This window comes from Sceloporus occidentalis, unplaced genomic scaffold (assembly GCF_023333645.1).
Source record: "Sceloporus occidentalis isolate IW3139 unplaced genomic scaffold, rSceOcc1.0.p SCAF_63, whole genome shotgun sequence".
NCBI classification, from domain to species: Eukaryota; Metazoa; Chordata; class Lepidosauria; order Squamata; family Phrynosomatidae; genus Sceloporus; species Sceloporus occidentalis.
Genome location: NW_028317043.1, coordinates 3,266,723 through 3,410,901, shown reverse-complemented (window position 1 = coordinate 3,410,901; position 144,179 = coordinate 3,266,723). Strand labels below are relative to the sequence as shown.

General features: G+C 40.4%; 1 protein-coding gene and 1 non-coding gene across 2 annotated transcripts; both read right to left on the bottom strand.

Moving 5' to 3' along the window:
* Positions 1–38,868: 38,868 nt before the first annotated feature.
* LOC149287193 (MAGUK p55 subfamily member 7) lies at positions 38,869–125,510 on the bottom strand. The gene is made up of 16 exons (XM_089493186.1): positions 125,369–125,510; positions 124,558–124,676; positions 103,900–103,977; positions 98,868–98,948; positions 91,369–91,500; positions 89,098–89,179; positions 88,925–89,010; positions 86,830–86,904; positions 86,516–86,712; positions 85,918–85,982; positions 68,630–68,800; positions 56,633–56,713; positions 51,076–51,169; positions 47,413–47,521; positions 41,303–41,446; positions 38,869–39,048 (listed from the first exon to the last, which is right to left on the bottom strand). Exons 1-16 carry the CDS (start codon positions 125,508–125,510, stop codon positions 38,869–38,871), a joined length of 1,836 nt encoding a protein of 611 aa, XP_089349312.1.
* Positions 44,030–44,158, bottom strand: LOC149287194 (U6atac minor spliceosomal RNA). Its single transcript, XR_016277510.1, has one exon. It is a non-coding gene; the product is annotated as a U6atac minor spliceosomal RNA (small nuclear RNA).
* Positions 125,511–144,179: the final 18,669 nt, after the last annotated feature.

Sequence of the window (144,179 nt, the reverse complement as noted above, 5' to 3'; positions counted from 1 at the left end):
TAAAAAAAAAGCAAAGAGTGTGATAGAAACAGAGAAAAACTTACATCTGTGGTTTGCTAAATATATTTGGTGCTGCTTTTATTAAGTTTCTGACTTGTAATCAGGAGCTGGTGATCAAAACAAACTGTCTAGCCTTCGGGGCTACAATATCCAGTAAGAAATAACAGCGTTAGCTAAAGGTCTTCTACTTACTCATAATCATCTCTGATACTCTTGTGAGTAGAGATACAAATGACCTACCCAATATCTACATTATTTGGGATTGTATAAAAAAAAAAAACTGGTTCTGGTGCAAAGTAGCCACCAGAGGTAAACAATAAAAATGTTCCTTCTGGCTGGACCTTTCTATTGGTTGCTATGATGATATGACAACTTTTTTATATTTCGCTTAATTTTAGTATTTATTTTATTGTTAATATTAGCACCACACTTGATTGTTGTATTTAGAATTTATAGAAGAGTTGTGATCAGCCTTTAAAAATGCCGTTCTTGTTGAATGAGTGAGAACATCAACCTTCTAGTACTACCTCAACACACGTTGGGGTTTATTTACTAGGAGAGCTGTGGTTTTAACTCCCTCCCGTAACTAAAACATTATGAAAGGTCAACCACAGTGAATTCTGCTGCAAGAAGAGCATGGCTCGCCCTTTATAATGCAGAGCTAACTTCCTTATGTGTTCTTATACATAATAGGACAATATGGCATGCTGACCAATCAGGAAGAACCATCAAAAGGCAGAAGATGTAAAACAATGACCTTCGTCTCACTTTCGTCTTTCAACTTTTTTTGTTTTTGTTTAATTGCGTGATTTGGACATTTCCCACACAATACGCAGCACTCCATGTTTGGAATGTATAATTATAATATTGTTATTTCAATAAGCCTTTGAACAATTTCCTCCTTCATTACGCCTGCATAATAATGAAAAACCTTTTGACTTTTGTTTGTACTTGTAAGAAAATATTTATATTGGCAAAGTTAGACTTTTTAAATTAGTTTTTCATTTGCTTTCATGTTTTACTTGCATATAAACATACTCCCGTGCCTACCTAGCACTACTCATTTTGAACTATATGTCTAGATATAATGTATATTTTTCATTTGGAAATAAGCCACTAGCTCTGTCTCTGCTCATTCTCTGCATTTTCAACATTACAACTATTGTTTTTTGGTGTAATAGAAACAACATGTAGGTATAAAGGCAACAAAGTAACCAGGGCAAGTCCTAGTGTTTTAAGTGCCCTTTTAAGGGTTTTTAGGCAAACTATGTTTCTTGGATGCACTTAACAGAGCAGAAAACCAGGTGCCACTGCCCCCTACTAGCTTAATGGGCCCAGAACCCACCTGGATCCCCTATATTCTGTCACACAATATGGGTCCCAAGCAAAAGCTGGTAGCTTCTATTAAGCCAACAGAGAAAAAGTTGTAGAGTTTTAGCTTGGGCCGCAGAGGTTTGTTCTTCCATCTGAAGCTTTTGTGACTACTAATTATATGCAATAAAGCCTTAAATTGAACAAACACGTTCTACCATGGACAATATCCATATGGACCTTCGCCATTCATATGGGATACCGTGTAACTGTAACAAAATTGGTATCTTAGAAATCAGGTAAGAACATCATACATTATCATGACAGGTCTTCTGTGTCTACATGTACTGGTATCCAATCACTTTTTAACAAAAAAAAGTAGGGTTTCAGACGAATGTGAAATAAAAGTGTTAAATAATAACAAAATAAAAGTAAGGCTATGAAAACCTAAGAAGTCTACTCACACCTACCATGCTTATTCTTTCGGGAACATGAGCTGTAGGTGGATATAAGGCTTTAGGTTCTTCAGGTCAGTTGTGAGCAGCCAGTCACATCCATTGTGGATCCTAGGACTTTTGATCCAACAAAGCCTACAGGGAAAAGAAATGCAGAATAACTAGTAGTAAGAGCAGACATTCTTTAAACCAATACCGGCACTAAGACATGCTTAAACTTCACTCTGCCGTATACATGGAATACGAACATTTTTACCCAAAGTAGTTTACCTAAAGAATGTTATTCCAAAGAAGCTGCTATTTTTTTCTTTGCTACTTGATTCATGGACATCATTGAAGTGTTATGTTTGTCTGCCCTGCACATTTTCAGAAGCTCGCCACACGTTCAGTAAGCTAGTGAGCTTGGAAGCTAGCCAGACATTTTACAAGAAGCAGGCTGCTTTTCTGAATAATTATTGATACAGATACTTGTGTAGTTAGATGCTGTGTAAATCTTTTGTGTAAGGACTTTTTTTTTGACTGCATCTGGCCTGTCTGTTTTATTTTTACATACAGCGGCTGTGAAATACATTATATTTCTGTAATTTATAGTAGATGTCTTCCTTAATTGAGTTTAAAGAAAAATCCTACTTGGCTGTTTTATGTGAAACAAAGCAGTTCTTTAAAGGTTTGAAACCTATGTATTTCAAGATATTGGATTAAGAGATCTTTGGGGACCTTTAGTGTTAACAAATTTCATGCTACTTTCACAAGCTAATAATCAGTTTTGTCCCACTGGCTATTGTTTAATTAAAAGGCATCTTAAGAATAGAGTTTGCCATTGCCCATATGTATTCTGGCATTGGCCAACAAGGCCTAGGGAAGCAGGTCCAAGTGGCGGTCTTCTTACTAAAAAAACTGAGGGACAGATCATCTTCTTGGTTGATTTGCCCCTCCACTGTACTGCTGCATAATGGACCAGTTACAACGGAGATCTCCCCAACATGGCCATTTACACTATGGATGCATTACAAGGCGCTCTGCTCCTTTAAAATACGGGGCGCCGGGATAAGACATGAGGATGGCAGCCATGGAATCTCTTGTTGAATTGTACTATGGATCATCAAAATTATTAAACAACTGAGAGGACACAGAACACTGGAGTAAAAAATCACTGATCAGGCTGAATGTTTTTTTTTACCATCACCTCACTCTTTATCTGAAAGTAAAACAACCTGAACATAGCACAGGCTTGTAACACGCTAGGGGGTATTCATTTGCTTCTACCTGCCAACATTTTCAGCATCATGTTTTACAGTTTGAGAAATGAATATCCATTCTACTCCTAAATTTCAAAGGAATCTTGTCAACTCCATTTTGTAGTTCTCTGTGTACTTTTAAGGCTAATTTCTGCTTTATGCCTCTGCTTCCTGCACCATGGAAAGCTGGGTCTGGGTGGATTGGTATCCATTAGGGGGAACTCAATTTGTAACAAAAAAAAAAAGTACCAAAGGGAGATGTAGTTCTTGATTAAAGTGGGGAAGTTATAGACTCTGCAAGAGTCCCTCAAGAGAATCAAGACCTCTAGCGCTCCAAGTTTACCTCATTTACCTCGCCTCTACTGGAAGCAAGCAGATATACATGGCCGGTGCAGGACTGACCAGGCCGTTGGTTGCTCACCCAACATAATCAACCTCTGGGATGTGGAGCACATGGGATGTGGTCTTCTTTTTTCTTTCTTTCTTTCTTTCTTTCTTCCTTTCTTTCTTTTTTTTTTCCAAGAATAAATATAAAGTGTTTTGATGTTCAATAAAGTGCCGGTATACACACATATAAGTGTATGGCTCTTTCCTTCTGGGGATGGGATGGAGAAACTCTTTATTACTATTTGTAACTAGATTGTACTTCACTCAGTGTGTTGAGACTAATGGCCATATATTCAATAATCTTTACTCCCCTTTTACTTTCTTAATTAGTTACTTTGTTTTCTCCGCAAGCCAACCATAACCTTAGTATAATGAAGTAAAAAAGCTGATGTTATGCAGCGCTACCATACACAATTAACCAGATGTTGGTTAAATAGTGGGAACTGCTACTAAGATATTCAAAGACATAAAGAGAAAGCGTAACATGTTTTCTTTAAAAAAGAAATGACTTAATTTGAAAATGACTGACGCATCCAGTCCACAGTCTCATGTACCAAATATTTCCTTCCAAACACAATAAAATGTATAGACATATTAAACAGAATTTACAGTCAGACAAGCAATGTTTTGATTAGTCTACGAGTTGACTGGCTGTACATTAATTAATTTACTTTAGGTTTTGCCCATTGGAGTATTGTATATTAAATACACAAAGACTTGGATATTAAAGGTTATGGGGGAGGTGTGATAAACACATGTTATTAAGTTCTGGAAACCATGATCATTTTAATACTAACTGAATACAAAACATATATGAGAATGTGAATTGAATAAGAAGAATGTGAGTGTGAAGAGTGAGGGACATCCTATGGATGCTTTAGAGGACCTACATTCTAATGAGAGGAGACATTGCACCTGTTCCAAGAGCCAGTGACAACATTGGCTTGCCCAACAATAAAAAGTGTAACCGTTATGTGTAAAGGCTCAGTCCAAACTGTACACCAGTAGGGAGTGAATCGTATACAGCTGGCTCATACATATGGCACTGGGCCTGTCATGATGTGAACTGGTTGTAGATTATATTGATTTAAAAACATATGAATCAGTGTTATATGTGTCAGGAAAGCAGCATTTGCTCCTTACTTGTGCAAGCCATGGTGAGTGGCCCTGATATAGTAAATAATTTTACAGCGTAACACAGACGCTTACCCCTCGACCACATTGCATCTGCATCTATGGGTTGTGCTGTGGGTTATAAGGCATTCAGACTGGTGTATAACTACTTAGCCTTATCCTGTAATGTATTCAGTTCTAGAATTTGCTGAATTTCCTTATTTGCTATAGCGGTATTGTTTTTCAGCAATTGAATTTGTGTGCAGATGCTCACCATGTTGAGTTCATCTGTTTACCGATACACAGTATTACTCTAACTAAACCTCTGTACCCCTAATCCCTGTTAAAGTGTCAGACTTTTCTAGTTCCAGGACTTTTTCTTACTGCATTCTCTTTTATCTTCTTGATCTGGTCCACCAGTCATGAAGCAAATATCAAAAAGACCATAGGTTACGACCTACCAAACTGCTAGTCTCATGGCCGACAGCAGGTATTACACGACTGTGTTTACTCACTTTTGTTTTCCACAATGTAAATGAATTGTAAGGGTATAAGGTACCCTACTCCCAGCCCGCAGGAAACTAAATCCAGCTGTACACCTTAGTAGCCCTATTTTCTACCTTCACATCCAGGTGAGACCACCTAGTTCCAACGTAGAAACCTGTGTGGCACCTCAATAGAATTTCAAAGATGGCAACTTCCGATCAACCTTTTCCAATTATCTTGGCCCTTTTTACGTCTCGCCCCTATTATGACTGCACATAGAACCTGTCTCACGCAACTTCTGGTGACCAACAAATCCTTTCCTCTACATGGCAAACTTTCCACCAAGATCCAGCACTAGTAGCGTGACAACATAGGGAAATTGAACACATACCATGCAGGGATTTTTTTATTATTATTACATAGTAGTCACATTATGCCTCCTCATTTTTCCAAACATTAAGCTTTCTGGACTATGTCACGATCCTTCCCGTTCTTACCTGAATAGTTCTGATGATAGCTTAGCTGTGGTACATCATAGTAACAGCCCCTTTACTACACTGTGTTTTTAAACAGGTTTAAATGCCAGGACTTTTCATGTCAACATAAAACTGATGCGGTGTCACTTTACTTTGCAGGGTACTTATTAAACATATTTGAGGTTGTGGGAGCTTGATCTGGAGTGGAAAGATTTCAAGGAGGTTTATTTCACCTCTAATCTTTTGGAAATGGAAATCTCCTGAAATCACTCTTCCATGTGAGTTTTTCCTAGACTTGTATATAATTTTCTGTTAACCTGTTAGCGTTTTATTAGCTTTATACACTGGATTGTGTGTTTTATAGAGAGAAGTGGCGATTACTAAAGTAATTTACATTTACCGTGTTTCAACGGGATGCCAACCACCCAACATATTAAGTCGTACAAAGCCCGCACTGAGATATAGGGGTAGGATACAGTAACCAGACTAAATGATGTATTAAACTATAATTATAAAGTTAGTACTTGAGAAGGGTATTTTGTTATGTAAGCAAAACATGTTTTACGTTTTCTCCATAAATTTAGCTGTGGGGTCACACAGCAGTTTAGTTATGTTCTTTGGAAACGTATATTAAAAATCAACTTAAAAAGAATCTGTCACCTGAACGGAGTATAACAATGTACAGTACACGCTGTTTTAGCCAAATTATAAGCAAATTGGTTACAAAATACATAGATCAGATTAAAAAAGGCTTAAAATATTACAGAAAATGCTCAAATTTTGCAGAATTTCCCTCATCTATATATTAACTGCAGTTATATATAGACAATTTTTATGATCTACATTAGCAGTATAATTATTGTGCATGTGGGACTTTTTCTGTTCTATTTGCAATTCCACATCTGTCCACTGGGGTACCTAGCATATCAAGAATTATTGATCCTTTCTATGCTCCTTTTATTGGAGCCAATCACACATATGGGTGGGGCTAGCCTCATATAGCCTCTAGTGGGGGGAGAATGAATGGGGAGTGGGCGTGGCCAAGTGTTACTCTTCTTCCCTATAAAACAAGACCCTGGAAGCAGAGCTTCAACCAGAGATTCCAGGTCAAACCTGGACAGTTGACAGGTATGGCTATAACAGAATGAGCTGTTTAATGCACATGAAGATGACATCTATTATCCTCAGTATTACCTAACTTTCCCTGAAAATTCTTTGCCTCTAACGTATTTGTAGCCATGGCTTCCTTGAGCCAGAAATCAAGTCACAACTTCTGACTACTGACCCTGATTCTCTACCAAAACCTCTGTAACTGATCTGCTTGCCATCATCCCCAATCTCCCAGTCTCTGATGATGAGCATCCTAACTTGACCTGCTAATCTCTGGCTGATGGTTTATAGCCTTGATTTGTGAATGAAAAGTGGCAAGTAACCTCATCATTAAGAAAGAGTAGCCAGCCCTATTTACTGCCTAATGATCCGTCTACTGCACAGCGTGGAAGCCATGATCCTGTGTCGTTCAGTTAAACTTTAATTTCTCTACTTTGCGGGTCTCCTTCTTAAAACAGAACATACTGGGTTTTTTTTATTTAGTGGAGTAGATAGTTTTTCTTATTATAATACACCGGGGTAGGGACACTATGCCAGACAGAAAACATAAAGCAGTCCCAGAGACTCATGATTTCCTAGAAAACATCAGGTGAGACCAGAAAAGTCATGATTCAAGTAATCCCTGAGGAAGGAGGTGTTATTTTATAAAAATGACTTTCTGTTTATATATTCTTCTATAAAAATGTTCTTTTGATTTGCTCCAAAGACTGATAAATCCTTCATGTCTTCTTCCAATATTTTAACAACCTTTTAATTTGTTCTTAGGTAGCATAAACATCTATGCTTAATACTTGCTCCAGATAAAAAAAAAAAATCTTCACAAGCAAATGTCTTTCAACAGAAAATAAAATATGGATTACTTGAGCCAAGCATACACTTTATGTGCGTTGATATGTCTCCCCAAGATACAGCATTCACAATAAAGCGTGGGCAACACATTCAATCCAGAGCCTTCCCTGGCTTTATAACCTTCTAGTTATAACTCAAACTAGACAAAACAGAGCAAACGTAAGGTGGAAAATATTATAGAAGATGTAATTAAATATGTGGGAACATTTGGCAACAAGTGACTAATATCCTTTGGAAAGACAATAGTGGAAATATTGACTTATTTATAATGATGCAAGAGTTAAATAGGAATGACTTCCCCGTTAATGAAACACATGAAGATAAGATAATTTTTATCTAAAAACATTTGTTTTAAATTCTCTTTGGATGATGGCTCCGGCTAGACCGTTTCTTCCAAATGATAACAGTTTATTACCATGAGAAGATTGTAGGCCATTATCACCGACTGCATGATAGATGGTGTCAAGTGAAACCATTTGCCTTTAGCTTTACAAATAGCTGGTGATTAAATATCTTTAATTTTGCTAATACAGACCATGTGAATTATAGTTCACTACTATATTCACTATTTAATCAAGAGTTCGTCTGTAGTGATACGTTGTGATCCCCCAGCTGACTTGTTGAACTCTTTGTAAAATATCTCAAGATGCAGAGCCATAAAACTATATAGGGAAATGAATATGTAGGTCACATGATCGGTTAACACGCATGCATTCTAAAATGTAATAATGAAATCAGAAGAAGAAACAAAACAAAAATACATTTTTGACTACACAACTAAACGTTTTAATGAAACAATCAGTTACATGTACTTAGAATGTTGACAAAGCAGCTTGTACTTTTAACTTTACAGGCTGCTTTCTCTACATCTTAAAAATGTCAGCTTTTATCTAGAGAAGCATTCTGAATCTTTTTAAATAAATTCCATGTGCTTGCCTATGTGTATATATATATATATATATATATATATATATATATATATATACAGTATATATGAATAATGCTTAAATAGCTTACCGTGTTTTTGCAGTTTCCTGGAAAAGGTTATTTACATGGAGAGTGATTTTAACACCCTGCGGATATCCTAAAAACCATTTCATCTGATTTGGAACACAGTGTAATATTATTATAAATGATTTCTAAGTAGATTAATGTACCTGGCGTATGTACAACCGCTTATTTTCAGCAATTACTGCATTGAAATAAATACGAGAACTAAAATGTCACCTTATATAAACATATTGCAAAATGCTACAAAATGCTACATGAAAGAAAGCATTCATTTTCTATTCTTCCCCCGAAGGATAAACTATTTTAATAACCGGTGTAAAATCAGAATATTAAATATTTTAGTTTATGTGACATGTTAATACCACAGTTATCAGTGTCAGTTATTTAACCCATTAAAGAAAATACAGATATATTTCTGGTTTTATAATAACCAGTTCGCCAGGGAGCAGACAGTTAAATGGCGATGAGATCAAACCTATGGTTTTCTTGCGGTTATAATCAGTGTTGTTTAACTTGTTTAGTTTTTTGCCAAAATGTTTTATTCTGGACAAGAGGCCATGCAAAAAATGGGGTATCTGATATCAAGTTTATAGTGCAGTCTGTGTTAAACTGTATTACGCTGGATGTTAGGGGGGCTGTTCCACTTAGAGAAACATTAATTGAATGCATGTCATGCATATATACCTTAGCAGATCACTCATCTTATTCTTTCCTGTGAAGGTTTAATCACATAAAAGTAACACAAACACTTTTAAGAAGATTTTCTTCAGTTTCTATCAGTATCTGTTTTTGTTCCCAGCAAATAAACTGAATTAGCAAAAACTTTGCATAATTGCAGAATTATTTCTGGGAGGGACATGGGCTTTCAACAGCACTAGGAATGCTATTAATAATCCTGAATTTGGTTTTATTAGCGTTAATGATTTCCTAGTATGTCTTTCTACTGAATGATAATGAATTCCACAACAAAGATAGAATTCACACAACTGTATTTTAACCAGGTATCTAGGTATGCATTTTTACCTCTAAATTTATTTTTAAAAGTGCTAACAATTGTATCACAATCCCACGAGTGAACTGCAAACTCATAAAGATGTGCAGACCTGGGAACTCTCTTGAGTCTGACCTGGGGGAGCCTCGATTCTCCAGGCCTTCGGGCTAAATTCTTCCTTCTCCGGGCAAGATAGTGGGGAAATCAATTAATCTGACTGTAACTTCTCACCCTACAACTTTATACTTTGTAACAGATAGGGGCACAGCATATGTTACAATAATTGACAAGCACAATGGGGAAGTGTTCATTTAGAAGGATTCATTGATAATACATAGCTGCCCAAATTACCAAATGTATTCTTTAAAGGGGACACTCCATGGAATAATATGGAATATTTGTAGTTCATCCATGAATTATGCCAAGGATTCACTGCTTATAGTGACGCAGATGCCTTCATCCAATTTTTTCTCTATAAATGACCTCACACAATGTCATCACTTGCCACTTGCCTCACAAGTCAGATAGTCTAGTCTGCGCTAGCTGTAGACTTATCAGGGGTAATTTACCACCTATTAAGATTGATGCTAAACCTGTCCTATAATATTAATCCAGAATTCAATATAAGTTGTAAAATGACACACAGAAAATATGTCTAAATAGGACTAACTGTAAATATATGAAATAATTATAAAGAATAAAAATAATTAAAGAGAGAGAGAGAGAGGGAGAGGAGTGGGAGAAAGAAAAAAAAAATCAAGAAAACACACACCCATGAAAATTAATCCTGATTGTGTTTTGGACATGTCAGACTTGTTTAAGAATTGCTAACAAAGCAGACATACGACCTGGACAATATCTGGGAGTTTGAATAGCAGGCCTTTCGTTTTATGTTAATTCTGTTAATTATATCCTGATTTATTTCCAGTAAGCTATGCCTAACAGGTTTCCTGAGATGACATTTTTTGTTTTATTTTTCCCTTGATTTTAATTCATTAACTTTGGACATTACTGAAATGTTATGTCATCCTTTGGTTAACTATTTGCAATGAAACTGTGGTTTTAATATATTTTACCACAATCATACCCATTTATAGTCATTAAGTCAAATTTTTAATTGGGCTTTAACCCTATTTTTGCCAGATAGGATTTGACTCAAGTGAAATGTAGCCAAGGTGTTTGCAGCTTATAATCATTTTATTATTTTTTCATTTAAGCCAAAGTTGCTACATAATAAAATCGATCCAAAAAATGTCTTTCTTTATTTGTATTTATTTATTTATATTGATTTGCACATTCACTTTGATTTCTCACGTGGGTTTTTCTGGTGTATTTTAAAGCACTAAATTATTTTAGCATAATTATTTTTTCATTCTCATATACATATTTATATTTGGTCTTGAAGTATTTACCCTCTGACAGTCCATTGTGAAGCTCTATATAATGACTTACCAAATGTGTTAACAAATTGGCTCTAAAAGTTGTCCTGATGGAAACCATGACTTTTATTTAAAGATACACTTATATGAGTCACCTGAATTCAAGAAGGAATATCAACCATAAACTATTGGCAGCAACAGCACCACTTAAGAGTCTCATATATGGTCACAGGAGTGTATAATAGGAAAGGCGTCAACTCCAGACTGCGTGACTCTAAGAATCTGCCCCTTTACCTTGAGATTGGGGCAAAAACCCTGAGACTCGTGGGTCAAACCTTTAGAGTTTCCCAGCCATGAGCCTGAGCTCAATGGGCAAGGTAGCCCTGGCCTTGATTTTTACAGCAGTGTACAAACTAAAACAGACTTACTTACCTATGTACCTGGGAACTTCTTGGCTCCTGCTACCCAGAGCTCCCCCTTGCTGATGTCCCTGGACACATGCTATTGTTGGAGGGAAAGTGGACGGGGAATGGGGCGTGCTGCAAGTTTCTGTGTAGTGACCCCGAGAAGCATAACTTTACCCGGAGTCTCCGGGAGAAACCCAGAAAGTTCCCAGATATGCCTGCCAGACATGGCCAAAGTCTTCTGCAAAGGTCTGTGAGGAGCAAAAAACTGAAGGGGATGCAGCTTCTTGTCAGGAAAGATCGAAGCAGAGTTGCATAATGGCTGATCATTTTTATGGAGCAAGACCTCCAAAAAACGTCCAGTTATATATAAAAAAAAAAACAACATAGAAAACACTTATCTTCTAGGTACTGCAAACACTAACAGGATTACCATTATTTTTTTAAGAAAGATATTGACATTAATTCCTCTTTTTATTTGAAAGAAAAATACTTGACAATTGATACATAATTAATTACCTTATATGACTATGCCAGATAAGGAAAGTAAGGCATAGCTTTGAAAATACCCAGATTTCCAGGTTATGTTATTCATTTTAATTATGCAAGAATTCCGCCAGATTGATATTTTAATCCAGGCTTGGACTGACCATAGGCCATATGGGGAACATGTATGGTGGGCCACTGAGCCTATTTTTTTTCAGTTGTGTAGAGCATGCAATCATTCAGTTTGTATGGTTGCTGTGCTTTCAACAAAGAGGGTTATTTTGGACCCAGTCCAGTCATGTTTTAATCCCATATAGTATGCACACAGAACCATGGAGCCATGTGCTACGTGAGGTTGTCAGATTAGGGTTAGATTAATTGACTATGTTTCTCTTGAAATCGATTTTTAATAGTGCTGATTTATTATGTTTTTATATCGTTTTCTGTGGTTTGTGACGTGTGTTTTATTTCATGATCGCACGTCTGTACTAAAAGGTTTTTAAATCCATTTATTGGCATGCTGTACTGTGAATGCCAAGTGACATATTCACACTAGTTTTTTCAGTCCCTTGGAACTAAGAGTGGTTGAAATGTACCAAAAAGATGGAGGATCAGCCATCCTCTGTACCTGTGGCGGCACCAATTAACGACATTGACAAGCAGACAATTTTTTTAAAAAAACCATAAAATCTAACATCTTTTATCATGATACAAGCAGAGTTCCAAAGAGCGTCGCAAAAAGTAGTTGAAGATCAATTTAGCATCTGACTGTACAGGTAATTTCTAATCAAATCAAAAACATTAATATGACAGTAACTGGACAGTCTCCACATCCAGCTCCTTAACAATATTGCTGGGAGGTCTTTCCTGAACAAAGTGCTGCATTTATGAGAATCACTTCCATATGCAGGGTATTGTCCCAGCGGCCCCCCTGAACTACCTTCTTGAGAAGGTTCTACACAGAGGAAAAGACACTACGCTGTATAAATAGACCACCATGTCCCTAGCTGGTTTCAAAGAAGATCTTTCATCTCCTCAACTTGCACTTTGGGAGCTGCCACTAGGCAGGCCCTTAGTAAACCATCCCAAGAACCCCCTACCCATGGATCTTTTCCTACAGGCCCAGTCAGCCTAGATCGGCCAATCTAAATAACAAAAATTCATGGCATTAATAAATTGTTCTGCGCCGCGGAAGCTCCGGAATTCTAAGCCTCACTGAATTCTTCAGTATTTGTTGGCTCTTTCTAATACGGATCTCATGAAGCTATAAATATGTGCTAATTTTGAATTTAATAATGCGCAGCATAATGTTTTCTGGAAAATGGGATTAAAGGTTCCTCCCATAGAAAAGCGATACTCTTAATAGTTTTAATTATTACGTGTTGGCATTTCACAGGTATTTCCAACATTGTGCCTAATACATTTTCCTTTGGCCATTCATAGCTTGTTCCAGACGTAAAGCCACCTCACCAAGCAGACATAACATATTCCACTGCACCAGTTACTTGACACTTAGAGATACGTGGTGAAAAACAAATTAACAATTCTTTTTTTATATCAAAACGTAGTTTATAATATAATAGAACTGAAAAAAAGCTTTGCATACCCTATTTAATGACTGTACGAGCGACCAACAGAGTCGCTCGTAAAGACTTTTAAAACCCAAATGCTGTAACTTACCCTGCAGATCCCACTGGTCTCCCTGTTTTATCAGTTAATAAATGATAGAACAGGGAGACCAATGGTATCTGCCGGACAAGTTACGGCACCAGGAGTTTAACAGTCTGTACGAGCGACCTTATTGGTCGCCAGCAGGGGGCTCGTCTGCCATCAACCAATGGCAGATGAGCCCCCTGCTGACGACCAATAGAGTTGCTCATACGGACATTTAAACTCCTGGCGCCAGAGCTGCTGCGGTACGCGTTAGCCCCGTATTAACCCCTTAACCGGAAAAAACAAAGAAAAACCGAACACGAAGAATGTCCACGAATATTCGCCCAAAGACAAGACAGGACCAGGGGAATATTCGCGGAATCCGAAGATATTTTTTTTCCCGAAGACGAACACGAAGAGCCTCCTGGTGCCCAAGTCTAATTTTTTCCAAATATATACTAATTTCAATGGATTTGCGGCAAACCACTTTATGATTCAGGAAGTTAAATAGTCAATGGATACAAAAAATAAATCTTAAAGCATTTAAAACTATACCTTTATTTCCAGATCAATTTTCTTTATATTAAAACTCACTTCATCACTTTAGTGGAAACATCTGATTTGTGAAATTAACATTGCATATACATGGCTGGAAGAATAATCCTGATTTCCGTCCCGTCTCAGAAACGTCTAGCCCTTAACAACAAGACGTGTCTAACATATTCAATTTAGAAAGGCTTTCGGGAACTAAATATTGTAATACAATTAATTGGAGAATTTAAACTTTGAAAGCCAGTGGAATAAGCAATGCTTCTGAGATGCTGTTACGCTACAGTCATTATCATTTTGAGAAATGCATGAACATTCCTTGTAGGAAATAAGCAGATCTGTTGAGATCATGTTGTACCAAACACATGATACTTGACTTGCAAATACTCTGTTAGTCTATGTTTAATTTATAGCAGAGCAATTTCCTTGCTGAATTTCAATATTGTGTTTCTGAGTGACTATTATGTCAAATTATCTTCTTTAGTATTAATGATCTGGTACTTAAACGCAAAAATTGGAATTTAAACTAAAAAAAAAATCAAGTAATTGCATTGTGTACCTGCATGTCAAAATAATATATTAAAAAATAGCATCTTATTTGCATTTGGACTTTTACATATAAGCTTTTTTTACATTTACATCTGAAGGATATACTCGCCACCTTTCAAAATATGTGGGTGTTTTTTAAATGTATTTTTTATTGGAAAAGGATATGGTATATGTAATGACCATAATATAGGCAAAACAAAAAAAATACCATGCAAGGTGCACATTTTACATAATTATGACGATATTACAAAGTTAACAGCCATAGTATTGATAATTAGGGGAGGATTATACATAGAGATTTAACATCATCTCTAGAGTTGGCATTGAGGAAAAGAAACATTATGAAAGGGGTAATTATAACCCAGTAACAATTAATCTTTGGATAAAGATGGAGAAGCTCGCGGGACCCCCGATCTACCCTGTCTAAAAACTCCTTCTCCGACTCTATCCTGGGGAGGTCGAAATCCTTTTATGGTATAAGAACCTGTTAATGTTCAAAGGCCAAATATGCTTTAAAAAGCATTATATAAGCAAAACATGCCTAATCTTAAACCCCCATAACTGATTTTTCTTACTTTACTGTTTCATGGTAGTGCTCACCTACCCATGATCCTCTGGCACTCTTCAATCTTGCCCTCACAACCTGGAAGCCTCCTGGAGATCAGAACACTCCATTGATTATGTCCCATTCAACATAGTATAAGACGCAATCAGATATAAAAAGATGCCGCAACTAGCATTCGACATCCTGAACGGAAGCTGTGTTTTGCTGAGAAAGGCTGGAAAAAAATGCATATTTTAGAAAATTTCCACATGGAGGTAATCACTCATTCTGAATTAAAAAAGGTTCTCAGGCCTAGGTGAACAATTTGGTCCAAAGTATGTGGTTTTTTATGTTAAAGCTAAAATTTTTGTAGTGGCTTTACCTAGTAATCTAAATTAATAGAATGATGAATTGAATTTGAAATTATTCCTTCATTTGTTTTATGGACTTTATGGATAACACTTATCTCTTGAATGTGTCAGCAACGACTTTGATACTCCTAGATTTGGTGCATTTAATTTCCCATTGTGAACAACCAAAAACAGGAACTACATGGTGTGTGCATTCCTGGAAGGAAGACATGCATAGCTTGGCCATAGGAAGGAAGACATGCATCACTTGGCCATAGGAAGGAAGACATGCATCACTTGGCCATAGGAAGGAAGACATGCATCGCTTGGCCATAGGAAGGAAGACATGCATCACTTGGCCATAGGAAGGAAGACATGCATCGCTTGGCCATAGGAAGGAAGACATCCATTGCTTGGCCATAGGACGGAAGACACTCATTGCTTGGTGGAAGGAAGACATGCATCGCTTGGCCATAGGAAGGAAAGACATCCATCGCTTGGCCAAAGGAAGGAAGAAATGCATCGCTTGGCCATAGAAAGGAAGACAGGCATCGCTTGGCCATAGGAAGGAAGACATGCATCACTTGGCCATAGGAAGGAAGACATGCATCGCTTGGCCATAGGAAGGAAGACATGCATCACTTGGCCATAGGAAGGAAGACATGCATCGCTTGGCCATAGGAAGGAAGACATCCATTGCTTGGCCATAGGACGGAAGACACTCATTGCTTGGTGGAAGGAAGACATGCATCGCTTGGCTATAGGAAGGAAAGACATCCATCGCTTGGCCAAAGGAAGGAAGAAATGCATCGCTTGGCCATAGAAAGGAAGACAGGCATCGCTTGGCCATAGGAAGGAAGACATGCATCACTTGGCCATAGGAAGGAAAGAAGACATGCATCGCTTGGCGATAGGAAGGGATTTTGTCAATATGACTGTAAGAAAATCAGTATTGTTATGGAATAAGGCAGGGAAGAGGGAAAGGTGACCATGTGATGCACCTCTTTATTCTGAGAGCGCCCATATTAAATAGATCTAGGATTTTTTACAAATACATCTATCTACTGTTCATTCTAGGACAGCACTGTATGTATATGGTGAGCAAACTAACCCAGACAATGTTGTCTTAATCACCTCCTACCTCGTCCAGTTCCCAGTATGTAGTGTGTTTGGTCTGGACATAAACTTATTTTTCAGACCTCTATATTTTCTGCTTGTACGGTTACGGTGATCACGTAAAATACCACGTTCCCTGGCTGAATGATTGACGGTAATTTATTCCTCTTTTTGTATGTTACCACACGTACACACAGTTTTTCCTTCTACAAAAACATATAACTGAAATCATTCTTGCATGATGGTAGTAATGAGTAAATTTAATTATTTCTCTTTTTTTTGTAAACATGTTTCTCTCTTTACTTTTTTGTTTGTTTCACCTTATTTTGCTAATCTGGTCATACATGAAATCATCAGTAAGATCTAGGAAGCCAAGTCCAAACAAAGTATATTTGTATAATTTCCTAATTGCTAAACTGTTTCCTATAACTTTCTGCTAAGATCAGTTTCAGACCACACTGAGCACTGACTTTTAAGCCAGGTGTTCCTACAGACGGACTCCCGAGCAGTCTGTGTTCTCCACGAACCAAGTGCAGAGATATATTACAGAGTACAGAAGGGACGTCTATTTCAAAGGAAGAGAAATGTTAGATTAAAAGGCAATTGTCTAAAACTAAAGGGTCAGAGGAAGTAAAACAGCCTCCCAGCAGAAGTGGTAGAGGCTAAAACATTGAGAGAGCTTAAATTTGCGCTGGATACTGTTAGGCTAGACTAAATAAGCTGAATTCTTCTTTTCTGACATCAAATTCTGTTTCTATGCTTTAAACACATCTTGCAATTAGAAAGCAGATAGCTATTTAAACTGGTATCCACTCCCTATCTCCTGAGCATGCATGATAACTGATAGGGTTAATAAAGTCGATTGGAGAACGCAAATAGTTGCATCTCCTTATTGTAGCCGGTGCTGGCGTATGTGTGCTGCGGCCTGCACTACTACATGTTACTGTTCATAATTGGCAGTCCGCACTGTCCACCGGTTGTCAAATCCATCGGCACCCCAAGGGCCTTCCTCCCTCATCTCCAAGCAAGTCGGTGTCATTCTCACTTGCCATCACTTCACCACGGTGGCCCGCTGACATAAGGATAGATGGAACTGGCTAATAGCAGAACGTTGATCCTTAAACATCAGTAGATGGAGGGAAGAGACTGTACTCTCCACCATGTTTTTTGGGGACTTACCCATAACTGATGTCATGCTGAAAACAGCAAAATCCCCTGTACAACCCACCCTACACATTGACATTATGGATTTACATTGCGTTTTTCTGACACTGAGCAACAGTGACAAATCTCACCTACAAGCAGATCAATTTCAAGATACGTGGTTACCTCTGGATTATACATGCTACTTGGCATGTATAATCTTAGTTTCTTTGTCTTTTGTTGACTTGCTTATTTTGTTATCATTCTTATGTTGTTGTTTTTTTTGTTTGATTTTGTTGTTATTTGGATAAGACTGTTTTGAAAGCCTAGCTAATCTCTTTCATGGAGTGAAAAGAACACATAATATATAATACAATACCTTTGTTCTTCATTTTCAGACTCGTTTTAGGATTCTATTGGTGTTCCAATAAAGGAGAACCTGCAATGATTCTAGATTCATGAAGTATATTTAGAAGTATGTTGTAGATTCCAGCATTTCATACTTCAGAGAGCATAATGGAAAGACGAAAGATATTATGTGAGATGGTCGGTTTGGTTATGGTACACATACTAAAAAAACATCTTATTTATACCCTGTTTGAAACAGTGATCTTGACATTTACCTCTCTGGATTTGATGATGGTTTCTCTTCTTATTTGTAACCTGCTATGAAGGAGGCAGTTAAGTGGAGTATTTTATTTTGGGATACAAGCATACCTGGGAAGTATCCAAGGTTTCGCCCTGAGACGCTGGGTGAAGAGCCGCTTCTCCAGATCTTGTCATGTCATTAAATCTTTAGGTTGTAAGTAGGCACAACCTACTCCCCGCCCATTTCCCTCCCACTCCCATACAAATCCCCGCCCATTGTAATTGGACACACCCACCTATGGCATCAGTCCCCCTTAGTATGGAGAGCTCTGGGTAGTCAGGGCTTAGTTCACAGGTATGGCGAAAAGTCCCTAATCCCTGGTAGCTGCCTATGGACGACAACAGCTGAGAAGCATGTATTTAACAATATGACATGAAGAGGTGGAGAGACAGATATAAATATTTCACCGTGGGCCTTGAGAAGTGTTCTGGTAATATTCTAGTTGTCAGATAGAATGTTTCAAGGATTCAGAACACAGAGTGTTTGAGTAATCTAACCATGGACATCTAACTGGATCCATATCACTTTGAAGCATTTTCCAGACTCCATCTCTCCCTGTACCTGACAGCAATATCATGAATCACAATGGCTCTTCACACTTTGAATCACCTATTTATAAACCACAGGAAGAAAACGATCTGTCATGTCTGTAGTTTGGCCAGACGCTCATCCCTTAAAATGTATTGTTGTTTTTATCAAATCTTTTCTTTTTTCTTCCAGGAGTACAAATTAGTCTTTTGTACCTTTCAGCTCGGAAAAACAACTTTCCACCGCAGGTCTGTTTTCAGTTGAAATGGATCAGATTTTAAGGATTTAAAGTTGGGAAAAAGTACGCATTTGGCCATAAAACACATGAAGCCGATAAAAAAAAATCATATTTTTATTGCAAAGGACCATGTGGTGTCAATAAAATAAAGGTGTGTGTAACAGGGTGATATACAAGGTAGTGCTCTTAAAACAGTAAAGATTTGTTCCCTGTAGCAGATCATCATTTATTCTTATTGCTTTTATTTTTCCAAGAACTTTCCAACATCTACAAAATATTACTCACTGTTTACGTGTCTTCTATCACCTACTAGTTTGGGAGACCATTCAATAAAAGTCGGGTTCTCAGGATTTACACCCACAGCAATTCTTGGGGAACTACCTGTTATTTATCACCTAAAGTGAGCCGAGGTCCAAGTAAGTGGAAGTTACCTGCTGATTGAAGATAATGTTGGTAAAGGCTGCTGGAGTTTTTATTTGGGGGTTGGGACCTTCCAACTAAAGACTCCATTTGCCCCTCTAGCCAACATGGATTAATCTTAATGAGTTCTAAGGACAATGTGAAAGTGGAATGAGCCACAGATGGTTATAACCACACACAGCAAACAGGGAAAGAGACTTTCTCTCCTGCTCCTTTTTCTCTCTTACTCTCCCATTTTTCTCTCTCTTTCATCTCTCTCCCTTTTCTCTCTTCCATCCTTCCCTCTTTCTTCCCGTCTGCTCCTCACCCCATTCCAGCCTCTCACTAAACACCTGCCCAATGGCTACCTTTCCTAATACATTGCAGTGTCTTCCCTACCCCATGGCCACCCTTGCTTTAACATCACATTCTCCTGCCCACTCCATACCCGTCTTCTTGTTCAATGTCACCATCTTCCTCCTGATACATAGCCACTTCTACTTTATCTACTACATCACAACCTCCTTCCCACTCCAAATCCCATCTCCCTGACACCCCTAGTCTGGAAGAAGTACACATTAAATTACTGTGAGCATTCCCAACCCTCTATGAGTACTTTAATATACATTTTTCCAGTACAGAATATGTAGCTGTGCTACAAAATCTTGTCTCTTTATCCATGATCCGAAATGTCTTGCTTCTGATTGGCTGTTTAAGCTGTCAATCAGTGGCAGTACAGTATTTCCGTTGAAATCAATGGGAAGACTTTACACAAGCGCACTGCAGTATTCGGCAGAGCCAGTGCTGGAGTTGGCAACATCACTTGCAGGGCATTTAATTGGGAGGTGGGTAAAGGGGCATTTGTATGTCTGATATTTGCTCTTCTGCCAGGATAACCACGTTGGCCATGTTTTCACATATTACTGATCAGCACACGTAAAGCGCAGCCCCATGCAGTACGAGGGATGCATGCGTTTCCGCCGTCTTATTTGCTATTTCTGTCTCAGTGAAAAGCGAGCAGAATTTGAGGGCTCAATAACCTGCTCTCCGGCTGCTGCCAAGCCACAATCTGCCACTGGTGTCTTTGAGACAAGCCAGGGTTCTAACGTCAGCAAAGGCGAAGGGTTTTAGAACTCTAGATGTTTTTTCTCTTACATTTTGCTTGGCCCAGGAATAATAATAATACTAATTATCATTATTATAAATAATAAGAATTATCACGACTGTTCCTTTAAACAGCCCCCTGGCTGCCTATGATTAAGGTGAGTTCTTGCTTTCTTGCTGTGTGTTTGATAGCATCTGCTTTTAGTTTTCCGGGCCTCTCTTGTTAGTTTGCTTAATTGTGCGTCATACAATACCTACTTTTAGATGTAGCTGTTTTATTCGTTACCAGACCTAAAGCTGACCACACAAGTCGGAGGATTCACGTGTACCGTTCTCCAAGTTGTTCCAGATGTCAGCCTTCCCCTAAGATCTGATAAAGAGCTTTCTGCCTTGACCTGTTTATACAACCTTATCACACCTTGCGTGACTTCACAGACAAACTGCAGCCATGATCGGGGAGGTAGACTTCAACCGTACGAGATTTTGAGAACATCTGAAATAAAAGAAGCATGTTTCACTTATTTAACCCCTCGAGTTATTTTCATATATCATCTTAAAATTAAATAGATTAAAAAAAATTTGCAGATTCTTTTGACCTTCAACATTGTAGATTAGGTGATCAGGGTCCTCTTCAGGTTTTGTTTCTGTAGGTCAAGAACGTTAAGTGATGCATTACTTTGTTATGTTCTATTTACATGATGTACAGCACTGCAGAATATGATGGCGCTATAAAAATAAATAAAAACTTCCACAGAGGTTTTCTGATTCTGTGTTTCGGAATTTTCTTGTGATTACATGCCATAAAAATGAATTTGTTCTCTAGTTACGGAATTACCTTTACATTAAACATTTTTTCTATTTACAGGTATGGAGTTATTTTATGGCGAACGTTGAAGGAGAGTTAAATTTGTTGAAGGCTCAAAACATTATTGACAGTATTTTTTTGTAATGTGTTTATCTTAATAAGTTTTTAGGGGAACAAAAGGTTAACTTCAAGAAAAAGGACATTAAACGCTACCTCAAGCACTCTTGAGTTTTGTAAATGGGGGTTACGGATATGCCCCACAAACCAGCAGACTTCCCCGGCCCACGTCTGCAAAAAAAAAAAAATTATGGAAAAAAATCCCCCCAAAAATCGAATCTTTCCCGGTAAGTAGAACATCAGTTACTTATTGATTAGTTTAGCAAAGATTTGTGTTTTGGAATCTGATATAAAATGCACCGAGCTGCCCTATTATAGTATTTCAAATCAGGACTCCGTTCATTGGCAGAAAGAAAAAGTGTTTTTAAAAAATGAAGTTTATAATCGGCTTCATCTAAGTGAGATCACTCTTATTTAGTCTAACCTCTGTTCCGTTCATAGTGTTTCTTAATTCTCACTTTCATGCCAGAAGAATTGTGAAATTAAAGCATCAAACGGCTACCAGCTGCGAGAGCCTTTGATATGTCTGTGTCGTAAGAGTCTGCCTTGAGTATTACAAAAACATGCAAAAGGGCTTAACGAAAGCCCGAGAGAGCGAATAGCAGAAAAGAATACCCAGGTGCTCCGAGAACTGTAAAATATAATAAAACATACACTGAAAAGACGAATTGCTCGAAGTAAAACCCAAAATCAAAAAAAAAAGGCAGTTTACAAGTTTAAGTATGTGTCGGCTGTTATTTATGAAACGGATCAGAGACGCTAGACCTGCTGAGAGATGTTGAGATGTTCCGATTGCGCACAGGGTCATTAATTGTCATCAGCATCATATAATATTTCCACATCACTTTAAACACAAAAAAAACCCCGTAAAGTTGGACACATGCACCTGATTGACCGGGATAACTCAGCGGGATAAGGTTTCCATTTCTACGACCTACATGTGGCAGCACTTCCATAAATATTTGTATCTCCGTCCAGACTGCGTTTCTGGATCTTATCTTAATAAAGATCGAGGATTCAGACAAATTTCAGGTTTATTCAGATATCATCAGAATACTTTTTTCTTTAATTCTCATAAACCAGAACTTGAGCACCGAGAGGAAGATCAGACGGATGAATCATTTGGAACGAGAGGCGCAGTTAAATTGCGTGGCTTACTACAATGTAGATCACAGCCAACAGAATGAACTATAGACAGTAACTTGAGTTGTTCTATGGCCCACGTTTCTGAACTCACGTAATCAGGAATACATGCCTAAAAATGACTCACTACCATCCTAGCTAAACCAACATCTAAAATATTAAAATAGACTAATATTGCTAAAGAGTTATTGCAGAAAAAGAAGCACTTTCTAATGTAAAAGTGATCTCGGAGGATTATTACAACATTTTTGGAAGCCGACTAATGCCAGACTATCCAGTGGAAATCCCTGAAGGGCCATCGTGTATGAGTAGCTCCTCGTTATTTTATGTTTTTATGGGGGCATCCAAGCTAGAAGCATTTAGACATGTCTAAAAATGGACATTCTGGCTGGGTTACATTATTAGAAGTTTGGTTCATTAAGGAGAACATGGCATAATAGAGGTCTTTAGATGGTATTAGGCAGACCGGTATTCATGGAAACAGACACTCATACAAGGAGAAGAATGTATATATATATATAATATAATGAATAGAGCACCAGCTAGCAATGTTTTTATTGCGAGTGCTCACTAGGAAGCAGAACTCTCGGCAATCACGTTGTGGCAGAATAGATCTGCCCCTCTTTACATGATTCCAGACTATTTCTCCTCCAAATATTAGCATTGAGAACATACTAGGGATCAGGTTGTATGGTGGACCATGGAGCTGTGGGCCCTGGAAAGAGGATAGTAACCCTATTGATACATTTGGACATAGGGGCAGGGTGGCAAGTGTTTCCGAGCTGCACTTATTTAAATATTTTGGGCCACTATCTGAAGGTTCTTTGTGTTTTAAATGCACTACCAAATATAGCCACCGGGGTATCTAGAACAACCAGGACTTTAGGCAGCATTTGTATGATGACTGCTCCATTATGTGCTCCTTTTCTGTGTATTTTCTTTGTGTTTTGGAAAGGACTAGATTCAGAGTCTTATAAAAATATATATTATATATTTATATATAATGAATCATTAAATATATTATTATTATTTAAGTTTGACACTTCATGGGATGGAAATCAATAAAGTGATAAATAAAATAAAGATGGAAATAAGCAAGTGTTAAGGCAGTAGTTCAAACAGCACTACGCTGTGTCAATTATTTCATTGCTCAATAGGACCCCGGAGCTGTGGTACGGCTTGTCCCTCTAGCACTGAAAGGGTAACAATCATTCGTAGTGGGGGCCGGTCACCAGTTTATTTGAACACATTCATTTCTGTTTTCATTCCTTTGAGTGATTTTACACGTCGTTGCATTCTTTTTTTATTCATACGGTTATGACCTCTCTGTAACACAGGGCTTCCAGCGCATTATTATTATAATTAGGCAGTTTGATCCCACCATCAAATTTTATTTCCCAAATCTGATATTTTGTTTTGTCGTCTGACACTGATGAGGTTTCATGGAAATAAACTGCGACTACGGAAAAGTCCTCAATGCGTTACCATCACAGAGACTAAAAAGACATTTATATCAGCACTGATAGATTAAAATAAGTAAAACGAATGCTCTGTAATCCCAGCTTGTCTGTATACCGTGACAGTAGCCATGTTAACTGCCTGTTCCCAACATCTGCATGATTATCCCCCATCAGGTATCCCCTCGTGCTAAGTTGCTGATTGTTGCTGATTGGTTCAGGCAGCCTTTGTAAAGAGGAAGGGCAGGAGAAGGTAGTAAACTTCAGAACAGGAAATTTATTCGATAATGCTGGCTCTGCCACAGGCTGCCTTCCATATGGTGGACTCTTACACTAAGTTAGCACCAAAAACAAATGCACGGATCGACAAATAAAAAGCGCAAGCTATGGGTTTTAGTAAATTAATATAGTTAGGCTAATGGCTGAAGCAGCGACAGACCCCACTAAGGTCCTGAATTTTAGCTTAAGACACGTTAGTAAAACAGCCTCACCGGAGGTAGAGAAAATGGGACTATTACCGTGATCTTATACAACATGGCGGGATATGCAGCTCTAGCGATACATGGCTGTATAACAGAAACTGTATTAAAATAGCAAATTCCATTTACATGCAAACTAATGTTACAGTTAATAATGTTCAAGGCTTATCTAACGCTGCTGAAAGGAAAACATGTTTATTGTCTTCTTCAGCTATGAAATAAATATGAAGCTATAAAGCTGAGTAGAATAGAGAAGCGTGATTAATGATGTTGTTTTCCATATTTATTTCTCATGTTGAAATCAATAAAAAGCGAAGGGTAACAGCTGCATACTTTATAGACACAAAGGCTTCTCAATAACGCTGCCAAGGACCAGAGTACCTCCGATAAAAGACAAAACTCTAACCATCTGCCGAGAGGTCAACAGTAAAAAAAAAAGCAGAAATTGCTGGCTTGGGGTGCCCTGCGCACACAGTCCTGTTCATTTTTAGAGGTGCTGTTCCACTTAGATAGAGCATTGAGTTCTCTAGTATGGTAAATTAATCTCTACGGGATCTATCATTTTATTCTTCAGTCTGAAGATTTCATTACATAAAATCAACATAAAAATGTATCTAAGCTTTTTTTTAATGTTTTTATAGCAACAACCCATCAATGCTTTTGTGTCGCGTGAAAAAAAATTACGAACAAGGCCAAATTTGTTATGATAAAAGAATCATTTCCACAATCAGCAGTACTAGGAATAATGCTTTGTGTGTTACATTTAGTAAAGTGTTACATTCAGCAGAGAAGGTGCGGAATAACTTTTATTAACAGCACCTGCTTTATTTTACATTACTTTGTGGTATTGTACATATATACACAGGGCCGGCCCGACAATGGAGCCGAGTGGGGCAACCGCTCCAGGCGGCACTTTTGAAGGGGCGACACTTTTTTTAAAAAGAGAAAGACAGAGAAAGGGGCGTGAGTGGTTTTCGCTTACCAAGCTGTCAGTACCCGCTCGGCGCCCCTCTCTCTCTCTCTCTCCTCTGCAGCGAGTCTCCCTGTTCGGTCTCGGTGCCGGCTTGTAATGCTGAATGCCGGAAGATTTCCTCATAGCCGGCACCGAGACCGAACAGGGAGACTCACCGCGGCAGGGACGGAGGGAGAGGAAGGGTAGATAATGGGGGGGGCGGCATTTTAAAATTCGCCCCAGGCGGCATTTTGCGTTCGGCCGGCCCTGTATATACATATGTGCCATTTCTCTCACATTTGGGGTCTTGGTAGTATTGACCATTATTATTGTTGTTTTCACTTTTTTGTATTGTTCTTATTCTGTGGGTGACATTTTCTCTACATATTGGGACATAAATCACAATGCACTCTGGGTTATTGCCGAGAGCCCCTGATACAGCAGGGGCATGGGTTTGATGCCCTGCTAAAGCCTTGTTGTATTATTGTCAGGCCTATCTTGCAGTAGACTTGGACTACATGGAAATCTGCTAATACACTATATGGCCAAATATCGGTACCAGGTGATGGGCTGGCAAGGAGGGCTGAGGGCTATTGGCCCCTGGGCTGCTCTACGGTCCACTGCATCAAATTTTTCTGTTCTGTTTGATGTCCAGATCCTTTCTGTGATCCTTTTATTGGGCTTCTGTGGATTCCATTTGTGTAAGAATGTTTTTGACAGGACTTGATGGTGCGCATTGAGCACGTTTTCTGCCAAATGTGTTCTGCTGCCTTATCTCCTGCCACATGGCTGTACCTGCCCCCCCGCGATGAATGGTGCATCAAGAGTTTTAGACATCATTTACACTCTAACTGGAACCTTTCATGCCCCTTTTATAGCTTTTTCTGTGTAGCTCCTATAGGTGTGCTGGACAAGAGCATGCACTGACCTCACGTCGTCATCCGTCCCTCACATACGTTATCTTTGCTGCCTCGAGATACATACGAGCTTTAGGGACTTAACATCATTGTGTAGTAGGTACGACAGCCAAACCAAATAGGTGAAGAAAGTACAACAAAACAAAAACAGGGATATTTATATGTGATCACCTCATACAAATAATAAATAGCCCACAAACCTGTAATGGGAGATTTATCTGGTCATTTTGATGAAACATTCACCCTACTAAATGTAAATTTTTCAGCAAACCTGATTTATAAAGTATACATAAAACACTTGTGGACGAATAAAGAAAAAAAAAGTACAACTGGCCAGGTTTTGTTAATCTGTACAAAAGATTTATTACAGTAAAAAGTAAAAGCCAACCCTTATGTTCAACTCATCAAACTCAGGATGAATTAACTTTTTTTTAGTTTTTTTTTTAAGCTAAATTCATAACGTGTATAAAAATTCCCTTTCAAAGAATTGTCACATTAATCTTTGCAACATTTCTTATTAAAGAAAGGGATGCGTTCTGTATTCCATCACAGAAGCAGCTTACAGTAGAAAGATTTCGATAGATTTAATATTAGATTTCAAGGAAATATGGCCTGCGAGGAATGCTGTCCTCTTCGCTTCTACTGTGATGGACGATTCAAGATGGAGGTCACAATCCATATCGGGCTTTGGGATCTTAACCCCTTAAGGACAATGGGCGGTCCCTAAACCCATTGAAAACAATGCACTTTGAGCCCGTACATGCACAGGCTTTGTCATTAAGGGGTTAATATACATCTCTTATTAGTATTCACCACAATGGCGGGAGAGGACCTTGAATGGCATTTAGACACTTCTTGTTGTCCATGTGCTAATGACAAAAATAGTTCAAATTTTTTTAGCCTTTTATGCTTTTCAGAGACAAAAGACCACCTAAAACGTCTACAGTTTGTTGTCAGTCTTTGTTGTTAAGTCATTTGAGTTCAAAGATATAAAATGCCGAATTTGGAATGAAGTCGCAGTGCGACTTTAAATCCCATCTTTTTTTTTTTAATTTTTAATGCGGAGGAGAGAGAGGGTGCGGCCCGCGTAAGCTCGGCAGCCAGGGCAACCGATCTTAAGCAGGCCGCACCTCGAGCCCTGCTACAACAAGAGCCCTGCTACTTACCTGTGGGAGGGTCTTCTGTACTGCATAGAGGAAGCGGAACCTAGCAGAGTTCACGTGACATCACATGACTCTGCTCCAGTCCTGCTTCCTCTGTGCAGTACCAGAGAACGCAGACGGAGGCCGCGCCCTCTGCTGAAGTCTGTGAGCGGCATCGAGGAGCTGCAGTGCAGGTAAGGGGGTGGGGAGGGTGTTTGAATGAGTATGCGTGATTGAGGAAATTAATCTGTGAATGAATGAGTATATGAATGAATGAGTGTTTGTGTGTGTGATAGCATGGATGTGTAAGTGCTGGAACCTAGGCATGATGGGACTGTGATTGCTGTTAGCAATCACACTGCTATCATGCCAAGTCAGCCAGCACATGCTGAAACCTAGCTAGCTGCCCCCCTTGTGTATTGATGCTGCCAGCAGTATGGGGTCCGCACATCACTTACAGCCACCCTGTACCAGCATGTACTGGCTGACTTGGCATGATAGGAGTGTGATTGCTAACAGCAATCACAGTCCCATCATGCCTAGGTTCCAGCATTTACTGGTTGGATGTGTAAGTGCTGGAACCTAGGCATGATGGGACTTTGATTGCTGTTAGCAATCACACTCCTATCATGCCAAGTCAACCAGTACATGCTGAAACCTAGCTAGCAGAGCCTGTCCTAGGGTGTGTGTTTGGGTGTCAGTGTGTCAGAGCCTGTCCTGGTGTGTGTGTGTTTGGATGTGGGTGTGGCAGAGCCTGTCCTGATGTGTGTGGTTGTCTGTGTAGCAGAGCCTGTCCTGGTGTGAGTGTTTGGTTGTCGGTGTGGCAGAGCCTGTCCTGGTGTGTGTGTCTGTGTAACAGAGCCTGTCCTGGTGTGTGTGTGTTTGGTTGTCGGTGTGGCAGAGCCTGTCCTGGTGTGTGTGTCTGGGTGTCGGTGTGACAGAGCCTGTGTTGGTGTGTGTGTTTGGTCATCTGTTTCCTGGCACTTAACTTACAGTAGGAATTATTTAATTTATATTTATCCAGAGATAAAATGCCCTCCTGAAGTTGTAGTGACTTCAGGGGACAAAACGTTCAAGGCCCTGAAATCATTTAGTGGAAAAGTTATTTATTGTGTTATAATATTTATTTCAAGGATTAGTCGCACTCAATTGTGGCTTCAGGCTTCCCATATTGAATGATCAAGTATTATTTTAGCCCAATAACAAAAGTATAATTCCATAGCACATTACGTTTGGAAATTATGAATGCCCTCCCAGTTTAACTGTGGTATCTTGTGTGCCCCCCCTATATATTGTTTCTAGAGTCGCCACTGTATACATTATAAAGAATTTCTACTCAGTATTGATGCAGCTAAGAGGGGTGACCACATGCCCAGGTATTATATTTTGGGACCTATCCCGCATCCTCGGCGACTCGGTTTGGGGACAATACACTGTCCTGGAATAAATATTTGCGGATCACAATGGAGAGACATCTGAGCAGCGAGGAGCGCCAAGAACATCCACACACGGCTGATCAATTAGCTATATATAATACATGAGTCTTGTTCAGACTAACATTATGTTAAACCCCTGCGCAAGAAGAGATGAGCGGATCCGCGCCGAATGATGCAGAGCTGGGCGCTTCCAGTTCCACCAGTTGATTAGTGATGTGTCTTCGTGGCACTTTGTGGCAGCGATCTTTGCCCCCGCTGAGCGTTTGGAGAATATGGTGGAGCTGAATAAAATCAGACTTTGATGAGTTGACAAGCACTAAGCTACATCAATCTGTCAGTACCATCATGATTTATTTTATTGCCTAGCGCATGAAATCCAAATTTGAGATAAATGATGTCCACACATGTATTTAAGCTTAAAGTTAAGCACCAGAGCAATTTATGATACTTATACAGCCATGTTAATGGATTATTGTGGATTAAAATCAAAAAGCCATTTCAGGTTTATGTTATATATAAGCACATGCGTCTTAACTTCAAATAAAATATATATTTAAAACGTTTATTATAAACAGCTTTTTGAAAGGGGCCCCTGGACTGGAAACGATTGCCTGCCACAAGTAGGATATTAGTGAGCAGATGTATAAAACGGACGTGCAATAAAAATAGTTCCAGTATTTCGTTTTAATTAGATAAACCATTTAACATTTTTTTATCCATTGCCCACGTGGACCTGTTATAATGTGTCCTTTCTTCTTACAAATTCTCAGTTAAACATCTTTAGCGTTCAGTGCTGGGGAACCCGACGTCTTAAAACATAATTGCAAGTCAAATATTTTAGGAATCTGGAAGTGAACCAAAGATCAGGGGGTGTCTGTCCTGCAACCCACCTACTTCACGGTGCATTAGATACGGCTTCCCTTGGCTATTTCCCAGTAATCAGGATTCACCCATCAGCCAGACCCCACCAAAGCCACACTCTGTCCCTGAAACACAAAACGTAGTCACGCTATTGCTATGACACCACCATGGCTCAAAAGCCATTCGATATATATATATATATATATATATATATATATATGCGCAATATGGACAAAAGTATTGGGACACTCACAATTATTGAGTTCAGGTGTTTCCAGCAGAACCATTGCCACAGGTCTATAAGATCAAGCACCTAGCCATGCAGTCTGCATTTACAAACATTTGTAAAAAGTCAGTTCATGAAATTTCCTCCCTGCTAGATATTCCACGACCAACTGTAAAGTTGAAGGGTTTACAAACAGCAGCAGCTCATCCACTAAGCGGAAATCCACGTAAAGTCACAGAGCAGGGCCATCGAGTGCTGAGGCGCATGGTGCGTAAAAGTCGCCAACGCGCGGCTGATTCCATAGCTGAAGAGTTCCAAACTTATCCTGGCATTAATATCAGAACATGGGCTTCCATGGCCGAACAGCTGCAGCAAACCTCACACCACCAAGTAAAATGTCAAGCGTCGGATTAAGTGGTGTAAAGCACTGGACTGGAAGCAATGGAAACGTGTTCTGTGGAGTGACGGATCTCTCTTCTTTGTTGGACCGTGTGATGGGAGAGTCTGGGTTTGGCGAATGCCAGGAGAACGTTACCTGCCTGACTACATTGTGCCAACTATAATGTTTGGTGGAGGAGGGATAATGGTCTGGGGCTGTTTTTCCAGGGTTGAGCCCCTTACTTACAGAGAAAGGAAATATTAATGCTTCAGCGAGACAATGCTATGCTTCCAAGTTTGTGGTGTCAGTTAGGGGAAGACACGGTTGGATGAACATCGAACACCTTTGGGATGAACTGGAACTGAGATTGTGAGCCAGGCCAAAATCAGTGCCTGACCTCACAAACGCTCTTCTGGAAGAATGTGCAAAAAATCCCACCGAAACTCCCCAAAATCATGTGGAAATCCTTCCCAGAAGAGTTAAAACTGCAAATGAAAGTCTATGTTTAGAATGCAATGTTATCAAAGTCCATTTTTGTGTAATGGTCAGGTGTCCAAATACATATATATAAAATATTAGTTACATATATACCGTATTTGCTCGATTATAAGACAAGGTTTTTTTCCCGAGAAAATGCTCTGAAAAATACCCCTCGTCTTATAATCGGGGTCGTCTTATAATCAGACCTCAAATACGTCTGATTATGAGACGACTAAGATCCAGATCCCCCTTAGCTGCAGGGGACCTGGATCCTCCTGTCTGCCCCCGCCCCACTTACCGGTACTTCTGAGTCCCCGGTGTGTAGCTGGGGCAGCGTGTGCCGCACCGGTGCGGGGAACTCTGATCTCTGACAGCCGGCGAAGGTCTGCGCAATGGACGCAGACAACCCCCGCTGCTAGCCACAACTCCTTCTGGCTGCAGCATTAGTGCATGGGATCTACACGCTGCCCCGGCTACATGACAGGGAAGTCAGAAGCACCGGTAAGTTTGGGGGGGGGGGGCGGAGGAGTGTTAAATGGGGGCATAAGGCATTTCTAGAGGCAGAGTGCTCTGTGAAATGCCTTTTAACCCCCTTAATGCCACTCTGCCTCCAGAAATGCCTTTTTAACCCTCTATACGCCACTCTGCCTCCTGAATGCCTTAAACCTACCTATATGCCACTCTTCCCCATAATATGCCTTTTAACCCTCTAAGTGCCAGAGTGGCATATAGGGGTATAAGGCATTTCTGGAGGCAGAGTGGCACATAGGGGGTCAAAAGGCATATCATGGGGCACAGTGGCATATAGGGTTAAAAGGCATATCATGGAGCACAGTGGCATTTAGAGGGTTAAAAGGCATATCAAGGGGCACAGTGACATTTAGAGGGTTAAAAGGCATATCATGGGACACAGTGGCATATAGGGGGTATAAGGCATTTCTGGGGCAGCTGTGCATAACTGGGGGGCAGGATGGAAAATAGAAGGAAAAAAAACCAAAATATTTTTCTCAATCATAGCTTTTATAAAAATAAAAAAAATAAAAAGTTTATCCTATAGGGTCGTCTTATATTCAGGCTTTTTCTTTTTTCCTAAATTAATATTCAGATTTGGGGGGTCGTCTTATAATCAGGGTCGTCTTATAATCGAGAAAATACGGTATACATATATATATATATATATATATATATATATATATATATATATGTAACTACTATTTTTTTATATAGTTGAATATACCTCAAAGACACAGACTACAAATCTTTAACATTTGGCCCGGAGTCTCTGGGTAAAGCCATGTTTCCCTGGGTGAGTTTCTTCTTTATCGTGGGTGGGAAGCACTGTTTGGCCCACTTCATCTAAACGGGACGTTCCCAGGTATGCTGGGATTCAGCATTCAGTGCTATTCTACTGGCAGACTTTAGTTGCGAATATAAGTTTGTATTTGTTGATTGTAGTCACTATGGTTGAGAAAGCGTTGGTGGTATTTTATGTCACGTGCATTTGGTCATATTCTGCATACGGATTAAACAGCTTTACTAGAAGAAAAGAAATTCCCAAAAAACAAAAATCTTTCTTTTACCAATATTTTCCTTGTCCAAGAACCTTAAATTTCTTTTTAATAAAAAGCCTGGTGATGAACCCATGGCTCATATTCAGCCGTTTTTATATGAGGGAGCTTAAACAAAAATCCCTTTAATATATTGTCATGGACTCAATATAGAAATGAAAACCAACAATGTATCCATCTCACTCATTCCATTCTTCGTTCAGCTAAATTTCAGAACTACTCAATACAAAGCACAGGGAACATATTCAAAATGAGAATGAATTCTATAGGGTCAGAGGCATAGATGTTGTATAAGAAAGTATTACTTCACTGATAATGTAGTGAATACATGGAATCACCTTCCGAGTGGCAGGGTGGAGGTTGAATGTGCTGTTCTACATCCGCTGCTAAACGTAACATCTTCCTAACTAAACGTTGCATTAGAAACACTCCTGTAATCATGCCTACCAAGAACCTTCCGGAACTCTTTATTCTGGTAAGATTTTGCCATATGCTATTTTTTACCGGGAACACTTGTCACCTGACTTAAAAGCACACTGTGATTGGTTGCCTCTTTAGGAACTGGAACTGCTTCTTAAAAGTCTGTTTCAAGGTTTAATAACTTAAAAATAGAGATAAGAATACATTGACATTTCTGATGAGGTTTATTTGTGTAATGAGCTATAAATTATCCAAGTGGAACAGCACCTTTAAAAACAATCTAAAGCCTATAAGAACCCACTACAGATTCATAAATACGTTGAGTTCATGGTAGATGACCAAGAATGAACAATCATTATCTGCCGTAAAAAGGCCCATTTACAGGACGGCCATCCATCCTCCTACTTTTACAGTCAACCTGGTTCTTTTAGATAACAATAGGGCCACTTCAAATATTATCACAAACATTTTATGTTTTATATTACTATAAAATATGTATTTTTTTCACTGATGCTTTTGAAAGTATATTACATTAATATATTATTCCATATTAGATCCATCTACTTTAATAAAGTCTTTTTTGTTTTCTTACAGACCATTTCTTGAATTTGGGTCAAACACTATAAAACATGTATGTTCCATTAGAGCTGTGTTTTATGTCACTCCGTAAAAAAAAAATAAAAAAAAATGGAAATTTGCTGTTGATAAGCCGCACTGTTTGTTGTCATCAATTTTAATGTTCATTTTCTGGAACACCCGTCCAAAGCATTACGACGTCTGGCAAAAGTTCCTTCACAAGATGTGATTTCTCTTTCATCAGGTTATTTTCTTGGCAAAGGAGGTTTGATGCTTGATGGAAACACTTGAAATTTAGATAACCTCGTTTCCAATCCATTAATTTTTTAGAAGAGATCGTGAATTTTCAATGCGGAGTTTAAGAACTAAAACATCTCCTCTACCTTCCCACTCAGCAGAATGTAACACCAGGTTGGGTTGTTGATTCTAATGCTCTTGGTGGTAAAAATCAAATTTAGCAACCCGTCAGCCTGCCCGACTACCTCTGTGTGCATTACGAAGGGCCATCCGATTTAATGTCTTCTGCAAGAATGGCTGAGCTGGTCCTGCATTTTTATATGTATAAATATATATATATATATATATATATATATAGTAAAATGAGTGTAATCGGACCGCGCGAGCTAAATATTGAAGGAAAAGCTTGCGATGGCTGGGCCGTCATAATGCATGATGTGCAGCTCGTGCAAAAGCCTGATGTAGCAGAACATAAGATTGAAAAAGATCCATCTTGTAAACTATTTTAAGTGTGCATGTTGACCTTGTATTCCCCATGAAAAGACATATAGCTGTTATCAGGGGCAAGCAGTGATAACCAGTAGATGTTCCTGAAGAACCAGCAGGAACTTTACATTTGCGTGCTGTCCATTCCGCAGAATCTACATTTGGATGTGTTTTGGTGAACACAGCCGTCTACTTCTTGTCTTGCTTTTTCTTGTTCTTCTGTCTTCTTTCTTGGTCAACTTCTGCCCGCTGTCCTGGCCTCTTGTGAGTTCTTTCACAAAAGGTTAGAGCAACGGTGCGTCCCACAAGAACGGCCTCTCCCCATTCCTCCAATTGGGATAGAGGGTGCGTGGAAGAGCTCCAGGAGGCCTGGTTAATAGAGCTGAGAAGCAGACCAACAAAGAAGACAAAAGAAAAAGAAGACAAAGAAGCAGAGCTGCGGGAAAAAAGACAGGGACACCGAAACACTTGGCAGAGAAGGTTGGAAGATATTGTGAGAGAACGTGAGGTGTGAGAGAGTGAATGAGGATTAGTGACAACAAATTTAGTTTCCAAATGGAAAAAGCCCTCCAATTTTTTCCTGATCTGAAAGTGCAGGAAACAAAACTGAAATTGAATGACCCAACAGCCACATCTGGCCCCCAATAACACGGAGGCGGTAGGAACCCTGAAAGAGTCCAATTCCTGCCTCACCCAGCTATATTTGTAAGGTTTACAAGTACGATGGTGTATGATATACAGTCGATAAGGTCCTGAGTCACTGTTAATAAAAAAAAATTTGACAAAATAAATTGAGAAGAATTGGGCAGAGGCTATAATGCCACCCTGCCTAAAGCCCCTTTGAGTCTTGATGAGGTGCTTGCGTAGTATGTGTTCGGGGAAGTAAAATAATACGACCAGTCTACAAACACCTAAGTCAATCATTGTTTTGCTTTTCTTTTAATAAGAAGTTGAATTCAGATTTAAAAACACAGTGTAAGCTATTAAATTAATAACAAGTTCAAGTATGGCGATGACAACAGGTCAAAACACGAACAAAACATTTCTCAATTGTGCCGAACAGTAAAATACAACGTTGCGCAGGACCAGGTACCATATTGCAATTTGACAAATGAATATTTAAGACAGTGTTTCACCCGACACCTCCCAAGAGATGACATGGAACCAGTTTCTACAGGAGATGAATGTACACCGCGAGCCTCTCCGCACAATAGGTCCCTTTTCTGCACAATTTTCGTCTTGCAGATTTCACAAAGTAGAATTTATCACAGATACAGTCTCACAAAAATAATTAAAAAGAAAATAGGAGCATTTTACAGCTGCGTTCTTCCAGTATTTTATTTCCATAGATTTAGTGCGCATGGTGAGTTTGCAACGCGCTCTCCTCAATTCCACTTCCTTCGAGGGCATGTTTTCTTTGCATAGTAATCCCCAAACAATGGGGGGTACCCTCTGGCAATCCACCTCCCATCACACCCAGCCATCCAAAGATCAATGACCTCAAACTATGGGTTTAGCCACAGCTCCTCATCCGTCTCTGTGACATCAGAACAACTACCTTCCCAACACATCGTCTTGTGTACTACGCCTTCACGAAGTGCGCTTCCTTTCTTTAATACAATAGTCAATTTGTTTAACATACATTATGACCGCTGTCCGTTCTGAATCTTATTTTATTCCAAAGTTTTTAACTTAAAATGCACAACAAATAGACTAGAACAGGTAAATCCAGATTAAGCGTAAACTGTTACATTAGGGACATGAAGGTAGAAAAGAAATATGGAAACAAAAATATATTTCACCTTTTCTGTGCCATATAAATGGGATTTAAATGCTTCTCCCCACAATGGCTAATGCATTAGCTGGCATGCAGTATGCATTCTGATACGTGTATATATATATATATATATATATATTTACAAGATAAAACCCTGTGTGCAGAATGTTTTGTTTTTCCCAGATACTTAATGTGTGCGTTCTACAGATTTTCTCTCTGATCGAGTTTATAAAATGTGTCTATGGTTAATTAACTTTCCTTTTAAAAAGATGCCATGCATAAAACAGACAAGAAATCTTTACATGGAATGTGGAGATTGATTTATGAATAAAGATCTTTTTTTTTTTTATTGACTTTTATACTCATACGGCCACGGCTCACAAAAATGAAATAAACCTTTCAGACCAGAGATTATATATATATAATATATAATATATCTAGTTAAGGGAGTCTGCCTTTGCACTGCTTGTGAAATGCAAGGAAGGACAAAAGCCCCACATTTACATTTAACGGAGGTACGATTTTTGTGAACATTTAAATAAAAATAAGATCATTCCATAAGATTCTTAATTTTAACGTTTGACTAAACACTGTATTTTAGAGCTTTGAATGCTATCCATTACATTTTTTCTTTTGCAGTTAGAATCAACGGAAGCGAAGGACAGCGGGCTCACCGGATGGCGGTAAAAAAAACAAAAAAACTGCTTGCCATGGCACTGGAAGGGTTAATCTATTAACATTTTTCAGTTTTGTGAAAAGTCTACATGTGATTAAATCAGTCGGGGAAACAGAAATATTACAAACGATCAGTAACTGAATACAAAACACTGCGGCATTAAACATCAAAAATATAAAGACGACCCTGGCTGCTATCTCCATAAAGATGATATCATACAGACAGTATAAATACACATTAAATCAGCGATGATGCTTTGTTTCCCAAAATAACTCTGTGGATGTCTGATTAACAAACCCTTCTTCTTTCCCAATATTCTGGAATATTCATACCCTCAGCATTTAGCCAAAGCAGCAAAGCGTGCCCGAGACCCCCGGACACCAGTGTGAGACCGTTCAGTGCTGTCGTGTCTATATGTATATATATATATATATATCTATACATATATATATATATATATTTATATATATATATGTGTGTGTGTCCATGGTCGGCACGTCGGCCATGCAGCTGTGTTTTAGGCAGATACCTAAAGCTGCAGCAAAGGTTCTCAGTGTTGGAAGAAGATCAGTAATTTAGAAACACGTGATAGATTTGTACTCCATGTTCCATCCTTCCTTTAAACAGTCATCAGCCAAACAGCGTCCGTCCAAGAGCCCCCTAAGGGGTCACAATGCGACTTTACAGGGGCAATTGTATAACCAAGTAATTATTATTCCAGGAGAGACGATACTGAACCTTAAGAGTTAAACAGAAAGCAAGGATATGGCAATCCTGAGTTTTATCAAATGATTAAATGCTTTGACGTTTTTGGTAGAACAGGTTCAGGTAAATCACACTTTGGTGCTGATTATATAAATTAAATCAGATTGCCTTTTCCAACAGTTTTGAAGTCTAGTCCCTTATTGAGCTGTATTTATGCCGGAGCCAGCGCACAGTGAATATCCTACCTAGATCAGTGCATACACCTAATAGTGTGATTATGATGTAATACTACGTCCGATGGAGGCCTGCAACTTCCCGATCCCGAATGTCCATGTCGCAGTATAAAATAAAAATAAAAAGTGCTCCCCATTCCACATCCTCGTAACTAGTGTTAAGGAATTTAGTGTTTCCCGGGATTAGTAATCCTGCCTCGGACCAGCTCGTTATTAATGGACAGAGTGAATGGCGTCCCTAGTGAGCTCGTAGAACAGGGGTAGCCAAAAGAGATCTCTCCAGCTGGTACAGAACCACATATACCAGCGTGTGCAGTGCATTATGGGAAATACAGTTCATATACATAATGGGCAGCTGCAGATACGCCATTTGCCAGCCATTGACCTGAAAATGCCAGTCTAGCCCCGATGTGATGTCAGAGCCGCTGATAGAAATTATGGGATTACGAGGTTCCGTGGCTGTGCTGTTTTTTGTAACACACTCCATACAAACGAGCTTTTGAGTATTTCCAGCACATTAGACATGGTAGAAAAAATATGAAAAAAAAAAAATTAAAAAATTATAAACATTAAAAATAAAATAAAAATGACCACATTTATTCCCAGAGCGAGGCTACTTTTTCTCATTTCCCGTTATGTCCAAATTAGCTTTTCAGCAGGTAACGTTATAGCCTGGAGTACGTACTGAGTGACATCACCCCTAAACCCCCCCCCCCCATACATATATATATATATCACCATATAGCCAACATATATTATTCCAGTGTAAATTAACCACTTGTTACTGCAATAAAACAATAGGTATTATCCCAGGAAGCACTGATTGTCAGGGATGAGTAACCTGTAAATCGGTTCCAACTCCCATCACTTCCAGCCAACTGCCGGGAAAGATTATTCAACCCTGGATTAAAGCACAGCGAGTGCCTGTCCCGCATCCTTACAAATGTCCCCGTGGTATGAATTTATAAAGACAATGAATGCTTTTGATCACAGTTCACTAAATGACCCCGTTAAATCCTAACAATATAGTACTAATTTAATGCGATCACTAGAATATTGGTAACATTTTGGTTCCTGGCATCCTATGCATTTGCTTGCTGTAGAGGAGCCACCAAGAAAGCCATTAAAAGTCTTCTTCTGTGAAATGCATTACATGGTGTCTGTCAAGAACATAAGGCCAGTGTTTAAAACAAAGTCAAGCAGAACAAAAACAAATGTACAAAAATTTAAAAAAAAATAAGAATAAAATAAAAATCTGTTTGGTGTCATTGGGATTGTTCATGAGTGCAACCAGCTTACAGGAACCCAACAGCTCTCAGTCTCCAGGCCGTCAAGGGTTAATTTCAGTTCATTGTAAGCCGTCGTGAGGTCATCGTTTATTACGACTTTATCGAAGAGGTGGCCGTACTGACTTTCCATCACTTGTGCAGAGACGGTCATTTCTTCAAAGTCTTCTTCCTAGAAAAAAAAAAAAGCAGCAGGTGAAGTTTTTTACTGTATTTTATTACCGCATTTCCTGGGGACTGATAAACGGCTTTTAGACGCGGTCTCCTCTGAATACGGTCTGGTGAGTATGATCCTGTATTCACGCGAAAAACAGCGGGAACGCACTAGGATGACCTCAGATCGCGAACCTCGTGTCCCCCACTAGGCAACGTGCTAACATCATGCTCGAGGAGGGCTGAGCTGGCCCTGTCATGTGACCTCCAGTAGCCCATCACAAAGATTGTACGAAGCGGCTCTATTACCTGTCCTCACGGAATTCATTGACTTTTCATTAGTTATAGCTTTAATTGAGTCACCTGCATTCAAGCAGGAATATCAACCAAAACGTACTGGTAGCAAAAAACACCAGTCGGCTGTCCTATTTATGGTCACATCAGGGCAGTATAGGAAGGAATCCGTTCCAGACTATGCCACTAGTGCACAGAACACAGCCATGACGCGGATGACCTTCCTGTAAGATTATTTTTTCCTAGTGCACCTTAGGGCCCTCTCAACAGTGAAGGATGTAGATGAGTGCAACAGCCTTCCAGCAGAAGTGGTAGAGGCTAATAATGTAAAGGGAAAATAAACATGCATCCAATAGGAAAAAAGCTCTACTAAATCTAAGACGGAGCCAAAGACTAATCAAGGACTCTGACGTTTATAACGCAGGACAAATGTGCAGACTAGATGGTTCTAATGGTTATTATCTGCTGTGAAATTCTAATTCTACGAAAGCAATCAGGATCTTTGAATTTGTAATATTCCCGTTATCAAATTATATGACGTTCACATTTTCTACATATGCTGCGTGTGCTATGTGCATAATGTGTGCATCCCGCCGGTATTATACACACACTTTGCGGTTTTAATATCAGCTCAGCACGGAATACAATTATCCTACACGTGTAAATGAATTGTACGATCTACATCTTGGTCTCTGAATTGTATTTTTAGTGAAACGCTCCGGTATGAATCCATTTTGGTTTCCACTTAGTTGTTTATACGTCACGCTGGCTCGTGTTAAAGTCTTGCTCCCTTGCGCTGTACGCTCCCCGTGTGTTTCAGCGAGTCCGGGGCCAGCGAGTCTCAGAACATAGCCTATTCTTTGATGCTCTTGAGCTCTTGCTGGGTTCCTGTGCCTCATTAGGACCGGCTCAATGCACCCCTGTCCACGTTAAAAATCTCTCTCTCCTGTTTTAAACTCAATCTTAATGAAAACGTAAAAAAAAATATATATATAGAACACCAAACAAGACCACACGCTGATATTATGTATACGTCTTCTATGTCAGGGTATTTTTGTAAGCCAACACAAACGAGAAGACATTTCTGGCACGGCCCCTTGTTTATAAACAGCTAGGACCAATAAAAATATGATTTGCATGGACAAACCAGCGGTCAGAGAGGGTTATAAATCACTGCGGAGGATATGACTACAGATGGGAACTTTTACTGAAGCAAGACTGGATGTATTGAGCTCCTAATGTCAACGCTCACACTTTCCTATTGGTAGTATTTATCCAGGAGGAAAGGAAGTAAAAAGCACGCAACACAAATACATTAATATTTAACCTTAAAAAAAATTAATTATTAGTGTCAAAATGAGTTATCACTCGGTAACGTCAAATTCCAACAAGCAAGGACGGGGAAAAATGGAATGCAGTTGACGCTGCGGCAACGTCAGTCAATGCAAGACAAAGAACCAGTTGAACATCGTAGAATAAACCCAACTTAAGCTTTTATATTTATGGAGTGCCAAGTTTCTTTTGCTCCTGCTGAAACGCGTTTACCCTGAACTATAGTGCTTTTCATATCACCAATAAATGCAGAAACACACAGCACCGGGAGCGAAAACCTGCTTCACACTTGGTGGAATGGGACACATTGTCTTGATGCCTCCAAGTTGTTAAATGTTTTAAAGTCTTATTCATTGGTTACTGCCTTATTGCGAGTTGAAAATCATTTTCACCTCAATGATTTAACTATTATGACAAAGAATTTCTCCTGCAAGAACCGGCCCCCTATACCGCAGAGCTCATTAGATGAAAGTCTATCTCGACGCGACTCGCTGTGCGTAGATCTTTCCAACGTCACGATTTATTCAACATCTTTTGCACATGTACACTTGCAGGAAATGGAATTTGTACAATGCTAGTTAAAGTAAGAGCTGAAATATAAATAATACATTATATTTTGAAAATAATCCTAAAAGCAATATTCTTACTGTGAAGACTTTTGTAGATCCTCTCTCGTCTTTGCTGGAAATGACCCTTGCATTCTTCCTCGTCTCTCTCAGGCGCTCAATAGATGGCGGTTTAATAAATATAACGAAAGGTTTAAATTCAGATGTCCGTAAGTGTTTTACGCTCTGCAAGGACAAGAAGGGAAAAAAAACGGAGAGAGAAAAAAAAATAATCAGATATCTGTCTGAGATTAAAATAAAAAGACATTTAGTAATAGGAAACATATTACATTTTTCAAATATGTCATAGAATGCTAACATTTCCGTTAAAAACACTTACTGTATCTGCTAACTGAGCGCTGTTATTTCAATGGTTAGAAGGCTTTTATTTCCACCTCCTCTGCCAGTCCTGGAAAGTCTGATCAGCTTGGCAGCCGCGGCCCTTACCACAGCCAGTAGGCAGATTTTTGCCCAAAGCGTACACTCTGCTTTTTGCGTTTGGTGGCAATTATATTTTTACCAGACCTACATAAACACACGGATTCCGTACTAAATCCAAAGTCAGTTTGTTCACAGTTAACCGCCGTTACTCTCTTTTAATAACAGCTATGTGGATGATGTCATTATCTGGACCCAAAGCGACATTAACAGCAGCAATGAAAATCCTGGAAATATATATTTTTTTTCCTTCTCTCGAGGTGCTTAAAAAAAATTATGTTTCATCAAGTAGACATAGATGCGCCATTTTTACTGTAAGGTTTATTTAGCGAGAAGATCATATTTTCTTTTAATGGAAATTGTCCTTTCGGCTGGAATCCTCCCAATTTAGTTTTTTTTTCTTTTTGGGGAAAAGTAGGTCAAAAAGCATGGCCTCGTTTACTCCCGTCCCTTCATCATTCTACTTCACACGGCTACCTCGGTCCCGAGCAGAACTAGCGCTCACCGCTGAATGAGGTGTGATTAAGGATTAGGAGATGTCTCACAATATTTAGGAATCCAGAGCCACGAGTAATGCATCCTATAGCTGTGGTCTTCTTTAATGTTCTAACGCAAGAAACGTTTCCAGAAGACTCCTTGTGATTCAACGTGACGCATCGCAGCCTAATCTACAAAATAACCGATACATGCCACATCTGGCATTGAACAACATTACTAAATACAGGCTCCGCTTCTTGGTCTACTTGCTGGGGAAACCTCAAGGAAAACCCTAGGACAGGGAAACATTCTGGAGTGTTGTATCAGATCCTTTTCCTGTTGTTTGTTTCAGTAAAAAAGGGTTGGACGGACATGCCAACCACAGCGAGTCACCTCAGGAGGTTCGCTCCTCACGTCATGAAAGAAATAATCAGATACAGCATGATTGTGGGGGAAAAAAAGTGTTCGTGGACCTTGATGGCTTTTTTAAAATGTAATTAAAATAAAGAAATAATATATATGCCTGTGAGAATATGCCACAAAAAATGGACTGACACGGCCAAATCCATAAAAAGTGCACAAATGGGGTAAAAAGTGTACATGCTCAGTGCCGACTTAATGGGGCAGTCCGCCGTTTTTTGCTTTAATGTAATAAATGAATGTTTACTTTGCAGCCTATGTATGCCCCCCCCCCACCACTGCTAACAGCACTTTTAGGATCAAGAAATGCAATCCACCCATAAAGACGAGTATTAAACAGCACAAGAAATCGGCACAGAACTAAAAGGCTACCAGTTATTAGTCAATGAAACCCACCAAGAGCTGTTAGCGCCCTCATATATAGAGTCCTCACCAGGGAAAGCTGGAAGAAGAGCTTGGGTTTTAATTTTCTATTGGGTTTCTATTCATTATAAAGGGCCAGCACTGGCAGGTTTTGCCAGCAAGAAGGGTTGAGCTGACCCTGTATAATGTATAAGGCAAAGAAATCTTGCTGATTTAACTATGCATTATAAAGGGCCAGTCAAGCGCTCACTGGGGTTGGACCATCATAATGTAAAGAAGTCAAGGAGCTAAACCACAACTCTCCTGCAAACTCTCCCTTTAGCGAATAAAGCCCTTAGTGAATGCAAAAAGGTGTCCACCACCTTAACCAGTTAAAATGCCACGTACTCCTCAAATCAAAACACGATAGACCTTCATCCAGTAGGTATTACTGTGTTTTTAACAAGTAGTAACAGGAATTACATTGCAGACCTGGTTACACCAGAGTTACCTGCAGCAAATGATTAGTATACTGTAGGCATCAATAAAACAGGACGAGATACGAGAAACCTCAGGATTATTTAATTATTTCTTGTATGGAGAACCAAGGCCATGTTTGGGGATTTGGACAGCGAGGACTCCAGGAACTGGAGAAATGATAAGAAAAATAAAGGTAGCTGGATTAGCTCAAGATTTAGTCTTTAGTTGGAGTTGATACATGTTATTGGATCAACATAATAAAATATGTAAAGTTCCATAAGTTATGTGAACCGCTGAGGTCTCTTGATTTTCTAGAGAAAGGACTTCTGAGGTCCCAAAAACAACTTCATCAAAAAAACTGGACAAAAAAAAGTACTGTTTCACTTTCCATAGAAAGGAATTTGGCTGGCAAGTTATTTTGCACAGAATACAACTGAATTTTATAACAGATAAGAACTATTCAGCTCAATCAGTTCTTGGTCTCGTATTATATTCAGGATCCATATGCTTATCCCATGCATGTTTAAATTCCCTCATTGTATTAACCTCTGCCACTTCTCCCACTCTTCCAGTTATCTACCACACTCTCACTAAAGTAATACCTCTTTACATTAAATAGAATACGGCAATAGTTTGAGATGTGATATATGCCTGAACCGTGTGTGTGTGTCTTGTAAAGGTCTCAAGGACCTATTCCATCCCTTGATGTGGGAGTGCTAACCTTCTCTCCACTTCCAGCAGTATTTTTGTAAATGGTTCCAATAGGGCCATAACAACCCCTGTAGTTTGTACAAGACAAACATCTTAAAAACACCCAAAGGGAGACATGGTTTAAACATTTTAAAAAATTACAAAAAAACCTGAAGGATATCTACAAATGGAATAATATGTATTTTCATCATTGCAATGCTATGTGGCAGCAGCGTTCACACACAACACCATCCAGCAGCCCCTCTCCTGCCTGCAAACACTATTGGGCAATCTCTCTCCTCCCTACACAGGTAAGGTGGTAGCCTTTGTATGAATTATTGATCACACCGGGTGGGAAATACATAAGTCCAACTATAGGGCATTTCATTTTGAGCCCCACATCACCAAGTGTCAAGGCTTCTATATGTATATTTAAAAAGTAAGAGGCTAGTAAGTTTGTCCAAACTTACAGTATTAATCCCATTGAGAGGGCAGGTCTGTGGCATATATGAGGAGGCACCGGGTATGATTCTCTCTTTCTTACATTCCAGAAAACAGCACAAGGCAGTGCCTGTTCTTAAGAAGCCCACAGTGGAATAGCGTAACGTTCAGCCTGTAGGTGAGCATTTTTTTACAGCACTGTAAAGGGGACTCCAAGGGAGTACAAAGGTCTGGATAATGATAATTTAGCCTTCAAATCTCTGTCCAACGTCTTTGGCAACTTCAACAGATACTGCTGAGTAAGTAAGACCGCTGTTACAAAAGGAGACCGACTCAAGCGGAGTCAGGTGGGCATCATAAAACTGAAGAATTGTGCTACGATAGCAATAAAAGGCTTAGTAAGACTAAATTAACAGCCTCCCAAGTGTGCTATTAGGAGGTAACCGTTTGAAAGCTTTATAAATAGAATAAGAGGATCAGCCTGGATCATGTGCGCAAGTTAAAAGTACAAAGTCCTGCTAGGTGGTCTTCCCTTCCCTATGAAGGTAAATCAGAGCTGCTAGATGCCACCGCATATAACATGAGCTGAACGGAATACAACTGTTTGTAGGCCACGTAACACAGGAAGGTAGCGCTAAAATTGTTCATATCTTTTAAGAGGGCAGGACCTAAATGACATCTGCCAGAAAAGCAAGACGTTTTGCTTAGTTTTATTTGTTTTAAGTGTTTATTACTATGAACGTGAAGTTATAATCGAACAGCCACGGGCAGGGGCGTAACTAGAAACCACCGACCACCGAGCCCCGGTGGGAAAAATTGCGGCAGCCCCCCAACTTCAACAGCTAGTCTGTGACATCATTGCCCCCACACAACATATTCAAACACACTTACACATACTAACACACACTCCATCTCACCCCACTTACACAAGTACACACGCAGGCTTTCACACACACACAAACAAGTGCAAACACAAGCTCTCACACACACACAAGTACAAACACACGCACACACACACACGCACGCACGAACACACAACCCCTGTAGTTGCGCCAGTGGCTGCGGCAACCTGGCACATTTCAAGGACAACAGGGCTTGGTTGGTCCTCCAAAAATCTGCAATTGAATTGGTAGGACTTTAAAGACTTCATGGGACATTTCAATTTCCCAGACAGCCCCATCAACAAAGAATGCATATTAAAGTTCATTTTAAACCCTTAAATAATAGTAAAAAAAAATATCTGGCATCAAAGGAAGCGCTTTCTGCACACGAGCATGAGGACGCTTCATTAGACCCCCTGGAACTACAGTATGAGCCAGAGATGGAGCTGCCTGGTTCGCACTATTAAGCTGGATATACATTTTGCAAGCCGAGGAGCTGGAGGTGGCAGAGAAAGCGGGGAAAGCATAAAGGCGATTCTGAAGAATTCTTCCATATATCTGCAATAGGAAAAATCTTAATATAAAGGAGGGACTCAACTATCCAATATATAAAATTTACTGAATTAACCCGTGTGGTTAATTTCCTTTATAGAATGGCCAGATATATCAGACAATTATTGCAACTCACAAAAAAAATCTAAATATGGAAGAAAAAAACCAAACACCATGTATCTGGTTCACCTAAAATCAGAAGTGTCTATTCTGCCCCAGAAGGACTTAAACGACCTGAAGAAGGACTCCTAACATCTGCTCCCCGCTGCTAGCTGCTGTCACTGGACGGAGGAATGTGGAAGAAAACAACTACCAGAAACGTCTGCAAAATGTAACGGAGGGGAACGATGTTCTGGATGGGTTATTCATTCCAGTCTGAGTATACTCACCGTTATTTAGCAATCACAAGAAGAGCTTCTAGCTCTGTCAAGTAAATATAGTGTATGAATCCCACTAAAATGTATCACCTGCCGCTGCTGAAAAACATCCTTTATTACATTTCAAGATGAAAAAACAAAGTGTTCTTTCCTTAAGTACTCTGGCGCTGATCAAACCGCGTGCTGTTCTCGCTGTACGACTTCACAGCGGGACACAAAACCATAAAGCGTACGAAGACCTAGCAGCAACCTTACCAGGCGCCGGGATTCCTAAACTTGGCATCTTTTTCACCTGAATCTCTACATACCTTTGCATGCAAAAAGCCCATTAACTTAAAGGCGAAACCACGTTATCATATACATTAGTGTGTGCCCCTTTAATACCGTTAGTGGGACGTTTCCACATAGGGGCCCTGCAGCGTATAGACTCTCCAACCAAGTGCTTATGTTACTTATATAAAAGTACCCCGTCTGGGTTTGGATCGTATTAATACAGAATAGGCGCACACTGCTAGAAATCAGAGACCCCACATTTAAGACACCGGTTAATTCACGCACACTCTGCTTGGAAAGCAATATTTTTCCCATTCAGTTTTCTTCACTTCACATTACATAATACAGAGCTTCTGCTCAGAGAATATATATTATATTATATATAAGAAAGACCTTTATAAAACATACTTAATAATCTGATTTCTCGGAAGACACCTCTCACTGATCGAGCTACACATTCGTCAACAGAGAAATTATCCAGGGATGGCCCATTATAATGGCTAGTGAATTCAGGGAATTGAACCCACGAGTCTCAAGCAGACTCCCACTTTAGTGAATAAACCCAAAAGTGTACATTATTTTTATTTTTTTATTTTTTTTTAAACAAATTACACATGCATTATACACAGGTTACAGTTTTGATCCAAGTTTGCTTCTTACAGCAAATGTTTGAGTTCTGTGTGGTTGAAATTCAGCATTTGCTTATGTATGTTACTCAAGCACCGATAGATATAGTGTAATTATTTGTTTGCAGTGTGTAATTTAGGTAAATTCTACTTACGTGTGGCTGGACATCCAATAGACACACTTTATTCTTTGCCAGGACAGACCGTATGGAGTCTATATTTGTGCCGTAATAATTGTTTTTATATTCGCCATATTCAATAAACCTTATAAGAATAAAAAAAGAAAAGAAAAAAAAAAAGGGGGGGGGGGAAAGGAGACCGGTTAGGTTCAGAGTAAAAAGAAAACCCTGGGTAATCCTTTCATAAAGTTAAATTAGAAACAGAAGTATTTATATGCAACATGTTATCTTTAACATGTTTTAGAAAAGAAGTTCTGCCAAGTCCTTTAGCGTGTCATTTGGGCTTTTTTTTTTTTTTTTTTTTATAAATCTTGTATTTTAAGTTTCAAAATCAGTAACACCTGCTAGTGTTACCGTTAACCAGCACAGAGCAAATACTTCAGCCTCAGAGAACACTAATAATTTCCATCACCTCTGATCTAATGCTTTGTAATAAAACAGCGGAGAAGTTAAACAATAGGAACTACTGAAATTTCATTGCACGCTGAGGTTATATTTGGCTGGGTCTGCCAACGTCTAAAGCGGGAAGCTTTCTACCTGTTGACAGAAAGAAGATGGTAGATTATCTTGCCGTAAAAGCTTAAAAACCAAAATAAGATAAGGCAAAATTTCTAACATCTGAGCTATAAAATTCTTTCCTTCCAACAAGCCTCACAAAAAGACGTGTTTTTTTACATTTTATTTATAAATGGAATTATGAATCAAACTGTGGATTTACCACATTGAACCTTATTTCAAAAACCTCACATTGGAATAACAAAAATCTGACTGCCTTTCTGATTTCGCACGCAGAACCTGATTTAAAGGGAGAGTACCGTAATCCATGTATACTATTTTTCATATTTAATAAAAACTATGATTGAGAAAAATGCATTTCTTGTTCCTCTTATTTGCCAACCTGCCCCCCCAGTTATGCACAGTTATGCACACCACTCAGCCCCCCAGACATACCAATGCCTCCCCAGCAGGGCCAGCTTTTGGGGTGTGCGACCTGTGCGACCGCACAGGGCGCCACACTTCAGGGGGCGCCGCCGCGGGGTCCGACGCTGCCGCGGGGTCCGACGCCGCCAACGTAGCGTACCGCTGCCGCCAGCAGTGTACCTAGCGGGTCATGTCCGCCGCTGGAGGAGCAGGCTCGCAAAGGGAGCGGTATCGGAGGTCTTTAACAGACCTCCGGCTCCCTTGAGTGATTTTAATCCGGTTCAAGGATCTCCCTTGAACCCGGCTTAAAATCACTCAAGGGAGCCGGAGGTCTTTAGGTACACTGCTGGCGGCAGCGGCACGCTACGTTGGCGGCGGCGGACCCTGCGGCGGCGTCGGACCCCGCGGCAGCGTCGGACCCCGCGGCGGCGCCCCCTGAAGTGTGGCGCCCTGTGCGGTCGCACAGGTCGCACACCCCAAGATACCGCTCCCTTGTGATCCGCGCGGCAACAGCTGCTGTGCGCCGGGGTTTGTTGTCAGATCCCGGCGCACAACACTGAAGCCGCGCCCACCGCTGTCCGTGCCCTCTGACCCGGAAGAAGACAGAAGAACTGAAGAAGAGGAGCGAAGAGAAGGAAAAGAGCTGTAAGGAGAAAAGAGGAAAGGTAGGAAAGCATTCAGTGAGAGTGGATTGGTATATGTGTGGATTAGTGTATGTGTGGATTGGTATATATGTGCGGATTGGTACGTGTGGATTGGTACGTGTGGATTGGTATACGTGTGGATTGGTATGCGTGTGGATTGGTATGCGTGTGGATTGGTATGCGTGTGGATTGGTATGCGTGTGGATTGGTATGCGTGTGGATTGGTATGCGTGTGGATTGGTATATATGTGTGGATTAGTATGTGTGGATTGGTATGTGTGTGGATTGGTATATATGTGTAGATTGGTATATATGTGTGGATTAGTATATGTGTGGATTGGCAAGTGTGTGAGAGTGATGGGTGTTATGCTGTACCATTTCCAATGTCTTTTTCATTATCTAATTATGCTCTAAAAGTACATCATAACTCCCATCATTCTATACTGTTCCATACAGAGCTGGGAGGCAGAGGCCTTGCACCCCCACCGCAGGACTCCTGAAAGGTAAGTGAACTTCAAAGAGGGAAAGGGTAGATAGTTAGGGGGGGGTAGATAGGGAGAAGGGAGTGAGACAGGGGTAGATAGGGCAGAAGAGAGTGAGAAGGGGTAGATAGGGCAATCATACTCCTATCATGCCAAGTCTGTGAGTAAATCCTGGAATCTGGGTATGCCTGGGCATGATAGGAATGTGATTGCTGTTAATCATATATATATATATATAATATTATTTAATTGTTTTGTCCTATTTTGGTGTGTTACTTACTTTAAATAAAAGTGTTAGATTTTTTTATGGTGTGTGGGGGGTCATATTCGGTTTTGGCCAGGTAAATGCTGCACTTTCGGTTTCAGTCCAGAATTTGTTTCGGTGCATCCCTACTACTAAGCCAGACAATGGTTTTGTTACAAGTTTTTATTCCTTTCTTTTTTGGGGATGGGGGGGGCGCCAGAGGAGTAGTCCGCACATGGCGCCAGAACACCTAAGGCCGGCTCTGCTCCCCAGACTTGTCCCCCATGCTCCAGGCTCCCTGGAGTCTAGCGGGGGCAGCCGGTAAACGTCTGTGCAATGCGCATAGACAAGATCTGCTTCTGTCCGGCCCTTCAGCCGGGGCTTCTATGACTGAGCACCGGAAGGTCATGTCATGTCGGGGCTCCGTCATTGCAGCCCCTGCAATTGCACAGACACTCACTGGCTTCCAGAGAGGTACAATGTTACTATTCAGAAAAGTCAGAGTGTATTTTAGATATCAAATGACTATTAAAACAAGCTTTTTCACCTTAGAATTATACTTGAATTTTTTTAAAACATAGAAAACAATATACTGCAAATACTGTTGCCCATTTAAAAAAACATAAGTAATGGTTTCGTAGCAAAGCACTGGGTCAGATAAAAGACTGACTGTGATAGAATTTTAGAACAAGTGTGAATTTCCAACAGAAAAACAAAAAAAAGCCCTATTATCCTTATAATAATAGTAGTGAGAGCACTGTGGAATGGAAAGGGTGAAAATGTGCTGGCCAATTTCTAAAATGAACAAGCCACACTTAACACTAAGCGGTCAGTGGGATAAAAAGCCCCGCTTGCTGGTGTCCTGCTGGAAGCCGATCCGGACCTATGTTTGTGTTACACACAGTGAAACTCATCTGTGCCCCCGGTGTACGGCTGCCAGGGTCAACTTCCAGCTCTGGATATGTGCAATTAATCTGAAAAATAACACCGAACTAGCCCCCGGTCTGTATCCTTAACTACCTTTCCCCCTCCTGCGGGCAAAGATCTCCAGGCCTCCTTAAGACGCGTCTAACAGTAGTGTATTTATATGGTGTGTGTAAACGCTGTATTAAACTAAGAAAACAATATTCATACAGACCCCAAATTTCTGGCAAGGGCCCCGGTGGATCACAAGCAGCCCTTACGGGGCCCGCTGCCCTCTTGGTATTCCTAACACTGCCGCTCCAGTCCGGGTGCTAACAGCTAAGCTGCGCCATGAAGGAAGCTGTTTGAGAAAACCTGGCAGCTTCGTTTCGGACTATTAACTTATCTGGCAAAAATAAGCATTGGGGTCGCTTCCAAAACGTACTTGTTATTGTGTATGTCGGCCTCAAACAAGTGCTTAGAGATAAATATGTACTCCACACCGTCACATTCCTGGTTCCTCTTCCCTCTGGTGGTATCTGTGAAAATGGGTTAAATGAAGAAAAAATATATATATATTAAATGATACATTTACGGCTCGAATAGATTAGGATTTCAATCTCTAGCATCCTAGTCTGCAAGGGAATGAAAGGAATTGTAGAATAGAAATTGATATAGGGGATATTTTTACACCCCCCCCCCCATACACACCATGTTCCTATTTTGGACCCATATCCCTTAGTCTATTTTTTCCTCCTCTAATATCCCTTTTTCCATGAGCTCGAAATGCTTGCGGGGTGTGAGTGCATCACAGTATTCTTTACAGCCATAAAATTCACAATGTGTATAGAAACAGCAGAAACCAGGTTTTGTATATTCATTCTGCAAATAATACATTATTATTATTATTATTATTATTCTACATGTATTAATCAGTTACACAAGATTAAGGAAAAGGTTACATAGTTCAATAAAAAGTGTCTTTTTAAAATGTTTTCATAAAAAATTATCTTACGTATATGAATCGTTTTTCAAAAGGCCCTACATGTTCCAAAAATAAAACGATCTATACTTTATTTAGGTAGATACACTAAATGACAAAGCGGGCAATATCGTTTGAAGAAAGACAGCAAAAAAATAAAAAAATTTCTCTGGTCCTATGGTGTAAAAAAAAGTCCTGTTCCTTAAGGGGTTAAAATACTCAGAATGCATTATTTTGCATTCTTTACTAGTGACTGTCCCTTTAAGTGTAAACTAAATGAATCAGAGCCAATGTACAAAGACTTTACAACCGGATTATGAAATGTTTTTTAATATACAACCTTATATCTATGATGTCACCAACAACGATGACAAAAAGCGTTACATTGTAACGGCGGCTTCTGTCCTTATTATTCACTTAATGGGTTTTACACGACTACAAAAGCTGCTCAGGAATTAGAACATCTGAAAGTATAGTTTTGGAAAAAAAACAAATACTGTTTCTAAAATCTCATTTAATTCTGTTTTTGTCATAAAGAGTAGTTTTTCCATCTCTCATCCAGTGCTCTCGCCTACTGCCTGCGCATGCTGCCTAATTGACAGCAGAGGCCGAAATCCCGACGGGATAACATATGTTAACCTGCGTTAAACCTTTAACCTCCCGCGGCACTCAGAAAGGTTAAAATCCCTCAGAGAAAATCGTCTCTATAAAAGCGTCTCGGGCAGAACATTTTAACACGTGTAAGGATGATGGAAGTGGAATCCGCGCAGACTGTTAAAGATGGCCGTGTCCGTCAGACAGCTCACTAAAGGGATTTGGTGTCAAACATACACTTTCTGACAGAACGGGGTATTTTTGTTCTTTCCTTACGGTGTCAGCCTCTACGTTTAAATTGAAGTCAGTCTGAGGATGTGTGATCGTTACCTTCTAATTGCAAAACCAGAAGTTCCGTATCCAGAAAAGACGGCTGGAACGCGGCGATAACGTTATGTCATTATTATTTTTCTTAGTCATGTAATTCGGTTGTATTCTTAATTACTTCATTCTGAGTTAGTCTTTGACAAAAACACACAAAATCGTTTATTTTTTTTTTGGGGGGGGGGAGTTGCAGTTAGAAATTCAGAGACCCGGCTGAAAGGAAGCGAGGGTACGTATGGTGTCAGAATTCTTTGGAGAAATGTATTGCCATTTTTTTTTTTTTTCTCTGTTAAGGATAAGGTTTCCCGGCCCTAAATCCTTTAAACACATCCTGTGATCTCAGCATGGCTCATCCTCGCTGCAAAACGTCTTCTGCTACAAACAAGCTTTCCATTATGGGGATTATGAATACAGGCCGCCCGTTTGTGTGGGGATGGGGTGATATTTCGTTTACAGAACACGGATGATATCCCGGTCATTTGGTACGCATGACACTAACAGCATGTTCTCACGAGGTACATACAGGCTCTTGTTTTAAACTTTGATATTTTACATCAAACTTCTGGAAAATAAACTTATAGTCCGGATCTATAATAAATACAACAGTGCTGGGAGTTTCGATATTCGGCCAACATAAATTAAAATTATTGTATTTTATTCATAGAGGACCAGCAGATTCTATGGCGCTATTACAATAAGAGATGATAGAAAATCAACATAAACATTTAAATTAACTATATATATACACAATAAGACATTTTTATACAGAAGGAGAAGCTTACTCGCTATCAAGATTAAGATCGGTTAAAATCGATCTTCTTGAGATTTAAGATATTTCTACAGGAATGTCTGCTCCAAGTCGATTAACCGGGGACAGCACTTTAGTAACAGCACTTTGGGATCTGCTGACGCTCCATTAAAATAATAAGAACGTAAAAACATTGACAAAGACTCCGTGAATGGTGCAGACTCGGAGTCACTTGCAGATCGCGCTCATATTTATGTAAATGATCGGTGGATAAACTGTATCCATTTCCGGGCACTCGCCAGCGTGAGGACTTTACAGTAACGTCTGTCCCAGAGGAGGAAGAACGGATATTTAAATATAAGTGAAAACATGAAAGCAGCTGTCCAACGTACAGGATGAAAAGTAATGATCAACGTATGGGGAAAACGTATTCATCTAAAGGGAAATTAAGTTAACGTCCCATGTCGAGAGCCATAAATATCGTACTCAGCAGATATAACAGTAGATTATATGGGGTCATGCCTATAAGTTTTGTACAGATGTGGCCCTGATGGACGGCTATATTTCTAATTAATTAAGGAAATAGAAATAATATAAACAGCACTGATAAAATGTATGGTTTAAATCATTTTACTTAGAGTGTATTTAATAGTACACCACAGGGCTTGATGTTTGTGAGATCATATTATAATATATTATTATATATTATATATTAGTGGCTTATGTTCTGGATCCATGGTGCTTCGTGAGATGAGGAAGACGCCAGCACTCACTGATCATTGCTTTGTGATTATTCATCCAAACTTATGGCAATACGAGGCAGACAGAGGGCTAACATACATGGCTTTACTGATTCGCGGTCGGAATACTGTTTGATGGCACCGTCAGAAGTGTGGGGGACAGTGGACTTGCCAGACTGCATTTGCTTATGTTCGGGATAGCCTTAAGCTTATCTCGTGCAGGCTTCAACTCACTAACTATTAATCTCTACCACTTCAGCTGGAAAGCGGTTTCAATTACCCAACACCATTCCATTGATTAAATACTTCTTAATCTAGATAACATTATATCCATTTTGTCTAAATATTCTTGCAATATTCAATCCCTTGATCTTTACGGAGTGTGCAGTGCAAAAGAGCTGGGAGACCATTTGTTGATTATCCTTCCCAATGAATACCTGATTTTAGAAATACGTTTTTCTATTTTTTTAAATTTGTTTTTTAAAGTAAACTTCACTTGCTTATTCACATTTCTGTCGCGGAAACAGCAAGTTAAATGACTAAAAGTAGGTAAATTACAGAAAACAAAAGGGAATATGATTTTGGTTTTGCCATCATCGCACATAATAGTCTCCAAATACTCCCTAGAAAGCACCAGTGTTATTAAACATGAGTTTGAGTCTGGATTGTCTGGAAAGGTCTTTTTAAATCATTGCGCGCCTTCCGGATTGCCTACTCCAGAGGATATTAAAAACACCCCAATTCGGAAAACCGTTATCAAAACCTTTTAATGTAACAGCTGTGTCTGGGAAAAAAAGGATACTCACATTTATGGCAGTCACTTCCTTAAAAGCAACAGTTTAATTGTTGAACAAACCTTTTTACAGTGTGTTAAATGATTGCTTTATTTGTTTTTTTCTACAATGTAACACTCTAGAAATATTGATTCGGTGTCGGGCCTCTGAGAATTGTTAAAGTGGCTTTGTCAGTTTCATTGATGATCATCTGGCAGATGGAGACATCCACAGAAAACGAAGACAGGATGTTTGTAGGCAGAAGGAAAGAGCTGTCCCTCCGACAAGCACGCAATGCGGCCTGATCGTCACAAAGCTTTACTCGCTGCACAGTAAATTTCAGCCAGTTTATGAAAGCAGAGAAAACACAGACACATTGCTAGCAGTAGATTATAGGACTTTTAGTTCAAGAAGTACGTGTGAGCAAACAATGGTCTAGATATTGTGGTTTATTATAAAGTAGCCATTTTTCGGTTCGTTTTGGGCCCATTCGATTTGGCAAAAAAATCTGGGGGCATTTTAAATTCAGGAAAGAAATTTGTTGCCCAGTGCCCACACTCACTCGCTCTCTCTCTTGCTCTCTAAATGTTTCCCTACGTTCTACTTCCGCACGTTCTTCCTTCTCCCTTCTATCTTCAATCCTTAATCTTGTATCTAATTTCTTTGTCTGCATTTCAACTGACATAACCCGGCTACATCCGCCAAAATGGTGGCGCTGCGGTGCCGTTCTCCCCAATCCTCCAATTGAGGGAGAGGATGCTCCGAGGGCAATATGGAGGCACTTTCAGTGAAGTCCTCTCCCCTGATTGGAGGATTGGGAAAGGACGTCACCACAAGCACCACCATATAACCATCGTTTGTAGCTTTCAGTGATGTCCTCTTCCACGATTGGAGGATCGGGGAGGACGGCAACGCAGTGGCGCCATTTTGGTGGATGTTACCGGGTCAGAACATGTCTCACACTGGCCTTTTTCGTACATCCCAAAGGTCCTTGTGAGTAAAGAGTGGAAAAGTGAAGAGTTAATGACAATTTAAATTACTCCTACCCCCAAAAACGAAGATGATTCCCCTGGCATCTGCTAACTGCTAATATCTTCCATGTATGATTGTTTTCTGGCCAGTTACTGGTTCTGTATCTCACTCAGGGGAGAGTCTACGGAAATTGGAGTCGATCTTTTTCTAAGCCAAAATCAGTCACACGCGCTCCCTCAAACATAAGTACTAACCTATGCTTGACCACATAATGTCCTCATTTCACATCACCTCAAGTTACAGATATTTATCATTTTAAACCTGACTCAAATTACATCATTGCAGACCTGGACTTAATTTGCTTCTCATTATTATGGTTTTTGACCACTATAAGTAGTGCTGCACGTTTTATTTACCCAAACTAATTTACAAAACCTTTCCTGCATTATCTATACACATAATTGTGGATTTTAGGGCTGTAGAACATTGTGATGCACTCAGAACATTCTAGAAAATAGGGAGATCACGGGAGAAATACTAACTGAGGCCGATAGAGGGAGAATACCCACACACATGCTTTTCCACCCTTGCACAGAGTCACATAAAGCTGTGACCTCATACATCCGCGTCGACATGGGCAATTACACATCTTTCACCAATAATAACAAAGTAAATACCAGCAACAGCCAGCATGACCTAATTTTAATCTGCAGTATTGTGGGGCAAGTACAAAATGATTACGAATGTCCCCCTCAGCCATCCTAAGGGAGTCATGGTCCAAATTATAATCAACAAGTCATCCTGCCTGATCCAGGTCTCACACATTCGCTATAACCACAGCCATAGTACCTGCAAGATTAAGTACTCACGTGGCACGGTCACTCCATAGTGCTGACTATCGCTGATTAACACCTTCCTCTTCAGTTCATTGATGCCAACTCCTACAGGACCTGCAAACAACATAATATTTGAGAACATTCAAAGCTAGGAAAGAAGGTAAGCCCAGAGGGAGGAGAAGAAAAATTACTTATGAATGAAAAATTTAGAACATTTTTTATTTAATTTTTTTCATCTCACATCAGGAGCCTTAAGCCTCTTCCTTCCCCGCATATCTGGGAGGAATTCAGAAATTCAACAGAACTAGGAGTACAGTTTCTGATTCTGCGTTGAGTTACAAAAATTTTACATTTTGGGGTCATGTGGAAAAAAGGCTATCTATGAATGGTGTTCATTTTCATCATAGCAAAATAAACTTATACACTGGGAAGGTCCATGGCATAAAAAAAACAATATTTTCATAGTAAATCCCGCTGTTCTATTTTCCCAGGAACTTATATATATATATATATATATAAAATCTACAAATCTTTCTCACTATTTTTTTTTTTTTTTATTATGGCACAATGTAGGAAGAAACAGATTTTTCTAATCAATTTTGGAAGCTATGGTACTATTAAAATTCTATTTTGGTCCTGTAACCAGTCTGTGGGATCCTGCACTGGGCAGCAGTTTGCAGCCTTCCTGGCCGGTCCAAAAATATTTCAGATTTAGATTTTTGCAATTATTTGCTTTACAAAAATCCGGGGAACACCTTGCCATTTCAAATACAACCGCGCACAGAAGTTCTTCATTTTGAAACACAATTCCAAAAGACATTAACTGCACAGTGGAAAACAATAATATCTTACTATATATCTGCTAACACTGGGGGCTATTTAATGAAAAATGCCTGCTGTATATGTATATATATATACATATATATATATATATATACATACACACACATATATATACATACATATATATATACATACATATATATATATATATACATACATACACACACACACACACCTGGGTTACATATGCAAAAACATGGCACTCTACAATTAGCACTCCCATTAATTACCATATTAATTTTGCCTTATGTTTACAGTTAAAGTAACAGTCAATCTCATATATATATATATATATATATATATATATATATATATATATAAAGTATATCTATAATTTTACTTCACTGAGAGGGTGGTAGATAAGTGGAACAGCTGCTTAGGAGAAGTAGTAGAAGCTAACACAGTGAGGGAATTTAAACATGTCTTGGATAGGCATCTAAGACAAGACTAAAGACTGATTGAGGTCTGGGTCTTTACAACAGGAAGAACTGGCAGAATAACGGCCCAATGGCTTATCTGCCGTCACATTCTATGTTTAATATACATTTACTACACGTAAGATCTTTCTCAGTCTCTAATCTTCCCACTAGCTATCAAAGCAGATTACTGTACTTTAAGATTTTTTCTTGGGCATCTTAAAGTATTATTGACCACCCGGTTACAGGAATCTCTACTGCCCCTCGCACATGGAATTTACACAAACATCACATGTAAGGAAGCATACACGCCGATCAGCCATAACATTCTGAGCACTGACAGGTGAAGTGAATAACACTGATAATCGTATTATCAGGGCACCTGTCACTGGGTGAGACATGGTGAACATTTCGTCCTCAAAGTTGATGTGCTAGAAGCAGGAAAAATGTCGTACAGATCTGAGCGGCCTTGAAAAACAGACGAGCTACAGAAAAGTTATTGCTGGTTCTGATAGAAAGCTGTTAGAACACACAGTGTGTTGCAGTTTGTTGCGTATGGGGCTGCGTAGCCGCAGACCAGTCAGGGTGGCCATGCTGACCCCTGTCGGCTGCCAAAAGCACCTACAATGGGCACGTGAGCATAAGAACTGGACCACGGAGCAATGGAAAAAAACGGCCGGTCTGCTGAATCACGTTTTCTTTTACATCACGTGGATGGCCGGGTGCGTCGCTTACTTGGAGAACACACGGCACCAGGAAGCAGCACCACACAACTTATAGGACTTAAAGGATCTGCTGCTAACATCTTGGTGCAGATACCACAGCGCACCTTCAGAGGTCTAGTGGAGTCCGTGCCTCGATGGGTCAGGGCTGTTTTGGCAGCAAAATCGGGAACCTACACAATATTAGGCAGGTGGTCATAATCTTATGGCTGAGCGGTGTATGCACAATGAATCTGAGGGTTACTGTAACTCAGAATAGCTGGACTTACTCACAATTTGCAATCACATTCAACGTATCTAACCCTCATTTTACTCATACTTCACAACTGTCCCTATTTTCCTAATCTTCTGATTGTCTGAGGGAGATCAGGGAAGGAGAGAGTGAGAGTGATTTGGGAACCAAAGAGGGACTGGCACTCTTAATCAGACAGACATCTAAAGCCAGGATCCTGCCTTGGTGATTATTATTAGTGTAGCTTGTGTGATATTGGGACGTCACAAGCTCTCCCCCTTGAGAGATTTAAAGGACAATGCATGATATTGTGTTATATAAGAACACATGAAACTGTCCGCAAAGAAATCGCACATCATTCGCTGAACCTCAAAATAACACATTATTTTAAGCCTCCTTTACGATACCACATAACATTCCCAATACAAAACTCCTTCAGTGCCATTACCCGCAGCACTGAGGTCTATTAAAAGTTACGTTTGGCAAAACTCTTAGTGATTAATCATATTTCCTAAAGACTATAACTCGCTACAATGGAATAATCCACTGCAACAAGTTAAAATGGCCAAAACAAACTCCCGCTAGTTTTCCTTTTCATCATGAATTAAATGGGATTGTTATTGGGATCTCAGATGCAGCTAGATCTCTGCTCGCAAACCAACAATGACTTCATTTTACATGCATTTATTATTATTTGCAAAGAGTTTGGACACTTAGCAGCTGCTGCTGGATACAGATATTTAAACGGCTATGGGTAGTTATCCTCCTTATTCGAACAAGAGGTCATAAGGTAAAACCGGAAGTCATAGGCTTAGATATAAGGAAAGGAGGTTCTAGCTTAACAAGTGGGTGGTAGATAAGTGGAACAGCATCCAGGCAGAAGTGTGATAGACATAAAGCTATCCTATATCGAAGACAAGACCAAGGACTAATTAAGGTCTGAGTCTCTACATCAGGAAAAACTCTAGGTTTCTATCCCATAAAGGCCACAGTATATTTTTGACTTGGTTTAACAATTAGCCACGTGATCACATTACGCTATTTTTATTTACCCGTTGAAATGTAAAGTAGCTGGTGTCACAGACTGTAAGGGGCATGGTCCGGTTACCCTTATTACTAGATAAAAATACATTAAATTACAGCTATGAACACTCAGATTAAGGTTCAAATTTTGGATGAAATGAACTTGAATACATGTGCGCCACAATCCAGTGCTGCGGACACGGCAATACATGCAGTAAGGTCACGTGTGCGGACAGGTTGCGTTGGAAATTGGCTTCGGTTCGAAAAAACACTTCTTTTCAGTGGCTTGTAAAGTGGTTTTGCAACACGGGAAGGTGCTTAATGGTATAAAAGCTAATTAGCACACGGAGACTTGAATTCGTTTTTCCTGCTGCTCAGAAGAATGGCTTATAAAAATGATGACATACCGGCAGCGTTAGGTTTCACACGTTGCTGGAAACGGAGTCTGAATGCAGTGTGTGGGTTGTAATAATTTCCCTTTAACTCCTGAATCCTGGTTGGGAAGCAGCCCTCTATGCCACTATTCCAGCTAACGTGGAACAAGTTACGGTGTCAATTTAAAACAAAGTGAGAGACGTGTTTTGGCTGAGAAAAGAAATCGCAACCAAATGAGATATTGTAAAGATTCCCTGAAACACACAAGGCCTGGGCTTAGCACCTCTCGGCTGTGCTAGCCAACAATTTGTAAGAGGCATCTGCTATGTGTGCTAAAATAAAGGAACTAATTCAAACAAAAGAAATTAACAAGGAGCATGTCTCCATTCACACTACTCATCAAACCATGTAACACCTACGCAATGTAACTGCTATGTTAAAGCGTGATTGTTATATGTCTTCTACAGGAATCCTGAATCTCTCGTGATGAGGTATCCAAACCTGGGTTTTTAACCCATGATCTACATTAGAGCTTGGGGTGAATTTCCTGGGAAGACTGGCAATTGTCTTGAAAGTTTTCCACTTTTGCATTATCTTTTTTCCACTGTAGAATGATGGACCGGTTTGGAAGTGGCCTTATAACCCTTCCCAGATTGATGGGCAGCAACAATTGCTCCTCTGAGATCATTACTGATGTCTTTTGTCCTTGACACACCTGAATGATCCAGACCAGCAAACTGCTAAAACTTAGGCTTTTTTTTCTTTTTAAAGAGGTGATCACACTTGATGATGACCATTTGATCAAGGACATTTGGTTACCTGTCTGCTACTTAGCATCTTAATTCCTATGAAAGCAGTAGTTTTTTTGTTGTTTTCTTTACACATGGCTTCTCCATTTTGGCTTTATTTCTGTTAAATCATAACTCCGTGTTATATGTTATGTGTTGTTGTTGATCTGAGGTTATGTTTACCTATTTTTCTAGAACTGCTAATGAACAGATGATTGTTGTTATGCCCTGATTTTGAAGAGGGTGTACTGTCTAGGTGCATTCACCTAGAATAGTTCTATTATGGACTGTGCCACAGGCTTTTACCCCCTGTGTTGCCACCTGATACTCTAAAAATAATAACTTACTTTGAAACTCAATTTTCTAGTCTATATTGTACTGTGAGGTGCTAATAAATAGTAAGTAACCCCAGAAAAAATAAATACTCTGCATATATTTGCAATCTAAGACTCCTAGATAATGTTATCATACTTCAGCGGCTGCTTGGAAACCAACTGAACTGCGGGACCTGAATCTGAAGACAGACTGGAAAGGCCCTTCTTAGCACGACAAGCCTTGGCCATATGTGCAAAAAATAAATGAACAAATGTAGTTGCGATACTTAATTTGATGCTTTAGCTCCGGGGCAACTCATCATTATTTATGGAACTATGGATTACCACCTCCCATAAAGAGACATGTAGATCCTTACTAGTGATCTCTGGCTACATTGGAAAAAACTGTTTGCGGAGAGCTCTGGGCTAGGAGATGTTTGTGTCTTCATAGTAGATCGTGTCTCTATCTAAACAATAAAATCGGTTTCAGATTTATTGTAACAAGATTCTAAGTAGAATTGGGCAGAAAAAGCAGGAGCTAACATTTCCCAAACTGAGAGGCTCTCAGCCCATTGATCCACAGCTAATAGCTCTGTTTAAACTTCATAAGAGCTGTTGAAATTGTGGAGTATTTCTTCAGCTGTGGTGGTTTCATAATAAACGAGTGGGCTCCCTCTCTGTACAAGCCGCAGGAAACACTTCAACTAAAGACAAGTCGTTTTAAGTGGCCGAACACTTTAGAATAAACACTTTGGATAAAACAAACCTAGTATTCACCAATTTTAATTTTCTTAAAGGTATGCTTTTACTTTTACGCGAAGTAATTGAAATGATATGAAAACAGATCCTGCTTAATATAAACACAGCTATAGCCTGTGTAAGAAGCTGAATCCAGCGAGCAAGAATTTAGCACGTATGGTTTAAATCCCATTCTTCTCGCTTAAAGCTGCCCTTAACCTCCTCCATGGTCCAGTGGGAGAACTGTGCCTAAGAACTTCACACTCCTAACCTTTCTGCTAAATACATAATTCCTTGTGCATAATTCCATCGCGGGATATACAATACCTGACTTATTTCGATACAGGAACCAAAGGAAAGAAAAAAAGATCAGTATTATTTATTCAGGAGTACAGATATAACAATAATTAGCTCAATTTACAGCCCAAACACACAATCTTCTTAAAAGCATTTCCCTTTTTCCCTTAAAGAAATATGAACAGGACATTCTAGTTCAAGTCTTTAAACCTTACATCTTCTTGTTTTAAGATGAAGGATCTAAGCGAAAAACAGCATCCTCTCTGCATTCTTTGGTGAAACAATGTAATTTTAGTGAGAAGATAGGAAGGAGAGCTTAAAAGTGAAAATGAAAAAGGGTACACCAGTCTTCAAAGAAAAACACATCTCCTGTGGAGATTATTCATACGGAAAGCACTTGGTACATCTACCTTAGGCTAGGGAAGATAGCAAAGAAGTGTAAAGAGAGGTAAGAAATACACAAGGTGAAGAAGACTGATGTGTCCAAGAAAGGACAGGAGGAAGACGATCTAAGTATGTAAGTACTCTGCTAGTATTTGAGTAAAAATATTAAGTAAACTTACAGCTTGAATACTGCCACAACCTGGAGACCTGAAATAAGTTGGTACCCATTTCATGAACTCGATGAGCCTCATCAGATCCAGGTTAAGGGGGAGTCATCCCACCAACTTTAGCATGTTGGTCCAATAAAACCTGTGTAAATTCTAGGCTTTGAGAGTAAAAATTTAGAGGGAAATAAATCTCCCAAGTTATATGAGACATGTCAGTTTAGGAAGAGGAGCAGAAAAAAAGAGAATTCCAGCCATGAGAACAATGGGAACTGACATTGCAAGGGGAAAAAATACAAAACGCATTATAAAAACTCAATGGTTTCAATATCTACTGCTTTTATTGAATGTAACCGGACAATACACTGGAATCCGCCAGCTACTGCAAATCCCTGTAATTTAATACCAAATAATATCAAAGTCCTGTTCAGCAGTAGCAATCGCCTTGACGTGGCAAATTATAAGAATTTGCACATAGACAACGACAGATATCACTGACACGCTCAATGTTTTCCTTCATGGATGATTAAACATGAAGTAAAACTTCTGAAGTGTCCATGACATCTGTCAGCAGTTCCATTTTGATAAACATTGTACTTCCCAGAAGTCTCTCTGCAGACCATACCTCCTCGACTTGTAAAAGGAAGAATGATCACTGGAGGGCTTCTATCACCACCGCTTTGTATAATCGTATCAATATTTAAACATATGTAGACGAGGCACGGTGTTCCATAAAAGTTTAAGGTTGCATCATATTCTGAAGTATTTTTTTTTACTTTCTCCTGTCTGTTAAAGTATTAAGGTAATTGATGAAGTGAAGTCACAGCAACAGTGCTTCCAGATTTCAATGTTTTATTCAACCAAAACACAAAGTATAAAAATGCACAAAATGCAAAAAGTGTTGGCGTATGCAGCTGAACGCCTACCCAGTAAGTACTTCAGAACATCCTTTTTTTTTTTATCACCCATGGCAAACTCTCTAAAGTTAGGGCAACCCTCCTTACATAAACTGTAGAGGTATACTCGATTGGTGACATTTTAAAGGTGGAAACCGCTTAATAACACATGGACCCTTGAGGCTCATCATTAGAATTGGGGGGAAATAGCTAAAATTCACATATACAACCAACATCATCCCACTAAGCTTACATAAAATGACATCTTTCTCCCTTATCTCAAAGCTAAACTTGCTAACTTCTATAGTTAGTCAATTAACATATAGTTTACATTTTTTGGCATTTTGTTATGTCCCGTCCCATAAAAAAGCACAGAAATTAGCAGAAGGTTGTACGACTGATGGGAACCCTACAGAAGAATATCGCTACTCTATACGTAAACATGGTTAGCTACAGCAGTCGGTGGAACCTTCGGCAGGTGCCTTTATGAATGTTTGAAAACACTTTCTCTGACAGTAAGAACAGCAATTTAGCTTCCCACCGAGTTGACTTTTAGATAACCCCGTTTTTCCATCAGACGCTGGAACACTGACTGATTCAACTCCCACACATGCAAACACTATGCGTTTTAGCTTATAATATCAGATGCTATGTTGTTTATTCATTGAAAGTATCAAAATGTCAATTCCAGGTGTCCCTCCGTCTGCTACACAATGGTAATGGAAGACACCTCTGTGCACATTTGGAAATGTTTGCACAGGATAGACTCACTAGAAGGTAACATAACTGGCAGGGGTCTTAGGAACATTGATGGTTTTTCGGCGCAGGGAGGGATAGGGAGTTAAGCTTTTCAATCCCCAGAAATCATCCAATATCCTGGCTGTGGAGCAGATATAAGTTATACTATTTATTTGTTAAAACTTTTTTGCAGATTTTCTGAGACTTCTCTGAGGTAATCAAGGAACAGAGGCAAGTGCATTTTTTTGTTCAAAGCAGCCTGTCACGGAAGGACATTCTTTTGTTTTGTAAGGGTGTTATACGGTCTGATAAAGGCAAAGGACTGGCATTTTAAGCAATGCGTTGAGGCTTCCAATGTGCTAATTTTCCAACCCTTGAGTCATTGTAGCTATCTGGGAACATTCTATGTATGGAATGGTTTACTACACACAGCTGAGCAGATAAGAACTCAACACAAGGGGAACGCTCAATCGATTTTACAATCTAGAGGGAGTTAGGGTGTACTACACAAGGGGGTAAAAGTGCCACTGTTAAGGATAGTCCAGCCACATTGGTATAAGTATCGTTCGACGGCAGGAGAGAGACTAGGAAAAGTGGGCGAAGGAAAATGGGATGAAGGACGTCAAAGTGGGTCTTGAGAGATTTTTTGAAAGACGGAAAGCCCGGGGAAAAGATGGAAAGGCCGGGGAGTGCATTCCAGAGAATAGGGGCAGCCCTTGAGAAGTCTTGTAAGTGTTCGTGAGAGCTAGAAACCAAATGGAGATCATCGGATAAGCGGAAAGACCGGGCAGGAGTGTATTTGGACATGAATGAGAAGATGAAGAGCCATTATGAAGAGGTGTTCGTAAAGCGATGGGAGAAGAAGATATGTCTGGCAGCAACGTTCAAGGTATGAGGTACCCCAGCTATGATAAGGTTACAATAATCGAGGCGGGAGCTAATGAGGGCATGAACAAGAGCCGTTGTGCATCTTGTGTAAGGAAGGGACAAATGTGGCAATGTTTTTAAGTTGTAGACGGACATTTTTTGAGAAAGACAGGATGGGGGGGTGAATGATGTCATCAAGACAATCTATATTCTAGATGCCAAAATATTATTTTCCAGATATACCGTATTTGCTCTGAAAAATTCCCCCCGTCTTATAATCGAGGTCGTCTTCTAATCAGACCTCATTCTGCTGGGGCCAGGCTGCTTACCGGGCTTTGATCGCGAGCAGCGTCTCTGCTATCAGCAGCAGAACAGGAAGCTAGCAGAGTGTCACATAACTCTGCCTCCCCCTCCTTCCTCTGGGGGCGGGGCCAGAGAAGTTGCTCGCACAGCCGGGCCCCTGCAGAAATCTGCAAGTGGGAGATCTGCAGTTCAGGTAAGGGGGTGGGGGGTTTGAGCGTGTGTGTGTATGTGTGATTAATGGAATGAATGAGTATTTAAATGTTTGTGAATGAGTGTGTGTGTGTGTGATAACATGGATGTGTAAGGTGGGTGGGGGTGGTAGCATGGCATAGGGAGGCTGTAATCACACTTCTAACATCCCCAGGTTCCAGCATGTACTGGCTGCCTTGGCTTGATAGGAGTGTGATTGCTGTTAGCAGTTATATATATATATCTCCAGAAATGCATTTTAACCCCCTATATGCCACTCAGCCCCATGACATGCCTTTTAACCACCTATATGCCAGAGTGGCATATAGGGGTATAAGGCATATCATGGGGCAGAGGGGCATATAGGGGGTTAAAAGGCATATCATGGGGCACAGTGGCATATAGGAGGGTATAAGACATTTCTGGAGGCAGAGTGGCATATAGAGGGTTAAAAGGCACATCATGGGGCAGAGTGGCAAATAGGGGGGTATAAGGCATTTCTGGGGGCAGAGTGGCAAGCCTGGGGGCAGATGTGCATAACTGGGGGGGGGGGCAGGTTGGCAAATAAAAGGAAATAAAAAATATATTTTTTTTTCAATCATAGCTTTTATTAAATATGAAAATTAGTTTACATGAATTAATATTTACTAGTAAAACTTTTTTCCTATAGGGTAGTCTTATATTCAGGCTTTTCGTTTTTTTCCTAAATTAATATTTTGATTTTGGGGGGGGTCGTCTTTTAATCAGGGTCGTCTTATAATCGAGCAAATACGGTATTTATACTTCTAAGCAGCTCTTCACCAGTAACAGCACCTAAGGGGATAAATGAACTCTGGCAAATGACACATCTTGATTTAAATACATGTTTGTTTTACAAACTACCAATCATTAAATGGTGTAACATGATGTGGCTGCTAGCCTGGCTAATTTAACCTTTTTTTGGGACAGTTTTCTTCTGCCAATTGATTCGAACAAATATATTAAACAAAAAGTAGAATGCACTTTGCGCTCAGCACACATGAATATAATTAGTATGATTATATTTTAATGAACTGCACTTGATTCCAAAAGGAAATGTGCTATATGCCAAACATTATCTTTTGGCAATAGCACCGAATGCATTTTCACAATCACCCTTTAAATTTGCCAGCACATGTGATAATTTTCATTAGGGTTGTTGTTCCTGACATGTGACAACAATTTCCAGGTACTTCATTTGTTAGGTGGCTAAAGATTCAATTATGATCTCCCTGTCTCAATGCAAATCTTTTAACAATAGCACAATGCATTCAGGGGCTCCTTTCCCTTAGTGATATATCCCTTCCACTAAATCCATAAGGTATAGAGTTTGGGCTCTTGTTGGCTCAATGAAAAGGTCAATACAGTGGCAGACCCATCTGGATGTTTGTTCTTAATCATCAGGGGAACTTTCTTAATAAGCTGACCCTGACACTTTTTCAATATTCAACCAACTGCGTTAACCAAATGGCTCTAATACCGGTCCTCATGTAAACCTTGATTTTTATTATTTAAAAGTACACTTAATTGAGTAAGAGCTACGGTCAGAGAAGTATCCATTGTCTCGGTGAAGACCTTACTGTATAACAATATCCAATGGGATAGTAGTCGACATGTACTGTATGTGTTAGATTTTCCAACCATACAATGACAAAATTGTTGTTTTGGCTAATAAAATACAGAAACAGGAAAACGTTTTGGCAGACAAGAACTGTATGGCTCATCAAGTCTTCCCTTCCCGTACCTAAGGAGACTTCATTTCTGATGTTGGTTCCTACACAGGGCAGTCTTACGCCCATCTCAAACATTCTTAAATTCATGTAACTTAGAAAAAAAAAAAAAAAGTTAGCTTTCAAGTGTGTGCCTATTAGTCCCTAAAACTTAATTCCAGATGTATCCCAAATTTTTTTCCAAATCTTGTTTTTTTTCTTACAAAGGACGATAGACAAAACTTAATGTATGATTGGAAGGTGTGGCTTTTCATCACTAACTGATTAGTACAGTAATGCGATGACACTACTGGAAAAGTTTAGATGGTGTCAGATTGTCTGATAGATAACCAATGGAACACCATTGACGTCCAAGCCCTGTTTTGGCAGAACCATTATCAAGTTCACAGTCTCAAAAGGAAAGACCAAGAAATCACTTTGATTCCTCCTTTCTCCAACCCTGGCTCTCTGTGTTACCAGAAATTAATGTCAGAAAAGAGTTTCCAGCTCAAGAATTATAGTTCCTTTCCATCTGAATGCTATTGAAGAGATTACTCTATTTTAAGGGGTGAGGGGTATATTTCTGAAGAAAAAACAGCTCGCTCCAGCTCATTCGCAGACTTTGGAAAGTGAATCACTGCAGATAACAAAAACCATGGCAAAAAATCTCTACTTCTATTATTTCAAGGTTACGTTTCAACACCTAATCATATTTTAAGCAGAATAAACAAGGTTCGTATAGTATTACAGCTTATCAGTTGAAGCTTTGTTATTTGTGGTTTTGTCAATAGTTTCCAAGCTACAATGTGACATTACATTGGCTTTTTTAACACCCAAATCTGGAGCCTTTCAGCAATAAAACTCTGAAAATTGTAAAAATAGTGGAAAATTATTAGCAGATGCAGTACCATAATATTTGACATCATAGAAAGGGTTCTAAGCAACTCTATTCATAACATAACGATTGTTAGAAGTTCCAACAAAGCTTGTCTTTTACAAAAGATCCATACTCACCGACCAGGACTATCAGTCTGTATTTCTCATTAGCCGGTCGCTGATACAAAGCTACCTCTTCATAGGTCGGCACATCTGCCATATCGTATTGATCGCTCTTCTTACATTCATACATAAATTTATTTGTTTTTCTGTCCTTCCTGCTGAGACGAAAACTTCTCCTAAACCCAGCTAAATAAGGAAAGAAATAAAAAAAAAAAAGAAAAAAAAAAAAAAAGAAAAACACATTTTTTAGATCAAAACTTGAAAGAAATCTGGATGGATTTACCTTGTTCAGAAAACTTTCATAATCATCATATTCATAAATATTTTAACAAATGTAACAGCACAGAAATCATTACAGTATAACCAGAAAAAATACAGCCGTGACTGATTTTACTTCTGTACAGTTTAAAGGCACCCTCTGAACTATTACTTATTCCTGTCTCGATCTGGCCATAAATCCAAGACAAGTTATAGGAAAAACAGGACTTACAATATTCTAAAGTAGTCTACAGGATTTCGGACTTTCCAAAAGAGATACGGCTCGAATATGGGTTTTTCTTTTCTAAACCCTTACCTTTTTTTTTAGATTATTAATTTTAGCTCCTGTAAAGCCACTTACTGTATATTAAAAAAGAAGCAATCGTAACTTGAAATAACCGAGCTTTGTGAGGAACGTTACATGTTTTTTAAGCTCTCTGAAACCTTCAGCCATTAAATAGCTGGATATTTATTAGGCAATGCACATGTAAGGTGGACATAAAAATGAGCAAACATTACGAGCCCAGCTAGTAACGAATAACAGAGATGAACTGTAAAACCCTCGTTACTCTGATGTGAATGTCTATGTACTAAATGTCTACACACAGAAATACGGTTAAATTCCGTTTTCAAAAAGAAGGCGTTCTTGGGGTGCTATGATACTACTCAGAATCTTTGGCTCCAACAGAAAAACACGTGTAGTGCGGATAGTCATTGTACATACCACCCCAACATTTTAGGGGTCCAAATCAGGATATCTGTCTTGGGATGTGTGGCGAGAGGTGGGGGGGGGGGTGGCTACCTACCAACGTTACTCAAAGAGCCACCTTGTGGCCCTAAGCTGAAGAGCATCTCAAGAAGACCGTGCAGAAGCTGCAGTGGGGGTGTGCAATGGTGCTGCAACAGCTCCCTAGGACCTCCCCGACTGTCCCATGATGCCCACAAAAGTGGGACAGTGCCCCAGGACTGTCCTGAGAAAAGTGCAACTGTTGGGAGGTGTATATTATTTAGTAGTTAGTAAATCTTAAAGTATTTCAAAAGGCAAAACCAGAAACCCAATATGTTTTACAGATAAATCATAAACAATGTTAGCTCAAGTTAATTTCTGATCAAGTAAAAAAATCTGCTAGTAAAAAAAAACAAAGCAGGAATTGTTAGTGAATGACATCTGTAAATCTGTGAACAAAGCACATAACACTGGGGGTGCTTATAGAAAAGCATTATACAGGGCATGCAATGCCTGCAGGTATACCCTCTTTGTCAGCTACCCCCCCAGTCGCATGGATGTTTCAGGGGTGCTATTGTATCAAGGTTTTTTGTTCATGTATGAAAAGATTTTGTAGCATAGAGCAGTAATAGTAAATACTAATATGAGTAACAATATGGGCTACTGTAGCAGTAGTATTATTTTGCCTCTATTATAATGCTTTTTTGTATGAAAATGTTAGCTTATCATTATTTCTGTCTGTCTGGTAAAAAGTAGAGGTATAACCATGTTATCATGCATCAGTGTCTTTGTACGCTTCCGTAAAGGGGTTTATACGCAGTGTGTGCGTGTAGAGTTTTAATACTACTACTACTAATAGTTAATAACGATTATCATCATCATCATTACAGACAGCCTATTAAAGCCCAGACCGCTGCCTCCCTGCTCCGAGATTCCCGGTTATAATGTGAAAACCTGTCCCTTTCGAGAGAAACACGCAGAACATTGAAAGAGATGCGTTTCTGAAGTCTGTTCAGTTAAAAATAATCTTAATTATATGTGAAATTGTGTTTAGGATCAAAGCACCATGCCAGGTAAGCGAGCAGAAGAAATACTTGCACGGTTTAACCCTTTCAGTAGTACAGGGGTTTACAAGAAATAACTTCCACTCATGTTCACAGAACACAAATGTTGCAGTTAGTTCTATAGCTCTTATATATTATATTAAAGCACTTTTTAAAACTCAAAATCCACAACAAACTCTAATCCGGAAAATATTTACTAATCTACAAGCAAACCCATTCCCCTCTGCTTTCATTACGTATGATTATGGAAACTTTGGCTGCACTTATAAAACCGATACTTTGGTTGACAAACAAGAGGGAAAAAAAGATCATGACATAACAACTTAATGGGATGAGAAAAATGATCGTGTTTTATTACCACAAAGCGTTCCAAAGCAATTACGGTCTTGAGAAGGTCAACTCAATTGACAGGTTCAGTTGAAAATGAACATTTGTAAATTTCCTAATCCAAGGGAAGGTGTAGTAATGCAGGGTGCCACTAGATGGCGCACAGTGCAAATTCACTACTGATTATGCCCCCTCGCCCTGTTACGAGTCGGGTCCCCATTTGGTTAGTCTATTGGTGCAGGCTTGTAGGTTAAGACATTACAAAAATGATTGCCCTTCTTCCACAATCTTTTTTGTAGCTGTTGTAAGATATACAAAATTCTGTGTGTTGAGGGGATGACTACTAGTTATAAACGTATCATGAATATGACACAGGAAACCGAAAGCTATTGTTTGCAGCCATCCAAACCAAGTAAGAACATGAATTTCCAAGAAAGTACATATGATAAAGTAAAGTTCTTTTTGCATACGTGACATTTTCTGGAACAGATATAAACAAAGTGTTCTTTTTCTGACACTTTCTCCCACCCATTCGCTGCAAACTCAACACCACTTTAAGGAAAACTCCATCCATCATATGCACTTTAATGCATGTACATGGACATTCTGCAGAAGCTCTCTACAAGCATTTGCCCCCTTTTACGTTATCCAGCTCTTTGCTGTGCTGGAGTAGTCTTCGGCCAAACACATATATGCCACATGATACACTTACCACCATTCTGTAAGCATTCCAGGTAATGTATGCATGCGCAGAAAGCGCCCCCCATAAATTCAATGGGAGAGTTTTCCTATCACTGTCTGGCAGCTTCAAGCAATCAATCCATGGCATTAAACTACCTTGGAAGCAGTGAGGAGCTTCAGCTTCTCCTAAAGATAAATTATTTGTAGGTTTGATGACATATATTAGTGCATTTAAAGTACATTACTTGTTGTGATAACATATTTCATGAAAACATAGCTTTATAACTATTCATTACTATTTGTAGATTCAGGAGGATGACCATGGAGCGATGAGGAGAAAAGGTATTTATCAGCTGCAAACACACGAACAATAAAGACATGGAAAGAATGATTATTCAGTCAAACCGGTGTGGAAAAAAACATTCCTATAACACAAGCTAAACTTGAGGATCTATGCTGTAACAGGAGACATGTCTGGCTTCTCGAATAAATGTCAGGGCAGAGGCCATAACTGATATTATCGTTACAATGTATCTGTAGGACACGGTGCGTGGGTTCTACACATCATCACTCTACACACTCGCTAAACGCAGCGGATGGATCCAGTGACATGGTGATTCACAGGCTAAGCAGTTAGCGTAACACACTTAGGAGGTTAGGAATATCACATTCTAGATGAATTACATATCAATCACATACTAGCCGGGGGGTTAAATACATGTTTCACTTACTGTAAACTGGCTTAATATATTCATCTAAATAATAAATTAATCTTCGTTCATTAAACTGGCGAATGCCCAACACATTCCTCTCTAGTTCTTTATAGTTGGGAAGAAAATCAGATTTTTTAATAATATATAATAAGAAAGTCTTAAAAAAAAAAAAAAAAAAAAGACAATATCATGTTTCTATCCAACTGTTAATTCTGTTCTTATTCAAATTGGCACCAATAAACCTTGATCCATTACAAATTGGTAAAAACAAACTTTTAAACTGATCCCCGGTGAATAATGGTTGTAAAGTGAAGAGATGTTTATGATTTTAGGAAATATTACATGAATGGTAGGCAAATATTTTGTGTCTCAACGGATAAGCAAACCGAATCTAAACATATTCACATATAAATCAGAAATAAAGACCTTTAAGGTTGCTAAACATCGTTCCAGAGATTAATGACCAAATCATTGTGATAGCCGCAGCCTCCAAGGGCAAAACCAGAGCGTTCCAAGGTATGGAACTTCACATATAAACCAGAATAGAAACTACGAACTCAGCACCAGTACCAACAACTAGTTAAATGGCAGTAGGTTTGGGTAGAGGTGGGTAACACAACTATTGCAGCAGCTAGGCATCCATAGATCCTGGAATTTCACTGCGTTACGTCAATTGAGATCTTTATAAAGTATCTCTTCAGCTTGATTGTTTTTTCTCCCTGAATTCCACACAGATGTGTCCAGCGCAGTCAACTTTCTAACCGTGGCCAACTTGATTTCCAGAGTCATGTTTCCCAATTCAGTGCATATTATTATACCAAATGTTTGGTTTAAAAAAAGCCGTTTGTAAAAGACACTGCTGTATTTTGATAAAAGAAAGAATAAAAAAACCATTCTGAGAGCAGACATCTTTGTACACCAAGTAAAATCATCTCTTTGGCCGCTGCGAGCTCATGGATACTTTAGATCGTGTGATATAATTGATGCGAAAAGAACATCAGTTGTACTAGAATTTATTCTTGACACAAAAGGAAATCATAAAGACAGATAAAGATGTACAGGTTTAGGAAGGCAGCGCGGTGTGAAATTCCCTATGATGTATGGAAGTATAACTTTGTCTAAAAGAATCAGAAAGGCCCCAGTTACACCGTTTTAGGGCGATCTTGAAGATTTTAAAACCTAAAAAAAAAACTTGCATGCCCCTTATGAAGATCAAACACGGTGCAAGGACAAACCAGCAAGCTTAGCATTCGGATAGGACTTCCGACATCTGCGTGATCCGGGAAATAGAAGGAATGGCAAGGAAAAGTGACTGCTACCTCATTACTGGCAGCTGCCTTCTTCTGCACAATAGATTCTTGCTTGTGGTTTCTCTTTAACAAAACGACACAAGCCAGAGTCGTCACAGCAAAAACTGTAAATCTTTTGGGCTTTAACAATGAGTTCCTAACATTGTCTTAAGTGTCTCGACTGCTCCCAAAGCACTGCATTCGATGGTTTACCCAAAAGCGTATCCTATTTCTTAAAAACGCAGCGCAGCTAACAGCACAGGGCACAGGGCACATCAGAAAAGTCTGGAAAGCAAGACAGGAATTAATGTTGTCAGATCATTAATTTTCATATACAGAACTGCCAAAGGAATGCAACGAGTTCCTGCTCCCTGAAAGCAGTGTCACGGACCAGATGACCTACAGAACTCGTTTTATACAAAAGTGTCACTTTTTGGGAATTCATGTTTTTCACATTTCTTCCTTTTTTCAATCATGTATTACTTTAAAACTCATAAATGTATTACTATCAAGGAGGTGGCCAACTCATTCTTCTCTAGTTGGCCTTCTTATTACGGACACATTGTTCTACGAGCTCAAGGTCTTATGTCTACCAAAAAATAAAAATGTATAACATATTGAGCATCACATTTTTTTATTTTAGCACTAGAAACACTGAGGACATCGGGAACGTTTTTAGAATGGTAAAAGTTATATATACCAAATTAATTTGGCTTGCTTAGCATTACACTGTGTATTGACTACCCCACTTTACTGAGACACTTCACTTTGAATTGGAATAAAGAGTGGCTGCATATTCTCAGATGTCTCTGCCATCACCGCGAGCAGAGGAACATCCGGGTTTCGTACACGTCCGATGTCCTCAATTAGTCGGCACAAACGTAGTGCAGACTCCACTTGTTTCTGGAGTAACTCCCAACTTGCAGACTTAGACCGCATTAATAAAACCCCTGGGTATGTCTTCTGTGTATAAGAAAACATTGTCGAGAACAGCAAACAGATGATTTTCATCCGCGTTCACCATATGCTCACAAAAGACTCTTTTCAGAGAGCTATGAAAACGGCTTTGCTAATGAGGACATGTGTTGTACTCGAAGGCTTTTTATTTTTGTTTTATCAGCTTTGGATCGTTTTTTAATAATTAAGAAGACTACTTAAAAGGAGAAACATTGTAATGTTTCTCTTTTAAGGCTTTGTTAAAACATTAGACAGCCGAGCACCGCATTTCACCTACCCTGTCTGGCAATCACAGACTTGGCTAAGGGTGCCACGGGGAGTGTTTTCCATATACTTCTGGCTTGGAATGAAGTTACTACAATTGAGTGGGTTGTCTGTATTGAGGCAAAAAACGTTTATTGCAACTCCAAGAAAGTGACTGGTGTCTGTGGAAGGTCAGACTTAAGATCCACAATGATAAGCCTTGGAAACTAAAGCCGCTGCATATGGAAAATTGGGGACAAATATGGAAATTTTAGGAACGAAAACATGTTCAGCACCAACAGTGCATTGCAAAAGATTTCCTGTTTTCCATGCTTGTTAAACCTCAAACCCAGCATGCACGAGTTTGTCCAACCTCAACTATGCATAGAACATTGAACTGTTAGGAACGAAGACATATTACACGTTAATAAAAAAATAATGGCTATAACAGAAACAAGAATGCCTTGATCCTGTTAAGTTTTTAAACCTATTAGATTCAATTAAGAGTAATCGACAGGATCTTGGACAAATGCTTATTTAGTTGCAGAGTTGACGAAGGAGATGCAGTGGATTTTTGGTTATGGTCCTTGAGAGCAACAGTTGGATATAAACAACATTGACATCGGTGGCTCATTTTCACTGGCATTATCATCCTTAAGCAGATAAAGCCTGTTGGGGTTGAGACGATGAAGAAGGTTTGAGTGGTCCATGCATATGGCCAACCAACCATGCCAAATACAAGGTGAAAGTTCTGAGCAAACCCCCAGAACTCAAGGGTATAGCTGAAGTGACTGTAACCGCTTCATGTGAGGGAATGTACTGGCCATTTTATTCAAGACATACTCTGGAGCATAGAGAGAATCTACTACCACAAAGTGGGGGCATCACATAATTAAATTAAATAATTGCATGAAATGGAATGTATCTCTTAAGGCTTCATTAACTAGCCTTAGAATCACACTTTCACCTTCCTCTCCAAAGACACTTATTTCAAAAATATCCCACTTATTCCAATAACAAAAATACTTTGTCAGCTACTCAATGCCATGGTTTAACAATTCACAGTCTGGAAAACCATTAAAACATTTTAAATAATAGCACAAATAAATATTATGTGATTATAAGTGATAGAATGTAGAGGGCTGTATCGGATAAATGTCGTACTGTCCAGGGGGAAGCCTACCTGTGGGGTCCAAACATTTTCAAACGTCTTTGATAAAAAAGAATACTATGTTTCTGTCCTAACGAAATGGACCTAATTAAACAGCGGGCAGCGGGTTTGTGTCACCTAAAACAGAAATATTTTAAGTGCTTTTTCTGCCGAGACGTAGCATCACATCTGCAACAGTAAACGTGTGTATAAAATGCTAGCTCAGTATACGTATCTTTAAATCTCAATGGCGCAGTTCTGGAACCTTAAGAAACCATCAATAATGTTTTCATGGAAACTGTCATTTGTTTTCAAACAATTTCAGAAATTTAGGAGACCTGAAAATATCTCCGCTGCTCTACACAGGTGCATCAAATCAGAATAAAATGATTTGTGTGTTATTCAGACGTCGTAAATATTTTAAAATGCTTTATACCACAGAACGTATTTGTTGAGGGAGGATGAAAGGTGTACTGAATTCGGTATTAGTCGTATGAAAGACAATAAATACATTAATCATGGTGATCCACGACTTGAAAATTCTTTGTATAGGTACGGATCCTTTCTGACCCCAACATATCCCTGCTTACATGAACTCATCCAAAATGCATCTTATGCTGGAAAAAAGAAGTGAAATACCTTGGCAGGGTTGCTAGGAATTGTTGAAGAACAGTTTGAAGTTAGGATGAGAGGTTCAGCACACAATAAACTGCTCCTTTGGCAACTTTCGAACAAAGCAAGTTCACACAAGGGTGAATAAGCAGTAGGCAAAGCCACGCCAACCAACCTCATTACATGCAAAGGAGTGGAATGGAATAAAATGACATTAAAATGAACACGGACAAAAGATGTGTGCATCACACGATCTGGGAAACAGAAGCTCAATCTTCTGATGCTCATCTGCTTTAGAATTTTGAGTAGACTTTAGCAGATAATGTACCCTAAAACCCGAGCAGCAGAACAGGGATAAGAACTGAATTGTGACAAGGAACCTTTATTCGGTCTTAAAAAAACAAGTTGACTGGCAGAATACGAGCAGTGGCCATCACCTAAGCCCTGTGATAGTCAAGGTGAATTTGAGAAGAACATCTCAATTTCAGTCACTGGACATTAGAAGGGGGCACTAGGACATATAACCGTAGTTAATAGGTTAAATATGAACAAAACCAAATTACTAAATCTGTCATGGAGTCCACTGAATTGCTGAAACTTCAGCATCCCTATTATTATTATTATTAATTCTTGTCACACATGAAATTAACATTTGGAGAAAAATAACTCAATATTTTATGCTCTGAATACTGAGCGAGTTAGTAATTTATTTTTTTATATTCTGTATTATAATGTAGTTAAATACACTAGTGCTTACTGAATTCTCTAACACAATATCGCCATCATGTTTCACTGCATCACAATGCATGATTTTTCATATTTCTCCAAATTACACAGAAATGTGATGGCAGAAAGGGATCATTTGGTCCATCCAGTCTGCCAAAATATTTGATGTTCAAAATGATTAAAATTAATGCCGTGACATGACTTATTGAGAGATCCCAACATTCATTTACATGAGGACAGGACATGGCGATGCGGTAATCACTGCTCCTACCTTTATCTCTTCCTTCTGCTCCTAAAAGATGCAACAAAAGAAAAGACAACAAAAAAAGAGGAAAGAACGAAAGACAGAAGAAACCGAAAGAGTATTTAAAATGGGGTAAAGACCAAAATCTGTATCCAATTTCTCACCTAAATAGGTCCCCGTGTTATGAGCGTCATATCCTGCATCTTCTGGATGAAGTATAAAAACGCACAGACAAAAGCCAAGAAATAAAGCAGAACAGTTAGAGGGCCAGCCACAAGTGCAAAAAAAGAAACTTTTCTTATAAAAAAAAATTAAAAATAAATTAATAAAAAAGGAAAGAGAAAGACATTTTGAAGCACAGCATAAAAACACCAGAAATCAGATTTTCTGTCTGCGATAAATGCAATATTTTCCAGTGTGTTCAGTGAATGCATTTTTTTTTTTTTGCATTTTGCTGCAAATGTAAGGTTTAGACTAGTTTTACCTTTTGGTAAAAAGTAAGGGTATTTGTAAATGGAATGGCAGCATCTACAGGAAATAAACAGGCGCTGCTTAGAAAAACGTGCGTCTTGTAGGATCAGATATTGTTCTATTGTTTTGTAATTTTTATTTATTTTTATTTTTTTTAACAATCTGCTTTCATATTCATAATTCCCCCAAGATAATTTTTCCAGGAATAGGCAAACCAGCCATTTGAAAAGGATATATTACACAAATTAGCAAACAGAAAAACTATTTTCTGACTTGAAGTCTGTCCAAACAACAGTGCACAGTTACCAATTTTGCCTGCGAGGAAGTGGCTTAATTGTTTAGGACAAATATGATCTCACTGCTTAAGGTGAATTAAGGTTATTTTTCTGTTTTTTTTTTTTGTTTTTTTTTATTCTAGATCATCTCCATAATTTCCCTGCCCTGTCTATCTTATTGGAAAAGGCTATTATTTGGAGATTTACTACTATGTAAATTGTGGCTTTTTATTGGCTTAATGCACTTCAATAGTGTAAAGCAGATTTATAACATTATAACAATATTATTTTTATATTTTCTACTATTTTATTTTATATTATATTTTAAAGACAAATTGGGCCATATCCGACTTTCAAAGCCACAGAAAAATATTGCTATTAGGGGGAAAATATATATATATATATACTATTGGGATGCCGTATCTTTTCTCTGCAATCTGGTTTTCATCTGAAATGCACAGTGGGTCACTGGAGGCTGCACAAAATTTAGCAGAACAGTAAAAAGAGATTAACAGCCCCAGGTGTTCTGCCAAAGGCACCTTGGATTTTGGAAGACGCGTTACAGTCCATTATCAGTCAACTGTCTTTAAAAAGCTTCAACCAGAGACACAGTCTTTTAAAGTAGATTTAAAAGATCCCAGCTTGGTTTGTGATCGTAGGGATTATAAACAATAAAAGAAGTAAGAATTAAAGTCAATTTGACGTGAAAACTTATTTGTTAGAAGAACAGAACACGGCTATGCGCCTGACATGAAATCACACATTTGTAGCTTTCCACATGCAGTCAACTCTTTAAATTACTCGAAACAATATTGTCCTAATAAGAAAATGACATTATTTTAGTACAGTAAAGGGTCATTCTGCTTTCTTTCCCTTTTTAAATCAAATATTTTGACCCCCCTCATAGGAAGCACTTTCCAGGACACCTAATCCTGGCTTTTTCACGTGCAATGTTTACATTCTGTAGAAGGATAGCGTGCAAATTACATGGACAAAATGATTGTCTATCACAGGTTGCCTCGTTAAACCCTGCAAATAAAAATGTGGGCATTACTGGCCCTTTAAGACGGTGACTCTGGGCTCTATTTATAGAGAATAAAGAAACTCCAAGAGCTTTGGTTATTTTGAACTACGATGTCACCTACAATAAATCTAATCGCTAATCAATACCTAGAGACCCACATATCTGTACAGGGTAATTTCATAAAGTAAAATCTGAATTCATATTTCATGTAACTTATAGATTTTATTTTTGAACAAACATTTACTGTTTTATAGAACATGTAGGAATTATATTCTACATTTCTATTTGGTATCTGTCCTGTCTTACATATCTAACATGTGTCCTATTAACATTTCTGTAACTAACGGACCTAGGTTTGAATTTCATTTAAAAGCACAAAGACCAGGTAGGGCGCTTAGCATTTTTCTTTATAAAAAGGGGTAACAATTTTTTTTTAAAATATATATATATATATATATATATACATATATATATACATATATATATACACACACACACACACACACATTTTAAATATAGTTTAATTTAGTTAGAGGAAAAGGTTTTTTCCCCCGACATATAGTGATGTATATTTTATTCATGTCTGCTTTTTATTATTGGCTGAAACAAAGAAATTAAGTCTTGGTAAGCTTTCAAATTAATAACTGGTACACGAGATGCACAGAAATAAAGCAGAGAAAGAAGAATCAGAATGCAAAGACCAACTCAACACAAAAAAGAAAGGGATTTTTTTATAGCACTAAGTTATTACATACACCACAGTATAAAGACAACATAAGAACAATGATTTTAGCCATTTCAAAGGAAGTATATTGAAAATCTGTAACAATTGTGTTTTGAGCAAGTTCTGAGCTAAATTCCCAACACATGTTGACTAAATGGAACTATTTTTGGCAAAGCAAAGAAACATTTGTACATGTACCTTCAATTTCCTCTGAGATGCACAAAAAAAGGAAAAAGGGAAAAAGAAATTATTAAAATGCGACGAAATATGGCAGGGGAACAGAAAACGTTTTATCAATAACAGAAACATCCACCTACCATACTCAACCGTTTCCTCATCTTAGAACAGCCAAAAAGAAAGAGACATTATTTATAAATGCACAGATCTATTCATTTGAAAGTGTACAGATATAGGTTAAATAATTAAACCAAATACCGAAGTAGCAAAGAAATATATTTAAGCACCGTTATTGTTGACATGTGAGAAGATACAGATTGTCCTCCAACCCCCAAAGCCCACTGCGTTCACCCGCATAAAACCGTAAAGACGCTGAATGATTCCAAAATGTATCAAAGGGGCTGCAGCAGCATGTCATAGAGGTCAGTGCTGAAGCAAATAAATGTGCCGTCAATTATATTTCAAGCTTCCTGGACTTGGAGTTGTAACTTACCAGAATCCAGCAACAACTAAGGTCCTACTAAGGTCTATGCTAAGGGATGAAGGGTTTCGTTAAACTCAAGATCTCTTAGTTATTTAATAGTCTGATGGATTCCTACGGAGATAGCTAATGTGTCCAAACTGTCCATATAGAGTCACCAGCTTGTGAAAGTTGGTGGCTATGGTGCTTTTAGTAAAATAACCACCATAAGGCTGAAAACTGAAAGTCTATTTTAGATTTAAGTTTATATAATGTTTGAGCCAACCTGGGAGCAGTTTAGGTTCCAAAACAATAGCTAAAACCGAGACTTTATGTGAACAGAGCCCTCAGGTGAGGGTCCCAATGATATTCTAGAATCTTGTTTCAAATCATTCTATAGACGCTATTCAGTCGGCGAATGGGTCCAGCCAACACTGTTGGCCAACGACATTATTTGACTTAATTACAGCCCAAGACTGCGTCAGGCAAACAATTACAATGAGAAGCGCACATCACTTGAAGGGGATGATGATGTCCATGAAAATGAAAGAACTCATTAAATAAGAATAATGATAACAAAGATGCTGATATACAGAGTGGTTTTAGCCTTTTGTTTCCTTGCTGGTGGGTTCTAAAACTTTGAATACTACATTCTATGCACCTCACACAGCAAGTCAACGGCAGCAATATCTGATTGACCTTCCTGTACTTAACATTTCAATATTCGAGGGACTAATGTCCCAAAATCAAAATTGCGCATCTACTGAGCATGCACGGCTATGAATTATAACAGGTTATAAGCCACACATGGTAAACGTTCTTATAAGCGCGCCGTATCTTTATATATAGGGTAGGTGGTAAGAGTTCCAGAAAGCACTATTAACTGGAAGAAACGTGGATTTACTGCAGCTAACATCCTATCGCTTTGCTGAGCTCGTAACCAGAGATATGATTACACAGAGCCCACGGGAAGACGAACAAACAAGATATGTTTCTTATGAGTGACTTCATTCTCATTCTGACGAAGGGCGCTTGCCTTGTGGAAAGGCTCCACGCCAACTCGTTGATGATTCACCAGTGGTCCCAGCTCTGGTGCATGACTACATTATGTGGTAGCGCAATCACCTTAATCCAATTTCTCTCTCTGTGGAAACGGAATTCAAAGACTATCTCCGAGGGACACTTAAAAGAGGGTACAAAAAAACCTGCCACTGCTAATTAGAATATGCACACTGATTTCACATTAAGGAGATTGCCATAGCAGCTTCGAAAACATTGCCTGTTTTGCGAGGCAAAAACAGGACTAAGTGGGTGGTTATTTAGATCGGTTTACATAAGCTTCCTTTAAAACAAAAACAGCTGTACAGATAGACCGTACGAAATCAACCTCATTCTATCCTTATTAGACCCTGAATGTCTTGTAACGCTGCTCAATGGTTTCATTCATTACGTACCAAACACAAGTGCGGAGGCTTAGTAGTATGAGAATTACTTGCACAGGTTACTTCATGCTCGTACTTTCTATAAAAGCTTCTCTTTCCTTGATGGAACACAAAACGATTCCCTTGGTGGACTCGGTACTTAACATGTCTCAACACGCAGACTATCGGTAGGGGGCTCGTTCAGATAAAGTCTACTTTGGCCATCTGTATCACTAGGGGAATTTAGACTTTACAATCTGCGCATGTAGCATGTTTCTAATCCAAAACACAACATATTTTCCATAGGATGTCCCCCCCCCCCCGTTCGCATTTATATTTGGCAGACTATAACGCAGTGATTTTATTTACATTTTTGCTAATATGAACCTTAACTATAGAAGAGACTAATGATGCCACATACCAAATTTATGGAACGTAATGCTTAATAAAAAGGGCATTTCATATCGCTCTCTTTCTTTTTTTTGTCAGTGGCAAATGTTAGCAATTTGCAAACACAGGCAATGGATTTTTTTTACTGTTTCTATTATGTTTTTATATTCCTCCAAGCTATGCTTCCATAAAAAAAAAAAAAAAAGAATAACATATGTTTTAGTGCCTGCAGTTCCTGCTTCTTCTTCATTAATGCCGACCTGACAGTGTAGCAGATATTAACCAAATATCTCAGAGCACATTCTCCGACAACACAAACACACTTTAACGCAGAACCGCCACACAAGAGCCCTGTTCTAGACAGCCTCGTGGGAAATAGTACATAGAAAAAGCACACCAATGGTTTAAAATAAACGTTTGCTGTTTGACATGTACTATGCAATTCACAGTTACTATTATTAAATGCTGGTAGGTTCATTAAAGAGACTGAAACATTTGGAACAAAAGAATTATTGAATCACAAAAACCACCCATCGTGTGTTATTGTTTTTTTATTCTAGGATCCATTCTTAAAATTCTTTAGATTTAAATCTTACAGATACCATCGCACCTGTCTAAAGTCACCTCTATTTGCCATGATGTCCCAATAAACATTGCACTGGACCCCTAATTTCATCCCATGCGGGACGTTGTACGTACTCATTTAATTGTTTTAGCAGACGGTTCGTACATATCTAGTGCTACAGACTGTTTACAAGTATAGTGTTCCTCTGTAAACCATAACATATTGGTATTAAAATTGATTAAAAATGATAAATATGTAACATGCAGAGGTACAGATTCAGTACATGGGCTAATCTAGAAGTCTCTCTCTTCTTTGTCCATACATCAGTCAGTATGATGCCCCCAACTCTACACCTCAGCATGCTTTAACTCATTGCATTTTATCATTGCTTTTGGTTTTCTTGGTCATAGTTCTCTCCGTTCTCTGATGTCATTACTCTAACAAGTCTCTGAATGATGTATGTGACTCAGAGCCTGTGAAAAGCTAAGACCATTTGGACACTGTATGAAATGTGTACCATGACCTATCTTGGGCAACATAAAATATTTAAGATATGATTTTTTTTAAAAACTAGCGAAAGAATAAACCCCAATTCTATGCCTAACTTACACTCTGGATATAACTTTCCTTTCTAGGTTTCGTGCCATAATTGAGCCAATATAATTCTGGTACAGGGCTCACTTTTCACGAGCTTCTTTTAAAACCAAGAAGTAACAGGGCAAATAAAAATATGTAGAAATACCTAAAACAGATGTTGGCGTAATATTCCAGTGGAAAGAAAATATTGATTTTAATATGCGCTTTTTGGTGATTATCCCCTCCCGAAGAAGCCAAAGGTGATGTTGCCGGAGGGTTTTGGAGACTAAAGTCAGTTATTGACTACTGGGAACCTGCTGTGATCTTGGATGAGATTCTGAACCTGCCCACGTAGCACCTTATGGTCGTTCCATGTGGAGTGATATCTTTATCGAGTAGTTTAAGAAAGTTTTGTATGCGCTACCTTCATGATAACATCAATTAGGCTTTAAACGTCATTAAAAAAGAGAATGATGATGCGCAGGTATTGGGACGGACTTGGATGTGACATTGCATGATCTATGGTGTCCCATTGTCAGCAACACATAGGCTTTGAACACATTTAAAAGAATGTGTCACGATCTAGAACACTGCTGTTAACTTTGCACACAATAAAAATTCCGTTTTGGGTCATCTGAGTTGCATTGTGTGATACCACAGGAAGACTGAAGAAGTGTTACTCGGGCTCAATGCGTAATGCTTTGCAGATTTTAAATGGAAAGAAAAATAAATCTTTTCTGCGCTAAACACCATAGTTACAGAGGTTTTAAGGAGTGAGTTAAAGTTTTCTTTTACATAAGCTCAGGCCCACAAAAACTCAATAACATCATATAATAATATTTTCTATTTTCATTCATTAAATGGAATTGCACCAAAAATATATAAATGTATTTATGTGAAGCCTTGTAGAATATACTACAATCTTGTATAAATACACTTTGGCTTTTTGAACCTACTCTGTGCTTCTTGGCACGAAAGAAAAAAAAACTTTGGTGGGAATAAAATCATGACCAAGCATGTGCCCACAAATTTGGGTTTATTCACTCAAGAGAGAGTTTGCTATTTGAACTCGCAGACTTCACTACGCATTATGATGGGCCAGCCATGGAACGTTTCTCCTGCAAATAAGTTGGGATTGCCCTGGCCAGCCGGTGAGGTGAATTCTAAGAACTCTAAACTATACATTAGACATGGGCAACCAAACTGTTCTTGCAGAAGAAGCTCATTGGAGTTTGCCCTTCATCATGTATAGTGATATCAGAAAGTTGAAACGTTCGACTCCTGCAAACTCCTAACTTATTGAATAAATCCCAGTGATCAGAACCAGGAAAAATGACCCAGTGTGCGATCCACCAAAACACACATGTTACCTAAAGCATTCAAATGAGTTATTTACCTGTTTGCCCATTCTCAGCTTACACATAATTCATACAATGAAGGATTTTTACACAACTTTCTTTAGATTGATTCTTTTTCCATTCTTTCTTAGCCATATAACCCATACGTTTCCCACACCAGCTCCATGTATCTAGCCTTCTCTATTATCAGCTGAGGATCCTGAACGTCTTCATGTCTTTGACTGTATTTCACCACCCTGGCGTTCTTGCTCTACTACCAGACCGAGCTGTGGGCGAGCCAGATATAGCACGAGACGACCCTTGGTGTCTGCACATGGCAACCAAGCCAGCTTAAGCCACTTTTGAGTCTGGCCAAGCCAAGCTTCCGTGTACAGCCTGGAGATTGCCAAGCCATTGTCTCTTGACAACAAGATTCTTTGATAATTTTATAAAATAGGAAAATATACTATCATATGCAAAATAACTACCAAAAAAAATATATAAAATATAAAATAATTGCACAAATAGGAAAATATAACTCCACAACGAGTGAATAATTCTTTAGGGGCAACAGTAACCATAGCAGAAGAATACATTCTGTACAAATATCTGTGGATCATAGGTTTATAACCCACCTATATACATACTAATCTACTTGTGTGTATTTACGTATATATATATATAATGTATTTTTTTTATTATATGTTAACACCCCCCCCATACATTTGGCAATTTATAGGCATACTGAAATCAATGGTTTATGTTTTATGTCTGCTCACTGTTTTTCATAAGCATGAAGTATGCTCTAAGGAAAGGTATTCCAAATCCTTCTCAGGCCATTTCGGCCTTTAGGTAAGCTCACATATATTCCATCCACCTGTAACAGACTTACATGATTTTCTGTTAGGGGCTTTCTGCGGCTGGTTCAATACAACAGGTTTCCTCAGTGCAAATCTCCTGTAAGGGAAAAGAGCGTACATAAAGGCCAATGAAATCCAACATCTCCATTACCGGATTAGAATTTTTTATGAAACACATACTACAGCTACTTTGGATATTTTTTTTCTTTTTATTTTAAAAAAAGTCCACCGGAAAAAAAAAAAAAGAAAGAAATCCGACGCCTGATCAAATCTATCCAATAAACAAAACGCAACCAGCGGTTCAAAATATTTTCCCAACACCTGTCAGTAGTCCAAAATAATGTTGCAAAACATATTCCAGCAATGGAGACTGAGATTCTAAGGTTCTATTTTCCATATGGTCGCTTTCCAATCTGGATCGCAAAAACTACTATCATATTCTGTCATTAGTCTTTTTTGGCCAGACAACAGGAAAGTCTCAAATATTTGTGAAAGTTTCCCTGAGTTTGTTTGAAGACGGTCACGACCCTGCTATTTGCGTGTGTTTTGGTGAGATACCTTCTGTATGGCGAAATACAACATAGCTCCCTAGAAGAATGAGAGTCGGAGGGAGAGAATTGAGTAGCTAACCTCTCCTGGAACTGTTTTGAAGGAACCAGGCCTGCTCTGGGATTGGCGTCACCTTCGTGTTTGGCTTGCCACCAAGTTGCATCATCCTGGCTCATGATCTGAAGGATATCTCCCTTTTGGAACTTTAGCCCAGCTTCTTTACAAGGAATAGCTTTATCGTCATTAGGATAGTAATCAAAGAGAGCTTTAACAAACATCTGCAAGATAAGAGCACAGTCTATTCAGCTTCAAAACACTTGACAAACACTGCCTAGCACACGTCCGATAGCCCAGTACTGAGACTTCAAACTGTTCAATCACAATCGGCCCATTACCTTGCCGTCATTGTTTGGCGATTCCTCTTTGATGCTGGGTATGATTTTAAATGTAATTGCACCTTGTGACTGGGCCTGAAATATTCAAAATAAACAATAAAGCAGATAATGTATTATATATAATTATAAGCTGTACCCAAATACAGTAGTTTGGTTACTTGGTTCATTACTGAACACAAAGAACTTTTATTCGTGAAACAACATTTGCTAAGATTAGCATGATACCTACACATATAACATTGCAGAGTTAAATAAGAGGCAAACTGTATCTCCCCTTCACATCACGAGGTACTCTGTATGATTTTCTAATTTGTTCCTATTGTGGCTCCCTTACTACTTATTCCAGTCATTTTCCTTTTTCTTCCTGCTCCTTCCTTCCCTTTCAATAACCCCTCTGCAATTAGAAGGCCACCCACTCCTGCATGTGACTTCCACCCCAATGAAATCATCCTTCCCAGAGCAGTCCCTTAACTTCTGTCTGTGTGTACTCATACTCCAAATGGACTGTAAGCAGTGGCGTCGCTACAGGGGGGGCAATTCCCCCCTAGGTTATTCCTTGCCCCCCCGCCGAATTTGGAACCATCCAGCGGATTGCCCACAATGTGGTGTAATTGTCCCGCAATGGGACTTTAAGTCCTGGGCAGCCTTTTGGGGACGTGGAGGAGAGAGAGGGGCACCTAGCAACCGCTCAGCCCCCCTCACTCTCCTCCACCTCCGCCTCGGTGCCGGCGTTTCATACTGAGCTCCGGTATATGACATCATATCCGGCGCTCAGCAGTGAAGCAGCGCGAACCGCGGCAGAGAAGGAAGACAGAAGCCTCGTTCTCCCGCCGCAGGACTTTAAAGGTGAGTGAAATACAAAGGGGGTGAGTAGGGAAAGAGGAGGGAGAGGGGTTAGAAAGTGATAAGGGAGAGAGAAGGGGTAGAAAGTGATAAGGGAGGGAGAAGGGGTAGAAAGTGATAAGGGAGAGAGAAGGGGTAGAAAGTGATAAGGGAGGGAGAAGGGGTAGAAAGAGATAAGGGAGGCAGAAGGGGTAGAATGAGATAAGGGAGGCAGAAGGGGTAGAATGTGATATGGGAGGGAGAGGGGGTACATGTTAATGAGTGAGTATGAATTAATGTGTGGATGCACTGTGTGAATGAGTGAGAGTATGCATTGTGTGAATGAACTGTCTGAATGAGGGACAGCATGCGTTAATATGTGGATGAATTGTCTGAATGAGGGAGAGCATGAGTTAATATGTGGCCCAGCCTGGTGTGTGTGTCTGGGTGTCGGTGTGACAGAGCCTGTGTTGGTGTGTGTGTTTGGTTATCTGTTTCCTGGCACTTAACTTACAGTTGGAATTATTTAATTTATACTTATTCAGAGATAAAATGCCCTCCTGAAGTTGTAGTGACTTCAGGGTACAAAACATTCAAGGCCCTGAAATAATTTAGTGGAAAAGTTAAGGTATTGTGTTATTTATGCTATAATATTTATTTCAAGGATTAGTCGTACTAAATTGTGGCTTCGGGCTTCCCATGTTGAATGATCAAGTATTAAGTTAGTCCAATAACAAAAGTATCATTCCATAGCACATTACTTTTGGCAATATATATATATATATATATATATATATATATATATATATATTCTCGGTGGTATGATTTAATGGTGGAAATTATGAATGCCCCCCCCAGTTTGACTGTGGTATCTTGTGTGCCCCCCCTATATACTGTTTCTAGAGTCGCCACTGACTGTAAGGTCAAAATAGCAATGTCTTCTCGTCCAACATCTGTGCCTGACCTCACAAATGCTCTATTGGATGAATGGGCAAAAATTCCCACAGAAACGCCCCAAAATCTTGTGGAAATCCTTCCCAGAAGAGTGGAAGCTGTTATAGCTCCAAAGGGGGGCCAACTAAATATTAATGTCTATGTATTTAGAATGTGATGTCATCAAAGTCCTTGCTGGTGTAATGGTCAGGTGTCCCGATACTTTTGTCCATATTGGATATATAGAGATATAGACCATTAAACCATAATGTTTATTATATAGTAAGATATTGGAGTACATAACTAATATATCAGTAATTTGATTCATATCCAGATTTACCAAAATATGTATAATCTCTTCAGGTTTCTTATCTTCCACGGAAATTCCATTAACTTCCCTTAGCTCATCACCAACATGGATCAGACCTACAAAACGAAAAGCAAAATGAGTCATTTGAATGCTCGTGAGAAAAGAACTCGTGGAATGAAAAAAAATGAAGTCTATAATCTCACCACTTCTGTCGGCAGCTCCACCGCGCATTATTCTTGCCACAACAATTGCCCCTGTGCGTTCATCTTTTTTAATCGTTGCTCCCTAAAAGAAAAATAGATGCACGCTTTTGAGAGCCAGTGAGATGAGCCATACTGAATGTAACGCCTTTATTCACGGAAGTGTAGAGAGTCGCTGTTTCAATTTCCTGAATCTCTCATGATTTATGAAGTGGCCCCCGATGATTTATGAAGTAGTCACTAATGTAAGAGACCAAAACCGTGCGGACTGGTCATCAGGCAATCGTTTGGCATCCTAAATATGCCGACTGTGTGATTTAGTGTGCGATTTAGCATCTTGATACACACCTGCATAGCACACAATTATAAGACAGCGGACACAAAAATGTCATTTATCGGCCACTCGCCCTAAAGTGCTTGAAGGGGCACAGACACTCCTCGCACATGCCCCAAATTCCCTTGTGGGTGCGCTGGGGCAATTGTTAGAGCTCATATTTACCCTCAGGGAAAGGTGCTCATGGCAGGAGGAACGCGTGTATACAGAGCTGGCTCTAAAGGGCTTATTAACGTATCTGCCCAGCGTAACTGGGAAAAATACGCTAATCCAGTCATCACCTTTTTCTATCTCACCCTTTCGAATAATATACAATTTTATAACACGTTTCAAAGTTTTAATTGGCTACTAAACCATAATTAGAGCAAATAATTAATCCGAGTAACTCTGGCCTTACATGTAAAATAAATAATCTTTTAGCAGACCGTGAAAAGAAAAAGAAAAAAAAAAAACCTCTTTGCGTGGTCTTGGTGCGGATATTTAACTATACCCTGGAGCGCAAAAAAACTCACTAAATACCAGAGTTCAGTTCTCGCTCCCCGACGCCTGAGTTCCGCCAAAGATGTCTATCTAGAGACAAGCTCTCACTGTATGAATCACAGAAGCGTGGCATTTTTTCATCTGCGTACATTACGGTTCTCAAAAAGTGACTTTGCAGACATCTCTTCTCACTTGCTCCTGACAAAAACAAATATTCTACACAACACGGATAGAATTTCCAGGATATTTGCAAAGCAATAAAAAGGAACAGCTATTAACCAACAGCTATTTGTTTAACAGCTTCACAGCTGGACGAATCTTGAACACAGACTAAGGTCAACACATCGCAGAAAAGGGCCAAGCATGGAAAGTAGAGTAACGCGCTCATCTTAAGTTTGGGAACATCTCCGTAATACATACCCTTGATTCCGAACGTCACCTTTTCCAGATATCCCAGTGAAGATATCAGCTTTCTGCTGACGGTTATTCAGTGTTCAGCATGCTCTGGACTAATTTCCAGCTCGATACACCTACTAAACTCAGTGGGTATGCTCAAACTATTTACCGCTATCAATCATAAAGCTGAATGGGGAACTCGAGTTACATATTTTCCACCGCTGGAAGAACTAATCTGAGTTCAAGAGACCCTGTGGGGTGTGACAGGCCCTGCTGGAGTCCATGAAGACCCTTATGCTGTCTTATCACATATACAGCGATAAGGCATGCAGGACTGCAGAGCGCTTCTTTCTGATCATTGTACAATCAGCTACAGGGGAGAAGAGTGTTAGACTGAATTTATACCTCTTCCAAAGAAATTAAAGTTGTAATAAAAAAAAAAGGAACCTCATTGATGTCACCATCAAGCAATGTTCCATCTAATTTTTCTTAGGTGGCGTGCGCAGAAAATTTATCTTGTGCAAAAATGTTCCCAGAGCCAAAATTTTGTGCGCACGATATCCGCGCTGCATAAAGTATCAAAAAAATATTATATATTTTTTTTTATTGGGAAAAACTGTTGTGCGCACAATTTTTAGACGTGTGCGCTCCTAAAAATGCTATGTGCGCGCGCACAGCTTAGAGGGAACACTGCCATCAAGTCAGTAAAAAAATAAGAATAAAAAAAAATGTAAACGCATTCCAATATATTGTAGCCCACACAACTAAAAAAAACCCAACAAATTAACAGATTAAAAAAAATATCCCTCTGCCAAAAGTACAAAAAAAAAAAACAAAAAAAAAAAACCTGTAGTACATACAAAAGTGTTTTGGCCATCCAAAACATAAAAACACAGCAACAACACTAAAAAAAACCAAAAAATTTGCCTTATTATGCTTTTTTTGTTGATTAGGTGACTGCAGGGAATTTACTAAATTGGGGAATGAATTCAGATTTTTTTTTTTAAATATATCATAAAATGCAAGTCCCAGGAATGAGCGAAAATAAATAAATGAGACGTTACCAGGGGCTCCCGGTTTTTAACCAGTCGGATAATTTTCACGGAGTCTTCATCGCTGTCAATATCATCAGGCATTGGGGGGAGAACGGGATCATAACTCTTCTGGGCCACAGTGTCATGTACGGAGAGAAGAGCCTGCAAGAAAATGACAGTTTAGCTCACAAGTCTCATATTGGCTCAGTGGAAATCATATTGCAAAGTTTTGGCTGTGAAATAAATAATTATTTTTGCTATTTTTACGGTTTCTAAGCCCAGGTGATTCGGGGGTTTTATGTCTGCGGTTATTATCCAATCCTAAATTTTAGGAGAGAGATTCAGCTCCTATAGAATGATTAATACAATGCAATAGAACAATAAGGGCCCTATAGAACGTTCTGGAGGGCAACATCCAACTCCTGATCTTTGAGTTGGACTACAATGCTCTAGAACCCAAGCTGAGGTCGACATGTCGGCAGCGGATGGCACCAAACAGTTTTACTTTATTATGGATATGAAATCAACTATTATAGGATTCCGTGAAACGATCCAATGTTTTCTTTCCTAATATATTTCTTTTAACTAATAAGAAAATTAAACAAAATCAATGGGAAGATAAACAGCGGATCCAATGTTACAGATATTTCCCTTACAAAATGGGAAACTGCCCAAGTACTATAAATCAAATCCGAAATAAAATGGTGTACCAGGGATACTGGCGAGGAGGCGAGCAGAAGGAATCCGGTTTAATTATAATCTAGAATGCCAATCATTCACAAGTTGTGATTGTGCCAGAAAAAAAAAAAAAAAAAAAAAAAAAAAAAAAAATCGGGACAACATAATTGGCCCAAGCCAAGGGAAATAAGCAGAATTTAATTTGATATTTATTTAGTTTGGGAAAATACGGTTAGCCGCAAGCTGGATAAGTCGGTAAAGCAATCCAGACAGGAACAACTAAGTTGATTTGCTGTGAAACGTTAGACACAAATTTATTTGGAAAAAGACTATCTTCTGGATATTGTTCAATTATTGCATTTACTACTGAATGATCCCTCTTCAGCACATCTAAATTATCCAAAATCATGCTATATTTCTACACAGGCATAATTTAGAGGTATTCTGTGAAATGGTATGTGAATTTTGAAACTGTGTATTTAAGCGCACTATTTAACTAAAATGTGTGATTGGCTGAATAGCGAACATAGGGGTTATTCATTAAAGTGGGAGCCCGAAGGATGGTTGAACCCGGTGTAAAGGTTAAACTCATCCGCCATCATTCTAAATATATTAGCCAAGGACACCGCCGCGTCAGCAAACCTTCACCCCAACTTCAAACCAAACACTGCGGCTCATGCAACAGGCGCCCCAACAACGAGTATTTCTTTAAGGTTGTGTGTATTTGTGCAGAAACACTGACCGTGTCCTCTGGATTCAAAGAATACATTGTATAAATGTCATAATAATGTACAATTTAAAAACATACTGTATGTGTATGTAAAACAGAGAGAGGAAACATTATGATAAAATAACAGACAGCGCGGGTTACTCTTGAAGTTCCATCATCTCCGATCATCAGGAGGGATACTAAATCCGCAGCACTTCTCAGCTTTAACCTTCCTTGCAGCAAAATGGGTCAGTTTAATGACACCGAGTATATTGCGTTCTGAAAATGTATCTGGTGCACATATGTTGACTATGAAATCAAAATATTACAAACTTTTTGACCCTGCCCAAAAAATTGCTAATACATTCTTTAAAAAACTCTCTCTGAATTAACTATGCATTATGCAGGGCCGACTCAGTCCCGGCGGCAGAAAAGGTCTCTGGTGTTGGACCATCAGAATGCGCCGTGATATAGAGGAGTTGCAAACAAGGTGTGTGTGAAATTATAACAACATGCGTACCCGCAGCTCCTCCTTAGTACTCCTCACAGTGCTATTAAAACAAGAATAATGGATACCGGTAGGGAAGCGCAGGGTAAAACAATGTGAAAATATCGTATCCAGGACAATCTAAAATGCAGTCCTTTCCAATGATCTGTGTAAAAGAAATGATACCATGACAGTATAGCAAGTAAAAAATGTGGCCCCTATTTATTGGAGCAACTTACAAGAAGTGAAGGCTCACGAAGTGAGCTACAACAGCATAAAAGCCAAGGCAGCCCACGAGGAATCCTCTGGTAAGTGATATTAGTGGATGGAGATTCACCAGGTGCTGTCCTGGCTTCCTCAGGAGACAAATTTGCTGACCAAAAATAAATAGTAGTGCCGGTTACTATTAATCGATTTATTTTTGATTTTAACCCCTTAAGGACCGGGCTCATTTTTCGTTTTGTACCCTGTGGGACCGAGGCTGTTTTAATACTTTTGTGGTGCTTGTGTTCAGCTGTAATTTTCTCCTCACCCATTTAGTGTACCCACATAAGTTATATATTGTTTTTTTCAGGACAAGATGGGCTTTCTTCAGATACCATTATTTTGATCGTATCATCTTATTTACTATAAACAAAATAAAAAAAACATGGTGAAAAATTGAAAAAATACACATTTTATGACTTTTATTTGAAAAATCTTTTACTCACCTAAAAAAGCAAGTAAAAAAACTAGCTAAATAGATTCTACTACTTGTCCTGAGTTTAGAAATACCCAATGTTTTTATGTTTTTTTGCTGTTTTTTGTAAGTTATAGGGCAATAAGTACAAGCAGCGTTTTATGATTTCCAAACCTTTTTTAACAAATCTGGTCATTCTGCCTCCATCTCCTCTTTGGAACATCTTTGAAGCCGGTTAACTCAATTTAACCCATTCAAATCATATATTTTTGAAAACTAGACACCCCAGGGTATTCCAAATGCTGTTATTTTAACCCTTTCCATGCACCAATTATAGAACTACACTTTGTCAAACTTTGTAATAGTAATTTTTTTTTATTTTTTTTCACACAAATTGTACTTTAGTTATAGATATACAGGTCCTGGTATATGCCACTGTCAAACAACCCCCCAATGTGTGTTCAGGAACATCTCCTGAGTGCAGTGATACCCGACATGCATGGATTTGTCGTGTTGTTTGAGATTTAAAATGCCACATTTGGGAAGTGCGCTTTTTTTGTCCATTTTGGTCAGTCTGTTTTTACCCCATCAGCCATTTTTTTTAATTTATTAGACACCCCTTGGGTATTTGAAGTGCTTTTATTTTAACTCTTTGTTGAGATTTTTGAGAAATTTTAGCACTTGCTCAAAATAATAAACTTTATTTTTTTATTTTATTTTTTTAATACTTTTTTTTTTTATATTTTTTTTTACACATTTTGCTGGATGGTTCATCTAGTGACATCACTGCATAATTATTTTTAAATGTTAGCACTTTTAATTTTTTCCATATTTTTTTTTTTTTTTTATATTTTACTAATCACATTGTGATTAGAAAGCTGGGCTCCATTGACTTGCATGGTTGAATGCAGTACCTGTATTCAACCTGCAAGTGGAGCCAGAGTTCTCTAGACCATCTAGCAAACTTTAAAAACTTGTTTGTTGCTTTTACAGGGCGGCCGCCATCTTATTGATGGCGAAGAACGCCGGCAGCTGCGGCTGTGACCGCTCTCCGGAGCGGTCACAGCCCACCCAGAGGTAAGTGTTTGGTGTCGCTGGATGCCTCCTGATCGAGGCATTCCAGCGACACCATTTAACTTTTAAAACGGGCGTCCGCCGCCATACAATGTATGGCGGTTGTTGACGCCTCGGGGAGGGGCCAGACATGGCCCCCGATGCCGATCTCGGCGTTACTGAATGCCTCGACATCGAGGCATTACAGTAACGCCGTTTAAGCGAAGAAAGTGATCGTTGATCACTTTCTAAGCTTATTTAACTTTTTGACGGTTCAGGACCGTCAAAGGTCATTTAGTGACCTTCATGTCATGACGGTCCCGAACCGGCAAAGGTCGCGAAGGGGTTAAAGGGAAAATGGGCGGGGAGTGGGGCGTGTCAAGACCCCCTCCCGCGACCCGGAGAAGCGATCCAGGATATGACATACGATGGACATGCAATGCCGGGCAAAGAGTAAACTATGGAGGACCGTGCCGACTGATCTCCCTTTCAGCAGCGGAGTTAGAGGTAGCCTGGTCTTCCAACAGGGCAACAAGCGAGGCACAATTCACAATATGCCACACAGAGGCAAGATGGCAGCTTCTATACCCCAACAGATGTAACTTTTATATAAACAAAAGCAAATGACAGTTCTGCTTTCATTATTAATATTAGTCCCTAAAAGGCATAATAAACTGTAAATAAATGAATACTTTAATGGGGAGTTTCTGTAGGTTAATTAGCATACTAATATCATACATTTTTATAATTTTCTATTATCTAAGCCTTAGCGTGCTGTTATAAAGTGGACATTCTGTGTCTTAATCCCAGTATTATTTTAGACGGCTAAAAGACATTACCATACATCTCGGCCTCTGCCTTTTGCTTATTCCCCGTTTACATTTCACTAAATTGTTTGTAACCAGATATTTTAAAATACATGACATTTTAATAACTTTTAAAAACACTGGCTATTAAAGCCGAAAAAGCTTCTATTTTTTTTTTTTATAAGGAAATGCAAGTGAACCGCTGGTTTTAGCGCTGTTGAAAATAAATACTGCCCAGAAAATGTCATTTAGCAGAAAAGATTCAGTCCATTTACAGTCAGCGAAAATAAAAAAAGAAAAACTCGAGTTACCCCTGGATACGAAGTGGGGTTTGAAATTACAGATCACTTTGAAGAAAATGTATTTCTCCATACAGTCCAAGACTGAAGCCCGAGAACAGTTCAAATATTAATTGCGGATATAATACAACAAAACATGTCCAATGCCTAACATTATTTAACCCACTCAGTGCCAGAGGGGTAAACGCACAGGAGCTACTGATACTTGCTCTAGCACAAAGCCAATAATAGCAATAACCAGTATTAAACATTAAGGTGCAATAAATGAAAATAGTATAAATTATATACTTTGTTTGCCCAAGACAAGTAGGTTCATTAAAGAGGCAACAGAGCTGCTGGCTGGATGATAATGAGAGAGGGCATCGACGGATTCTCCGTAAAGCAGCACGAGAATCTGATGGCCATATATCCGTCTCTTCTTCTACTAGAAGTCTAAGATTTATTTAGTGATTAGACCATGGGGTCAGTATTTTTTGTATCATGAAAAGAAGAGAGCTGTCAAGAGAGGCAGCATTTACACCATGACTGGGCCATTTCTATGCTCATTTTATGGGTTTTCTACGGAATGCTTTTCGGGGAATGTGCTCTACATGATGGGTAGGGTACATTGACTATGTCGTCCCCTAAACATACCCTCAGACTGCTTTGGCTATCTGGCTGGGCTTGGTCCGAGATAAAGCAGTATCTGAAATGCAAGTATGACCGTTGGAGACTATGGCTATACGCTGCCGATACTGTCTGACGTGACGTATATCGCGTCTCAGAAATGTCTGGGTTCTCAAATCATGTCTATTTTTTCCAAAGGGTGCAGGATGGGGGGCACGTGTTGAATCCGGTGGGGCACACACTCAACCCCTGCACAAGAAAAGTGGTAAAAACCCTTAGCTGCCTGACCTACCCTTTAAACTGCCCATCTGTCAAACAATGGTAGTCTGTAGCTTTAAGGAAAAGGGCAAAGCGTTTCCATCTGTTCTAGATGGCAAGAATATAGCACACATTTTTCCTTTAAATACTACATCCAGATGATACATTCATAAGCAGATGACAGCTAAACATTAACGTGAGTGCTCGCTCTCTTTTATAAGTTTATAAAAACATCTACCTGGTTATAATTTTAAGACGTTAAGCGTCCATCTAATTGTGTTTCTTTTAATAGCAACCTTATGTGGTCCAGCTGTGCACCTGTCATCGCTGGTTAAATGATACAGCATGAAACGCAGCGACTCCAGGGTTCTGAGCACAAACGCAGCATTGTTCCATCAGACCGAGGAGGCGGATAAGGCACCGGCCAGACGTGGATCTCTAGATCCAAAATGCTCAGGTTGGTATCCGTTGTATTATAAAGAGCCGCAGAATGTTACACAGAACATGTGATCTCGGTCATGCTGGTTTGCTTAATCCCAGTACATATTAAACACATTATTCTATGCATTATATTATCTTTTTCTCACAATCAGGTAATTCATCGCCACTCTGCCAGCCATTGCATTTCTGCCCTCATGCTGGTCAATATTCTCACTCGTTGCGTACTTGGCCCTGCTCTGTTCTTCATCAATTATAAGAATGCATACAGAGTAACTAAGCTGGGGTAGATCGGTATATTGAGGTTAAACTTGGTGAAAAAGGTGATCATTCTCACATAACAAACCAGGATTTATCAGAAAAGAAACAAGTTAAACCAGAAAAAAAAATTGGTTTCTTTTCCAAACAAAACATGAGTCTTCTTAAACAAAATGTGTGATTTCCGTGAATGTAATTTCACAGCAGTTTGTACAGAGCCCTCGTTCTGAAGAGCATATTCTGCCCAGATTTTTTATAATGGTTCAAAACCAGATATTGTATATCCTATTTGAGCTCGATATGCGTTAACAGACATCTAGCGACAAAGTGAATCGGCACTTGTCCCAGTTCCACCATTATAGACCCATACAGTTCCGAGTAATGTCCTGACAGAAGATATTACGCAGAACTAAAATACACATTTAAAGGGTATGGTAACATTTTCCAGTAAAAATAAGTCTTAGAAACCAAAAAAAAAAGTGACCACAGGAATTTCCCCTGAAAAGTCTACAATGTAGCTGGATATAATGTAGCTGGGGATGTAATTTACTCGTATGCAATGTTCTAAATGAATCCTCACCACTTATCCATTTTAGAAAATAAAAACTACTGATTAACGAGATGTTTCTGAGTCTGGGATATGGGAGACCTTTGAGAGGACCAATGTTCACTGAGTAAAATGTACCACGCAAGCTTTCAGGACCTTTGACGTAGAAGAAGGGTATGGAATGGATATCTGAAGGTACCTCTGAAGTTTTGAAGGCTACCTGCTGTTGGTTTAGATAGTCACCTCTAAAATTTTAGTTTCACAGCTCTACAGATCTGGGTCACTAATATTTATCTCAAGTCAACAATAGCTGACTTGCTAGTGACATCACCCCGCTACACAGGAAACACCGTCACTTCTTTTAGCTACAGCTACGTGGGTCTCACCTTGAGTGAACCGCGGCGTATGCTTATTTTCAGAAGAACAAAAAACAACTCGCATCAAATCCACCAGTCCAAACACTCATATTTTCTTCACTGGCTGAAATCTGTCACAACATATTAATTTAGAGGTTACAGTCCATCAACCGTACGTTATTTTGGGATGGATATGGAAAAGCGATCTCTCTCATTTTTCTTTTTCAAAGGACACAGTACCAAAAAAGAATAAATAATACAGTTGGCTTCCAAATAAATAATCCACTTTAAAAGAGAAAAAGAATTCAGTTAATGGACATTTTGTGTGTGTCTTGCAGGTGTAACGTGTCCTCACCTTGAGATTTGGTTTTGACAGGAGTTTCAACAGTTCTCTGATCTCGCTGTTCAGCGGTTTGCTCTGGAGTTCTTCAGCCAGCTGTGAACGAGACAGAATTGACACCAAGAACATTAGCTGAGTATTGTCTCACCCGGTGCCTCTGTGACAACCGAGAATCTATCTTGTTTGAGATTATTGCTTTCCAGTGTGCTCAAACAGAAGCCAGCATGAGCACAAACAGACTATTAATCATTGCTTTTTTCTGTTCTGGGCCCCTGTGGACCTGACTGAAGCCAGTTCTTTCAGCTGAGTTTAAGTCAAGTAATCGAATCTGGCACCGGAGTAGTCAGATCACATTCTGATTTATGGTTACAAGGGCAAAGCCCGGCACTTCATTTAGGTAAATCGTTCTTTGCGTGCAGACAAAGGCCTGCTTGTAAAACGACTGGATCAATCTTTGACACTGACTGTTCAGACACAAATATAAAGAAGAAGCTGCTTCTGAATGAGGTGGTGAAATCGGCTCTGCTTCCAAAAAGCCACAGAGGATGTGCTGTTAGAAACCCAGGTAAGGAAGAAAAATGCCCCAAAGATTGAGAGCTCGCTGTCTCTCTTGCTATGTTTACACGTACATGTAAGTAAAGCCATGTAACAGCAGGGCAGTTCCGACATGCGCATAAAACGAACCGGCTTCAGGTCCTGTCGTTTCCAACCCTTGGCTCCTTTTAACTTTATCTACATTTAACAAATTTAATGAGGCCCCCTCTATGTGGTTAAAATCTAGATATTAAGCAAATACAACACTTTAGATGTAACCAGAGGCAGAGATTCTACTTGCTGAGCACAAAACTGGATCTAATCCACTAGAAGCCGGTCACCGACCATACAGGAGCCAAGGGAGCCAATACAATGCAACCAGACCAGCGGTGTTAAGGGAGGGGCCGACAGCACCCTATGGACACAGTCTGGGGGCTCTCAGACTCCGGTGGCCCCCGGTGTGTTACAGCGTAACATAGCAGCAGGAGGGTACGAGGAGTGGAGCCTGGCCGCTAACCTTTTTGTTTTGGTGGGTGGGCGAGGGAGCGATGTACCTGGGTGTGGAGAAGGCTCTTAATCTGGCACTGCCTGTCTGTCTCAAAACTATGAATAAGCCTCACTATCTTATTACAAATAAACATTTCCCGTAGGTATCAAATATCCCAGTGGAAGTCTCAGACGGAGATACTATTTTAAGGCTTTTATCCAGTGAATACAGTGTCATTTCTATGCTTGCTCTATGGTGGGTATGCCCGTTCCTGCAGTCCTCCGTGATACAGCCATGCTCTCTCTAATTACAGATTCCTGGCTCTGCTTGTAAACCGCATGTTACTGTAACCTCTCTAATACCTTTCGAGGCTATAGATAAAACGGTTCATGTCTGCACGCTGCTACTAGAATGTACTGGCAAGTCACACAAAGCGCATTCATCCAGGCAGACATTTTTCCTTATAATGGGCAAAATTTGTCCACCTTTTTGAACACAGTGGAATGAGTACGGGGAGGGCGATATAATTCAAAACCAACATTTCCTGGCATGTGGCAAACAATATTTCATATGGAATGTGTGTATATAACACAGCGCTATGTTATGGGGATGATGAAGTTCATGAATGGAAATGTGGCTGTATTCAGAGTTGGCTATAGCTCTGCAGATATGAATTTTTAAACATAAATGAAAGTCCGAAGAAACAAATACCATTCGTTACATAAACAACACGTTTCCAATGCAGTTTTTACCATTACTAGGGTTTTTAAAATGAGAAGCATTTTGAGCTCCAGAAGGTATGTGACATGGTGGGTTATCTCATTAACAGTGAGTTTTATTTAAATAGGCATTATAACGGGTCAATAGAGTCCTTTATGCAAGAGAAACTCTCCAGCGCAGGCCCCTCACTGTCTAGTGAACAAGCTCCATATACTACAGGAAAAAGGTGAAAGCCTCTGGGAGATGCTTAGGTTATTGACATTAGTATGTGTGTGCGCGTGTGAATGTATATGTATGTGTGTGCGCGTGTGAATGTATATGTGTGTGTGCGCGTGTGAATGTATATGTATGTGTGTGCGCGCGTGTGAATGTATATGTATGTGTGTGCGCGTGTGAATGTATATGTATGTGTGCTTGCGTGTGAATGTATATGTATGTATGCGTGCGTGCAAACGTATATGTATGTGTGCTTGCAAACGTATATGTGCGTGTGAATGTATATGTGCGTGCGTGTGAGTGTATGTGCATGTGTTTGCACGTCTGTACATGTCCGCCTGTATGTATATGTATGTGTGTGTGTGCGCACGTGAGAATGTATGTGTGTCCGTGTGTACGTATATGTATGTGCGCGTGTGTTTTAAAAGGTGAATAGCTCCTCCACTGAATAAATCCATGTTTTATTTTCTAATTCCCAATGACAGTAGACCCCGATGTTCATAAATATACGTATATATACAGCATATGTAATTGTTTTGGATTAGTTTACTACTTTCAATCTAGGAGGTCATGGAAAAATAGAAATATGAATTTTAAAAATACATATGATAAGGGCTAAAATTAAACCACAACGTAAGCCTCTCCAAGAACCGCAACTGGAACACAACTATAAATTTTCTCGGTTGTGGATTACACGGGATTTCTTTTTCTAATGGGTTACGTCTAAGTCTCCGGCGTAGGAACGGTGTCCGGATACATGCCAGGGGGATTAGATCCCTGTCAAACCTTTTAAATAGTTCAAAACAAACACTGACCCCTCCAAGCTTGAGATGACCGCAAAACTTTGGGGAACTTCCCCTTTAGCGCTCGTAGAGTTAACAATAATTTTTAGGCAAAAATGCCAAGTGCTATTGTATTACTAGGAGAACACCAATTTCCATGCCTTTGACCAACATTTGTGAACGAGGCCAATTCTACGAGGGAACATATTTCTTCTGCAGTTTTGTGAGCTGATTTAAGAAGCTGTAACAGAAGATGTGCAAAGTCGTCAAAGTGGTTGATTTTTTTCCCTCTTTGAGATGTTTTATGTTCACTAATGTACATGATGTTTTGTTTCTTAATCTAGTGTTGGATAGTCACCACTTTGTTTAATCCCCGGCTGTCCCTTGCCAAGAAATGGGGGGGGGGAAGGATGGTAAATGGATTCCAATATATTCAAGCATTACGTAATTTCAAAAGATATATGAAATGTATGAAATAGACGGCTGAAAAAGAGAATTTTGAATTGAAATATATGTATATATACATACACATACATACATATGCGCACACGAGGGTGGTAAATTAATGGAACAGCTTCCTAGCAGAAGTGGTAGGGCTACCATTGTAAGGGAATTTAAACATGTGGACGTAAAGCTATCCTAAATCTAGAACAAGACTAAGAACTGAAGAGGTCCTAATCTTTATAGAGTAGACGAGCAGAATGCCTCATCAGTCATCTAGTGCTATAAGAACAAGGAGGTCCTCTTTCTTCTCGATTAAGGGTAGTCTGCACAAAACATCCACGAGAACAAGTAGGGGATCCCTGCACTTCCAAAAAATATCAAGCATGGCTGGCGGATTCCTCCGATACGACTAAACATACGATAAGAGATCAGCGTACTCGTGGGACGTGGATAACCCAGAAAGCATGTTAACAGATGCGAACATCTATCCTATACAGATGACTCCATAAACCAAACCCCTGCTCTCTTCTTTTCTATTCTACTATGTTGTCCATGACAAGTGCAGCTGTGTAAGGATAAGGATATGATATGTTCATTAACTAATAAATGTATCCTGTAATAGTAATACAAATTAATACATTTTAAAGTGTGTTAAAAAATAGTATAGTGCGTTATACTGCAGGGCATACAAAGAGTTACTATCTTGTTAGCTATGGATTCCCAATATCTTTAGGTGTTTTCTTGGGGGCGATCTGCACTCTATCTTACATGGATAGGATTTCGATGGACAGTTCTCTGAAGACATAGCAAGACCAATAAGATTATAAGAGCAGGGTCCCCTTCTCCTTCCGTACCCGTTTGTTTTAATATTTGTTAATCTTATCGATTTCAAATGTTGTTGATTTTCACTGTAATGATAATAACACTCAGCTCTCAAGTTGCACCTGGGTATGAGATTTACTATTCAGCAGGAATATCAGGAGTATATCTCTCTGCATCCAATTTTATCTGATTCCCCCAAAAACGGATTTACTTACTAGGGGATATTTTCCTTACATACTTACGTGCCGTTTAATATCAGCGTAAACATGGCTTCTATCTTTATTAAACTACAGACCATATCTGACAAGTCTTCTCCCTTCACTGAAGAACTTACATGGATATTTTATTTTAAATTTTTTAAACTTTTATTTATTTATTTTTTTAAAGGCTTACCGCTTTTTTCCATTTTAGTCGCCCCACGTTGCGCACAACCTGTGTGTTAGAGATCTCCCCCGTGTGCAATAAAAAAACGCTACTACGACGTGACAGGTGTGCTTTTTTTCTTTATTTTAATTGAATTATAGGCACAGGAAATTGACTACTCCATCACTGCCGACGACCTCTTGGTTGCGCAAGGTTTTCGGATTGTGACAGCAATTTGGAAGCCGGGCTGCGCATGAATCACGGCTGATCTGCCACACCAGGCGGCTCCGACAACTCCCTTCTCTGTGCTTTTTATTTACTTCAATTCTCTAGTACGAGCTGTCATTTTTCTTGCACTGTCAGCAAGAGAGACATTTCATTTGTGTGTGTTTTTCTAAGACATTCCTCTTGTCTATGGATTTCTCCAAACACTGTGAAACGGCAGCTTTTGTTCCCTCTGCGGGACTACAGCCTGTAATTTTAATTATGTAATAACTAAATCAGAACAGACCTACAATACAGGGGCTTTTCTCCCCACTGCAAGCCATTAAACACAAATCAAACCAAAGTCACTGCATGTATGTGACAGCAGGTTTGGAAATATGTTTTTGGCCCGATAGGGTTTCTACCAAGAGGACGGGGGCAAGCGTACTGCCGCAGACGGGTAGCGTATACTTACGTCATCGGCCAGGGAAGTAGCGCTGTGGATCACGGGCAACGGGTTCTCCTTCTCATAATAATGCAATTTTTCGTGTATCTGAAACACAGAAATGAAAAGGTTAATAATGCATTTGCTGCAGAGTTAAAAGAGGTAACATGTTACACGCGGCTGGGTATGTAAATGCTGGGTGCATTCTGGCCAAGTACCATCAAGTTGTTTTAAGGGCATAAAACCCCTTCTGTGGGATGCGTTCTTGGTTTTGTCACAGACTGAAGAACACGGAGATCAGCTTAAGTGAGAACAGCACAAACATGTACACGTGTCACATAAAGGATCCTGAAAAGCATACGTCGCAAGGACGCGATGGTGTATAAGAAAAGCAAACCCCCTAATAGAATACTGCAGCTCAGGCATCAAACGTGGCAGGAAACGTAACTCCAAGATTGTAAGCTCCTCTGAACAGGGCCCTCCTCACCTTTGGGTTCTGTAAGTCCAAATTGTTACACTACCCCCTAACTTTACGTTAACCGTTGTTTTTATAGATACAATTAAGGAAAAGATGTATTATTCTTCTACTAAATGTTGTAGAAATAACTGAATATGTAAAGTATTGTATTTTATTATTATTATTTCTGTTATCTATAATACCGGTAATAAAAATAATCCTTTTTTTTTCTATATACACTTCTAACCATACCCCCCCCAAAACAAAAACAAGTGTCCCTTTAACCCCTTCAGGACTGGGACGTACCTGGTACTTCCTGGTAATACGTCACCACCAGACCGGGACGTACCAGGTACGTCATCGATGATGCGCGATCAAGCGTCGCTATGTCCCCAGCTTTCCGTAGCAGCCACTCCCCCTCAATTCCGTGCACGTGATCGCTTTGAAGCGAATCACGAGCATGGAATTAAAATATTTAAATAAAACTGCAGTCTTCAAGGGAAGACACAGTACGTGGACGCCGGTCCTGAAGGGGTTAAACAGCCATCATTAGAAACGTCGGGATCCTGAAAGCCTGCCACGACGCACATTGGTAAAAAAAAAAAAAGGCATTCAGGGATATTAGCAGATTTTAGGTTTAAATAAAGCAGAATGAAGGACAGACATGCAATGTGTGATTGTAAATAAATTTAACAGAGGCAACAAAATTATTTTATGGCTCTTGAGTGGGGGGGCAAGGTGCGATATACAATGGAATAAAATGCTGTACTTTCAATTAGGATTTTAAAAGAGGTGCTGGTACCTAGTATTGGCGACGCAAGAACAAAAAGGCCACAAATGTATGTTTCGGGGGTTTTAGAAAAATCTAGATGGGCTGGAACTGGGGACGCACACGGAGCTACGCTGCTGTCATTGCTACGCTCTATGATAGATGTCTCATAAATAAGTGTTTTAGGGAAATTAAGGTCACTTTAATGCAACCCTTTCAGCAACGTATTTCCTCTGGCACTCAAAAGGGTGAAGATATTTACATTTTCTCCCAAAGGGTAACATTCCAAGATTTATGGGGAAGGAATAACATATATATATATTTATATACACGACGTACATATCCTTTTACTGAGCTAGCTGGATACGGTACACAAGAGTTACCTGGTAGGAACCTCACACGGGAACCTCACCAAGTCCGATTCATCATTAGCGTCTGCTGAAGTGTTACGTGAAGTCATATGGAAAAAATGTTTGGTATGTAGATCAACCCGACGAATAACAGAACGTGTGTGTATTCTCTGCAATGCCACCATATTGCAAAAGTAATCATTTCAAATATTTTGTCTGAAACTAGAACACTTTATGGCCCTTCGTCCCAAAAATAGTTGTAAAGAGATTACCACCTAACCCAGCAAGCGTGCTATTATTTTACATACATATGTGTATGTGGAGACTGTACTTTTATTCGGCTGCATTACCCATTCAGTCCTAGAGAATGACTTCCAAGGTTTGAAGGTTGCTGTTCAGATTAAAATTCCTACCTTGGCCCGGCTGGCGTGCCGAATATTACGTAGTAACAAACTTCTGTTTGCATCAGAGTCTTTAACGCTTTGACGTCAGGGCCAGTCTCACTAGTTAATCGCTGGGCTCCCGAGGATGGCTGAATTATGAGATAATCATCAGATGATCAGGGACATGTGTGATGATACATGAAGGATCCACCAGTATTCGCCCGTGAAGCTTGGTGTTTTTAGTCCAGTTTCAGGTTAAAAGGGCATATTTTCAGGGTCACAAGTTTGGAGGCAACTTGTTCATATTCTACTCTTATTTAACCCCTTCGTGACAAAGGCTGATTTTACTTTTTGTACCCTTCGTGACAATGGCCGTTTTAACATTTCTGCGCTTCTCGTGTTTAGCTGTAATTTTCTTCTTTCCCGTTTGCTGAACCCACACACATTAGATATCGTTTTTTTCAGGACAAGAAGGGCTTTCTTTAGATTCTTTAGATCAATCGTTTTGATTGTATCATATCATTTACTATTAAAAAAAGTATAAAATATGGTAAAAAATTTAGAAAAAAATGACTGTTTCTAACTTTTAGTTGAAAAATCTTTTACTCATTATTATTATTATTATCTTTTATTTATATAGCGCCAACAGTTTACGCAGCGCTTAATACAATACATAAATTCAAGGGATATGACAAGACAAGAATTGACAGACTAAGACAAACCGATACATTTGGTGGAGAGAGCCCTGCTCGCAAGCTTACAATCTATAAAAGGTAATGAAAAAACCTGCTATCACAGATCACGGATCAATTTTTTTCACCCGTTTTAACAAATGACGGTCCTGGCACGTCATTTGTCGTTAACGACTTGTTTTTCCGTGACGTGCCCGGACCGGCAATTGTCATCATCAAAGGGTTAATGAGTGATAGATACCTAGAATAGCACCTCACCAGAGGTAGAAGAGGCTAAAACAGTGAGGAAATATAAATATGCCTGGGATGAGGATAAAGCTATCCTGTATCTAAGACAAGACCAAGGACCAGTTAAGATTTGGGCCGAATGGTTCTTTTCTGATGTCACATTTAGTGGAAAGTGACCCAGAGACAGGGCCGGCCTTAGGGGTGTGCGACCTGTGCGACCGCACAGGGCGCCATGGTTGCAGGGGCGCCTGACTGGGACTTAGATTAAAGCATCGTTTTGTTTTTTTTTGTGTTTTTTTTAAAACTTTATTTAACATCATTCATGTTAAATAAAGTTTAAAAAAAAAATGATGCTTAAATCTAAGTCCCGGTCAGGGGCGCCGAGCGGTTGCTCGTGAAGTTCTCGGCAACCGCTCGGCGCCCCTTACTCTCCGTGACTCCGTCGCTGTGCCGGCATCTCATGTTGAGCGCCGGACTATTCCGGCTCTCAACATGAAATGCCGGCACCGCGGCAGAGAGAGAAGACGGATGCCTCCCGCTCTCACCGCAGGACTCCGGCAACAAGGTAAGTGGGGGGGGGGGTGTAGTTTGAAGGGTGTAGTTTGAAGGGGCAGAGGGGGGGGTGTAGTTTGAAGGGGCAGAGGGGGGGGTGTAGTTTGAAGGGGCAGGGGGGGTGTAGTTTGAAGGGACAGGGGGGGTGTAGTTTGAATGGACAGGGGGGGTAGTTTGAAGGGGCAGAGGGGAGGGGTAGTTTGAGGGGCATGGGGGGGTAGTTTGAAGGGGCAGTGAGGGGGGCGCCAGAGGAGTAGTCCGCACAGGGCGCCACAACGCCTAAGGCCGGCTCTGCCCAGAGATGTGGGAAAGGAGCACGTTACCAATAGTTTCTGGGTCAAACAAAAAGTTTCCAGGAAAGCACATTACGCTCACTTACACATGATAATCCCTACTCATCCATCAATACATACCGTGGCACATTAAAGGGCAAACTACTACTCACATCAGTGGGGAAAGGCATTGCCCACCTGGATACACAATGGATAGAAAATGAAACCATTACTGGCTTATGGTGACTCAAGAAACTGCCTCTGATCGCACGAAAACACTCTATATACATCAATAATAATCAGACACAAACCAGATATAAAATAACCCAAACCATCTCTACAAAAAAAACAACATATGGATTACAAACTAAAAACAATCACGTTTATATCCAATAGTTAACCTGACAGAGTGATGAGCGCTCACTCCCGTAAGCTGCTGCCAGCTGACAATAGCTTTGCGTTGGAGCTGGTAAAGTATTCGCACTTCTTAAAAACCCTTTTTTACGCTGTTAAAAAGTGCATTAGCCTTCTGTGACTCACTGACTCTGAAGATGTTTGAAATGTAATATAAACAGTGTTTTAATGCCTGCGAAACGTATTCCGACGGAGGCTTCAATAGATGCTGGTGGCCCATACCAAGTCTTACTAATGTCTGGCACGGAGCGGCTTATTACGAAGAGCACAGGATAAAGATGACAGCATTCTTTAACTCGAGATTACATTAGCAGAGACTGCCCGGAAACCTTTCAATAACATCACACACAGGACCACGCTACGTTTATTCAATACCGTCTGGCAGAGATCGGATACGGACACGTGAACGGCCAACGGTCATGCATCTAAAATACAACCCCGCATACTATAAGTATTTTACTATGTCCACAGCTGATCAAATTAATTTATACATACACATTGTATATAGACACAAACAGAAATATGAATTGACTCCAGATGAGAACCATCATTCTGACCATTTTTCCTAATGTAGAGAACTCAGATCTAAAATCAGGTTCATCAGCCATATGCCTATCCTATAAACGTTTAAATTCACTTACTGTATTAACCTCTACCACTTCTGCCGGGAGGTTGCTGCACATATCTGCCACTCTTAGAGCATTTCCTTAATATGCATTGAAGCTTCTGACCCGCTACTCCCAGACTATGACCTCTTGCCCGAGCAATTCTCCTCCTTCGAGATGCAGTGAATCAGTTATTCTCCATTAACTCGCGCTGTATTGCTTTCATTAAATATTATTACTATGGTATTAAATAAATCAACGTTCTGCTTTGTGAAATTAAAACTGCAGAAGAACCCCGCAGCTGGGATAACCGTTAATGAAATAAATGAAGATATTAAAGGAGGTGGCAGTGAGAAAAAGGAAACGCGCCATAAAGTGGCAGTCGGTGCGGAAATGAGTTCACCGGTACCTGGACTCACACTCGCTTTCAGCCCTTTAATCAGCTCCCTGCCGAAGCCGTCCAGCTCCGCCATAACACTAAAGGAACACGCGGGGCTCTTACGTTGAAAGGTATGGAGGGCTGGGAACCACCACAAGATTTACAGATTACGGTAACGGGGCAAAACTCTGTGATAAAGGTGCAATAATAGTTAACGCAAGGGGCTTTTCATTTATATGGAAACTAACCCCTTAAATCTTTCGTTAAATACGGGCTCTGATCTCAGTTAAAGATGATGTTCCACCAAAAAACATTAAATGCGTTTCTAACAGGAAAAGCAAATAAACCCAAACAGATCCGTGTTTTTACTCTTTGCTGGTTTGGTAAAAACACAGAAACTTTTATGATCCTTTTTCATTTTCTAAGGCAATAGCCTATGAGCACCTGCTTCTGTGTCACATGACAAGTTATAAGATCATGATATAAGTTTTTCTGGAATGATGTATATCTATACATATCTATATTTAGTGCCATAAGTGTTACATTCAGCAGTTGATGCACTCAGCGGGTCTTCTTTTTAGAAAGTTTATTGGCTTAGTAAAGGTCCAACAGCTCGGCTCTCGATGAGCCTCTCTCAAGAACAAGTCAACAGTCAAGTGAGTGCATTACATATCTACACATATATATTTTTTTATACACACACACACACACACACACACATACACACACAGACACAGAGAGACACATACATAGATCACATTTTTATAGCGCAGCAAAACCTAATAAAAGTGTCAGGAGGGTGAGATTTATGATTTGTGTATTATTCTGGCTAATGTGTAACTCATGAGCTATTGAGCTTCCGAGTTATGTTGGAGGGACACATTATGGATGGGATACTCGATACATTGCGCTTCCAGCCAGCACCAACGTCTACAACTCCAAACTTCAGAGAGAGCATACAGGTTAATACGCCTGCTTTCAGGGCAGCCATTGCTGTATTCCACCCACACGCCTAGCTTGAGTACCGATGGAGTGGACGGGACATGAAACACAGGGGCCAGGAGGGCGCTTTTTCTGGGACCAGATGGGGTGGGCTTACAATAACCTTGGAGCATTTACACCGCTGGCCAAGCCTCATGAGGCTATCGGGACCACAAATTTATGAAGGTGACCTCCAAGTCCGCATTCGCTCTCCATCTCCTTAATCCCTTCTCCCACCGGACAATTCTCCTAGTCTAGAGAACCGAGGAGCTGCCAAAGACACACGAGGATGAGACACGAGGATGAGACACGAGGATGAGACACGAGGATGAGACACGAGGATGAGACACGAGGATGAGACACGAGGATGAGACACGAGGATGAGACACGAGGATGAGACACGAGGATGAGACGATATCGTGTATACAGACCTTTGCAGAGAAAAGCTGCTAGCGTGGAATTAACATCTTTAATGAGACCGGATCCTGCAGCCACATAACAAGTCTGAAGGAATACGCAGCCCTTATACTATGCATTAAAATGAGGTGTTTAACACCAATAAATCAAACAAAATTACAACCCAAACAGAACGTATGATTATAGGCTGTGAAAGTTTAGAAACAGTAAGATCAGCGGAGCATGAAACCACTCAATTAACTTAATTAAATCTGTTCTAAATTGCATACCTACAGTCTACGCAGTGTTTGTATAGTGGGGTCCGCGCGCGTCCCAGAAGATTTCCCCAAATAACAGGGCAGAACGTTATAAAAACTATAAAAGCTGCAGATTTTAATTAAAATCAGCTACACTCGTGCCCCGTTAAGAGAATAAAAGCCTTGATACATCCAATAATCAGTAACTCAAACATCAAAGCCTGGCACAGATCGCGCTTACACACCAACTTCTAGGGTCCATTTGCTGCCATGAGTCCTGACACTTCGGGAGAGCTGCTTGGGATAGAATTCCTGCTGTTGGGACTGTTGGCACTTATACTGGGGATTCTCCTGACTCTGGGATCAGTCCCTCATTACCTATCCCGATCATAATAATGTATGATAGAATAGCTTTTGTTTAGAGGTAACGCGTCGTTCAGAATGTGCGGCATTTATTAACGAGAACACTCGCTCCGTCTCGCCATAATACAAAAATATTACAATTACTCCCAAAGTAATATGAGCCCGGGTCACAATCAGGCTTTTCATAACATTTCAATTACTCTACTAGACACGAACGGGCCAGATAAGCAATTTAACCTTTTCGGTGCCAGGGACGCATCACTAATGTTGCTGCTGGAGATTTACATTATATATATATACACAATATATATATATACAAATATATTATGTACAAAGTCTAGTATGGACTCTGGTAAATTACACAGCCTGCAACATTGTATCAGAGAGACTTTATTCACTAAGGAGAGAGTTCACAGGACAGTTAGCCCCAGTGAGCTCCCCCTACTAGAAGGGCTGAGCTGGCCCTGTATAACACATAGGTAAATCAGCGAGGTGAGTTTAGGAAGGCTCTCATATTACCTATGCATTATGCAGGGCCAGCTCAGGTCTTCCTGCAGAAGCTCACTGCGATCTGCCCTTGAAAATGCATAACGATATAAGTGACCTGAAACGTTCAACTCTCCTGCAGACTCCCTCTGTAGTGAACAGACCCTCTTTGACTTTGTTGGGAGATGTTGGGGGGGGGGCACAAAAGTCTCATTAGTAACGTGTACTAATGAATGAATACATGCGCAGGTACGCATACAGAACTCCGATGTGGGTTTTAGAAATGTTAAGCACCCAGGTGAGCCTCCATTATAGTGTACATTGTATAATCTGTATAATGCATCACACTGCCTATAACACTGCAATATACTACTGTATAATGCAACACAACGCTGTGCCTTGTTCCTTGCGGGCATATTACGTTCCAATTTAACTTTATTTAAAAGGAGCATAAGTGTTAGAGGTCACAATCTAAAACTAGAGGGTCAGAGGCTTACACGTAACATGAGGAAGCTTTACATTACTGAATGGGTGGTAGGTAGGTAAGTGGAAGAGCCTCCCAGCAGAACAGGTAGAGGTTAATACAGTGAGGGAATTTAAACATATGGCTGCTGAATGGAAGATGAGACCAAGGTTTACGGTCTGAGCCTCGGGCAGAACGGGCTTTAACTGCCGTCATATTCTAGGTTTGTATAACCTTTATCCTTCTTAGAGCCGACATCACAAACATCCAGGTTCTGCCTTTAGTCTTAGAAGAAGTACAAGAACAGGAACACAAACATAAGAACGCTCAATCATTTGTGGGCCAGATACATATTCTGCCGTTTTCCTTATCCCCCAGCGTGCCTGCTCTGTAAAATAATACGTATTTGGAGGTTTCCATGTTGTCCGATGTCTATCGAGCCTCTCTGTGGGAGGCAGAACAGCGGCGGCACTCAATCCATCTTTCTGAGTATCCAGAGCCTGCCAGCTTACGTTACGGTCGCTTGTGTTCCAGAAGCCGAAGATCAAGAGATCCTTCTCCGTGTATCAGATCCTCGGCGCTGGACTACTAGAGCTGCTCGTTACTCCTCTACAACAATCTCCGCTTACAAGCGACAGGGAGAACGGCTATCCCTGCGGTCACAGAAAACATATGCTTACAATACATCACCTAATAGTCCTAGAATATATATATATATATATATATATATATATATATAACCCCAACTGTCTAACGCTGATGTGATCATACATCCCAAGTGTCCCTTTTAGGGACTGAAATCCCTCCGTCACTCTTTTGTGCAGGAGTGTGTTTGCGGAGTATGCGGGTACCGCAGTTCTCTACAACGATAAAGTCACAATAATGAGCATAGAAACAGAGATTATATTATATTATTTAAGCTGGTCACAAGTTCAGAGTAAATCACTGTCCCATTAGCCATACCTCTAACAGCCCACCGTGAAAAGTGCCATTTTATTTAATATTTAGTCTTATTGTCATGGCAACGAATGGAATGATCCAATCAGCAGATACATCCTAATCACTGCTATGGTGATAAGACCACCTTTTACACCCAAATCAATTTTCAGACATGGCCTTCTTAGTTTCTCGGAGCAGATTATGTGACTAAAAGCCCTGCTGCAGTCTACTCTAAGCAATCTATACCTTACTGCCACTGCCCATGAATTTATTATGGCATTTGGGGCGCAGAGCATCCCCTGACGGGCATTTGATCTGTAAAAAGATGCCAAAAAGTAATGGAAATATCTGATGAAACAAAAATGAGAATACAGTTAATGCAGTAGAAATGCTAACATACCTAGTTAGGGATAGTGTGACGGAATCCCCAATATGTATGCCTTAGATAGGTGCTTTGATATTTTTATTATTTTATCATTTATAGTATTATTAAATAATATTTACTGGATGTGCCCTCATCTATTGAATATTTTTATTATTTTATCATTTATAATATTATTAAATAATATTTACTGGGTTTGCGATCGCCTCTTGCTTTGTTGTCTGTACAGGTTGGTCATTTCAGCCGCACCCCGGAATCTGAATGTGTATGCTTTGTAGGGTGGTCATCCATTTCTATACCGTATTTTCTATATCACTATTCAATTTAAGGTTAATATTTAATAAAACATTTGGTGGACATTTTAAGAATGACTAATTATGGAAGATATTTTTGTGGCTTAAGATCCACTCACCGGGTTACTTTTTAATTACATTTTTGTAAAATTTAGTTAAAATGTCAGGGTATTAACCAAGCACAGCAGCCAGGGGGCTTGTACAGCGAAATGGGGGCTGGACACTAGGCTATGACAGGTGAAAATATACTTAAAAAAAAAAAAAAAATGAAAAATAAAATTTTAGAAAAAAGACAAAATGAAGATGGTTTCCTGGGTGGTCTAAAGAAATCCAAACGCCTGGCACGGCCACCAAGTGAAATCTTCTGGCATTATTCTAGCCAGCAGCCAATTACGCCGCTGCATTATCCGGCATTTCCAAGCGGATTGGATTTATGGTCTATTAAATATTTTGAAGTCCTTGTAAAATGGTGCTTGTCATGTGAAGCTTAGGAGTTGCGATTTGGTTTTTGTTATACGTGTCACACGCTGGTTATGTCTAGGCGCTAGTTTGCCAATCTGTGAATAACCAGGAATTTTCAGGAAATGAGGACATTACAAGAAATGTACTTAAAACTCTTAATTACTCTAGACCGCCTGGCAATAGTTTACATTTTATTTCTTGGAGAATAACACAATCAGCGCTGGAAGGAACTAGAATAACAAACCCATGATATACCTATACGTACATTGCTAGCATGGGGATTTTAAGGGTGCTGATTGAAGAAATATTGAAAGGGTTACAGGGATATGAACTGATTATTCCATGGAGTAAATTACACGCTTCACTGGGCATCTGTAGACAAGTCAAACATCTGGCCTCATCGCGTTCAGTATGCATTTTGAAGGGTCCGAGATGGCCCTTTAAATTACATAGTAAAGCAAACAATTCCCCCGCAAACTGCCTGTATAATTCTATGTCTATATGTCAAACTGGACATTTGGGTTCCATGTCAAATACCCAGGGGCTGGGGAAGGGGCAAACATGTATGGGGGGGGGTGTCCGCAGATCCCCTCCATGCGTTTGCAAGGGTGACACGGTGGAAATGTAAAGAGACCAAGCAGCAATCATATTCATTAAAGTGCATACAATGGCTGGAGTGTCAGTTTAATTTTGACGAGCCAATAGGATTTGGTGATGAGCCAGGACATGGCCATAGTCAAAATGTCAGGCTGTAACTTTAAAGAGACACAGGCGGTGTCTTTTGGCAACCGCTACGAGCATACGAGTGAAAATAAATACAGGAACATCATAAATCCCAAAAGCAAGCTGCGAATGTGGTGCATCTATTGCACTGCAGCCTGTATGGATAGAATAATCCCCGTTTAAATAAATGCGAGATTCCATGTCCAGACACTATAGCGGCTGCATAAAAGGCAATGAACATTTAGTAATAGAGCGCCCCCTAGTGTGCATTATAGCGAACTGACATCCTTCACTGAGCCCATAGTACTTTACACATTTTAGCTACTTAGATCTTTCTTTATGTATTATCGTCGGTGGCTCTCCAAGCGACCAATATATCACACAGAAAGGAGCTGGAGATCTCTGCTCTCTTGGCCATTCTAAAAGGTTTAAAGAGAAGCCATGCCAACAATCAGTGCTGTACAAATAAATAGCGTGCGTGAAGAGGGACCGTTCTGAAAAATTCAATATATAATTATTAATTAACAGACTATCGTATAAACTATTCACCTACATAATTGCTTGCTGTGTATTCTTTTAGGGGATCCCATCCCACGCAGCCTCTTCTGGGAGGCTCTTCCACTTATCAACCACACTATCACAGAAATAAAGCTTCCATACATTAAATCTAAGCGGCTGTTTCTCTGATACTCATTCAGTTCACGTAGAAAGTTCCCAGGTCTCACACCAGCATGAAATGTTTTCCAAAAGAAGACGTTGATGATCAGACAGCGCTGCCTGCATTTTTCTGTAAGTACAAATAAAACATAACTTGCAGGGGTATATTTATCCACTCTAAAAGTAAGAACTGGGACCGTTCTGCGGTGAGGTTAGTGCAATACTATTCGCCCTTTCAAGTTATGCAGACGCATATTAGAACTGTGTTTTCAGAACTACTGCAGTCTGGTTTCCTATGAATCTGTGTATTATCCTTAATCGTTACCAGAAGATACAAATTCCTGGCTCGGGGTTTGCTTCAATCCCTTAAATCAATTAAACTTTCCAAAAAGGATGCCATTTGCATTCTATCCATTTTCAATTGCTCCAATCAGCATGACTGTAATGATTTCTGGGTCATTTTATAATCAGGATGGTGCATACATTTTTTTGTATTAACAATAAAAAAAATACAAAATAAAAAAAGAACCGCAAGATCGTCCTAATAATAGTAGGAACAGAACAGGTCGTAGCATATTATTCTTACAGAGAATTAGGGCAAATATGATTGCTACCAATCATATTAAGAAACTTATGATTATTACAAAAAACACACAACATATATAATACCAGATTACAGTCATTACAAATATTTAATAACATAATTATAAGTCAGAAGGTTCACTACAAACCCTATGTGATCCCTTTAGGACAGCCTTTCACCCCTCTCAAACGACTTGTTCTAAGTGGACCTGTTCTAATTAAGTCAACCAAAAACTAAACTCAAAAAGCATAGAAAATCACAAGTACAAATGTTTAAATGCCCTTATTTACTAAGAGATTTTTCTCAATTCATTTGGAATGGAAGGTTGGAGACGCCCAATCTTTTGCAAAAGCGTAGAACGAGTGGTGACTCTCGCTTCTCATATTCTGTTTTCTACCTCCTGAAACTATACTTTTTTTTACAAACATTATTAAACACAAAACCTTTTCAGTGGTTCTTCCCTCTAAAGAGAAGGCTCATTAAATATATCCGCTGCCTTCATATTTTAGCAGTGACGCCACCGGAGAGACAGGAAAGCAGGTGGCAGAATGTGAAAGCATCTTATGGGGCATTAAGAGCCAGGAAACGTATACCATCAACCCCTGCCAAGTGTGTGCTTAGCAGCCTGCGGGTAGCAGGAACGGGCCTAGTTCTCTCCCGGTGCCAGTGATAGATCCAACTTTAGACGTTTTACGAAGATTATTTTCCAGACATTCTGCACGGAGTTTATAGTTAACATTTCCGTATATAAGTGTACAGTTCCCGTGCCGACATTGTTAAAATGCCAAAAAAACATTTCAGGTAAAAAAAAAACAAAAAAAACAAACACACCAGATGCCTTGACATGTTGGGGCCAATTAAGCATTGTGACCGCGGAATAAAGAGGTGGCATTACAACATCTGAGTTCTGCCATCACTTTGGATTTGGTGTTATCGTCATTGAGTTTGCACAACGAGACTCAGCTTAGGAACAATAGAGTCTGAAACCATATACTCTTTAATTCAACCGGAATTAACAATCGAAAGCCAATTTTTACGTTAACGAAATGCTAGGAAAGCTACAAAGGGAAAAAATAGAACTCATTCAAAAACGGTAGTCATTGTTAAGCCAATCGACAGGTTGAAACACAGCTCTACAAAAACCCGGCAGATACCCGATGTGGAAAAAGAAAATAAGAAGGACATCTCACAAGCTGACCAGGCACTTGGCCAATGACGGTGGCTACCAGGGGCCACAGCAAGTATCACAGTCTTGGCGTACTGGCTCCTTATATGCCATCTACAGTGAGTATTCAATAATTTATACGTAAATTACTGTAAATATTTCTCTATATGGTAAATATATTAAACTCTTTCTCCATGAAAGAACTGTTGGAGATGCTATAGTCAGGACAGTTATTGCAACAAAGTAAATAGCCAAGAGACTTTGGAGGAGGCTCTTCCGTTTTTAGGGATTGTTGCTGCTGTCTTTGAAAAAGCGCCATCATAGGAAGCCCTCATTAGCAGCCCTGCTACAAAAGCGCATCCGCAGCCAGTGATATCTTTGGGACAGCGAGGTTCTGACTTGCACCGTTCCCACTTGTACGCAACATTAAAATCAGTCGGTTTTGGGGACTGATCCCCTTCTGAGAATGCAAAGCGGGGCAGGGAGATACCCAAATGCAGTCTCCCTACACCCATCGCATGAGATGGAATAATTGTTAAATGAGGAGCCCCCTGGGTTTAGGAGATCTCCGGTTCTACACAATAAGAAAGGTTCAACAATCTATTAGACGTCTCTCTGTAATTAATGACCCATTCTCTTAATTTCTAAACGTTTTAATCCCTGTCCAAATCTGATAAAAGCAGACTGGGGAATCCCTACAAAAATGCTTAAAAGAAACTGAAGACCAAGAAAACAAAACCGCTCGCATGAAACTTGGAGGCATATCTACGGTACTGAGTATTCTGGTAATTTGAAGGTCTCCTTGAATAATATCCAATACCTTCACAATTATATGAGGTGTTGGACGATCTCTTTGGAGCAGATCATCGTCAGGCATGCCAAATAACTTGAGCGAAGCCCTATAAATTCTTTGTCTTTTTCTCTGCAGGTTTGGTCCCCTCTCAAGACGATGGGTAATTGCCAGCTATCCCCGGCACGACAGTGAGCAGCGACTCCAGCTCCAGCCAGGTTCTGTTAGAATTACCACGACGTGACGCGCATGCCATTTTAATACTTTTTCAACTACAAGACAACAATTATTTTTATGGAGTGATTCTGGTACTAGCATAATTAAAAAATGAAACAATTTACTACATATACACTATAAAAATTCAAGGACTGATCTTGCATGTTGGTGAAGAATCATTATAGAATGCTCTATTTATGAAGCATTCTTCTGGCATACTCCCAGACTTCACATGATTAACTTCACTGCTACAATATGCTACAGCACGCCATCCATGGGTCCGGATCTCTTGGGAAAACGTCTGTCTGTCTGTCTGTCTGTCTGTCTGCTTTTACTCCCATTATGCCTCTAAAGCTAAAAATGCTTGTTACCTGCGTATGTTTCAAAGTGTTCTACAGCCCCAAAATTAAACTAAATACCATGTATATACACAAGGTATTAAAACCATTCTTCTTCTGAATGCCTTATTCAGCTGCATAGCTATCGTATATATCATATCTATGCGGCTGTTCTTTTGTACTCTTCCATTGAATCGGTAACTATCCGACTACAGGAACTCTGACTTTTTTTTTTAAATCACTCTGTCCCAAAAGGTTGCGTAACAGCAGTGAGTTTGTGGCTAAACCTCGCCGTGTACAATATCTGTCATTTCAACATGTTATCCATAATTTTCAAGACCGCTGTGTTCTGGGATGTATTAGAATAAAGTTCAAAAAAACATCCCTAACTATAAATTAAGACTTCTTTTTGATTTTTATTTATTTAAATACCAACAACTGGATTACGCCATGATGATATGTAAGTGGAAAGACTTACAACACTCGTAATAAATTACAATCCCTATAGTAATAAATAAAGATGTTGTGTAAGTTGTAGCGGGTTTAGCTTTCTATGTGACGTAACTTTACCGAGTCCCGGGCAATCAATATTCCTTGTTGGAAACTGTGGCATCTCTATAGTCAAAATTCCATCAGACATTATAAATGGGGAATTAATAGCTATCAGTCCACAGTCTGATTCATTTCAAATGAAAAGAACAGACAAAAAAAGCTTTTGACAGCAGAAAAGAACCACTCGTATAGTCTGCCCATTTCGTTTTGTTTTTTTTAATCTTCCATAAGCCCTCCAAACTTTTTTGGCCCATGGTCTGGTCTCACGCCTGTTCCACAAGGGCTCAGAATGAAAGGCTATTCCACTTATCCATAAGACCCTAAGCAAAAGGTATATATCCCCAACCTTCCATCGTAATTTCAAAGCTCAATCATTTACCCAATGTCTAGTGAAATGATTGCTTTCTTTTGGGCAGTTCCCCAAAAAGGATTTTACATTCAAGAGCAAACTTTTGAACCTAGACATCTTATCTGTGATAGTATAATTATAGCAACAACCCCGACAAGGGGTTAGTACAGCTAAAATGTTATGGCCATATACACTCGCTGGCCACTTTATAACGTACACCTTGCTAGTACCAGGTTGGACCCCCTTTTGCATTTAGAACGGCCTTCATTCTTCATGGCATACCTTCTACAAGGTGCTGGAAACATTCCTCAGAGATTTTGGTCCATATGGACATGATGGCATCACGCAGTTGCTGCAGATTTGTCGGCTGCACATCCATGATGCGAATCTCCCATTCCACCACATGCCAAAGGTGCTCTATTGGATTGAGTTCTGGTGACTGTGGAGGCCATTGGAGTACAGTGAACTCATTGCCATGTTCAAGAAACCAGTTTGAGAGGATGTGAGCTTTGACATGGTTCATTATCCTGCTGGAAGTAGCCATCAGAAGACTGGTACACGGTGATCATAAAAGGGATGCAACAATACTCAGGTAGGCTGTCGCATTTAAACAATGCTCAATAAGATACTAAGGAGCCCAAAGTGCGCCAAGAAAATGTCCCCCACACCATTACACCACTGCCAGCCTGAACAGTTGATACAAGGCAGCATGGATCCATGCTTTCATGTTGTTTACGCCAAAGTCTGACCCTGCCATCTGAACGTCTCAGCTGGAACGGAGACTCGTCAGACCAGGCAACGTTCTTCAAGTCTTCCATTGTCCAATTTTGGTGATTCTGTGCGAATTGTAACCTCAGTTTCCTGTTCTTAGCAGACAGGAGCGGCACCCAATGTGGTCTTCTGCTGCTGTAGACCATCCGCTTCAAGGTTCGACGTGTTGTGTGTTCAGAGATGGCATTCTGCATACTTTGGTTGTAACGAGCGGTTATTTGAGTTACTGTTGCCTTTCTGTCATCTCGAACGAGTCTGCCCATTCTCCTCTGACATCAACAAGGCATTTTCATCCACACAACTGACGCTCACTGGATATTTTCTCTTTTTCGGACCATTCTCTGTAAACCCTAGAGATTGTCCATGAAAATCCCAGTAGATCAGCAGTTTCTGAAATACTCAGACCAGCCTCAACTTCAGGAAGTTGTCTTGACCACGTCAACATGCCTAAATGCATTGAGTTGCTGCCATGTGATTGGTTGATTAGATATTTGTGTTAACAAGCAATTGAACAGGTGTACCTAATAAAGTGGCCAGTGAGTGTATTTGAAAAGTGAGAAAGCCACCCATCACCCTCTGCTAAACCTTGAATAATGGAGAGCTCAAAGTGACAAAGAGGTGGTTTACCAAGTTCACACGAGTTGTAGCTGTGTATACTTTCGGCAATCTACTCCCTGGGGTTTAATTAAATAAAATAATAATCGGACACAGACAAATATCGGCAAGGCTTACTTGCCACAACAAACCGAGAGCAGATATGTATACAAGTGCTATAAACGTTGAAGAGTTTTAATTCATTTTTTTTTTTCTCACTAAGCACTATTCCCCGGTGGAAGTTTTCTGCTCCGATATCAAACGTGATGTATCATGAGATGTATCACAAGTTAAAAATACATGCTTTGGGTGAAGTGTTTAGCATCTGTTTTTAATGGCCCTAAACAGCCTGATTACACGGCTTAAAATAAGAGAAGGCCAGTTTTGTGCCTGCGGCTTGTGTTTAGTGGCCTTCCTACACAGCAGCGGGTCTCTGACATCTATGTGGATCAGGCCGTTATAAACACAGCCATCTTTCCAGGCATTCTCAAAGCTTTATAGAACGTTTCAAAAACAATATTTTCTTTGATAACAAACAGCAGACAATACTTCACACAACATACAGAGGCCAATCTTTTTGGACAACCATCGCATTACTGCGTGGTAAGAATAGCACGAAAACAACCCTTAAAAACAAAAAAACAAAAAAAAACCCCACAGTGTTTTCAGTTAGATGGATTACTCTGTTAGGTGCGGAGCAATTTGGGCTAAATATATCCACCAAGCGTTGTCTTTTCTAAAAAGTATCTTCCTTGGCGTGACAGGCCAAGACACGCGGAGCAAAGAACGGCTCGGATTCTCTTTTTGCATCCAACATTTCTTTAATCTGTTGGAACATTTGGATTTCCACAAATAACGTTTTCAAAAATACGCCTCGCCTTCTTTTCCAAAGTTTGTCATTTGTAACCGATACCCGACACATTCCATGACACGGAACGGGATGTGTTTCTTTTTTTTTTTTTTTTTTTTAAAGAACGTGCCACTTTAGCACTTTGCATAGCATCTCCGAGCCAGAGGGTGTCCAAATAGTAATGTAACCAGCAGGCAAATAGATAAAAATATTTCTCGTCGTAAACTAATCATGTTCTCCTGTCCAGCCTTAGGGAGACCTTGCGGCACTTAACCATGTGTGAGAGGTGAACGCTAATGTGTTACCCCCACATCGCCCTCTTTACTTTCAACTGAAATTCTATTTTCATATTTTCTTGCTACTTTAAATAGGATCACTTGACATTTAGACCTCCTTGGTATATCAAGAGAAAGAACACATATTTTCCTTACCTAACCACTCGCCGAATATATGAAGCAAGTGCGATGTGAATAATTTGTTTGCAATGTGGGAAAAAGATCAAACCTACTGATTTCACAATCTCTTTCAGTCCCAACTCTGCACGTTAGCCTCCCAATAAAAATACAAACGCATTCTTGCTTAAAAAGCTTTTTAATCCGTCCGCCCTTGTTAAAAAAAAAATATCTATTTTTTTTTTAAACAAAAAACAGCCCTTATTGTGTTAAAGTGAACAAAGAAAATATGAGCACAAAAACTCTGCATTTTTACTACGCCAGCTGAGATACAAGTTAACGGACAATCCATTTTATTAATACAATAAACAAATACATTTATAATGCGCTATTTGATCTTGAGTAGCGAACAAGACATTTGGTATAAATGCGCATGAAAGCGATTGCTAGCAAAAAGGGAAACTAGCAACGTGGTTCCACGGAGGCAATTCTTGGTGGTTCGCATTGAGCGGCTCTCCAAGGAATTTCCGTCCACCTTGCAGACGGTAGCCTTGATCTTGCAGAACGGAGCACCACAATCTCCTAATCTTAAACCATTTTTGGTGCAATAGTGACAAAGGAGAATTACACGGGCCTGAACTTAATTCTGAATGGTCCATATGATGTAAGATATTGCAGAGCCATATACTAACAAGATCCATTCTTATGTATCAGTGAGGCTTTCTTACGGGTCCATTCTTTAGCACGTGCGAATTAAAAGCGAATGAATGTGTATGAAAGAATGAAACCTACAATGAAGAGCCCTACATTTTCGACACTGCAGCCATGCTTTACGGCAAAGGAAAACCCATGGTGTGCGTGTAAGCGACGGCAAAGTTAATGCTGCTCCGGAAAGCAGTAGTATGAGCTACAGAAACATAACATACTCCTGTTTTCCAAAATATACCAAAGCCAACGAGGTACTATGTGAAAAATGAAGAATTATTCAAGCCAAAAAATTATGGTTTTGCGGTAAGTTGGATTTTTTTTTTTTTACACAGACAGTCCAGACGCTGTGGACTGCCGCTGTTATGAAATGACTGACCGTGATGGGAGTTGTAAACTAAGGCATATAGGATGGGTTGCTTTCATGAGAAAGCTTTCATTATCCGTTTGCAAAATGGTCATTCGGCGTATTCTCATAAATAGCAAATATAAAACTCGTAAACCGCATTCTTTTAGAAGAGATCATTGCCTCTACACTGCGCCTCTTGTACATGAAAGCAGTGTTTTTGTGGAATATAGCCATCAAAAGAAACAACTTACTAAAATTTCAGTTGACTTTGTTAAAGGAAATTATTTTAAATGAATGTGGCTACTGAACTGCTGCCATGTGGGACCTCAAAAAAATACATATATATTCCTTATAATTTTTCTCTGTGAACATTTATTTATTTAAGCTTAACTCCAAGTTCTTAATGCTAACCATGCAAAGGTCTGCATTTTTCAATGCTACTTTTTTCAACTTCTAGATCCCACCAAACAAGGGCAAGAAAACATAAGGCTTGTTACATAATCATTCATGGGCAGCCTAGTTCCCGAGTTAACCCATTAGATGCTGCTGGGGGCTGCAAAGGTCATGATTACAAATATAAGTAATGTTCTGTAAAGTCACGGCAAAGACTGTCTGAAGTCGGCATTTATACATTTCTTTTACGTGTTATTTCAAAATGCTTAACAAAACATTTATATCTATTCTTGTAGCAAAAACGAAGACTTCAGACTTTTCTGAAGGTACAAACCTTTTGATCATTTCTCTGCCTACAGCACTAAAGTAATAGAGGCTCTCTTGGTAAATGCTGCATAAATTCACCCATTTCTCCCCATTACTAGAATTAAAACCTGAATGTATACTTGTGTCCTTTCCCTCCTAAACTATTGTAACTACACCTGTTAATCTACATGTCACCCACATCACCTTCTAAATACGCTTACTTTGTACCAGAACAAAACCTATTAGCGCCAACCTATAATCACTCTGCTGGCTTCCCATCAAGGAAAATATTACAGAGATGGCTGATCTCTCTAACGCGGCAGGTTTCTCTTGGATAATTTAATACGAAAAAATAAAATGCGTGTACAAAGCGTACTAATTTGCGAGCCAATGAGGAGTGTTTATACTGAGATCTAAAAGCTAGCGAATTGGTGTCTGTAACATCTACCCACTTTATTATTTACTAAGGTATCTACTGATTTTGATAATTAAATTCTTTTTAGAAGAAAAATAAAATGTTTGGTCAAAATGAAAGCAAAACACATGGTCAATCGCAACATATATTTTAAACAGACACTTCAGCTCTGGCTTGATATATATATATATATATATATATATATATATATATATATATATATATATATATATATATATCCTTGTCAGCGACGGGTTCAAATCAGTACAGGACAATTAGACATGCAGCATTCTCACTATTTTCTCAAAACTGCCTGGTACCCAAAATATTTTACTTTGGCAAGTTCTGGACATATTCATTAATGACCTATAATAAATGTGTTCTTTGACTCCAGAGGAGTATTTAACTATGGTTTACCTTCACCAGTGAATGGAGGCTTTTTTCACCAAACATATCCCAAAGGAAGGTCAGATCTTCCTGGCTGTCCACATGCGGCTGCAGCTGGGTCGGTAGCGTAGCCAAGATCTCATACAGACCTATAAAACGAAAAATAAAACAGAAAATGTAATCTTATTAATTGCGCTTTACAGATTCTGTGCATTCATGCGCCTGGAGAATTTTCACTGGTCTCTGGTCTTTCTAGACAAATATCAGGCAAGCCATCAGACGGGACTTCAAGGATCAATAAATAAGATACATATTATTAGCAGTGCGCCATTCAATGATAATGGCTTTTCATTAGACATGGGCATATCTTGAAAAAATTTGGTAGAAATTTGTATTTTTCATTCTTTTTCATAAAAAAATCTAAGGAGGCAAAAAAAATAAAACACACATTCCGTGACCTAATTGCTTTTCCATTTCCAGTGATGCCAGCCAACAAATTAAATGACTCACTAAAAAGAACAACTTCCAGAAAAATAAATGGGGTGGTCCGTCGAAAAAAAAAAAGGACTACGGTTCCTTTGAAATATTCCTTGTTTTAATTTACTGCTCAATTACAAGTTATGTTTTTGAACATATCATTAAAAAAAAAAAAAGGAAAAAAATCCAGGCCATTGCGTGACGACTTAACAATGTAGAGGGAATGAACCCGAAGTATGAAATCTCTGTAACAAATGTTTAATACTTGCCTGTGGCGGTGTATTGTATACGTATATGTTGCCATCTAATGAAAAGCCATTATCATGGGGCAGGTAATGGTTATCTGCAGCATGCGTCAACAGACCTCCTACATAAACAGTAGCGCAGTGTTCCCTAGTAGCACGCGGTGAATGATACCCATCATGTACACAAGCTATCAAAAGCCAGCGCAAGAATGAAGTAGTCCTGCCAGCACGAGCTCTCCGCAGGGAGGTAACTTGGCACATAGTGATATCAATTCATAGCACATGTTTGATTTTCCAGTGGGATTTCTCGGGGTAAAAAGGACAGAATACCTTTTTTCTCCTGTCTGCTGTCTACCAAAACACTAATAATCTCCGGGGATGCACTCTACACGGTTCCGCTATTATTTTTAGTCTGAAAGAGTAGAGCCGTTCATCAAAAGGACAGCCTTTACACGATGTTTAACCAAAAAATGCACAGTAACATGATAAGCTGTAAGCTGGGAGGCCAAACTGTGCGTGTTAATCTAAATATTTTATTAATGAGATGTAATGCCAGCGCGCCCGTGACATTCCGTGTGCCATTAATAACGTAATTCTATCCTATAAAAACTTAGTGTTCGGACTTGTTTTTCCAGCGGTTGGCATCGGGCATAAGCGCCCTCTCGCTAATATATAAACATGCTCTCTCCTATTACACTTTGTTTGCGGAGGTCAAAATATTTGGAGATCGGTATCTCCAGTGGTTTCTCAAAATCTTGTTCATAAACTTAGAATACGATACACACGGCTTCTTGAAAGTAGAGAAGAGTCTTTTTCTACTCAAGTAAGTTTGTTTTTTTGTTCGCGTGGAAATAAATGTGCCTAGTGATTTGCCAAATAGTGCTGTGGCATTAGTGGTAGTACGGAAAACCCAAGGAACACACCCAGAAACGGCGCAAGCAGAACCAACAATTCACAGCCGATGGGTGCCTGTATAATGCAAGGTCAGGTTAACACGGTACAGTCCCCATTGTACGTTCCTCTACACCGATCTAAAATGTTTATCTATCTAGTTATTGGCTGTTACGGTCAGCCAATAGGAGATACGCAAGGCAAACACTTATAAGACGTATACCACAAGTTTTAAATGGCTAACAGAAAAGAGTTCAGTTTACTGTGTAATATGCAGTAATTGCAGTTTGGCTATAATAAAATTTTTATAAACCTCTCCCTTTATTAGGGCGATGGCTTTGCATGGAGGCAGCAATAGGAAGGTATATGGGGCAAGGGACCCCGACACCCGGGGAAGCAGCACTTCACCCCTGAGACTTTGGATCATACACAAAGAATTCCCAGGTATGCATATGACAACACACCACAATAGCGATAATTTGAGTGTGAACAGAAAGAGCCGGGGTTCTTTCAAAATGGCTCGCTCGATTTCTTTAATAGAAAAGTCACCTAAATCATTTTGGTAAAACTCCACCCCCTGGCCACGCCTCAAATCACACCCCCGACAAATGCATTTCCTTATTTGGCCATCCACCCTGTATTGTGGGGGAAGGGCACTTGTCCAAATGGTGCTATGCTATTAAGAGAAGGACATCCATCACAGTTGACCAGGCTCGTTCTTTGATGAATGGAAGGCTGGAGTCTCACGCCACCAAGTTCACACAACAAATGAAGGTCCTTCTTTAGTATCCTGCTAAACAGGTATTTTAATACATTGGATTGGATATCCTACAGAGAAACTTCACAAACCCAAACAAGAATTACTTTTATACTTGATCTTAAGGAAAACAAAAATGATTTAATCCGAACATTTTGGATTATGCAATTTCAAAAAAAATTTCACGAAAGGAAACAACATGATACATCCAGGAAAACGAAAGAGTTCATAATTGTATCCCTCCAGTTCCTGTCTACAGGAATCAGGTAATGCGACTACGGCTTGGAGCAGGATAAATATTTACGTCGACCAAATCTCAAAATGTTTATAAAAATTTGAGGGGTTTGAACTGCTTGGAATTTAGTCCTCCCTTTCTGACATCTGTTTGAAATCAGCGTGACATAGATCCAAAATCTCTTCTGTGCAAATAACACGGAATATGGCCTCCCTTCTGTCCATTTAGTTAACCATGCAATATAATCATACTGGACCTAACATCATTCTAACATGATGAAAAACATCTGGAAAGCAGGTACACGCGTATTCCTAAAACAAAATGTCATGTGTAGCTGCCGGAGACCTGCTAGAAGGCATAATAGTATCTCGAAGTTAGTGAACTGATCCTTAAAGGCTTCTGGAGAGAGAGAGAGAAAGAAAAAAGAACTCTGCAGACAAGCAAATGATTGATTCATAAAAGCACGATATGCACAAGTGCACAGAAATGCAGACAGCGTTTAAAGGAACATGATCGAGAGAAACATGGCTTAACCCTGTACCAGCAGCTACTCACGTAGTAAGCAGGAGCAGGCTGCCGGAGGATAAACGAATCGGCGCAGGATGGCAGTGTCTTGATTCCTACGTTATTAAACTAAGCGCCCGGCACAGTCGCCTCTGGCTAGACCTTAAAACTAGCATCCCTCTTTGACCATTGGAAATGTCAGGAGCGCTACAACAAAGGGATAGAAGCGGAGCGGACATTCCATTATACTGTATCACCTGAATACAATGCCAAAATACAGGCGATGAGACGTGGATCCACAAGCACTGCATATAATATAGTAATTTAAATACTGGAGAACTCTCCATGTTTGACCTGGAGTCTCCGAGTGAAGCCCTGCTTCTCTGATACAATTATTTATCCCTGACCACGCCTATTCCACGCCCATGCCCCACCTACTTTTTGTTGTTCCCCACACAGTCCCCTCCCACTAAAGGCTTTTGGGGGGCTAGCCCTGTTCCCAGGGATTATAATTTAGTGTTGGCCATATATATACACATTGTTTATCTAGAACACAAGGCAAAAACATAAACTTTATTTATTAACCCCAAATTCACTGAGAAAAACCTCACGGCTACACTGTGCATTTTTTGTGAATTGAATGGGGAAGTGAAATATCGCCCACATTTTTTTCTGGCACTCATTACATATTTCCCCCCCCCTAAAATCTTACCTTACATTCCAACGTTTTATGTCATTGGAAAGCTCTCCTTTTTTTCTTTTTACGATCTATATATTTTTTGGCTCAATCTATACTAAGTCTGGCAGGTTGTGAAACTTAAAAAATGTGAGGGTTTTCTTTTTCTTCTTCTTCAAGGGAAATGAAACATAAAAACTATTCAAAGAGGGGGAAAAAATGGTACTCGCTAGAAAGAAAACTGGTGTTCTCCGGCATAGTAACAAAATGAATAATGTGAAAAATAATAATCCATTCTAAAATAAATAATTTCCAAAGAGGTAATGAACGTGCGTCTGATGGGAACACACTTACGCGACGGAGCACTAACTCCGGCCAGCCACTGAAATTAAAATTATTACGGCGGCTTATGGCAGTTTATGGGCACATTTCTATTTGTCATATAAGAAAAATACTGTCACTCCCATAAAGGTAGAATAACTACAGTAAAAGATCACTAATTTAATTAAGTATTGGAAGGGTCTATGTTTTGGGTTATTATTAGCCGTCCTCAGATGTTAGAAGCCCTGTGTTAAAGCATGTTATTACGGGGACTTCAATAATTCAGTCCTTTGCAGGCCTGTCACTACAAAACCAGTCATATTTGCCATGTTCCTCCATGACGGCCGAGAACTAGATGGATAACCGATCGTTGGAAAAACTCAGTTTTATACACTTTTCATTCCCTAATCCATGGCTCTACAAACACTCATTAGAAGAGCGAATACTTCGGACTCCGAAAGCACACAGTTTTCTTTGGATTTGATTTTTAGTACGATGTGAGAAATATGCACTTTAACTGTAAAATAACTAGCATTCAGGTAGAGATTAAAGGGACGCTCCAGCCATCGCAGTCACGTTAATGTGTGATAGCCGAGTGGGCTCTTACATTTTTGTGATATCTCCCCTTGCAAATGCGTGTTCTCCTGATACACGATATAATAATAATAAACAGATTGGCAAACCTTGGGGGTATAGGGTCTTGGTAGACCTTTAATTGCCGTAAATTTCGGACCACTGAGGAAGTGGGAAGCTGCAGCTCTGGAGCTGTTGCTGCTCACTATAGTAAATAATTATTATAACTTTTTTCAAGCATATTAAACCACCCAACAAGTACTTTAATATGCATTCTCCTTTGGGACAGCTCTATGGGACATTACCCTGGGCTTTTAACAGCAACAGGCACCATGTTTTTTCACTGGCCGCTGGATACTCCACGGGTATTTAGCATCCTACTGAAAGCAGCAGGAACATGGAGCGGGGCATGGATGCCACTACTTCATTCTTAAGTGTAAGTATGATGAAATCCAAAGCCCCGCAAGAAAAAGCAGAAAAATAATCAAGTAGGTGTCAAGTGAAGCTGAGAGCGTGATGCTAAGACAAGGAACTGACAACTTGCTAACGAAATGAGTGGACTGAGAACAACTAAAATTCTGGAATTCTAATGCACGGTGGATTATTGCATAAAGCTAGGAGAACGTTTCAGGTTCTCTGATCTAAAGGGAATAATACAGACAGACTCATCAGAAGGAATGCTCGACACACACAGCAAAACCACAAGGCTGTGGCGGATCAATTATTACAGGTATGGAAAGATTCCCAGTGTTAATGTCTCGCTTTACGCAGCAAATGCTCCATCCAACATGGATTGTTTTAAGCTGGTTTCATTTGCACGGTGACAGGAGCAGCATGTGAAACACGGTATCTTTATTACACGGATGTTCCTCCACACGCTCCGCCGTGTTTCTAGATGAAATAGTCTGCAGGGCTGCTCTGCGGCTCCCATTTTCGTAGTACATGGCAGCCGCACGGAGAGGTAGTGGTTGGGTTCTGAACCGAGCAGAGAGCGCGCTAGGAGTATATAAATGGGAGCCTTCGGGTACGCGTTATCAAAAAATGTCTCCCTGAAATGCTGCTTGGACCTCACTGCTTGGTTTGCTACAATGATTCGCAGAAGAGAGGAGAGAATGAAGCATGGCTGCCCCCATTGAGCCACTTCTTTCCTTATGGTGGAAACCGGCATGCTCCGATACTAGATACATGCCCCGGTATGCTTTGTAGGGGTGATTCTAGAAACGGGGCAGGACCCAGTAGTAGTGTTAAATATACAGCCGTCACATGCACTTTAACTCATACAATCGCTCGGCGGTCCCTTTAAGTCTGCATTACGTCCCCATTGCGAATGCGTGGGGAGATTCTGTAGAATCTGGTCTGCATTTGCCCCTTCCTCCTCTCATGCATTAGAAAAACATCCCTCGTTTATTTCCAATCAGTGGAGAGAATCATTGTAATTCATTAAAAATAATGCATATTAAGCTGTTCAGGAAGTACTGTACTTATTTGTGAAAGATCTCCCTGAGACATTAAACTGCCCCTTCCACTGTTCAAATGTCATTTCATTCCTCCCAAAATTTCAACTGCCAAAGAGTGTCACCTTTGATTTAGGGCATGTCGTTTCCCGAGGCCGTTTCTGTTTTGTGACCCAATAATATAGGTTTATGTAACATTACGAATAAATGTATTGTATTCACACATTTCAAATTAGAAATTCATTCATTTAATTTCCACTGTCTGTATACGCATTAATATGATTCCCAGGGCTGGGGAATACTCATACGCAGAAAACATTCAAAGCTCCTAAAAAAAAAAAAAAAAAAAAAAGAGAAATAACAGGGGTGAAAGAAAGAGAGGGACTTGAGTCCAAAACAGGGACACTTGGGTGGTATGCCCCAATCACTTACAGCCTGCCAATCGGGGAGTCATTCTCCAGTGGTAAAAATAGTGAAATATTCCATCACAAATACTACATTAGCAGGAGTACTATTATTATTATTACACATTTAATGACTTGTTCGTATGGGAAGGGAAAAAAAATTAAAATACAAAAATATGGCAGAAACCTTCTTTTGAGTAACTACCCCCTCGCCCGGGCTGCAGTTTCTAGAGGCTCGACATTCTTGACATCAGAGTGGAAAAATTTACTGTCGGTCTAGAGAAATCCAATATTGCCATTCTTGTCATATCCCTCATAGCTTCATTAATGGGACATGTCTGTGGAAGCCATAAAGCCCTGCTAAATGATTAAAAAATCTGGCCTTTGTGTTACATCACTTCTACATTCTTGAATTCACTAACTGTCTGTAAACATAAAACGAATGCCTACCTTATAAAATGGGAACTCTGTGTGTATTTTCATTAAATAATTGTCTGTATTTGTGCAACAAAGTCAGCTCGAGGAAAAATAATCCCTTTACTGCAACCGAGGGGTCTTAAACACTAAAGAACATAGATCCCAAAGCCCAGAACAACACTGTAAAGTTTAACGGCATTCATAAAAAGGACAGAGCAATTCTTGCATTTTCCATTCTATTCTTACATGTCAGAAGTCAGAAAATGAGACGGATTCAGGCCAGATTGCTACACGGACCCCAGAACCCGGCAGCGCTCCCGTCTGCGCCAGAAACGCAGTCACGCGCCGCAAGCGTATGCTAATGATGGAGCATTTGATTAGCATATGAGGCCAAAATTGGATGGTCATCGACTTTCAGCAGTAACATTAATGTTTGCTTCGGAATTGCGATCAGACAGTAAATGCATTAAAAAATTATATAAAAATTAATTAAAATGTAGATATTAACCAAATAACTAATTAACTGAATTGAAGGAAGACATATTATACTAACCATGCCTGTAAGGAAACCTACATACACCTTCATTTACGGGACCTTGTGCATTCAAAGGGCCAGATAGTGTGTGTGTATATTATATATATATATTAGGACTGAAACAACGAATCGATAAAATCGATAATAATCGATAACGGAAATCGTTGTCGACGATTTCCGTTATCGATTAATCGAGTGATCGATTCGTTGTTGGCTCCTTTTACTTACCTCCGCGAGCGTTCCCTGCTTCCGCTACACGCTCTGCACTGCGTGACGGATGTGACGCGTTCCGGAGGTAAGTATTCTTCATGTCTGTGCGAATCGCTCTGTGCGAGTGGCTCCGTTCGCACAGAGCGGTTCGCGGGGGTGGGGGTGGGGTTTCAGGGGATGCAGGGCAGAGGGGGGGTGGGGTTTCAGGGGATGCAGGGCAGGGGGGGATGCAGGGCAGGGGGGGTGGGGGGGCAGGCCAGGGTAGGAGACTGAGTGCAGGACAGAGTGGGGGTGGGGATGCAGGGCAGGGTGTGAGCGTGGGGGCAGGGCAGGAGACTGGGTGCAGGGCAGAGTGGGGGTGGGGGTGCAGGGCAGAGTGGGAGACTGGGTGCAGGGCAGAGTGGGGGTGTGGATGCAGGGCAGGGTGTGAGTGTGGGTGCAGGGCAGAGTGGGTGCAGGGCAGAGTGGGTGCAGGGTGTGAGTGTGGGGGCAGGGCAGAATGTGGGGGCAGGGCTGGGTGCAGTGCAGAGTTGGAGACTGGGTGCTGGGTGCAAAGTGCCAGGGCTGGGTGCAAAGTGCCAGGGCTGGGTGCAAAGTGCCAGGGCTGGGTGCAAAGTTCTGGGTGCAAAGTGCCAGGGCTGGGTGTAAAGTGCTGAGTGCAAAGTGCTGGGTGCAAAGTGCCAGGGCTGGGGCAAAGTGCTGAGTGCTGGGTGCAAAGTGCCAGGGCTGGGTGCAAAGTGCCGGGTGCAAAGTCCTGGGTGCAAAGTGCCAGGGGTGGGGCAAAGTGCTGGGTGCAAAGTGCCAGGGCTGGGTGCAAAGTGCTGGGTGCAAAGTGCTGGGTTCAAAGTACCAGGGCTGGGGCAAAGTTTCTTGAACAGTAATAGTCCACCTCTTTTCAGAATGTTTGGGGTTATTTTGTTTCATAAATATTGTGTTTGGGTTTTTGTACTTTGAAAATATTGTTTTTTTATTACATCATAACAAAATAGGAATGTTAATGTAAATTGTAAGTTGTTTTTTTTTTTTTTTTTAAACATGTTTATTGAAGTCGACAGCAATACAGCGAATGGCGTAAAAGAGAAACAAACAGCCAGTCATGAAATAGCCATCATGGTCCATACGAGAATACAAAAGACAGCAAAAAGGGTAAAAGCCCTCCTGATACAGCATTAAGAGATGGTACATACAAATACGACTGGCACGGCAAACATGTATACAGCACTAAAATATAAAGAAAACGGAATAAACAATAGTCGACAGTATTTTCGGATTTTTGGTTGTTGGTGATCTGGTGAGCGCTCGTGCAGAACGTCAGAGCTGTCAAGCGGCGCCAAAAGCGCCGAAAGACAGCGAGTGCAATGGCATAGGCACTGTAGAAACAGCAAATAGCAGCCACAGGGAGGGGGAGGGGAAGGAGGGCAAAAGACAGGGAGGGAGCAGGGAAGAAGAAAAGAGAAAGGAAAAAAAAAAAAAAGTTCCCAACAGGACAGACCGCACACCAGCGGCGAGTCAAAGAGACACCAGCGGCAAAACAGAGCTCCCCTGGGAGAAGGCAGCAATCCAGGGGTCCCAGATATCGGAGAAACTCTGCATCTCATCATGTAGTTTAGCCGTAATCCTTTCCATAGAGATGATATGCCAAATATTGGAATGAATTTCAGCATCTGTTGGAGGGACTCCCTTCCACCTCCTGGCCACGGCTTGTTTAATAGCGGCACAGATCCGATGAACCAGTTTACGCCCAGGTACAGACAGCTGCCGCGTCGACACATCCATGTTCAGCAGAGCCGTCTGGGGGGAAGCAGTCACCGGAGTGCCCAATGCCGTCGAGATATCCCGGAAAAACCTAGACCAGATAGACAGGACAAGCGGACAGGACCACCAGGCGTGAAGATAAGTGCCCACCTCTCCACAGTGGCGAAAACATTTGGCGTCAGATGCAGGGCAGAGCTTAGAAAGCCGCACCGGTGAGAGATACCAGTGAGCAATAACCTTATATGACCGCTCTCGGATAACGGTGTTAACAGTAATGCGATGTGTGTTAGTCGCCGCTCTACACCAATCATCGTCCTCAAAGGTTTGTTGCAGGACCTCATGCCAGCGTGCCTGATACGACGGGGGGTGTGCGTATGTCCTGGTCAGGAGGTAGGAGTAATGAAAGGAGACAGAGCCCCGTAGTCTGCGGCGGGTGAGAAATCTTTGTTCAAAGGGGGTCAGCTCGGAGACCCCGGCGTCACGCAGGAGAGTGAGCACAAAATGTCTGATTTGTAGGTATCGAAACCTCTCGGATTGGGGGATGCAGTTGTGGTCGAGCATCTCCTCAAACGAAAGCATGCGCCCCCGTCCCACCAAGGCCCCCAACCTACACAGGCCCGCCTCAAGCCACCACCGAAATCGTCGTGTATCCACACCCTCCGGGAAGAGGGGGTTGAAGAACAAAGGGGTCAGTTGGGATACACGGCCCCGTAGCTGATATTTAAATCTAGCCTTCCTCCAGAGAGAGTAGGACGTCTGCATAGTAGAAAGAAGCGGAGAGCCCGGCAACCGATCATGGTCAAGCCATAGGCATAACTGGAGCTGACGGTCAGGTAGGCAGGCGCGTTCGATGTCAATCCAGGGCAGCGTGCCAGCCGGAGAAGACCAGGACTCCAGCTGCGAGAGTCTGGCGGACAAATAATAAAGGTGAAGGCATGGAACTGCCAAACCGCCCCGCTCCTTAGGTAGGTACATCGTGTGCCGGTTGATCCTGGCCCGCCTGCCATTCCAAATGTACTGGAAGATGCACGATTGGAACGAGTCAATGTCGCTGGCGTTGACAGCAATCGGCAGGGCGCGAAATAAATACAATAGACGTGGCAGCGCATTCATTTTGACCGCATAGATCCGGCCCAGCCAGGAAACGCGGTACTGCGACCACTGCCGAAGGTCCTGGCGTAGCAGCGACAGGAGCGGAGGGTAGTTCGCAGCGTATAGCGTCTGGGGGCTGGTGGTGAGGTGAATGCCCAAATATTTAAGCGACGACGGTTGCCACTGGAACGGGAAGGTCGCGGCAATAGTCCGTTGCGTCTCAGCAGCTAAATTGATGTTTAAGGCCTCACATTTTGCAGCGTTGATCTTGTAACCCGAAATCTGAGAGAACTCGGTCAAGACCGAGTACAGGTTTGGCAGAGAGACAAGTGGACGAGATAGAGTCAGGAGTATATCGTCCGCGAAGAGTCCCAGTTTATATTGCTGACCATGAACCTCAACACCGGTGATATCGGGGTGCTGGCGGATAGCCAACGCCAAAGGCTCCAAGCAGAGAGCGAACAAGAGGGGAGAAAGTGGGCACCCCTGTCTCGTGCCATTGAGTATGTCGAAGGTTCGAGATTCACAGCCCATCAGCGCAACCGAGGCCGTCGGACCAGCATAGAGAGCACGGATACCTTGCAAAATATTACCGCGGAAGCCGAACCAGCTCAGGGTCTCCCACATGTAAGCCCAGTCTATTCTGTCGAACGCCTTTTCGGCGTCGAGGGCCAACAGCATGGCCGGTTGGTGGGTGAGCGATGCCAGGTCAATCAGGTCGACCGTGCGCCGGATATTATCAGGTGCTTCCCGGTGTGGAATAAAGCCGACTTGGTCAGGGTGGACGATGGAGGCAATGACTTTGCCCAGGCGAGTGGCCAGAACCTTAGCGTAGAGCTTGATATCCGCGTTAATGAGCGAGATGGGCCTGTAACTACCGCAGCTAGAGGGGTCTTTTCCATCTTTATGGATAACAATAATTTTAGCTTGCAACAGTTCAGGCTTGGGAACAGAGCCCCCCAGGTAGGAATTGAAGAGTCGTAGCAGCTGCGGCAGAAGTTGATCTTTAAACTTCTTATAGTAGGAGCCCGGGAGTCCATCCGGCCCTGGCGCCTTGGCCGGCTTGACACTGGAGATGGCAGCGAGTAGCTCATCCTCCGAGATCTCTTGATTCAAAAAGTCAACTTGCTGGTCAGAGAGTTTCGGGGCGGGCAGCGAGTCAAGGAATCGGCGAATGGAAGCGCTCCCGGAGCGGTTTCCGGGGGCCTTGTTGCCGTCATACAGAGTGCCGTAAAATAGAGCAAATTGTTGAGCAATGTCTTTAGGTGACACCCAGGGAGTGTTGCTAGAATCAATGATCTTATGGATATTCTGTGACTTCCTTTGGGCACGTAACCGGCGCGCCAACATGGCATCGGGCTTATTAGCGGACTCAAAGAATTTTTGCTTGGTATGGTTCAAGGAGTGTAGAACGTCATTGCTAAAAAGGACATTTAGCTCGCCACGCAGTTGGACAATTTCCCGGAGAACACTGGGGTCTAGCGTCAGCTTGTGGACCTGTTCTAGTGAGGAGAGTTTAGCGGTGAGGGAGTCTATGGCTTGGCGTCGCAACTTCTTCTTTCTAGCCGCAATTCGGAGGAACGAGCCACGAACAAAGGCCTTATGGGTAACCCAAAGGAGCTGCGGGTCGGTGCCCGGAATGTCATTGAAGCGAAGAAACTCAGTGATGTCGGAGACTACCTCGGCCAGCACCCCCGGGTCCGTAAGCAGGAATTCGTCGAGACGCCACGTGCGCGTGCCCGGCGTCCAGTCCCTAGGGCAGAAGGAACACTCCACCGCGCCGTGATCGGACCAGGAGATAGGGTGAATCCGCGAAGCATGTGCCGCTGGGGCCAGGGTCTGACCAAGGAAAATGTAATCTATCCTCGAGTAGGAGTTGTGAGGGTGAGAGAAGAAGGTGAAGTCCAGAGCCTTGGGGTGATGAAGCCGCCAAATATCCACGATCGCCGCTGTTTTAGCAAAGTCTCTGAGTTGCTTAGAGGCCGGAGAAGAGCTCTGCCGCAAAGCTGGACCCTTCCGGTCAACGAAGGCATCCCAATAAGTGTTAAAATCGCCCCCTACTATAATCATGTGGTTACGAAACGGGAGGAGTAGATCCGAGAGCCGATGAAAAAAGGAGGCTGACTGAGTCGACGGGGCGTAAACATTGAGAATGACTGCAGGTGTAGTATGTAAAAGTCCCGACAAAAGGAGGTAACGACCCCACTTGTCACGCAAAACGTCCTCACATTGGAAACCCATCGAGGTTCTCAGGAATGTACTAACGCCGTTTTTACGCTTAGTAGGATGTGTAGCATGGTAGTGGACTCCAAAGGATCTGTTCCAGTATGTGGGCAAGGAGGCCTTACGAAGATGCGTCTCCTGTAGCAGGACAACATCGGCATGCAGCTTCAGATAGTATCGCATAGCTTGTCGTCGCTTCTGAGGGGAGTTGAGGCCCCGTACATTGTGGGTAATTATCTTAAGTTGATCCGGCGGCATGGGCACTCACAGAAAAAAGCAGTCGGGACCGGAGAGCGAAGGCGACGAGTGTCCAAGGGAACACACAAAAAAAAAAAAAAAAAAAAAAAAAGAAAGGGGAGGGACGGACAGAAGGACAAAGGGAAAAACACCAAGGAAATATGCCATAATCATGTAATGATACACAGACGCGTAACAGCATAGGCATAGAAACGTACAAAATAAGGCACGAGTGAGATAGAGAATCACATTGTGGACACAAGGTCCATGGAAACTACAGCTCTGAACCCTGACTAAACCTCCCACCAGGAACTTCCCGGGGGAAGAGCCATCAGGCTGTAACTCGACCAGTAACGGTCGCACGGGGGTAGAAGATAGCACTACCATCAAGGTGGATACTCCGCCCCAGCGGTGGACATTCACCCATAGATGCTAAAACAGAAACTATCAACAAATAAAACAATAATACAAGTGTAAACAGCCTGCTGCCCAGGCACCAAGTGGAGCGCAGAAAAGAAAAAAAAAAAAAAAAAGAAAAAAAAGCCTATGTGTGTGGTGTACAGGAGCCCCCCAGTGGACTAGGTGATAAATGCCATGGGATGGGCATAGAAGGCTCAGGAGAGCAGACGGGGCCCAGGCCGTGTGCAGCGGTGGGCAGAGTGGGGGAGCCGAGTGTGCGGGAACGGATGGAGAGGGCAAATAAGAATACAAGGAAATAAATAAATAAATAACGACACCCCCAGCTTGCAATGGGCTGCCGGATAAGAGGGCACTTGTGCAGCGTGAGACGGCCCGGAGTGAGCCGGCGGCTCCCGGCTGGCGGGGCACGGAAGTGGGGGGAATTAAAAAAAAAAAAAAAAAAAAAAAAAAAAAAAAAAAAAGGGGGAAAAAAGCTATGTGTGTGGTGTACAGGAGCCCCCCAGTGGACTGGGCGAAAAATGCCACGGGATGGGCATAGACGGCTCAGAAGAGCAGACGAAGCCCAGGCGGCAAGCATCGCCGTGTGCAGCGGTGGGCTGAGTGGGGGAGCCGTGTGTGCGGGAACGGACAGAGAGGGGCAAATAAGAAAACAAAAATAAATAAGTAATGACACCCCCAGCTTGCAGTAGGCCGCCTACTAATAAGAGGGCGCATGTGCAGCGTGAGACGGCCTGGCGCGAGATGGCCATGTGTGTAGCGTATAGGAGCCATGGGAAGGGCACAGAAGGCGCAGGAGAGCAGACGAGGCCCAGGCGGCAGACAGCGCCGCGTATCGGTGTCCAGCGGTGGGCAGAGTGGGGGGGCCGTGTGTGCAAGAACGGATAGAGAAGGGCAAATAAGAGAAGCAAATAAATAAACAAAAAAAATGACACCCTCATTGTGCAATAGACTGCCGGAAAAGAGGGCGCTTGTGTAGTGTGCGTGTGCAATGAGGAAAGGGCAAGTAGACTGCCCGCTTAGCAGCTCAGGCCCGGCAGGGACGGCCTGGCGCGAGATGGCGTCCCCCGGCTGACAGGGCCCGGAAGTGGGGGAGAAAAAGAAAAAAGAAAGAAAAGAAAGAAAAAAAGAAAAAAAAAAAAAAAAAAAAGAGAAAATAACAATAACATCACACCACATCCACCGTAAACCTCGCAGTACGGGTACCCGAGGCACGGCCTAACGGGCAACAGGCAGAGTAAAAACAGGCAAAATAAATCAGAACAGGAGAAATAAAAAGTCTGAGACGAGACATCTCACGGTGGCATCGAATGAAGAGAGTCCTCACGGAGGGGTACCCGCTGGAACCTCCTGCCAATCCCCCGGGTCGGGGACATCCGGGCTCCGTCTGCTGCGTTTCCGGCCCAAATATAACGGAGGTAGAGCCAGGGCCTTGAGAAAGTCCTCGGCCTCCGAAAGGGACCGCAAAGATCCTTGCCTGTCCCCAGCGTGGACTTGTAAGGCGAACGGAAACCTCCAGCGATACGCAACGGAATGCGCCCGAAGATGATCCGTGAGGGGTTTGAGAAGCTTGCGGCGCTGCAGGGTCCTGGGAGAGAGGTCAGCATACACCTGGATCTCAAAATTGTCGAGCGTGAGCGTAGTTAATCTCGCCGCCTTCATAACTTCTTCCTTGATGTTGTAGTCGTGCAGCCTCACGATGACATCCCTGGGTTTTTCAGCAGGGCCTGGTCGAGGGCGCAAGGCCCTATGGATCCTGTCCACCAGGAACACCTCCTGGGCAGACTGCGGAAGGAGTTGGCGGAGCAGCAAACAGAGCACCTCGTTCAGATCCAGGTAGGTCTCAGGTATCCCCCGCAGCCGAAAGTTGGAGCGCCGTGATCTATTCTCCAGATCCTCCTGAGCGTCCTGGAGTGCAAGAACCTCTTGCTGCAGGGAGTCGATGTCGCCAGCCATCTTGCGTTTGTCGCGCTGTAGTGTGGCGTGTGACCGCTCCAGCGTGTCAGTGCGAGCGCCGATGTCCTGGATATCGCGCTTCAGGTCGCCGAGTTCAGCGTGAATGTGGTCCATCAGATCCCTCTTTACCGAGCGCACAAGGTCTTTGATGTCGGCAATGTCCTGCTTAGTACAGGCCTGCGTCGCCATATCGGGTAGAGGCCTTGAGTCGTCTTCTTGAGGAGACACGGGAGGTTCAGGAGTCGTGGGCTTTTTGGGAAACAAATCCTGTACTGACTTCTGCTTGGAGGACTTGCGGGGCCTCCCGGACATTCTCCCGTCACAGACAGCTGCAAAGGGGCGATGTAGGGTGAGGATGCGCGCCAATTTACAGCATTTGTTAGGGCTGAGTGGAGGAGCAAAAGCTCTACGCGTCCATCTTGGGTCGTGGCTCGCCCCGCCCCCGTAAGTTGTTTTTTAACATCCAGTTCATTAAATTATTTTAAATAAACTAAAAATTTGCATATTGTTTTTTTTTTATCCGATTAATCGATTAATCGAAAAAATAATCGGCCAACTAATCGATTAAAATAATCGTTAGTTTCAGCCCTAATATATATATATATATATATATATATATATCCAGCACAGACGGGGTTAATGTCGTAAATGACTGCGTACAGAGGGCCTTTATCACTTCCTTGTTTTCCATTGAAGCAGCTAAGTGACCCCAAACTTTTGAACAGTAGCGTGCGTTAAGGAAATAAATTTGAGTGGGTGTAATAAAGCGGGTTTTTTGAGGACAGATAGGGCTCTCTCTTTTGAGACCATTTCTAGAGACAACCTTGATTATAAGAAAAAGTGATTTATTTATTTTTTTGGGAAGAAAAAAAAAAAAGTTGTTTTCTAATCGAGGCAAATAAGGTAGTATTAGCGGCTGATCATTCCTCTTATAAACGTGTAGCGTTACTGGGCAAAGGGTTACACATCGGCCTGAAAATCTTGGGTTCTTCCCAGTCCTGGAGAACTGGGACAGACACCCCGCGACTAAACAAACCACTTACAAAAAGAATGGCGCATACACATGCGCGCTCTGCGTAGAGCGAGCAAATATTTAAAAAGGGAGAACAAACACAATCAATACAGCGCAGACATCTTTCAAGTTCATGGAAAAAGGGCAAGATTCAGCTGCTGTAATGAGAGTCGGCTTTCAAATGATTATTCCATCTGAACAAACAGACGGAGAGCACATCAGGAAGCCATTACATTCGCAGATGGAGACGGACAGGGACACCGGACCTTTAACACGGTCCTAATCCACTGTGCTGCAGGACTCGTCAGAAACAGTAGTAAGAAGCTTCTTATACAAAAGGGTATTTTTTTTTTTTATTGTTTCGATACTTCTGCTTCAGATGATAAATGAAACTAGACTGCAGGGAGGTAGCTCGTAGCGTTTATAAGCCGGCATACAATCTTCATTCGAGACGGTTGGAAGATTGGCGAGTGAATGAAGGGTGTCTATAGAATAAAGAAGTGTGCTGCCCCTCCGGTCTGCTTACCTGTGTCACCCTCTGCTCCTGTCGATAAAGCTGGCATGATTGCGGAATATCACACAGCACTATTACGCCGCTAAGCCGCTACCAGAAAGCAACGGTCTGCCTCTGGCCAAAACGTCAACCGAGATTTACGCGACTGGAAAAGCTTTCCCCTAGAAAGAAACAGAAAGAGAATTTGTTCAATAAAGTGGGTTGTTAAGCTGTAAATTATGACATTTCAAACACGTCAAAAATCTATTTAATAAGTTGACATAGTTTGCGACTCAAAGGAGCGATATAGAAATACATCATCGGCGTGCGGAGGGGGCCAATTATCATCTTGAAGTACGTGTAGAGTGAAAAGCATCTGATTTCGGTTCAGGTACTTAAATCAAGGAAAATATAATTATGTGCGATTAGACCGAGAAGACAAGGCTAATAATAGGAAAGTAAATGTAATGGCTGGGGTGAAATGCCTCGTCTGATCAGGGCTTTTTCTACGTCGCCTCAATTTTTTTTTTTATTATGATTTATTTTTTATTTTTTTTTTAGATCGGGATATCCAGTACGTATGATTCTTGAAAATATATGTTATTAGTTAAGCCACAGTTTGTAAGATCCTACAGGGGTCAGTGAAAGCGGCAGCTCCCGACATCAACATCGTTGAACGTTAATGAAAGGCTTGGGGGGCAGGGGGGACATCAGGAGAAATTGCAACCTGCGAAGAGTGAAGGATAATTAGGAAGATAACCGATAACTTAAAAGGTTATATCATCTTTCTGATAGGATAAGCAAATTGCCAGGAAAAGTAATAATTTGTCATACTTATGTTAACAGACATAAGAACTGCATGTTTCACTATAATGGACTCCAATATGCAATTATAAGGAAACCAGTTTTTGGTCCCATTTCAAGTATCACATTACAAGCTAGTTTTCCTAGTTTGTAAAAGAACCTTCCAAATTACCAAATCAACTAATGTGCATAAATGTATGTAAACACATATCGGTGTCTGTGCTGGGGGGGGGGGGGGGGGGACTATACCTCCTGGACTGGCCCGGATCTATCCTATACCCCCGATAAACCGCACCATGCCCCATTCCACAGAATTAACTTAAAAAATGTGGTTTAATCACTAAAGGAAGAGCTGAATGGGGAAATGGTTTCAACTCCTTGACTTTACTATACATTATGAAGGCCCAATTCCATTGAGCTTTTTGACTGGCCCTTTATAATGTATAATTCAATCAGCGAGGTATCACCAAAAAGTCTCCTGACCCATTCAATTATGTTTTATACAGAGACAGCTCAGCCCTTCTTGCTGGAAAACCAGTGGTGGCCCTTCATAATGAATAGTGACGTGATGGAGCTGAAACTGTAACACTCCCTTTAATGAATAAACCTTGAAGGCTGTGCTATACATACACATGGTCACTGCATTATATGTTGGTATGTATGTATGTATGTATGTATGTATGTATGGGTGGCCGGGCTAACCCAGATGTTGCAGCACACAATAGTTTTCAAACAACAAACACACACACAAGTACCATGCACACCAGGTCGACATGGCCACTAGAAATCATATCCCAGCACACAGGGTTTGCGGTAGGTGTCCACAACGTGAGAGGAGGAGTAGTGTATGTATACGTATATTATAATGTCAGAATCAGTGTGTACATGTACAGTGCTGGAGTCTGTGTGTGTAAATGTTTAGTGCCAGAGTTAGCGTGTCTACTGTATTGTAGTGCCAGATTCTGTGTATAGTGTGTATATAAATACATGTATAGTGTTAGCATGTATTTGCATATGTTGTGTGTGTGTGTGTTACTGTATGGCATTAGCATGGGTGTGTGTATGTCAGCATATAGTGTTAGAATGCGTGTATTAGTGTACGGTGGGTTAGTGGCATCTGGGAGATGGAGGGGCAGGAAATTGCTTCACATGATGCGTGGAAACAGCAACGATACCCGGAAGAGCTGTGGCAGGCACAGCGAGATACATTTCAGGTAGATTCATGTTGCTTTATTTACGTTTAATAATGTACCAATACATTAAATAATTGAAAAAAATTAAATACCATGAACAACAACTTGATTTATATGATATGTTTTATATTAAGGGGACTTATGATGGCGGATCATCACCTAAAACAGAAGGGAGAGGGGTGATATGATCGAAACTTTAAATACATGAAAACAAAACCATAATTGGAAGAAGAAGAAAAACCCCAAAAAACTGGCTCCTACATTTTCTGGCTGGCTCCTAGACCAAAACTAAAATTTGTCGACCCATGCATTACAGAATATGTACGATGAGTTTAGTTTGCAGTATTTTTTATTGGGGTTTAAAATGTTCCTGAGTCGTAAAAAAACACCTCATGGGTTTTGAAACCTTAGAAAGCTGAAATCGGTCTACTTCCAAAGTGGTTAATACACAGATTGGATATCCCCCTAAGATCGTTGACTTGTACAAAGAAACAGAAGTTGTTTGGCCCTGGCCAAATACATGAACAACTGCTTGTTTGGTTAAAGCCTCATGCAAAATATACCTAGCTCCGAAAAATATGCCACGGAAATGACCCCGGGCAGCAATATGGTTTTGCCTTCATTTGTTTGCTTGCCGGCTCCAAAGGTACACCATCATATATAATGTAAAAAAAAAAATGTAAAAAAAAAAACCTTGCATTGTGTTTTAACCTTGCAAAGGTAACACTACGGTTAAGTAGTAGACTCCTCCGCTGACCTAGACTGACTATT

Excerpts from the sequence above, each read along its gene's own strand:
- LOC149287193 (XM_089493186.1), bottom strand. The coding sequence starts at position 125,510 with ATGTGCCAAGTTACCTCCCTGCGGAGAGCTCGTGCTGGCAGGACTACT. Across the intron at positions 47,522-51,075 it reads GCCGACATACACAATAACAA|GTTTATTGAATATGGCGAAT; the intron begins GTACGTTTTGGA and ends TATTCTTATAAG. Across the intron at positions 41,447-47,412 it reads TATTGGATGTCCAGCCACAC|AGCGTAAAACACTTACGGAC; the intron begins GTAAGTAGAATT and ends TTGTCCTTGCAG.